The sequence below is a fragment of the Xiphophorus maculatus genome, chromosome 5 (genome assembly GCF_002775205.1).
Source record: "Xiphophorus maculatus strain JP 163 A chromosome 5, X_maculatus-5.0-male, whole genome shotgun sequence".
NCBI classification, from domain to species: domain Eukaryota; kingdom Metazoa; phylum Chordata; class Actinopteri; order Cyprinodontiformes; family Poeciliidae; genus Xiphophorus; species Xiphophorus maculatus.
This window is the reverse complement of record NC_036447.1, coordinates 4,829,605-4,949,641: the sequence shown is the minus strand read 5'-3', so window position 1 is coordinate 4,949,641 and position 120,037 is coordinate 4,829,605. Positions and strand designations below refer to the sequence as shown.

General features: G+C 36.7%; 8 protein-coding genes across 10 annotated transcripts; 4 read left to right on the top strand and 4 right to left on the bottom strand.

Moving 5' to 3' along the window:
• Positions 1 to 2,883: 2,883 nt before the first annotated feature.
• LOC102234641 (heterogeneous nuclear ribonucleoprotein L-like) lies at positions 2,884 to 21,820 on the bottom strand. The gene is made up of 13 exons (XM_005810707.3): positions 21,490 to 21,820; positions 13,182 to 13,288; positions 11,758 to 11,995; positions 10,969 to 11,054; positions 9,858 to 9,954; positions 9,661 to 9,733; positions 8,392 to 8,451; positions 8,072 to 8,304; positions 6,599 to 6,720; positions 5,607 to 5,805; positions 5,455 to 5,512; positions 4,428 to 4,526; positions 2,884 to 4,319 (listed from the first exon to the last, which is right to left on the bottom strand). Exons 1-13 carry the CDS (start codon positions 21,688 to 21,690, stop codon positions 4,264 to 4,266), a joined length of 1,629 nt encoding a protein of 542 aa, XP_005810764.1. The 5' UTR covers positions 21,691 to 21,820; the 3' UTR covers positions 2,884 to 4,263.
• LOC102237977 (apoptosis-stimulating of p53 protein 2-like) lies at positions 21,551 to 39,443 on the top strand. 2 transcript variants are annotated; one of them, XM_023333656.1, is made up of 19 exons: positions 21,551 to 21,639; positions 24,462 to 24,738; positions 27,192 to 27,339; positions 28,257 to 28,370; positions 29,451 to 29,503; positions 29,667 to 29,768; positions 30,313 to 30,481; positions 31,650 to 31,837; positions 32,768 to 32,932; positions 33,059 to 33,278; positions 33,733 to 33,824; positions 33,911 to 34,292; positions 34,515 to 34,963; positions 35,093 to 35,257; positions 35,928 to 36,065; positions 36,214 to 36,347; positions 36,434 to 36,600; positions 38,111 to 38,310; positions 38,628 to 39,443. In XM_023333656.1, exons 2-19 carry the CDS (start codon positions 24,730 to 24,732, stop codon positions 38,667 to 38,669), a joined length of 2,937 nt encoding a protein of 978 aa, XP_023189424.1. In that variant the 5' UTR covers positions 21,551 to 21,639; positions 24,462 to 24,729; the 3' UTR covers positions 38,670 to 39,443. The 2 variants fall into 2 exon arrangements, with proteins under 2 accessions (XP_023189424.1, XP_023189423.1); XM_023333655.1 differs by having other exon boundaries at positions 34,515 to 35,257.
• Positions 39,198 to 50,168, bottom strand: LOC102234899 (GTP-binding protein 2-like). The gene is made up of 12 exons (XM_005810708.3): positions 49,957 to 50,168; positions 49,023 to 49,049; positions 48,179 to 48,363; positions 47,343 to 47,454; positions 47,057 to 47,254; positions 46,178 to 46,352; positions 44,899 to 45,118; positions 43,882 to 44,017; positions 42,922 to 42,980; positions 42,539 to 42,710; positions 41,630 to 41,794; positions 39,198 to 41,559 (listed from the first exon to the last, which is right to left on the bottom strand). Exons 1-12 carry the CDS (start codon positions 50,143 to 50,145, stop codon positions 41,377 to 41,379), a joined length of 1,821 nt encoding a protein of 606 aa, XP_005810765.1. The 5' UTR covers positions 50,146 to 50,168; the 3' UTR covers positions 39,198 to 41,376.
• Positions 50,169 to 50,792: 624 nt separating this feature from the next.
• LOC102238240 (ribosomal RNA processing protein 36 homolog) lies at positions 50,793 to 56,574 on the top strand. Its single transcript, XM_023333041.1, has 7 exons — positions 50,793 to 51,400; positions 52,398 to 52,530; positions 52,635 to 52,701; positions 52,782 to 52,886; positions 52,961 to 53,038; positions 53,692 to 53,809; positions 54,550 to 56,574. The coding sequence occupies exons 1-7, from the start codon at positions 50,893 to 50,895 to the stop codon at positions 54,708 to 54,710; spliced, it is 1,170 nt and encodes a 389-aa protein (XP_023188809.1). The 5' UTR covers positions 50,793 to 50,892; the 3' UTR covers positions 54,711 to 56,574.
• Positions 56,575 to 60,664: 4,090 nt separating this feature from the next.
• On the top strand, positions 60,665 to 69,778 carry LOC102235165 (solute carrier family 22 member 7-like). The gene is made up of 10 exons (XM_005810709.2): positions 60,665 to 61,933; positions 63,231 to 63,334; positions 65,288 to 65,442; positions 65,761 to 65,929; positions 66,013 to 66,136; positions 66,938 to 67,047; positions 67,395 to 67,609; positions 67,715 to 67,823; positions 68,363 to 68,569; positions 69,329 to 69,778. Exons 1-10 carry the CDS (start codon positions 61,568 to 61,570, stop codon positions 69,426 to 69,428), a joined length of 1,659 nt encoding a protein of 552 aa, XP_005810766.1. The 5' UTR covers positions 60,665 to 61,567; the 3' UTR covers positions 69,429 to 69,778.
• A 3,154-nt stretch (positions 69,779 to 72,932) lies between these two features.
• ero1b (endoplasmic reticulum oxidoreductase 1 beta) lies at positions 72,933 to 91,142 on the top strand. 2 transcript variants are annotated; one of them, XM_005816150.2, is made up of 17 exons: positions 72,933 to 73,040; positions 73,234 to 73,414; positions 77,186 to 77,305; positions 78,443 to 78,526; positions 78,898 to 78,939; positions 79,719 to 79,801; positions 80,887 to 80,960; positions 82,902 to 83,022; positions 83,461 to 83,507; positions 85,040 to 85,051; positions 85,138 to 85,164; positions 86,258 to 86,350; positions 87,157 to 87,403; positions 88,118 to 88,187; positions 88,902 to 88,988; positions 89,720 to 89,853; positions 89,937 to 91,142. In XM_005816150.2, exons 2-17 carry the CDS (start codon positions 73,250 to 73,252, stop codon positions 89,995 to 89,997), a joined length of 1,467 nt encoding a protein of 488 aa, XP_005816207.1. In that variant the 5' UTR covers positions 72,933 to 73,040; positions 73,234 to 73,249; the 3' UTR covers positions 89,998 to 91,142. The 2 variants fall into 2 exon arrangements, with proteins under 2 accessions (XP_005816207.1, XP_023189774.1); XM_023334006.1 differs by lacking the exons at positions 72,933 to 73,040; positions 73,234 to 73,414 and adding an exon at positions 74,001 to 74,166.
• Positions 91,143 to 92,839: 1,697 nt separating this feature from the next.
• Positions 92,840 to 103,693, bottom strand: LOC102229979 (perforin-1-like). The gene is made up of 10 exons (XM_023334496.1): positions 103,607 to 103,693; positions 101,797 to 102,072; positions 101,638 to 101,717; positions 99,351 to 99,396; positions 98,958 to 99,079; positions 98,733 to 98,871; positions 98,564 to 98,644; positions 94,654 to 95,150; positions 94,474 to 94,567; positions 92,840 to 93,332 (listed from the first exon to the last, which is right to left on the bottom strand). The coding sequence occupies exons 2-10, from the start codon at positions 102,055 to 102,057 to the stop codon at positions 93,105 to 93,107; spliced, it is 1,548 nt and encodes a 515-aa protein (XP_023190264.1). The 5' UTR covers positions 102,058 to 102,072; positions 103,607 to 103,693; the 3' UTR covers positions 92,840 to 93,104.
• A 6,074-nt stretch (positions 103,694 to 109,767) lies between these two features.
• LOC106700002 (perforin-1-like) lies at positions 109,768 to 115,071 on the bottom strand. Its single transcript, XM_023334545.1, has 8 exons — positions 115,001 to 115,071; positions 114,297 to 114,572; positions 114,141 to 114,217; positions 112,387 to 112,432; positions 111,973 to 112,115; positions 111,748 to 111,886; positions 111,579 to 111,659; positions 109,768 to 110,230 (listed from the first exon to the last, which is right to left on the bottom strand). Exons 1-8 carry the CDS (start codon positions 115,004 to 115,006, stop codon positions 109,823 to 109,825), a joined length of 1,176 nt encoding a protein of 391 aa, XP_023190313.1. The 5' UTR covers positions 115,007 to 115,071; the 3' UTR covers positions 109,768 to 109,822.
• Positions 115,072 to 120,037: the final 4,966 nt, after the last annotated feature.

Here is a 120,037-nt window from a genome sequence, read left to right as displayed (position 1 = left end):
GAGTATCCCTTTCCCTCCTCTGATTTAACCTAATTTCATGATAATGTAGTTTTAAGTCACCAAAGATGCTTGTGTTAATTGAAAGTATTCCTCCCCTGCTCTGAAAAAACATCTTTTCTGAAAGATGACAAAACCAAACCCAATATTTGCCCCTGGCAGCTCATAGATAAATTAATTAACTGTGTGGTTAACTTGTTTTAAGGTCATTAATGTAGTCCCAATGCCCCAAGTTCAACATGAATGTTATTTTTTAAATATAAAACCATCCTAATTTAATATGAGCATGCTAAATCTTGCTATTATCTTTTGCAGCTAATTTAACCTCAATGTGTCAAATTCACTAAGAATTTTCAGACTTGTTCACTCAGACCTTAAAATTAAAGTTCTAGTGAAATAAAAGTAAAGCCTCTTTTAATCTGTGCTTTTCAGGACATGATAAACAGGTTCTAAACTTACTTAAATCTAACCTCATTCCTACATTACATCCACTGCAAATGCTTTAGTACAGTTGAAGTAAGAAAGAAAACACTTTTCAAGTAACTTTTTAGCAGGATAAATAAGATTATTTTAAGTCAATAAATCCTTAATATTGATGAAAAAGTTCTAGTTTCCCTGGAAGATTATGTCATTCATAGTAAGACATTTTCCCCTGTTGTAAGTGAATTAATCTGCAAGTAAAAATAGTATTTTTTTTATTTCATTTGATCAATATTAAGTTATTATTTATTCAAAACAAGCTCCTATATCTTGCTCAAAAGTTACTTTCAGTTAGTTTTGTCTTATTTCAAGTGTACAAATTAATCCCAAACCATATTAACAATACCTAAAAATACTTGGTTAGCATTTGTATTTTCACAGTGTAGATTTATTTTTTATTTTTTCCAAAAAGTCATGCAGCAGTTGTGGCTCTAAATGATTTTTATTTCACTGGACTAAGAGTAAAAATTGCTCTTTGGATTATAAATTTTTCAGACCTTTTGAGATTAATTCACTTTTGCAAAGGTGGGCAACTTTAATAAGAAATTTCCCCCCCTTTTTTAAAATAAACATCCTAGCTTTAGAGTGATTAATTGCTAACATTGTCTTAATTGTGCCTTTATAATTTTTTAGAAATTGATGTCCAGGAACAATTTCTTCTGATATGAAAATTGCCCATACTTGCTGATATTCAGTTAATTTTCTCGCCACAATGGAAAACTTTACCATGTAGATGCTAATAAAATAACACCTGAGGTTAGAGTTGAATAATTTTAGAGCCTGGTATTTGTCAGATAAAACAAGTGAGCTGAAGGAGGGTGTACTTTCTTTTTACCAGGACCTTACCTCAGCGGGGAGTTGTTTGTACATACTATTGTGTTATTGTTATGATGGCCAATGCACGCTATGCTGTAAGATGTTGGTAGGACTCTAAAGTGCTGTTTTTTGTGTGTCTGCAATGTCTGTCTGTTGATTTTCTATACTTTATTTGCTGTTAAGGATCCTACTGAACTCTTTACTGCACTGCAAAAACGCAAAATCTTACCTAGCAATTTTACTCTAGTTCCTCATCCTAGTTTCAAAAGTTGAACATTTCCACCGTAATAAAAATTAAGACAATTATGGAGCTAAATTCTGGCTATAAAGTTTGTTTACAAGACAAAAAATATGAAACTGGAAAAAGAAATGTTCAAAACTCTTTGAGATTCAAAGTTTTTATTCAGTTTCAAATGTTTTTCTTTATTTTTATTTTCATTGTTTATTTTGATCAAACTTTATGGCTCCAATTTAACTCCATAGATAATCATTCTTTAATACTGACAAAAAAGTACTTGTTCCACTGGCAGATTTATTTACTTTTAACAAGACATTTTTTCCATGTTATAAGTAAAACAATCTGCCAATGAAACTATTTTTTCCCCATCAATTTTAAGGAATTATTTACTTAAAACAAGCTCATATTTCTTGATTAACTTAATTTTAAATAAGCTTTGTTTTATTTCAAGTGACTTGAGACATTTGCAGTAAAATCTAGACCAAAATTACTTGGGTAAGATTTTGTTTTTGCAGTGTATCTACTTGTTTGTGGTCTTCAGCTCCTGTGGTTCTATCTTAAAACTCTGCGTTTAATTTAATTAGAAAAATGCCTCCTAACATCACAATAAACAAGACGGAAACCTGTTTTGTTTAACTGTCAGGCGATTTATAGGAACATTTTAGCATTATTTTCAGACTCTGTAACTGAAGAACTCCTTTATTTTCCATCAGTTAGATCTGCCTTTAAGACACTAAAGTTTCACTAAAAGCCTGTGGAATAAATATTTTTTTGATAAATTACAGTTTTTACTGCTGTGTTGTTTTCTTTTCACTAACTGAACGAAACTGGGAACCACTTTATCATCCGTATGTGATGTATTTAGTTTGAAAATTATTTATAGTCCCTTTGTAATATCAGTTTGGATTTCATGTAAAGCTAATCATTGTGAAAATGCTTGTTTTCCTTTTTTTGTACGTATGTATCATGATTGACCTTCACTGTATCTAGAATCATATGAAAGGTTGTATTTTCATCAGAACTTTTACCTTTGATGTGAAGCCACTTGGTTTTCTCTTTCTCAGTTGGACTTGATAGTTCTTAATAAACATTTTATTAAAAAACAAAATCTTGATTATATGAAAATATTTTAGTAATTTCCATTTTTTGAGCTCCATCCCAACACATTCATCAGGTTAGGATTGTAGTTTTTACTAGGTCATTGCAACATTTGATTATCAGCACCTGGAAACAGCAAAGGTGTACTTACTTTTTCCACACATATAGTTAAACCCAAAATGTTTTACGTTATGTTGTTTTTTTTCTATTCAACCACATAGTTTTTTTCTGATTATAATTGACAAATACACCTCTCAAATGATACTAAGACAATATATGTGTTTTATTTACATTTTAACAAAAAACATGCCAAAAATTATTTATACACTTCTCATTAATCAGTTATTCTGACTGGGATGCTCAAAAACTTCAGTAATATTTTTAAACCAGAAGAAACATAAAAATGGAGCTGATTAGGACAGACCTGTGGGCTTTATGAACAAAATTATTCTTAGATAATGAGATTTCAGCCTGCCCAGTTGTTCTGTTTTAGGGCGTCTTGTCACTTTAAATCAGAATAAGCTACTGCTGGCCACGCCCCAATCTCAACGTTTACATTCGCACATGAAAATGGCTGCCATCACGTGCGCAATTATACAACCATACATTTTTGAAAAGCAGAAAAAGACCCTCCTGCACAGCCAACAAGAATACAACAAGTAGTTTGTGGACGGTAAGCCAACAACAAATTTACTGTGTACGCCATTTTACGACTACGTCGGTAAAACCAGCTAAGCGATCGTGCTGGAACTTAGCTTAGGTTGCTAGGCACCGGAGCTGGGGTTGCTAGGTAACGGCCCGTGGAATATTATTTAACATGAATGACTCTGTGGAATAATTTTTGGCTCAGCAGTAGCTTTTACATTTGGGCTTCATCTCAGTTAATTAAAAACCTAGATGACATCGAACAGGTCATTATTTATACATTTATAGTTTTATAAACAATAATAATATAAATAATAAATATTGATCACCAGTTCTAGTTTGCGTTGCCTATTTTTGCTAGCGTCATATTTCGTAACCCAGGTATGCAGCAGATAACATCTACAACCAGAGGAACAACAGAAAAGTTACACACTAAACCTGTTTAATCATAGAAGCGTTGGCTGGGCCAACCTTTTTAAAAATATGACAATGATACAATAATATTAAAGCCAGTATTGTTAACTGACCACTTCTTTCTCAGACTGGTTTGCCCTAAAAGCCCAACTCTTATGTTGTTTTTGTATTACTGTACAGAATCAAATGTTTCAGCTGTTATTTGTCTGTTCTTGTGTTTAAAACAGTTTTCAGCTGCAGCTTTTAGCCAGAGGATTATTTTTGTTGCTTCCTGCTGCCCTCAGTAGTAAAATAAATCACAAGCATTCTTTGCTCTCAGTTCAAATTCAAACATCCTTCAATGGTTTCTTCTGACATTTTGAAACGCTAATTCAAATCTGCAGCTGGTGAAAACAAGGCGTGACTTGAAACTGAAGTGTTGCTACTCTTCATCTATTGTTTTTTTAAAAAAAAATTATGTAGAAGCATAAAACATAAAACACTTCATAAATAAAACAAAGTCTTCATCCTTCTCAGGTTGAGAAGTTAAATATCTCTCCTGCAGGTGTGTTTGTGATAACCATCTAGATTCTGGGTCACAGGTGCGTGGAAGTTGAGAAGCAGAGTTTAATGGTGAAGGGGTTGGAGCTGCCTGCAAGTCAGAGAGAAACGGACGATTAAAACAACGAGCCTCACAGTTAACAAAAAAAAAAAAAAGAAGAAACGTTTATTTATTTATTCTGATCTCTGTGCCACTTACCAGCTATTCTAAACTGGTGGTGGTTGAGCATGATCAAAGCTTCAACAGCAGCAGTTTTACAGTCAAACTCCAACAAACCAGAGAGAGTCTTAGAGCTGGCTGTAAAAGCAAGAGGAAAAAAGTCTGACTGTCACATATTTACAGCATTTTAGAGTCAGTACACTGCAAAAACACAAAATATTACCAATTATCTTTGCCCAGTTTCTAGTGCAAAATATCTTAGCACACTTGAAATAAGACAAGCAAGGTATAGGAGCTTGGTTTAAGTCAGAAATACTTTAAATTGTTGAAAATGTACAAGTTCAACTGGCAGGTTATTTCACTTATAGCACCGTATTTTCCCAATATTATAAGTGAAATAAACTACAACAGCATAATAGGGCCATTGTAGGCACAAAAAAGCAAGAGTATATTTACACCAAAAAACTGAGATTAATATCAGAAATGTTGTAGAAAAAGCATGGGAATTTCTGAGTTTGAAAAGTCAGAAATATGCCAGAAAAAAATCAAATGTTTAGATTAATTACAGAAATTCAAAAATTTCAGAGTATCAGAAGATGACATTGTTTTACTTTTGGAACTCAGAATTTTCCACAATTTTTCTAGAAAACGTCTGAGATTAATCACAAAATGTTGGAAGTTTTCTCAAGAACATTTTCAAATTTTGTGGCTCAGAAAATTTCTTGTTTTTTCTAGAAATTTTCTGAGATTAATTACAACATTATTTTTTTTTAGGTTCTTCAAGAAAATCTTCACCTTGTGGCTCAGAAAATTCCTTGTTTTTTGGTTGAAATTTACTCTTTTTTTTCTACCTACTTTTGCCCTTAAGTGTTGCCATTATAACCTTCCAGCGGAGGTAATACATTTTCATGAATAGTAAGGAACATCACTTAAAACAAACTCCTTCACCTTGCTGAAAAGGGAGTTTTGTCATCGCAAGTGTGCTGAGATATTTGTAGCAGAAACTAGACCAAAATTACTTGGTAAGATTTTGAGTTTTTGCAGTGTATGAGTGCTTTTAACTCACGTTTGGCATCAAAGACCTTATACTTGGTGAAGGCAGGAGCGTTGTGTTCAGAACAGAACTGAAGGGAAACAGAGAGGAGAGATTTATGTTTTTTTTGGTGAATAAAGGAAGTTTTTACTAATAAAAGCAGCGTTTGATCTGCTTGTCCTCACTTTTAGCAGCTGCTGCTGGTTGAGGGTGGGCGGGGCGTTGTAGAAGTGCAGCACAGCGGTGGGCGGCTGGATGATGTTTCTGTGGCTGTGCGTGGTGCTGAAGCGATTGTTCCTGGTCAGACTGAAGTCCTGGTAGCTGCTGCTGCCGTCAGCCAGTTCAAACACCTGACTGGGAATCACTGCCTGCTGCCTGGACACACTGGGAAGGGACAAACGGATGCCAAAACCAAAACACAACCACTAGAAAACAGAAATAAACGATCAGAAAAATCTGAAGAATGTGACATAATATCGCACTGCGAAAACAAAAAGAACTGTTGGTCTAGTTTCTTGTGTAAACATCTTAGTGCAAAACTAACGTACAGTACAAGTAACTTTTCAGCAAGACATAGGAGCTTGGTACAAGTAAAAATTTTCTTAATATTGATGAAAAGCTACTTGTTATTTATATTTTTTCACTCATAACATGAAAAAATGTTTTGTTAGAAGTTAAATAATCTGCCTATAGATCTAGTACTTTTTCATCAACATCAAGGAATTATTGACTTAAAACAAGCTCCTATCTTGCTGAATAGTTACTTGAAAGTTAGTTTTGTTTTATTTCAAGTGCACTAAGATATTTAAACTAGACCAACAATACTTGATAATATGTGGCGATAACATTTTGTTCTTCCTATTTTTTTATCAGCGCAGTAAGATATTTTTATATGAAAAATTACTGCAAAGTAAATTATGTCAATAATGAAAAGATTTGCATAAATCAACTGCATTGTTTAAAGCAACCAGGATTTTTACTATTTTGTTCAATTTTAATCTTTAAAAGTCTTTTTAGGTGGAGCGGCTGAAATGGATGGTTGACTTTTCTACTTCTTATATGAAGTAGAAATTATTATTCGGAGTATTTTAAAATCTATACAGTGGTTTTGTACTTGGGTTGCTGTGACTCTGAGCCACAATCTCAGCCCTGAACCCTGAGCGGGTCTCGTTCTCACCAGACGTTTAGTTTCTTCCCGAACACCTTGGTGCCGTTGAGGTGGGTCACGGCGCGGTCCACTGCGTACTCATCCGCCATCTCCACCAGCGCCGTTCCAGGAATGCTCTTCATAAACTTCACCTGTAAACACCACCAGTCAGGGCCAGATAAAAACACTTTGTAAGGCTAAGATGTGAATAAGAACAGATAAATCAAAAATACAGATAAATAATATTTTTATAAATAAACAAGGACTTCTAGGGCTGAAACAATAATCCTGTCAAAAAGATTCAAAATAGACATTTTCTAAATACTTTGTGGATTAGAGCTACTAGAATGTTTACAACAAAAAATAACAATAACTGCCTTCTCCCAGTGCTCCCAGTGCTAATTAGAAACAACGAATGCATGATTGATTGACAGCACTAAGCCCCGCCTCCTGACGAACTATTACTATTCGTCAGACAGTAATAGTAGCTCAGGAAGAAGATGGAGGAGATCGATCTTTTCACATACTATTTGTCTTGTATTACACTGTCAAAACATGGTGTTAGTATTAGCAGGTGCAAAGAAAGCTATAACTCGCCGGTGGCTTGATGTGGAACCACCGTCATGTTTGGACTGGAAGGACATAATTGAGGAAATTCACGGCATGGAGAGACTGACCTTTTCATTAAGGCTTGCCACTTATAAATACAATAAATACTGGAAGAAATGGATCACTCCTCAGAGCCTGACACCAACTGTATAATTTATGCAATTACCTATTTTCTTATTTTTGTTTTTTCCTTGTTATCACTCAACTGCTCCTGTCAAACTAGCTGCTCTGTAATTTTTTTTTTGTTAGAGGGGGGTCTAACTGTTCAATGTATGTATGTGCGTCTCTAAAACTGCAAAAATAATAAAAATAAAGTTAAAAAAAAAACAAAAAAAACATGGTGTTAGTTTTAACAAATATGTTAAAAACAACAGATTTTTTAATATAAAAGTTAGAAACTGCATCTTTAATAGAAAAGCGACAGTGGGTTTCAGAAAGAGCAGGAGTTTTTAAAGAGACAGAGACCCAATTTCAAAGCGTTACGTTGCAAAGTCGAATGGGTTTTAGGTCACGTTTGATATATGTAGCATTTTTATTTATTTATTTTTGTTAGGTTTATTTGATGAGGATAGACACACGTTAACAGAGAAAAACTGAATAAGACAGCAGTCCCATGCTTGGATCATAGTGTTTAAAGCATAAGCTAATTTTCAACACTTGTCCCTAGAACAGTACATCTATAATCTATTAGAAAGTGAAATTATAATAATACAAGATAATGTTGACTACAAACTTAAGTTACTTGATTGTGCAATAAAGCACTAAGTTGATGGAAAATACATGACACTGTCCCTTTAAGCACCGGTGAAACCCTGAAATTAATTAATAAAATTATGTTTATCTTGTTTGTCCCACTAAAAAGATGCTTAATAATAAATAAAAACTCAGACAAACCTTTTCCACGTTGCCGTAGAGACAGAAGAGGTTGAAGAGGCGGCTGCAGTTCATCTCGTTGGGATGGAGGCTGCTCACCATGGCGACGGCGCTGGAGCCCAGCAGGGCGGAGGGAAGGGTGGAGGAGAAGGTCTTTGGGACGAGCTGCTTGTAGGAAACCAGCTCCGGCACCGGCTCATGGCTTCTCCTGTACCGGCTGTTAGGAGGCAGCGGCAGCAGGGGGCAGTGAGGGCCTGCGAAGACGAGCAAAGATAACGAGGGATTTCAAACGAGGAGGAGGAGGAAACGTTCAGGGAGGGAGGAAGAGCGAGAGTCGGTACCGTAGCCGTTGGATGGATGCTCTCCCAGGATGGCTTGACGCTGCCTTCCCTTCCCCCGATCTGAAACAAACAACAAGAGAAGCTTTTAAAGCTAAAGACAGGGAGCGCCGACATCACAAGGAGAGCATTGGTGGAAAAAATCCAGATTCTCCAAAACTTGAATCTTCAAAAGTTTGATTAATTGATGACATCGATTTCTCTCCCAGCCTGAGTTGAAAACGATGGACTATTATGACCAATGCAGAGAGAAAAAAGGAAGTGTCAATTTCCACAAAAAACTCAGAAATTTTAAGATTAATTTTTTTTTAATTCTAAAAATACTATGGAAATTTCTGAGTTTAAAAAGTTACAAATTTGCTAGAAATGTTTTTTGAGATCAGTCTAGGAATTTTTCTACAAAGAAGAAAATTTCTGAGTTTGATAAGTTTCAAATATTTTAGAAAAGTAATGAAAATTTCTGATTTGAAAAGACAAAAATCTTCAAAAACTAAAGATTAATTGACTAAATCAATTAATCACCCAACACTGGTTGTAACTATGATAGAATACTAAGGCCATTGTAAATAGTAAAAGAAAACATTTCTACGAAGACAATAAGAAATTTTAACATTAATCTCAGACATTTAAAAAAATTGCTAGGAAAAATTTAAAAAATTTTGAGCTTATTCTCAAAAATTTTCTAAAAAAAAACTTGAAAATTTCTGAGTGTGAAAAGTCAAACATTTTCTGGAAAAGATTTTTGAGAATGAGCTCAGAAATATATTAAAAAACATTCAAATGTATCATTATTTATTTTGACTTTTGAAACCCAGGAATTTCTAAGCTATTTTCCTAGAATATTTCTGAGATTAATTTGAAAATTTCTGAATTTTTTTTTTAGCAGATATTTGACTTTTCAAACTAAGAAATTTCCTTCAGACTTTGTTGGCAGTAATGTACTGGGTTTTTAAAAATCTAAAATGCAATGCTCCTAATACGCCATCATCTATACTGTAACTGATCACAGGCGGCACAAACAGGAAGTTGCGATTCCACATTATTTTTAATTACTGAAATGATTAAAAATAATAAAACTTTTGAACTATTTGTTGACATTAAACACACAGAGAGCAAAGTAAACAAGACTGAAATATCAATGCACTACTTCAGTTATCAAATCAAACTAGATACATTTCTGCATACTCACAGATAATGACAGCAGCCACGTGTGTGGGGGTGCGTGTGTGTGTGTATAAGTGTGTGTGTGAGCAGAACCTGAAGCTGTCCTACCTCGGTGCAGGAGGAAGGGTTTGGTGTAATCCCAGCTGGAGGTGTCATTGCGGACGACGTTCAGTCTGTTGGGCTGCAGGGGGCGACAGAGCACAGCACCTCTGCGTGGGTGTGTGTGCGTGGGCTTAAGGATGAGGATGCATGCATGTGTGTACACCAGGGCGCGTGTCTGCTGGACAGTGTGTGAGTGTGTTTACCCGAGCATACTCGATCTTCAGCGTGCAGCAGCCGGAGTAAATGTCTGCTCCATTTAGAGCCATTTTGGCTTTCTGAGCGTCTTCCACGGATTGAAATGTTGAGTCATTTGTTAAGGATGACTCAGCAGAACGACAAGCAGCCAATCGGGAAACAGCCATTTGAGTTGCTGGTGTTACTGTTTTTTTGTTTTTTTGCTTATTTTGACACAACAGCAACACCAAAACAATTTTTTTAGTTTCTGGTTGTTATGGAAACCATGCTAAGTGAGTGAACCAAACGGTGTGACTGTGTCATTACCGTGTTGTTTCCCACACAGAGATCAACGACGAAAATGGTACCTCCCAACTATAGCCCATATAGCAAAAACACACTGTAGGTGCTTAAAAAACAAATATAAAACATGTTTGTTCTGCTGGTTTAGCTGTTAACTCCCTGCAGTAAAGATTGTCTGTGATTCATGACAAAAAGAGAAAATATAAAAAAATAGAGTTTGGTCAGGGCCTTCTCTAGCTTTTTGGGGGCCTGGAGCAGGATGTAGTTTTGGGCCCCCCATGTTTATCAAGCCACAATGATGAGATTCCAAACACTTTAGATAATCCTCAAAAATGCCACAAAATATTAAATTCTACAAGCAAAACAAGTGACAGTTAAAATTAAACAAATTTGGGTGAATTAAATTGATATAAAGCTATAATGCAAAAAGAACAGTAATCCATTATACATCAATAAAAAATGTTTTCAGTACGGATTGTTCATTCACATGTGACAGTGGGGTCCAAACTTTTTACCATGAGGACCAAAGCACTTTTTGACCACAATTTTTTTTTCTAACATTTTTAAAACAAACCACTATTGCATTTTTTAAAATGTTAGCTGCTCAATAATAATCGAAACAATTTCAGCTATATTAAAATGAATAAGTTGAAAGCACCTGGGATTCAAAAATTGCACGTTATTTTACAATATTTTTAAAACAAACCTTTGGTGCATTTAAAAAAAAAAATTATTTTAGCTGCTCAGTAGTAATCTAAAGTGATAGAACTTCTATATTATTGAAATAAACACAATGATGTCATGTTAAGACTGATGATAATGTGATCATAAGGATATTCCACCATGGCCTGAATGCCGTTGCGTTTGAAGATGACGATGCGCTGGACATTACCCACAGGGTTGCACACAGTGTACAAAACATCCTGTAAAAACACACAAAAACACACACTTAAACTGTTTACTTAACAAAAAACACACATTTAAAGTTTGTCACCAAGTTTTCTTCATGTAAATTAAATGAATTTGGGTCGGTTTTTTAGTCATATGACAAAACAACCATCTTTCTTTTGATCCAACTAAATATTTGGCAACTATTTTTCACATTTATGTTCCATACACTGCAAAAACACAAAATCTTATCAAGTATTCTACCTCTAGTTTCTTGTGCAAATATCTTAGCACAGTTAAGGAGACAAAACTTACTTACAAGTAACTTTTCAGCAAGATATAGGAGTTTGTTTTCAGTCAATAATTCCCAATATTGATGAAAAAGTGCTAGCTGCCAGAATATTGAGAAAAAAGTTCAAAGTTAAATAATCTACCAGTGGGACTAATACTTTTTATCAATATTCAAGAATTATTTAATGCTGAAAAATTAGTTGTGAATTAATTTTGTCTTATTTTAAGTGTACTAATATATTTGCTCTAGAAACTAGAATAAAAATTCTTTGTAAGATTTTATGTTTTTGCAGTTTTGTGGCAGCCATTATACAGTGCATACAGCGTTAAAACCAGCTACATGTTTATATATGTTGCATCAATTATGCTTTCTTTAGATATTTTAATTAATTAAAGGATGATCTAAACCAAATTTGGTTAAATATAAGGAACACTTGAGCCACTCACAGTGCTGATGGGGTACAGCGGGTTCTGGATGGACAGCAGCAGAACCTTGTTTTTGCTGGTCGGGTCGTCTGAGTTGGTGGGTCGGGTGATTCTCTGGCTGGTGGAGAAGTTGAAGAAGGCCTGCTGGTTGGCGATGAAGACGGACTCGCTGCCTCCGCTCCTCACGCATCGCTCCGCGCTCTCCAAGCTGTCGAACTCCACCAGAGCCTGACGCTTGAAGGGCATCATCATCACATAACTGAGGGGGGAAAACAGACGGTAAAACACAGACAAACTGGTTCTGTCCACTCAGAAACAGGCAATTTGTTCAGCAAATATTTATCTATAAAACATCTTTAAAATGAGTTGGGTACTAACTAGTTACATTTACATTAGTACTGCTTTGGGAAAATTTACTTTATTAAGTAAAATATTTTACTTTCACTTGTAAAATAACTGCACTGCAAAAACACAAAATCTTACCAAGTATCTTTGGTTAGTTTCTATTGTAAATATGTCAGTACTGTACACTTAAGAAGACAAAAATAACTTAAAAGTAACTTTTCAGCAAAAATATAGGAGCTTGTTTTGAGTCAATAATTCCTTAATATTGATGAAAATGTGCTGGTTCCACTGGTAGATTATTTCACTTATAGCAATCTACTTTTCCTGTGCTATAGGTGAAATAGTCAGCCAGTGGAAATAACACTTTTTCATCAATGCTAAGGATTTATGTACTTAAACTGAAAAATACTGAAAAGTTACTTATATGTTACTTGTGTCTTATTTTAAGTGTACTAAGATATTTGCATGAGGAACTAAACTGGCAAGATTAAGCATTTCTATTAAGTAATAAGTATTACCTGTAAAACGGACACCAAACTATAACTTCACAAGATGCTCATTTTCATTTTTTGTTATTTTTGTTGTTCGAGTTTTCATAAGATTACTACTTTGTTCTCCTATTATAATTATTATTCTTGCATTATTTCAACTTTACTATTGTATTCTCGTGATTATGAATAAAAAATCATAGCCTGATTAATATTCCGATTCAGAGCTGACCTGAATTTAAAGTCCAGATAAAAACAAGCTTTTAAACACTTTGAGCTGTGGAAACCCAAGGAGTACATTATTTTTTAAAAAAGTCCAGATTTTCCAAAAATCTGTATTTTTATGTTTTTTTTCTTAAAAAACAAAAATTTGATTAATCGATAAAGTTGATTTATCAGCCAGCCCTAATGACAGTTAAAGGATTAATCAGTAAGAAGCTCTGTCTCTAAACAGTTTAGCTTGAGATGAATTTAAGCAATAAAACTAATTTAATTAGATGTTTTCACTAAATTATCCATCCCTGTTTAGTGACATGTTCATATAGTACGTTAGTGGACTGGATAAAAATGAGTTAAAGCAATAATAAATTATATTTAAAAGTTAAACTCTACCAGATGGTGCCAAACTTTTCAAGCACTTCCACCAGGTCGGCCTCCACCACGGCGTCACACAATCCTCGGACATGAACGACGGGCGAAGGGGGGATGAGGTGACTGTCCTTCACAAAGGAAAAAAAAAGAAATAAGTTGCATTTATAAGGAATCAGACATGCAGATAATATGGGACAACAGCTAAAGATGAACAATGATGTGACGTAGATTTAGCATGTTAGCATTTTCACGACGACGACAATGCAGCCATAAAATCTGGAATCATTTATTTCCACAGAAATAATTCTGTTGGAAAAAAGTGAAAATGAGATTGCTACGGATGTTTGTCAGTTTATAAAGGTGAAAGAGAAACAAAAGATGAAAAAGAAGCAGAACAACAGAGGAAATACTTTGGAAATACTACACTGCAAAAACAAACACTACTAAGTATTTTTTGTCTTGTTACTACTGCAAATGTCTTAGTACAAATGAAATAAGACAAATCTAACTTACAATTAACTTTTCATCAAGAAGTATTAGATTGTCTTGAGTCAATAATTCCTTAATATTGATGAACAGTATTTGTTCCACTGGCTGATTTTTCCACTTATTATTTTTTCCAATAATCTGGCAGCGAAACAATATTGGGAGTATCGATTAAAACAATTTCCTACATCTTGCTGTAAAATTACTTGTAAAACAGATTTGTCTAATTTCAATTGTAATAAGCTATTTGCACAAGAAATTAGAGCAAAAATACTCTCGCATAAATTCTAAACCCAACTTCCCAAATATTAGTTGGATCAATAAAGCTATTAACATATTTTTCACTTAAAACTATATTTTTTCCCCATTTTATAAGTGAAATAATCTGCCAATGGAACTAGGACATTTTTATTAATATTAAGAAATTATTTACATAAAACCAGCGCCTCTTTCTTGTTGAAAAGTTTACTAAGATATTTGTACTGGAAACCAGAAAAAAAAACAACAACTTGATAAAATGTTGTGTTTTTATAGTGTAGGTGAAAGCCACAAAGCGGCCATGGAGGCCGACTGCATGTTGTGCTGCAGCCGAAATGTGAAAACCTCACGTCAAAGGTCTAATGCAAACTCTGCACAAGATCGAAAATACAACAGAAAGGCTGGAGGACAATGTAGTAACCCGCCCCACCTCCATAACCACACACACACACACACACACCCACACACACACACACACACACACACACCTTTGATTTAACTCAGTGATCTGAGGAAGGCTGAGAAACTCTTGGTGTGAACAGTTATCAAATCACTTCTGCCCATCTGTTCATCAAAAACACTGACAACTGAAAACTACGATTGCACAACAATGCACGTCTTGTTAATCAGAAACAGGGCAGGCTTAGAGCAGCAAGCCTATAAAAACTAAACAAAAACTATGCACAGTCCCATATCTGTTAGTAAAACTGTCCACAGAAGATAAAACAGGAAGTGATTGAGACGTTAGTTTTTTCATTTTAAGACGCAGTTAGCAACAACTGAGATTAAACTTTTGTTCAATGACTCTTCTCTCTTCAGCTGATTCTACCTCAAACATATTTAACTTCCAGATTCCTCAAACAGATTCACTTCATGTTTTACCAGCTTTCAGCAAAGGTTCAGGATGTGCCTGTCGTTTCTGAAACTTGCTTAAATAAGTAAAGTGCTGCCGTATGCAACACAAAATCTTACCAATAATTTTGATCTATTTTATGGTGCAAATATCTTAGTACACTTTAAATAAGGCAAAATTAACTTACATGTAACTTTTCAGCAGATAAGAACTTTTTTTGAGTCAATAATTCCTTAATATTGATTCCATTTATTTCAATTATAACTTGGTAAAAATGTTATAAGTGAAATAATCTGACAATGGAACTATGTTTTCATCAATAGGACCAATAGACTTAATACAAGCTCTTATTTCCTGCTGAAAAGTCACATGAAAGTTAGTTTTCAGATTTTTTTTTTAGCACACTTAGATATTTGCACTAGAAACTAGACCAACAATTCTTGGTAAGACTTGGTGTTTTTACAGTGTGGTTCAAACATATAAAAAGAAAAGAAATCTGCCATAAAATGCTCTGTGGTTTGATATCTTCCTTCAAACACTCTTGAAGTTTTGCTTTATCTTGTCGTTTTAAAGATCTCTGAATATTAAGAACTGGTCAGTAGACCAAAATTACTTGGTAAGATTTTGTGTTTTTGCAGTGTATTTGAGCCGACTGAAGCTCAAATGATCCCAGTTGAGGCGTTTTAGCTAAAAGTTAGTTTGGTAATGAAGTGGAGCTAATATGCTAACAAACATCCAGGTAAGAACAAATAAAAAAAGTCTGATGCAACATTGTGAAAAATAAAAAGACTAATGGAACTAAAATCTGCTTCTTAAAAGAAACCATCTAATGAACATTATTTATACTCATTACAAAAAAAATCTAACAAAACCAAAAGAAAATAAGGTAAAGTATGCATTCAAGTGGTACTTTTATGGCTTTTTGCACAACACGACCTGTAGTGAAAATATACATCTATAAACTTAATAGTTTATAGCTCGTTTTAAGTTTTGTGAACTTTAAGAGAATCACAGAATGAATGTGTGGAAGTCTTTAAAGTTGTAAAATAACAACTTCAGGTTTGTGCAGAGCATCAAGAATCTGAATGTAACACTGAGTCAGAGTGAGGATGGCTGCAAGCGGAAACACCTTCTGCACGGTGGCGCGGCCGACAAACAGAAGATCCTCACTGTCTTTGTCAGAAGGAGGTTATGCAAGCATGTGGGTTTTGCAGCCTGACCTTTTCTGCAGCTTGCCGAGGCTGAAGGTTCAGATTGAGCTGATTGTCGTTTAGTGAAGCCGAGCTTTTTTGTTTCGACGCCTGAAGTCTGCAGACCAGACAATGCAGACAATAACGCTCTCCCACAAAAAAGCTCAAATCATTTCTTGTATGAGAATAAGTACATGTGATTAAATAAATGTCACCGTTAGTAGGAAATTTTTAGTGGCATGTGTGTTTGTAATTATTTTCATGTGCTTGTACTTCATCGTAGTCTTATAATTCCTAAATAAACATTTCCTTCAGTATGTTTTGTTCTAATGTTTGTGCCCAGTTCTATTTATAATTCCTTCCTTTGCTGAGAAAAATAATAATAATTGAAAAAAGGCGATAAACGTTGCAAACGAAGCAGAAAATGCATGAAAACTCGCAGGTTGTTAGTGAATGGTGCACAGTTTGCTGGACGTGTTGAAACTCTAAATTAGCAGCTTGTTGTTTTTTGGCACAACAACAGAAAATGTTGAAAACTTTCAACTGAAAACACTAAAAATGAAATCAACAACATTTGACTGATTGATTGTAATTGCACCAAACACAATTGTATTCCAATATAAATCTGACTGTATTTTACTGAATTTAATGAATTACAATTAATTTGGATTAGGGCTGGATCAGATTAATCGTGATTAATCAATTATTGAAATAACCTTCAACTGAATTAGCAATCGATTAATCGTTAACTGGAGTAGACAGAGAGAAAAAGAGGCAATTTACTGAAAAAACTAGTCATAATAGAGAGACAGACAGACAGACAGACAGACAGACAGACAGACAGACAGACAGACAGACAGACAGACAGATAGACAGACAGACAGACAGACAGACAGGCAGGCAGGCAGACAGACAGACAGACAGACAGACAGATCACTAAAGAAATCTTCTATTGCAATTTAGGCAATAAAATGTTTATTACATAAAAGTGAGTTTAATATTTTTTTTGCATTTTTATGTAGTTCTAATGTTGCAAAAAAAGTTTAAGTGGTTAAAAGAAAAATGACAAAATTTGGGAATTTTCTGTTATCCGATTAATCGATCAATCGTCAGAATAATTGATAGATTAATTGATACTTAAATAATCATTAGTTACAGCATCACCTCCATAGTATAATCTTTAATCAACCACTAATCTGTCTGTCTATTGAATTTATATCCAAATCTGATTTTGTTTAACTGAATTAAATGTATTTCAATTACAAACCGAAGAGCTTTTTAGATATAACCACACATAGATGTGCCAAAATGACCACAAGTCAGTTACCAACAGCTAAACACAAAGAAGTACACAAATAAAAAACTTAAAATTTCATATTCAATGCTACTTTTCTCCTTAGACTGCAGACTGTGTTGAAAATCCATGAAGAATGCATGTTATCTCGTCATTCACACATAAATATAATCAAAAGTTATTTCATAAGCTTTCTCTTTTCCTTTGAGAGATGTATTGTTATTTCTACCAAGGTAGACAAACACACTACAAAAACAAAAAATCTTATTTTTGATCTAGTTTCTATTGCAAATATCTTAATACACTTGGAATAAGACAAAATAACTTAAAAGTAACTTTTTAGCAAGCTAGGTGCTTGATGTAAGTCAATAATTCCTTAATATTGATGAAAACGTACTACGGTGGTTTCACTGCCAGATTATAATAGAAAAAAATATCTTGTTAGAAGTGAAATAATCCACCAACAGTACAAGTACTTCTTTCTCCATGTTTTAAGTTTATTGACTTAAATCAAGCTCCTATATCTTGCTGAAAAGTTACTTTTATGTCAGTTTTTTTTCATATTCCAAGGGTACTAAGATATTTGCACTAGAAATTATACCAAACATTTTGTGTTTTTACAGTGCAGTTTGCCTGATATTTTTGGACCGTACCACCAGAAACAACAACAACAGCGCGCGCCCTCAACTGTTCTCACGCCGGTTACCATAGCAACACCAACAGTTAGTCGTTCACCTGCTTGCGAGCAGTCGGGGAATAGGCAGAGACATAATGGAATTCCGTCGCCATGGTTACTCTCCCTCTCTCTGTGCAGACACACACACATGCTGCTCCGTCGCCGTGGAGACCAGGCCTCAGTCGGTGGAGGGAAGGTTGTGCGTCCTTATTTAGCCTGTGTTTGCACGCCGGGGAGGTGTTGTGTTACGCGTAGCATCCTTCCTGTCGGCTCACGTCTGATACGTTCTTCTTCTGGTCCCACTGGCGGGATTAAACCGACGGCGTGGAAATGATGTAACCATCACAACAATATGTGATTTATTTGATTGTCTATGTTTGCAGCTGCATTGGTTATACTTTTAATAAGTTTAAAGGGAGTCACCAGTGCAGGACTCCAAAGGGTGATCAATTTCTCAACAGTGCACCTAAAAAAAATACTTGAGGTCAAACCAGTGTGACCAGTTATTCAAGTAAAAAGATCATCAGGTGAGATGTGAGATGATTAACAAGTTTAACACTGCCTGCAACGAAAACTTCCTTTCACAAACTTTATGTCTGAAGTAATTATTTATAAGAAAAATGACTTGAATCTCAGTTTGAAATGTTAAAATCTAAATTTTTACCATTATTTTATCTTATAAAGTTAGATTTTCAACTAATTTGAAGCACTTTGAACACTTTTTCAGTGAGTAACTGGATTTACACAATTCTACATAAACTTGTTTATGATTATTAGATTGTTTACAAGGAAATATTTCTGTTATGCAGGTGAAAGTTTTGGTGCTCCTGTCTTTCCTACTGGTGCACCTGCAAAAAAACGTTAGGCGCACCAGCATAACCAGTGCAAAAAAAAAATTTATTTTACAGCCTTGTTGTGAAATCAAAGCGTGTCACAACAGTTACATTTTACGATTACAACAGGAGTGAACTCTTGAAAATATATGGCCATTTTAAAATAATTCTTGAAAACACAAAATGGGATGAAAGCAAAACCAATGAAACTTGGATGGATGGATGGATGGATGGATGGATGGATGGATGGATGGATGGATGGATGGATGGATGGATGGATGGATGGATGGATGGATGGATGGATGGATGGATGGATGGATGGATGGTCGGTCCTGTTGAGTTTAATCATCTGAATTTAAACAAATCAAAAATAAAAGGGTTTCTGTGAGTTTCGCCAACTCAAATTTAAGACTTTTTAAGAGCATGTGGATCAAATTTAAGACTTACTGTATATCACAACAGAAATGTACAAAAAAAAAAAAAAAATCTGTTTTCTATTTTTCAAGGGACCAAAGTTGTGAAATTTCTGGGGGTCTTTTCTGCTACTTTTAGCAGCAGCTTTGTGCTTCTCATAGCCTTAGCCCCCAAAGTGTCGTGCTTCATTGCACAGAATGCGCCTAGCATCATACGAGTTAGCAACAGAAGCTAGCCAGTGGCGGAGACAAACGTTGTCCAGTCAACTCTTGGTAAATTTTCACTATCTAGATGTCTAGATAAATTTACACTATATGGAATATCTAACGAGAAAGATGTTACATTTGCAAGCAAGTATTAGCATTTTTTGAGACAGGGAAGCTGTCTCAAATTTTTGCCTCGTAGAAAAGTCTGGCATCGAATATACAAGATTAAATAGTCCTGCCACATTGAACTTTAACAGCTGTGATAATGTACTTAAGTCTAACTAACGTTTGCTTGAATTAATATTTTAAGGCCTTAATTTTAGATACGTCAATTTTAAAGGATGTTCAGATGCCCTGAAAAATATTTGTTCTAATCTCAGCTGACCAAGATTACTATGATTTGATGTTAATCAGTAAAAAAAAAAAAGTTGATATGCTTTTGTTAAATTCAGTGCATGTAGATATCTAGTTTTAGTGGTAAGGTGCACGCAGGGTAAGCTTTAAGTTATAGTGGCAATAGATTCTGACCTACATCACCTGGCTGACCCACAAACATAAACAAAACCCACAGAGAACCATGAGAAACAGCGAGTCTGCTCTGCTAGGCTGCATGCACCTACAACCAATCTGAGCCCTAACAGGGTCACACGGAAACCTTCCTGTGAAAAGTGGCTGCATTAAGTCCAGTTGTGTACGTAGAGATACGACCTTACTTCCTGCTGAGGCCAGACATTTCCTGCCACAGCCACGTTCTCACTGAGATGTTACTTTGCCCTCCTCATAATAAAGACTCAGAGCTTAAAATGACTTGCACTGAAGAACAGAAACAAGCAGATTAATTTATAGACACTCACACATCTAAGCCCTCATTTTAAAAACATCTTTGCAAATAAATTAGACCTCAGAGACTCAACTGAGGTCTAACATTGAGTAGTCAATGTACAAGAGTGCTGCATTTCACCAGAGCTCTGGAAAAAAATTAAGAGGCCTTAAAATGATCAGTTTCTCTAATTTTACTCTTTAAAGGTATATGTTTGTGTAAAAAGAACATTGTTCTTTTATTCTAGAAATTACAAGCAAAACTTTTGTATTTATTTGCAGAAAATGAGAAATGGTCAAAATAACGAGGAAGGTTCTTGAGTATTCAACTTGTTAACTTGAATATTAACAAGTTAATATTCATTTAGAAACAACTATATTAACATTTTAGCTATGGAAGAGTTCAGAAATCAATATTTGGTGGAATAACCAGGAGGTTTTCAATGGGCTTCAGTGCAGTGGGCTCTTCATTTAGTCCAGAGCTGTAAATATAAGCGCTGAACCTTCAGATTCACATGAAGATAGTTATAAAGTCGGCCTTTTGTCACCTGAAGAACATTTCTAACATTTCTCAGCGAGATGTAGAGAAGCTCATGCATGAGTTTATATTTAGTCACTTTCAGCTTCTAAGCACTTTAAATCTGGAACAAACTTCCAGAAAACTGCAAAACAGCCAAAACACTGAGTTCCTTTAAATCTAGATTAAAATCTACACTCTGAGTCACTTTTGATTAATAAGTGAAACATTGACGTTGATAAAATGTATTTTTCATATTCTTCCAGTGTGTAAGATGTTCTTATCTCATTTTTTGTATGTTTTATGGTTATTGTAGTGATTTTTATATTTATTCTATAAACTTAATCTTCAAGTCTGCTTAAATGTATAATTGTAAAAGAGTCCTTGAGCCAAATAAAACGTAATTTCGATCTGTGTTCATTGAAAGTTGACGCCTGAATGACAAATAAAAGTCAAAGTAAGAATCATTTTCCCTTGGCTTCACCCAGTGTGACACTTTCTGCTACAAAGTTGTACACTTTGTGCCTTTCGTGTATTGTTTTCTTTTTATCTTTAACATTTCAAAGCTATTTAGCGGACATTTTCTCCTTAAGTAAAAACACATAAAAATCAGATAAAGGTGCAAACAGTTTTCGCATGAGTGACAAAAGTCATCCTAATGTAATGGTTCTGAATTTGTGTGAGAAATAAGCCTCGTTAAAAACAAAATCAGAGGAAGATGTCGTTCTTCTTACATAATGTTTTAATTTTTTTTCCCGGTTTAATATTTTTTTTTTAACCAACCTTCCTCCTTCGGCTCCTGCTGTCGTAGCATCCGCTCCCCGCTGCATCCTCCTCGGCGGAGCCCGTTTCTTCCTCCTTCTCTTCACCTTCCTCCAGATCCCTGGCATCGGCCTCCTCCTCTTCCTCCGTCCGGGGTCGTTTGGCTGAACGGTAAAATCCTCCTTCTCCTCCTTCTCCTCCTCCTGACTCCTTCTCCTCCATCGGAGACAAACAGTGAAAGCGCAGATTGCAGAGAAGGAGACGACGAGCGAGGACACCTGCTGTCTCTCTCTGTCTGTTTGACTCGTTGCGTCTCTCTGCCTGCAGAGCCCCGGTTACTTTTCTGCAAAGATGGTTAATGAAGAAAGATGTCTTACTCTGTTACCGTTCCGAGCGCAGGGGTTATCGTTCATGTTTACCTTTGCAGTTCGCATTAGTTCTGATTATGTCTACAAGAATTCTGTAAAATAATATTTGTTTATATTTACTAGATGGAATAAAGATGGAGTAAAAATGCTGATTATAAAATCGTAAACTGGAAAAAATAAATATTGGCTTTTCTTCTGGGTATTGATGAGATTGGTGCGACCATTGGAGACAGGAAAAAGGAAGAGTAAATTTTCACCAAAGTACAAAAAAAGTGTTAATATAATTTTTTTTTTCTAGAAAACAACTTGGAAATTTCTGAGTTTTAAAAATCAAAAATTTGCTAGAAAAATCAAAAATTTTTTAGATCAATCTCAGAAATTTTCTTACAAAACAACATGGACATTTTTGATTTCAAAGTTTCTGAAATTTCTTGGTGAATGTTTTCTAGCAAATTTCAGAGATTAATATAAAAATATCCAAGCTTTTTATGGCAAATTTGTGCTTTTCCAAACTCAGAGATTTACTTATTTTTCTAGCAAGTTTCAGAGATTGATCTAAAAATTTCTAAGTGTTTTGGAGGAAAGTTGCTCCTTCTTTTCTATGTACCATGACCCGACAGTCTAGAGAAGTTTGAAATGAGAACTTGTGATAATATAGAATAAAAATATCTTTACTGTCCCACTATGTGGAAATTCAGGTGTAACATCAGCAAGTCAAAGGTAACTGGGAACATGCATATACAATTATTTATTTGTTTATTTGTTTGTTTGTTTGTTTGACTGGGAAAACGCAGACAAACATAGCAACAACAGCTGTCACCAGCTGATGCGTTTCACAAAGAAAGACTCATTCTTACAGCTAAAGTTAATTCACAGCTGCAAAAAATATGAACAAAAGGCTATAGAGTAAGAGCAAATTTACATCAGTCAAGAAATAATAATGCACAGCTATTAAAAATAACATAATAATGTGAAAAGAAATGCAGTTTAGTACATATAAAATATGTGTGTATAAATATGTGCATAAAATACAACAAACTATTTACAAAAAGTGGTTAAAAATGGCAAAAGTACCAACAGGGCTATTCTATTCTATTCTATTCTATTCTATTCTATTCTATTCTATTCTATTCTATTCTATTCTATTCTATTCTATTCTATTCTATTCTATTCTATTCTCTTTTATCAGCGTCTTTTATCTGTCTGCATTGAGGTCACGGTTACCACAGCAACAAGACACCTGTTAAACTGCACCTTTTCTGCAGAATGCTTGCACCAAATTGTCAGAAAACATCATTTATTTTAGAACTAGTGTTTACAGAAAACTTTCTTTCAACTTCTGACATTTTTTTTTTACTTCTGCATGATTCCTGAAACACAGACAGGACCTGTTGGGTAACACAATGTTTTACACCATACAGAGAAACTAATTACAGTAAAAATAGGTTTTAAATAGAGTGCCTTGAATCATATTGTAGCTATTATTATTTAAATTAAACCCAGCTACTCATTTCCTTTAATTTTTAAAATCTGGGTTTGCTAGTTTTATTAACTGTAGCTTTTGTTATGCTATACTTTTTGTGTTTTTATATATTTGTACACCTGATTTTCCCCACTGTGGAAAAATACTTTTATTCTGTTATATATTGTTCTGTTTTGGTTTATTTAACTTTCTCCTGTGGAAGATGTATTAGTTGATTTGTTTCAGATTTAATTATGTTTCATGGCAGATCTTTAGATGAGTTACAGTTAAAATGCACGAAGTGATACATCTTAATAAATATTCATCTTTGTTTCCCAGTGTGTTATGATTAACTCAAAAAGTCACATATTTATGTCTAAACCAATGTTGTTTATTTAAACAGCAGTGAAAAGTATTTGCCCTGCTAGCAATTTCTTGCTCTTAATTTTTTACACTTTAATGTTTCAGGTAAAAAAAAATAGACAAAAATTATCAATAAATACAAACAACTTTGAATTTATAACTCTGAATTTTTATTCAGTGAAATTATTGTAAACCTTTTGCCTTTGACTCAATTTTTAGTTTTGTTGAATAAGTGACAAAAAATAAATGCATTCAAAATCACAGTTGATTTATCTGTTGTTTTAATATACTGCTCAAAAAAATAAAGGGAACACTTTAAGTGTTAAACACCTGTTTAAGTGTTCCCTTTATTTTTTTGAGCAGTGTATATTTAAGCTTCAAAATTTATTCAGGAATGAAACTCATCTAAAAATAAAGCCAAATTCTGGGTTTCAAGACATTAATGAATAAATCTTTGTCATATTCTACATACTACAAACAGCAGTACTAGTAAGAGTGGTAGTGTATTTTTAAATTAAATATTTTTAAATAGTGAATATTTGTAATATTCCTATCCTCATTATTATTGTTGTTGTTGTTTTCAGTAATTAATTTTCAGTTTTGTTGTGCTAGTTACGAAAAAGTAAATTCAAAATCAGAGTTAATTTATCATCTATCTGTTGTTTTAAGCTTTGAAGCTATTTAAGCTTAAAATTTTATTGAGGAATGTTTATTATTATTATTATTATTATTATTATTATTATTATTATTATTATTATTATTGAATATTATCGGACTCTTGATGGCTTTTATTTTGACAGTCCCACTTCCTGCAGCCCTCAGCCCGCTGTCCAGTCCGCAGCTGATCCGGTGATAGTGGAGGAGCGTCGGGACACGTGACACAGCGGCCGGGATTCTGCCTCCGCGCCGCGGACCGACACCAGGCTTTGCCCCGGTGACGAGAACATCGGCGGCGCTTTTCTATAAAGGCGGGAGAAAATCTGGACGGACCGGACCGGACCAGACGAACCTTTCTGCAACAGGTCAAACAGGAGGAGCCTCCCGAACCGACGGTACCAGCTCCACAGCATGATGCCGGTGAGAAGGAACTTTATATTTCACAGCATATTAACTTTTAAATGCTGTAATTGGAGCTTTAAACAATCAATCAATCAATCAATCAATCAATCAATCAATCAATCAATCAATCAATCAATCAATCTATCTATCTATCTATCTATCTATCTATCTATCTATCTATCTATCTATCTATCTATCTATCTATCTATCTATCTATCTATCTATCTATCTATCTATCTATCTATCTATCTATCTATCTATCTATCTATCTATCTATCTATCTATCTATCTATCTATCTATGATTGTACTTTTAGCTGACAAGTGAAACTTCATAATCAAACAGTTGGACTGAGGAGAGGACGTATTGATTTATGATTGGTTTATCTGCAACTGGTAGCAAACCAGGGAGATTCCAGTAATGATGGAGTGTATGGAAAAAATTAATAACTATCAAAAAGTAGAATTAAAAAGCTGCGACAGCGTATTGGAGTTATTGTGGGCATAAAAAAAGAGGAGTAAATTTACGTCAAAAAAACTCAGAGAGATGAATCAGAATTTTTTTAGAAAGAAATAGCAAATCTTTGACTTTCAAACTCAAAAAGTTTGACAATAATCTCAGAAATTTTCAGAATTTTTTTTTAGAATTTTCTAAACTCAGAAATTTACTTTTTTTTTTAAAAATTCTTTTTAGAAAATTTCTTAGATATTTTTGGCAGAAAATTTATCCTCCTTTTTATTTCCCATCTACCGTGGCCTTAATACTCCGTTGTATGAATCAGCCATATTGGAGCTAATAGGATTTTTGATTTGATCACCATTGCTTTGAGGGAAGCTACGTACATTATATGATCGACTAAAGCGCATTAATGTTCCTCTTCTGGGCTGTGAAGGTGAGGAAGTGACTGATAGGAGCTCACATGCTCACATGTGTCTTTTTCCAGTCAAAAGTTAATTTAATTGTGAAAACAGGAACCTGATATGATCTGTTTGAGGAAATAAAGAGACAAACTTCTCTCTTCTCTGCTTTAAGCAAACTTCCTGCACTATCCTTTATTTCACATTTTAAATTCTTCACAGCATCCAGACTGACTCGTTTCACAGCTGCTTTCCTTAAAAGTGCAGACTACAGGAATGCTATGTTAACGCATTTTAGGCAAGAACTATTTGTTTATTAGCAACCTTTAATGTATTTCTAATATTGTATGTAAAATGATTAAGTGGTTAAATGAAAAATCTGCAGAATGTGGCAATGTTTTCATCCGATTAATCATCAGAATAATTGATTAATCATAATAATAATCAATAGAATATTTGATTACGGAAATCATCTTTAGCTGCAGCTAGACCGTTGCATGCCGTTCTTAATGTATCTAAATTTCAACATTATAAACATTGAGATAATAAATTACCTTCATAAACTGGATCTCCCCTTGAATGTGACTCTAATCTGAGGGAAACTAAAAATATCTCAAGTACTCAAAATATAAACATTTGCTTATGCTATCATTATGTTAAGTTTTAAGAGCTTATTTTAGATAAATAATCCTTCAATATTGATTTAAAAAGTTCCAGATTATTTCACTCATAACATTTTTCCATGTTAGAAGTGAAATAATCTCCCAGCAGAACTGGTGCTTTTTAAAACCTGTTAAAGAATTATTTACCTGAAACAAACTCCTACACCTTGCTGAAAAGTTAGTTTTCTCTAATTTCTAGTGCACTAAGATATTTGCACTAGAAGCTAGAATAAAATACTTGATAAGGTTTTGTGGTTTTGCAGTGCAGTTCATAAATATCAGTAATAAAAAAGAACAGAAATCTGAAATAAAATGGTTTGTGGTTTTATATCTTCCACCACACACTCTTAAAATATTTAACAGTTTTTCAAACAACTAATTTTAAATGTTAAGAACTGGTCAGTACTAGCATCTATTTTATAACACACCTGTCTTCCTGTCATGATAACAAATTTTGTTGGACGATAAATTGTCCAAGAAGTTATTGCGATAAACAATAATATTGTTCTTCTTTGAGACCATTTCCAAGTAATGGCATAATATGCAAGAACACCGTCTCAAAGATCAATAAACGTTACATTTTAATGAACATTAGGAAGACATTTTAAATATCCAAAACAAATAAACAAAACAAGAGAAACAGAAACAACAAATAAAATAAATTATGAAGTCTCTGTAAACAAAATTGTCCTTCAAAAGAAGGGCTAGTTGAGACCAAAGCACCAGACTGAAGACTTTTATTCACTAGCTTTTTGCAGAAAAATAAAAACAATAAATGGAAATGATTGAGATTGTTTCAATTTATCACACGGTTAATTGATTTATTGCTTACTGCGACAGGCCTATACACCTACAATATGCAATACTCTACTGTAACAATCGTTTTAGATTGTTTTCTAAATGTTTCTGACCTTTTTAAAACATTTTCTGAATAATTTACTGCATGTTTTTAGATGTTCCTTACTGTACACCTGGGCAGCAACGACCAGCGCGTCACGGAGGTTCCCGTCGTGCCAGAGATGCTGTGCAGAGACGTTGTGGAGCTCTGCAGGGAGCCTGGTGAGGCCGACTGCTACCTGGCTGAGACCTGGAGAGGCTCAGGTGAGTTTTACATAAATACTGACCACAGCTTTTCATGATTACTGCTCTGTTATAACTAAAAACTGAAGTTATTATCTTTGGACCTAAAGAGGAACGATCTAGAATTAATGTACAGCTTCAGTTACTACAGCTGGAAACTAGTGATCAGGTCTGAAATCTGGGTGTAGTGATGGACCTGAACATTCAGAGCCACATAAAGACAGCTACAAAGTCGGCCTTCTGTCACCTGAAGAACATTTCCAGGATATGAGGACTGTTCCAGATCTGGAGAAACTCATTCATGTGTTTTTCTTTAGTCGCATTGATTACTGCAACAGTGTCTTCACGGGTCTGACTAAAAAACCAATCAGATCCAGAACGCTGCTGCTGGTGTTCTGACTAAAACCAGGAACATGGAGCTCATCACCCCAGTTCTGAAGTCCTTATGGCTCCCTGTAGCTCAGAGAATAGACTTAAAAATACTGCAGTAAATTAATAAATCACTGAACAGCTTAACACCACAATACATCAAAGATCTGCTGCTGTTGTGTAAACGAGTTACATGTCTGCATCTTATGTCTTAATTTGTCATTTTGTAAATATGTTTTTATTTTTTATCATTATTTTCAGGAAACCTTGGACATGATTTAATATTTTTGTTTGATTATGTTATTTAATCATATATTGGTCAAGCAATAACTTAGTTCTGGATTAATCTTTTTAATTTTTCACTTTTACTTGAGTAGTTTGTCTTTTCATGACTACTTCTCAATTTTACATGAGTAAAAATAATTTTGAATTAATATTTCTCTTTCTTGAGTTTCTGTCACTCTGCCCACCTCTCTGTATTCGATAAGATCAAAAGGAGATTTTTTAAAGAGCAGTTATATTTTTACAGCTGCATGTTAAAGTCTCTGTGTTGGTTTCCAACATTTCAGAGCGTGTGGTTGAAGAAGACGAGCCGATGTTGGAGGTGCTGCAGCGATGGGGCCAGCAGAGAGGGGAGGTGCGCTACATCCTGCGATACCAAAGAGCCTCTGGACACGAAACAGGTTGGATACACCTTATTATCACCAAAGACTATTACATAATCTTACCTTTATCTTCCAGATTTATTCATCAAAGAAGGGATGAAGGGGGGCTATTACGCAATGTTTAATTTTTGTATGTTTTTGTTCTTCCATTGCTTCTAAAACAGCCCAGGTGCTCAGAAAAGTGCTGTTTTTTTTTTTAGCAATAAGTTGATATTATTTGGTGTTTGGAAAATGAGCTGTTTCAAAAACCTTTGTTGAGTCACAGTTGATGGGCACTACACTGTTACCTAGCAACCCCAGCCGAGCTCAGCCCCTTACCTAGCAACCCAAGTGGAGTTCCAGCACATTTGGTCAGCTGGTTTTACCGTTGTATGTGCCGTACAATGGCTGCTGGAAAAGGCAAGCGTTTTGTTGTGGACTTACCATTGAGAAACCACTTGCTGCATTCTTGTTGACTGTACAGTAAGGCCCACTTCTGCTTTTCAAATATTTACGATTGTATAATTTTGCATTTGTTTGTCGCCATTTTCACATGTGAGTGTAAACGTTGAATTTGAGGGCGTGGCCAGCAGCTGATTATTCGGATTTAAAGTAACAAGAATTGAACTGACTAAAATCTTATTATCTAAGAAAGATTTAGTGCAAAAAATGTAATGAAGATGTTTTGAATAGTCCATATACCGATCTGAACCTGTTCAAAAGAAAATATGGTTATAGAGAACCATCAGAGCAATCAGGCAGGATCTGGATGACGCTAAATGCAGGAATGAGGAAACCTTCAGATGTAATCCAGTGTGCCTGTATCTAGCAGCATGTAGTGCAAATCTGCAGGAGGGTCTGCAGCTCCCAAAGAACAGATTCAGCAGGTATTTCCAGCAGCTCAGGCGGTAATCAGCTTAGAGCTGAAGGAATTAAGTGGGCTGCTCCATCTGTGTTTTTTGTTCACGGTATTTTTAAGTATTGATCTGCTTTAACTTTGGCGTATCTCATGAACACTTGTTAACGTATGATTAATTCATTGTGTGTATTTTGTACTTAACATTGTAGCAAGTCTGAAAACTTGAAGATACATTTTAAAAAATCTGTTTTTGTGTTCAGCTGGATGCAGAGCTGCAGATCAAACTACTTTGGAAAGACTCAGAGAGAATGGGGTGAGATCTTTATTTATTCAGAAACACTGAAATCACACCACATCATAACGCCTAGTAAATAAACGCACCCAGAAGTTGTATAATTTGGCATAATGACTGCTGGATAGAGAGAAAAACAATATGAAGACGTGACTACAAACTCAGACTGAGCTTTCTGTTGCAGTTCTCAGTTATTCCTCTGGATATGTCGCTGAGCGAGCTGCAGGATCTGGCAACAAGACAGCAGCAGCAGATTGATGCCCAGCAGCAGCTTTTGGCCTTCAAGGTACAGCACACCAAGCGCTCTGCAGCATGCATACGACTACTATTAATAGTTTTACCAAAAGAACCCGTCGTTCTTCAGCCCAGTTTCAGCCTGACATTGAATTTAACCCATTATATACATTGGAAATTGGCTGATTTAATATCCGAAGGCCTTTATGTCACTCATCAGTGTTTAGGCCTCAGTGATGGAGAACACATATATTGTTCATGCAGAATATTGTGTGTTCAGATTATTCACACATGTAGTTCTTATGGGAAAGCAGCTGTCTGCCAGTTTATTATTATTGTTGGCAGGAGAGTGTGTGCTATATTATCAAGGAAATGTGCTGTAACAAAGTTTACATCGTATGTAAAGGCATGGTGGTTGCTAAGTAACTTTTATCTTGTAGCACTAAGCACCCTAATTTAATATAAATGTTTTTGGAGGTGTAAATGCTATAAAAAATCAGTCAGCTTTTGCTTTCCATGTTAAAAACAATATTAAACTATAATAGTGTCGCGTGCCTGTAAATTGACTAATGAAGGGCTTTGGCTGGATGTTGCAGGAGCAGCAGCTGTGTCACCTGAAGCTGCAGGAACAACATCAGGAGGCATCTGGGCAAGACCGACTGCTTCAGCTGCAAGAAAACATACGCAACCAGGAGGCCAAACTGCTACGGGTCCGGGCTCTCAGGGGCCAAGTGGAGCAGAAACGAAACATAAACTCCAAATTAGGTCAGAGGCTTTCCTTCTTGTACCAACTCTGTGAAATATTTCAGCATTAAAACTGTTTTTAAATAGAATTTTTTTCACAATTGACCTGTGATTACACTATAAACTAATTTTGTAACCGTTTTATAAAACAACTTATTTAAAACTACATGTACTGTACGTTGTATGGACTATGTAGCAGGTAGGATACTGATTAGCATTTGCTAACTGCAGTGGATTCCTGCCTCTTCATAGTTTAATGTTCGCATATTTGTCTGTGGAACAAAACTCCAAATTATTCATACAAAACTTGCCTACTTGCAGACTTTTTCGTAGGGCTTAACTAAAATATTTGAAGGCAAATGCAGCTTGGGACATTAAAATATCTAGGTGCTGTGCTACTTAGCAAGCTATTAGCTGCAGCCAATAGCTTGTCTCTATGCATATTAAGGTATATTGGTGTTGGATCTATTAAGACAGGCACTTATAAGCGTTTTTAGAGGGGGTCACTCATTCCTTCATGCTCATGTTCTTGTGTTGTCATGTGGCAAGGAGTGCAAACAAGAACACTATTTCCTCACAACCTTGTCTTGTCTGTACGATAACTTATCATTCAGTCTGACTGGGACTGTTTACATTACTACAGTGAGCTTTAAGGCCATGGAAATTGTTGGATATTTCTCCTTTATCTCCTCTTTCAACCTCTGAAAGTTAGTTGGATAATCAGAAAAGACAACAAGACCGTCTCATAGAGTTAAGAGAAACATCTGAAAAAGTCTTGCATGTCTTAGAGCCTGAAATGGCTGAATAATGAGTAGCTATATTTTATTTTTCTTGCCAAAGCCCTTTTTAAATACAGAGCAGTGGAAGTAGAATGAGTGTTTTCGTTAGTCAACCTGTTACTTATGTTTCATTAATACTAGTTTGATTAATCATAAACTTAAACCTTGATTCAAGCAGCTTTTGGTGATTTTGTCTAGGCTTTTTGAATGTATAATAATCGATCATTCAAAGGTAAGGAAAACATGTCAGATTGTTTAATTATTGAGAACGAGGGCACTAAAGTTTAGGGTGATGGCAAGGAGACCTTCCAACTGCAACCTTTCCACATATAGCAACTCCTAAAGGAAATAACTCGCTGTGTGCAATGTCACAATGTGTTTTGGGGATGTTTATTTTCTGTTTGTACCAGTGGAGGAGATTGGGCAGATGACCAGCCTGTTCCAGCGGAAGCACAACGAGTTGGAGTTGGCTGCAGCCAAGGTGGAGGAGCTGAGTGACCAGCTGGAGGCAATGAGAAACTCTCGTTTTGAGCCTCCTTTTCCTTTTCATCCTCACAACTCTTCTTCTGGGCTAACGGACTTATATAAAGACTTGCAGGTGAAGCCTCAGTCTAGTGCGTGCTTGATAATGTAATTATAACAAGCTGGTTAATTGTACCATGTAAATGTTTTTAGCCAAGGTTTAAACCAGTGATACCAATGGGCCTATCATGATAACAAATTTTGCTGGACGATAAATTGCCCCAGTAATTATTGCAATAAACAATAATTTTGTTTTGAGGACATTTCCAAGTAATATATTGATAATGACATAATAATCCAAAACCAATCACAGACCAATTTTATAAAGAACTCTTAACACTGGAACTGCAAAATATTTTAAATGTCCAAAATAAAACATGAGGAGCACGTCTCTTTTCGCAGTGGGGGCTGGTTGTTTACAGCGCTCACAGTTTCTGATACGCTTCATAGCTTTGGTTTGAGCCACAGGTTTTATTTCACACCTGTGGAAATAAAACCACAGGTTTTGTATTTCATAACTGCTTGTTTTTAAGCAGTTATGAGGCATGGTGGTGAAACCTTAAACTGTTACTCAACAGGTTGTCGCTAGGTAACCAAAGTTGAGGGAACTTGAAACTGCTTGTTACCAAGCAAGTTGTTGCTAGGTAACCATTGAGCGAGCGAGTCAGGATGGAAGTCCAGAGAATATTCTATCACATGTATTATCTATGGATATTGATTATATATCCATCACAATATATATTGTTATTGATTTATTGTCCAGGCATAGGCTGCTGGGTGAATTAGAGGTCTAAGAATTTTATTTCTTTTTAAAAATTTACTTTTCAAAGTCAAGTTGTTCAGTTGGTGATTAAGACTGTAATACCTGTGAATTTTAAAAAAGCAGCAGAACTGACATAAGAGTTACTGCTTAAGATGGTAACACCTTGAAAACTAGGATTTTCCCCAGGTCACTAAGCAGAAACTCGTCATCTTGTTGATGTTTTCACTTCCTACTCCTTTCCAGCTGAGGAACAAGCTGAACCAGGAACAAAGTGCTAGGCTGCAGCAGCAGAAAGACAGGCTGAAAAAGAACAACTTGGAAGTTGTTGCGATGGACCAACGTCTTGGTGAGCTTCAAGAGAGACTCTGGAAAAAAAAGGCTGCCCTGCAGCAGAAAGAGAACCTGCCAGTAAGTTTAGATAATACATTTGTCACAATATCTATTTATCACGAGGAGATAAGCAACAAAGCAAAGAAAGTCCATTACTTTTTGTTGTATTTTTGCACCTTTTTGAATTCTGCCATCATTTGTCAGGTGGCCTTAAACAGCGTCAACCCTCAACATGAGCCAAGCTCCAGAGTAGCAGCAGTGGGGCCATACATCCAGTCCGCCTCTAGGTCAAGCTCCCAGCCTTCTGCTGTGCTTCCTTGCCAGGAAACGATGGTGAAGTTGGCATATCCAGATGGCACTGCCACCTTACCAATGCCTTCCTCATCCCGAAAGCCACCAGCTATACCAGCCAAACCAAGCATTAGTATGCATAGTGATATGTTTCTTTTTGGTTTAACATTGTTAGACATTTTAATGATGATTATTGAATCTGAAAGGTGAACGGTTTCAACACAGAAATAAGTAATTGTAGAAACTTTTGTCCAGAAAACCACATTGCCTCCACTTGCTGCCCTCATATGTCAATCCTTTGCTATTAAAGCTATGGTCGGTTAGTTTTAGTCAAGGTTTTGTTTCTCTCTGTAATTTTAGTATTCTGAAGTTAATCTGAAGATTACAGTCGAGTGTGACTGTTTGCTTGTTAGGAAAGTTAAGAACCATCGGTCTAGAGAGGCAAAACAGGCACTTGGTCTATAGTATTTAACAAAACCACTATTTGTAGAATGAATTAAGGGACCAAAGAAATGCAGTTTGTTATGTTGAGGGTATAAAAAGGCTTCTTCAAAGTCAAAGATTTAAATGTAAAGCATCTTTTGCAGGTGTGGAGACCCTAAAAGACAACGCTTACATTCCTTCCCATGGTGCTTCACGACTTGGTCACACCGCACAGGCGCAGCAAAAGGATAACCAGGTCTTTCTGGACTTCTGCTTCATTTCTAATCTGTTTTCTGCTCCATGACTTTAATGGTTCTTTTTGTGTTTTGTTTTTGCTTTCAGTCATTTGGCAATGGTCTGTCCAAGTCAACTGTGCCACCAGCAGTTCCCACCAAGCCAAAACTATTTCCTTTCTCTGGTCCACCAACCTTTTCCAAGCCTGCCTTTTGGACAGGGACCTTTCCTGGGAAAAAGAAACTTAAGGATCCAGGAGTCATGTCTACCCACAGCAACACCCTCCCTCTGCACAGCAATAAGGAAAGTCCTCCTGCAGCTGCTGTGCGACCATACACACCAAACCCCACAGATGTGCCTCCACCTGTGTTTCAGAAACCCCAAACTCTGGCAGCCTCATCGATCTATTCGATGTACACCCAGCAGGCCACCCCTGGTAAAGCCTACCAAGCAGAAGGCCAGGGCACACTGTCCCGCAGCAAACCACGAGGTGACACCGATCCAGTTTCAGTTACCTTTGGTTTGTGTTTGGGAGTGTAATTTCATATTTGACTGGGGTATGAATACTTTTTGGGTTAACTGTACTCTCAAAATTAAGTTGAGTTGGATTGTGTTATCCGAAATGAAGGAAAAGCTGTAGGACATATAGACTTTGTTTTAAAATGTACTGATTATTTTTGTGTACTCTTTATCGCCGTCTCTTCCTGTGCAGTGTTTGGAAAACCAGTCCTTCCAGCTGGCAAGAGGCCGCAAACAGTCAGCTCAGAGAGCACCTCCTTGAGATCTGGGCTCTGTGAGTTTGAGACTGAAACCATTTCGACTGCTATCAATGATGACAAAGGTCCAGATGCCGATACAGCAGAATGTGCGACTCCTCGTCCGCTCAGTCCCTCCAAGCTCCTACCGTTCGCGTCCAACCCTCACAGGAACTCTGACGCCGACTTGGAGGGCCTCCGCCGCCGACTGCACAACGCCCCCCGGCCTCTAAAAAAACGCAGTTCAGTTGTAGAGCCTGAAGGCCCAGCTGGATTTAATATCGAGAAGCTTCTGTACCAGAAGACAACTCTGGCTGCCATGGAAACCATTCCTATGAAGAACATCAGTAGACCAGAGGAAAACATTCAGTCCACAGTTCCTGACGGCAGGACCATCAAGAAAGACGTCAGTTCCAGGGTCAAAGATAAAAGTTTAGCTGTTCTGATGTCAGCTGGACACAACAGTGACAGTTTGACAACGCCTTCGCTACCCTTCCCTGATCCCAGCTATTACCCTTTCCTTCTGCCCCCACAGGAAGACATGGATGAAGACCTTTCTTCCAGTGCAACTCAACAGGAGCACTTTCCAGAGGAGATGTTTACTTGGCCACCTCCGCCTTATCCCAGCTGTGAGGAGGAAGAACAGGCAGATGATACATTCACCTTTCAGCAACCGATACCACAAAACACAGACCTACCTGTGAGTAACAGTTTTACCAGTTAAGATGCTACTGCTGTTGTAAAAACACAGCAGTGAAAATGTTCTTTCCCTTACATGCAGTGACTCTGAAGGTGTTCACAAACCTTTTCAAATGGGCAGTTTGTATGATGAATGAAGACTTAATAAACTATTTCAAACCTCTCCCAAATACATCCATCCATCACCTACACTCCCTTATTGGTGAGGAGCACCCTGTGTGTCTCCAATCCGTCACAGGGCAATACAGAGACACACAGGACAAACAACCATGAACACTCATACCTAAGATCATTCAATTATATTAACAGTCGTGCTTTTTTACTGTGGGAGGAAGCTGGAATAAACATAGAGAACCCAGACATGCACAAGAATAACATGCAAAAACTTCCCAGTCTGGGATTAGAGCTTAGGACCTTCAGTGCTACCAACTGCGCCGCATTAAGGTCTTTGCCCCCAGTTTAAAAACTGTAATCTGGTCTTTTCTGTTTCCTTTGGAGCAATGGCTTCTTCCTCTCGGAGTGGCCTTTCAGCCCATGATGGTAGAGGAACAATTTCAACAAAGTAGAAAATGCCTTAGCCTATATTGGACCAAAAAAGTAGCACAAATAATTACTGTTCACTAAACAAAATATACAAATTCTTGTAATAGACTTTCTGCTCTGTCTTTCAGAGTAAACAGTCAATCTTGCGTAAACCTGGCTCTGACCGCCTGGAGCACAGGACGAGTGTCCAGTTCAGTCCTCTGGCCCTGCTTCTGGATTCCTCTCTGGAGGGTGAATTTGACCTCGTCCAGAGAGTCATCTATGATGTAAGTTACAGTTCTGGCTGATGCTACCTTGCGAGGCTAGAGCTTTTAGAATAGATATTCAAGCAGAATGCTGTAGAATTATGCGAATTTGGGTGAAGAATGGGATGGATGAATGGATCTTTCACGTTGCTGATATTTCTTTCTGCAGGTGGATGACGCCAGCATGCCTAACGATGAGGGAATCACAGCATTGCACAATGCTGTCTGTGCCGGCCACACTGACATAGTGAAGTTTTTGGTTCAATTTGGTGTCAACGTCAATGCTGCTGACAGTGATGGCTGGTGAGTCTGATCTTCAGTGAGCTCCTCTGATAAGCTTCACCTTCATGATCATGAGCACAGTTGACGAGCGTCTGATTCCCTTTTAGGACGCCGCTGCACTGTGCTGCCTCTTGCAACAATGTTCAGGTTTGCAAGTTCCTGGTGGAATCTGGGGCAGCTGTGTTTGCAGCTACATACAGTGACATGCAGACTGCAGCTGACAAGTGTGAGGAAATGGAGGAGGGCTATGCACAGTGCTCCCAGTTCCTTTACGGTGAGATATTTGGTAATGTATTTTGCCAAAATGCATTAAACATACGCTACTCACAAAAAGTTTAGGACATTATGCTTTCGAGTTAAATTTCAATCCTAAAATGCACTACGAACATTTACAGGTGAACTTAATATGACCTTCTCTAATCCTTTGCATCTACATGTCCAGCTGTTCAGTGTTTCAGTACTTTTTTTGCACAACTTGTTCTTCTCTAACAAGGAGCTTAATGGCAACATTCACAACTGGCTACAATCAGAATCGGTGTTTAAACAGTCCTCTTGTCATTCTCTACACGCATTTCGACATCATTAGACCAAGATGAGACTAACGACTAATCAACAGTACTTCCTTGCCATTGTGAAGTTTCAAACAGGATGTCCTCAGGCAGATGTGACCACTGAGCTTAGAGCGTCACAGAATATCATCAGCAGGTTGCAACTAAGATACAAAAACTGGAAGAGTCTTTGTATCTCTTCCCGTAATTTTGGTCACATCTCACACTGGTGGCTGCTTCATTTTGAAAAGTGCTCTGCTGAACCGGATGATAACTCAACTCCTGGCACATTTAAGGGAGGTCAGAGGCTCCCAAGTGTCACATCAGACAGTCAGAACCATTTACATCAGCATGGCCTGACTGCTAGACGACCAGTAAAGGTACCTGACCACACCATCTGGCCCAGGCATCCTCGTCTTGAATGGGACAGGGAGCATTTATGCCAGACAAGGGACCACTGGGGCTCAGTGCTCAGTTCTCTGATGAAAGTTGATTCACATTGAGCAGAAATGATGCCCGCCAACAATGGTGGAGACGTCAACAAGAGTGCCCTGCATCAACCACTGCTGTGGTGGTTTTACAGTGTGGGCATGTGTGTCTATTTAATACAGAATTGCCCTATGGATGTTATTTCATCTTACTCTAAAATAAAGAGCGCCAGCAGCCCCAGGCACCCCATCCTCCTTATTCTGTCTATGTATTGTCTTCTTTGGATGGGCTGTACTGAAAATTTTTTTTTTTGTACTTTGGTACAATAACAGAAAAACAGTATCATTCTGAGATTGTAAATAGTGCAGGGACAAGACCATATTACCTAATTAATATTATGTATCTTCTGTACCCCTGCATAATCAACACAGACCTAATTTTCATGGATGATAATTCTACAGCTCAACAAGTTTGATTGATCAAACTACAAACCTGCATCTTCTATCTCTCAAGCCATGCAGAAATTGAACATTAGCTGAAATTAGCGCCGAAATACGACACCTCATTTTCATATGAAACCACTAATTAGCGGTAATTAACTGATCGTAACCAACCTCTATCACAAAAGCAGACAAGAATCAATGGCGTAGTATGTTCCTAAAGACCCGCTTAGCTGCCCAACAAGGTGCCTCATGTAAAACACGAAGTTCAGCTTTGAACAAAAACAAACAAACAGTAATACTAGGGAATTGCTGATACAGTAAATACATTATTTCATCTAATCTAGTTTCCTGTCTGCCGCTGTAGGTGTTCAGGAGAAGATGGGTGTGATGAACCGTGGGGTGGTGTATGCCCTGTGGAGCTATACGCCTGAAAATAAGGACGAGCTTGGCTTTAGCGAAGGAGACTGCTTGACGGTGCTGAAACAGGAAGGGGAGGTCGAGACAGAATGGTGGTGGGCTCGATGTGGCGACCATGAAGGATACATTCCCCGCAACCTTCTTGGGGTAAGATGAACTGCAGATTACACATCACACCACTTTCTTAGGTGTATGTGGTGATTGGTATCGGTGATGCAATGATTGGTATCGGTGATTGGCCCTCATGTGTGATCGATTTTGTAATCAGCAGGAAAAAACCTGATCGGAGCATCCCTAATAAATACTAATTTCATTCTCAACATTGTGATGCTTTATAACCTTTTCCAGGTCTTGTTTGTCTTCTTAAAAAAAGTCTCTCTAATTAAATTCAAATAATTATTCTCATTGGTTTAAGTTTGGAAACGTAATCTTTTAATGAGAATCTTTTTCTCTTTTTCTCCCAGCTCTATCCGAGGATCAAGCCACGGCAGAGGAGCCTAGCTTAGCAGTGATTTACTTCCATTTGAAGAAATTCAAATGAGAAGAAACAGCAGCACAATTACAGATAATTTCTCTTGAACTACTGCCACCAACACAAAGAATACATCAAAGGACTGTTGCAGAGAAAGAAGAAACAATATTTCACCAGTTTCTACCGTTAAAATGGACTATAGGGGTTATTTTTCAAAACAGAGCTGTCCAACAAAGACAAAACCACATAAAAACAAGATTAAAATTATTTTGGGGTTCTTCCACAGTTTTAGAAAGTTGATTAATATATATAAACAAGTGGGGGAGGGAAAGGGAAGTTTTGCAGCTTGTTCTATAATGATAGCTAATTATTGCTTTAGATTTTTCTTTAAAATGGTTTGAACATTGTTTTTTATTATTAAAGCCATTTCATTCCTCCTCATAGTCCTGTTTTACTGCAGATTGGGTGATTTTACCAAAGATATAAGAATTAGCATGAATATAAACATTCAAAATAAAACACACATTGCTAAGACGTTAAAAGTAAGATATGTCACACATTCTCAGCTTTCCACTTAAACTCTTTATTTAAGAGCTTGAGGAACAATAAGAAAAAGGAAACTTTAAACCCTCTGTGTCCGTTTTCAGCTTCTACACTCTGCAGAATCAGCAGAATCTGTGGCACACATGTACCCTCAGAATACAGAGCAGAGTCAGCAGCGACTGCATTTCAGTAGTGACAAGAACCATGGAGTACATTCAAGATTAGATTAACAATTGCACAAATCCTTAAAAAAAAAAAAAAAAAAGGTTAGAAGCTAAAGTCACCACATACAGGTGTGGAGCACCTGCCCATTTTCGAGCATGCAGGTTAGCCTTAACTGGGCGTAGTTGCAGTGTGCATTTAATCCACATAATTACCAACCAACCACACACGTCTTTCACTGCTGCTCTTTTCACGAAGGAGTTCAGTGTTTCGGATCCAGATGGTACAAATTGAATGTAATGTGCGCTCGCTCGAACAGATTCACCTACAACCCTCAAAATACAAAAACGTCTTGAGATGATTGATGCAAATATAGTACGTGGGTTTCTTTAAACGCAGGTTTTAGGGAAGTGCTACAATGAACACGAGGATGAAGCTTTAACTGTTTCTGCATTATAGACGAGTAACAGAACAGGGAAACGTGGATAAATATTCCCTTACACTATGGATCCATTCCAACACAATGGAAGACAATGAGGGAAAAAAGGAGATAAAAGGATTTTTAAATGTTCATTTGTATAAGTACTAAAATATATTTATTCTAAATACAGTCTTCAAAGCAATAGTAATTTAATATGTCGTATTTGTTGGAGTTTCAGTACTTCCTCCTGTCATTGGTACGTGGAAACATATTTTCCTGAACAGGTTTTATGTTTGACATCATTATCTTCACTCTTTTGTTTTAAATTAAAACAGGACTTTTTGCAAAAATCTACCACAACTGGACCATGTTGAGTCAAACAGCTGTAGCTTCCAATTCAGTCACAATTGTACCTTACAGCTTTCAATATCAGATTTGACTTTAAAGTCCTAATTAAGTTGGTCTGTGGAGCAGAAACTGAGACGAATCAAAACAATTGTTACAATAATAGTTTTTCTAATGTTTTTGCTTTTTAGTTGCACTTAAATATATCAGATCAAACACATTTTAGTATCAGATAAAGATAGCTTGAGTAAAATCACAATACAGTTTTATAAGGAATATTTAATGTATTTAACAGCTATCCAAATGAAGAATGAAAATTTAATTAGTTCAATTTAATTTGAATCAAGAAATCACTCAAGTAGAACCTGTCTGACAGCATGAAGTAGGCAAACAAGTGTTTGCCTAGTCGTCTTCTTCTTCTTCCACTAGGACAAGAACAGACTCATATAAGAGCTAAAAGCCGAAATTACTGCAAGAAGAAAAAAGAGGCCAGATGTGAGGCACATCTATCATATGTGGCTCAAATCCATCATAAAGTCAGCAGCCTTAGCAGAGAGTCCCAGCCTTCTCGCTCTCGTTGAGATTACGTCGGGGAATCCCAACATGATCCCAGTCCTTAGTCCCTCCATCGTGTCCTTTGTCCTCTTATGGCTCCTTTTGACAAAGAGAAGCAGTGGCTCTACTCTGAGTCTGTCCCACATGACCGGGCTTCTCACCCTTTCTCTAATGAAGAGCCCAGTCACCCTGCAGAGAAAACTCATTTCAGCTGCTTATATCTGTGATCTTACTCTTGCGGTCTCTCCCCAGAGCTTGTGTCTTTAGATCAGGATAGGTACGTAGATCAACTGGTAAATCTAGAGCTTCACCTTTCAACACAGCGATGAGTCTATCAATCTCCTGCTCCATCTTTCCCCCCATTTGTGAACAAGACCCAGATATATTGAAACTCCTCCTCCATTCTACCCTACTCTGGCTCAAGACGGCCAATCTAGAGGCTGGCGTGGGTTTTGGTGGTCCACCTTGTTGACTCATCATCTGGGCAGAACAACAACTATTGTGTGACTGGTCAGACATTTAAAGTGGACGTGTTAAAACAACGATGTTTGCTGCAGTGAGATGAACTTATCAGGACTTCAGCACTCTTGTGCACTTTGTTGTTGCAACCTTGAGTAAGAAACCAAATTTCTTTGTGGAGTATGAACTGTGGATTGATATGCATGTAGGTGGCAGGAGCATAAAGCCAGCTTTTGTTGGTCCAGTGAAATTGTCCCTAGTAATCCTGCAGATTCTGGTCATGGTTCAGATTCTGGTCTTGGGGAAGCAGACGTGTTACATGACCGATGCCCTTGGTGACTCCCTCCCTGAAGAGCAGCTTGGCGCTCAGTCGCAAATACTCAGGGTGCTTGATGAAGCGAAAGCGAACAACGGCCCTCTCTCCAGTTCGAAGCTCGTCCTAAAACCAGAAGTGAAGAAGGATTTACAGTCTGTTTCCAAATGTAACACAAATAAGAAAACTCACCAACCTTTCCGTGAAGGCACTCCACCGTAGCCGTCTGCCGGACGTTACCGACATGGACGGTGACCTGCGAACCCCTTCGGAAAGTCTTTGCGTGGAAGAGCAGAACAATGGCAGCTTCGAACTGGCAGCAGATGGTCGGGTTCATCTTGGGGCTGACCATCACCATGCCCTGCAATACGCAGGAAGTGGAACACTCTTCAACCACTTCAAAATAAGAGCATGCATATAAACGTCTGAATATATGAAGAATTCTTAACAGAGATGGGTAGGAACTGGCTACATTCACTCAATTACATTCCCTTATGTAACCTTTTAGAGCATTTTTACTAGGCTGCACTTTTTACTTTTACTTGAGTAATTTTATTGTGAAGTATTTCTACCCTTACTTGAGTAAAATTTCTGGATTTTCTACCCATTGAATGAAAAACAAACGTGTTTTAACCAAAACTTCCCCAGACACAGACCTGTAGTTTTTATTAAAGTTTCATAAGTATTTTATTAAAAGAAACTGATTTTATTTTGTGTTACTTATATGAATTATTGTCCTCAAAACTTTATATTTTGATCCATCTGATTATGTAATTTTTAATATTAAATGATTGAAAATTTGATCAGTTACTTCGCACTTGAGTCGACTTTTACCAAATACTTTTTTACTCTTACTTGGGTCATTTTAGTTAGAGTACAATTTCTGACACCTCTACCAAAACTTCTACAATGTCAAACTTTATTCAACTTAAAGTTGAGAAAACATTAAAGCTATGTGCACCAAACGTTTTCAAAGTTAGCAAATACGCTATAGAACTAAATTTGCTCCTCTATTAGCGGGTTAGCACAAGTGTGCCCACCACTGATTTTGGTTATCAGTAAATTTCTGTCCTAATTATTAACCCAACATTCGGTGACCTCTGACCTTGCGCAAAAGTGAGCGATCAAAGTTTCCCAGAGCCAGAGTGGCTGCCTGTCCGGCCTTCAGCACCCTGCAGGCCGAGCGGTTCCTCTGGATGCTGCCCACTTTCAGGCGCAGGAAACGACCCTCTTCTGTGGGCCCAACAACGAGACGCTCGCCCTCCCTGCAAACTCCACTGGCAAAAAAACAAAACAAAAAAAACAAGGACAAATTAAAGACAGTGTTCAGGTTTTATTTTCAAACATTTTGGGATAAATTAAATTAAACTGAATCTAAACAGACAAAAATAAGGTCAGATGATAATAAATCAGCATTGCTAATCTATTCGTTAGCAACAAAATGGCTAACTAGAAGATTTAACCTTTAATTAGACCATGTCATCTTACCTGTACAGAGTTCCTCCAACAACAGTCCCAACATCAGGAACTGAGTAGATCTCATCCACCTGCAAACACATGATTGGAGCATAAAAAACTACTTTTAACATGGATGATTTCATTCATTAAGAGAAAAAAACTATCCAACCCAACCTTTTAACATTTTTGACAGTATGAAGGGAACTCTTTTCCTAAGTCCTATGTAAGCTTTTTTATTCTAGTTTTTGGAGCTACACTTCTACATCCTCCGATGGGACTAGAGCTGGGCGATAAATTGATTTGATCAGTTAATCAAATTTTGGGTTTTTGAAGATTTAATTTTTGGAAATTTGGCTTTTTTTTTTAAATCACAAATTCACTCCTTGGGTTTCTTGTTTGACAAGCGTGTTTTACAGTTTCTATTGATTTGGACTATGATTTCATGTCAATGTTACGATGGGTTATTAGGGTCAGGCTAAGATTTTTAATGTTTTCTCTTTTTATACAATTTTGGGAATAAAGTCATAATATTTCAGGGTTACCAGAATAAAGTCATAATATTTGGAGAAACGATGTATGCAAACAACTGTGTATATTTCAAATAAAGAACTACACTGACTGGGTGGTCACATCAGATCTTAATGACTCTAGAGAAGCTTTTTCTCATTAAAACAACTTTTTCTTATAATTTTAAAGATATTCTTCCATTATGTTGTCGTAATTAAACAAACAAAAACATTTTTTAGCCTGTCCCTAATACTCTGTCGCAAAACTCACCGAAGGGATGAATAAAATCCACCATTTGAAAATACTTTGCCATTTGTAATTTCTTTTATTTGAAAAAGAAAGTGAGAAAAATAATCGATTAAAATCTGAAATCGGATCTGGTATAAAAACCATAAGAGATTTTATTTTAGAGCCATATAGCCCATTCTTAAAAGAGACAGAAATGTAACCTCGTGTCCATGTTATGCGTGTTTGCTTGTGGACCTGGAACTCTGTAAGCTGCTGCATCAGCTCCTCCTGTTCTTTGCTGTTGCTAAGCGGAGGAAGGATGTTCAGGAAAACCTTCAGGAGGTCAAGGCTTTCTCCTGACACACTGGACAGGGTGAAGATGGGTGTGATGCTACACACACAAAAAGGCAGACAAACAAGAGTAACAATAAAATAATTTGTTTCAAAGGCAACACAAATAAATACTTTTGTAAATGAGAAATCTACAACGTGGTCTCAGGGCCATTGTAGATAGAAAAAAGGAGGAGTAAATTTGTAATAGAAAAACTCGGAAATTTTGAGATTAATCTCAGTCTTTCTGAGTTTGACAAATTGAAAATTTGTTAGAAAAAATTTCAACATTTTAGATTAATTTCAGAATTTTTTAATAAAAAAATCTTGGAAATTTCTGAGTTTCAAAAGTCAATTTTTGTTTTTAAATTTTGTCTTTTTTTGTAGAAAACTTCTGAGATTAATCTAAAATTTTGACATTTTTTCTAGCAAATATTACATTTTTCAAACTCAAAAATGTTTTTTATAGAAAAATTCTGAGATTATGCTCAAACTTTCTGAGTCGGAAAATTTGAAAAAAAAAAACTAATTTTGAGATTAATTTCAGAAAATTTCTAGAAAATAAAATCTTGAAAATTTGATTTTCAAAAGTCCAAAAAAAATGTTGCTTTTGGAAATTTCCAAGTCTTTTAAGAAAATTTCTGAGATTATTCTCAAAGTTTCTGTGTTTTTTGGGGTTTTTTTTTGTGGAAATGTACTTTTTTTGTATCTACAGTACAGACCAAAAGTTTGGACACAACTGTGTGTCTTTCTCATGAGAAAGTGTGTCCAAACCTTTGGTCTGTATTGAGTACAGACCAAAAGTTTGGACACACAGTTGTGTCCAAACTTTTGGTCTGTACTGTACATTGCCATAATATGTCGTGATCAAACTTTAATGTCTAAGTCTAGGAAAATATTTCTTGGTTGAACTGCTTCTATTTGCTGTAAGTTGGTACCCACCATGCAGACTGGGTGAACTGCTGCGCTGCAGTCACTGCGTCATCAGGGTTCATCACCACCATGGGAATCTTGTTGCAGCCTGGCTGCTTCAGGACTCGCTCCAGTTGCCGGACAGTTCGCTCCACGGTGCCGCGGGAGCACAGATCCACTTTACTGACTACGATAAAAATTGGGACTTTCAGAGCCATGGCCAGTCCCAAGTGCTCTCGAGTTGTACCAGCTGGACACAGAAGAGAGGAAATGCACTGAGCGAGAAAACCACATACAAGGCATAAAATGCAACTGTAAAAGAGCTAAAAATGCAATGTAGTGTTTTTTCATTTCTGTTGTAATGTTAGAAGTTTTTCTGCACCATATGTGTCGAACTCACGGTGCTGTGTGGCACGGATGACGTTAAGTTTACTGCGGCATTATTAAGTATATTTCTGTTAATTTAAAGTGCTTATTAAATTTCTGCTGGAATGTATGTTAATAAGTAAATATTTTAAATTGTAATGGTAATGTTTTTCTCGACTTTGATAGCTAATGAAATGTTTAGAGACATTTGAATCTGATTTAAATGTCACAGCTTGGCTAATTGATTTTATTTCAGTCTCCTCTCTTTGAATATAGAAAAAGGGAATAAATTTCCACTGAAAATCTCTGAAATTTTACAGAAATAAACTTCTTTCTGAGTTTGAAAAGGTGAAAATTTGCAAGAAAGAACTCAGAAATTTTTAGATTAATTACAGAAATTTTCTAGAAAAATACATGGAATTTCTAAGTTTGAAAAGTCAGAAATTTGTAAAGAAAATATCTGAAATTTTGAGATTTATATTAGAAATTTTCTAGGAAAAAAACTAGAAAACTTTTGAGTCTGAGAAGTCGAAAATTTGCAAAGAAAAAACTCAGAATTTTTTTAGATTAAACTCAGAAATTTTCTAGGACAAATTTGGAAAATTATGACTTTGAAAAGTCAAAATGTTCACCTTCTGAAACTCAGAAAATGTTCAGGAGTATTTTCTTGCACACTTTCAAGCTCCAAAAAAACCTTTTTTTTTCTGGAAAATTTCTGAACTTTTGGCAGAAATTTACTCCTTTTTATAATAAGCTGATGTTCACAGTTTGTGCCTTTGCCTATACCGTTACTTTGTAACGGCTATTGTGTGACGTCATCTTTATGACAGCGTGTGTTCATGTGAAGCCTAAAATTCTTCTTTGTACGGATTGATGAAGAGATGAAATTCATTATTCACCCATTGTCTGTCTGTTCATCTCTCCAGGTGTGTTTGCAGCTCACCAATGCCGGTGTTGGCGCTCACTACAAGCATGGCAAAGTCGGGGCAGTAGCTGGTTAAACCGAAGACGGTGGTCTTCAGGTACTTGTGGTGACCTGCCAGGTCGATGAAGGTGATCATTTTGGATGAGCTCTCACAGATCTCCTCTGCTGTTCGAGACTCACTGTAGTTTACCACCTGAGCAGAATAGTGACATCGTCAGGATCCAGAAAGTAGCAGTAGTTGTAGACAGTTTGAAGTAGATATCTGCCCAGGCATTGGAGTTTCCCAGTGTCAGTAAAATCAAGAGAACAATCCTATGATGCATATGGACACTTTTTCATCTTGTACAGCACAATTTATTTTACATATATAATATCTTAGAAAAATATAAGGTACAAAAAAGTAGATTCATATTTATTAACAACATTTTTTTTGCTTTTGTCTTAGCTTTGGAGTAACTCGAACCACAAATATCGACCTACTTTTCCTGAAACACAAAGTGTTCAGCCCAAATAAGAAACAATCAACCCCAAAAAGTCAGAAACTGTGGGCTTGTGTTATGATAACACAATCGTGCAAAACCTTGTTTTTATGTTTTGTATCTACAATGATTTAATATTTTACTTTAAGTTTGGACACAACTTCACTATGGGAAATGTATTGTCACCATTTTATTTCTAGTTTTAGGATTTTAAATAGAGATAAGCATCAAATTCAGCAGAAAGATGTTAGATCTTTTTCTTTTTTAGTCTCACTCTTCATCAGTGCAAATATTGTATGAATAAAACAAGAAACTGTGGAAAATTTGTGTTTAACATTATGTCTAATTTTAAAAATATTAGCTGATTCTTTTTAAGTTTTACCCAAAGTTGTAAAGAGCCACTGAGTAAGAGGAATACCTCTCCTTTGCTGTTAAAGCCCAAGATTTCAAAGCTGATGCTGGAGGTGCGTCCCGTCTGGATTTCATGCAGGTGTCTGAAAAGGTTTAGTCGAGCTCGACCTCGGCCGTTATCCAACTCTCCCTGCGTCAGGACGCCCAGCAGGGTCGACTTCCCTGAGTCCACATTTCCCAGCACGGCCACACGCAGGTCCAGGAACTGAGGAATGAAAATAGATTTGGCCCAACCCTTGCAGGAAATACAAAATTATAACATGTTTACAGGCACAATGTTGCAGAGAACACACCTGCTGATCGTCAGGGACCTTTCGGACAAGAACCTCTGCAATTTTCCGGATATTTCTGTCCAGGCCATAGTCCACTTCCCTTTCTCGCAGAAGAGTTATATCAGCTCCGACCCTTCAACAAGACAAGCAAAACAAAGTATTATTTCAGAAATTATAACACACTGCTAGCATACTTCATGAAAATCTTGAAGAGTACATCTCTCAGTAGTGATGGCTCCAGAGGTCAAAATCTTTTATGAATAAAATTGTTTATCCTAGAAGTAAAATCAAACAAATCAAAGCATACTTCCTTATGGTAAATTAGCTCAAACAAGCAGATCTGTGTTTCGATTTTATCTGGTTCAGTTCTACAAAAAAAATATTTAAGCCTTGTATGTTAGAGCCAATACTGACCAAGTTATTTTAAAAAGGTTCCCCCCTTGATCACCACATGGGACCACAAAATCAACAAACCTCCACAGGCCTGAAATCTGGGTGTAGTGATGAACTCTGATCTGAACCGTCAGAGCAACATAAAGACAGTCACAAAGTTGGCCTTCTATCACCTGAAGAACATTTCCAGGATTAGAGAACTAATGTCCCAGTAAGATCTAGAGAAACTCATCCAGGCGTTCATCTTTAGCCGCATTGATTACTGCAACAGTAATCAATGTTTCGGGTTAGCATCGAAATTCAGCTGTTCTGCCTAAAACCAGGAGGACAGAGCACATCAAACCAGTTCCTATACAAGTGGTATAGGGTAACTAATATTTGTTCTCAACTTGGTAGTTGATGTTTTGGGGTTTTTATGATAAAACTTCAGCAGGCGAATGAAAGGAGGTCATGGGGTCACCTACTTCTCTGCCATTCTCTTTAGCGTCTTGAGCGAGCCTTTCATGTCGGCCTCCGTCAGACCCACCAGCAGGCCGTTGTCTTCCACTCCGATCTGGTACACGGCCTCACCGCGGCCCTCCTGCAGACGCCACTTCAGCTGCGTGGCCAGATGCTCGAAGCGGTACTGAGTGGGGTTGACGAGCTTTAACTGGAAAACACGAGAAACAAGTACAAACCTGTGCAGCAGGTAAATGGGATTCAATTGTGCTTCTCTAATCACCAGAGAGATATACTTATATTTCTCATTCTTTTTTCTTTTTAGATGACTTTTAAAATTATTCTTCTGCCTTAAAATGGCTAAATCTAAACTAAATGATTATGTTAAATGTTTTCTGTTTACCTGCTTATTGATTAAAACATTTTATGTCAACAAGATGATTTAGTGTGGACAGCTTATGTGTGAAACTACATTTAATAAACTTTTTTTTCAGACTGTAAAATTGTTTTAAATAATCAAAAAACTTTAGCTTCACCATTTGCTACCAATGCTGTTGCTGGGTTTAAAAGGTTCCTTAATGTAATTTTTATGTATTTCTTGACTTTGGGACGAGACAGTTAACATAACTTTTGTGAGAAACAAGTATGACTAAAATGAAAAAAATCTGCTGTATTTATAAAATATGCCCTTTAAACATTCTGTGGCATGATTCACACAATAAGATGATTGGGACAGTGACAACTACCACTTCAAAGAATAGTAATAAACTGTAATACTGACAGCTGCTCTGCTGCTTCAGCAGTTAAAAATGCCATTTTAAAACCAAAGTTACTCCTAATCAAAACGATGTAACATAAAAACTTAGTTACCTTGTATTCAATGTTTCCTTCTTCAGCCTGGAAACAAACAAAAACAGAAAACATGTGGAATTACTAAACAGTAAACCAATAAAATGTAGAGGGCTTTAACACATCAAATCTCAAAGTGGTACCGAGTCGAGCAGGGGAATATTGTCTATTGTTTCAAAATTACAGTCTTGTGTGCATCTCTAGCTCAAATAACCCAGAACACAGGCAGGGGACCACAGAGTAGCTATATTATTGAAACTGAATTTAATTTAGAAATGTTTGCATAGGGAAGAACATGTCAGAGACGTGGACGAGGAACTGAATTGCACTTGAGTCACAAATTGAACGACTTTAGACAGACTTGACTAAATCTCTTCACATCCCTAAAATGGAAGCTTAGAGGCTCAGGGTGTAAAAATCCCTTTTATACAGTCCACTGGGGAGAAGAAAATGATTTCAGCTGTGCATTAAGGTATGACAGCAGGCCTGAAAGAAACGAAAGAGAAAAAGAAACTCTCTCCTAGTAAGGAAGGTCAGTCTTGTGACTTCACTTGGATCAGAGCCGTGAAAATACTTGATATCTTACACTGAACTTAAAGCCATGAAGTAACTATGAACTAATGATGACAACATAGCTGGAAATAAAATACTTGCTATTATATAGATTTCATGGTGTAAACCTGCTTGACGAAAGGTGTTATGATGCTTTCTGAAGACAATGTGGCCGTTATTATTATTATTATTATTATTAATAAATTGTTGGTGGGTTTTATAGCTGATTCTTGTAGGAGATATTAAGTTAAAGTTGGAGAGGTTAGCCTGGGGGTTTCTCTCTAATCACGGAAGCAGGTAAACCTGAAGACATTGCGCCACCATGTTTGAGGGACTCTTGTCATCTGTGCTGCAGTACGGACTAACTGCCTGCGTTAATCCCGGGCCAGAACCAGGTAGCTACCTCCGGCGGTAAAATCGGTGGCGGTGTCCTGTTGTTCCTCTTCCTTTTATTCCTCCTCTTCCTGCCTTGTTTGCCTCGTCTGGCCCGCGACTTTTTGGATGATTTCTTCCCTTTGATATTTGACAGGGATCCAGGTCCATCATGTCTGTTTCCGGGAGGAACCGCGGCAGTTTGGAGCAAATCAACCATGGCTGAGCTCAGGCAGTGATCGACCGACCGACGGGAAACTACGGAGCTCACGGGTGGTTCACGGCATTCCCCAGGGCATTTCCTGCTGCATCCCACGGCTTCGATGTGTGGAGACCTGCGGCAGGTCGGATGCTCTCTCTCCTCAGCACCAGCAGCGACGTTAAGCTACATTTTTACGTCGAACTTCCGCCTGAAAACGCTCAAACCGGAAGCGAATGTTGGATTGTTTTCAAAATAAAACTAAAGCAAAAACAATTGACTAAAATTATAAAGAACCAACAATTTTTTAAAATATAGATATAATAAAAATGTAGGCGTTTTCCAGGGAATAATCCCATTGAAATTCCTCAACAAAGTTAATTTAAGACTACCAGTTACATTCTCCCATTTACAGTTACTTTATTTACGTGTTTTTATATTTTTCCTCATATTATTACGATTTAATTCTCGCAATATTATGTTTTTTCTCGTATTATTTCTATTTCATTGTCCTACGACGCTATTATCGTTATTGATTTATTTTTTTCTTAGTCTGATTCTATAATAATGTCGTACGTATGTGCAGTCATCCCGAACAGAAGGTGGCAGTGATGCCCCATTAAAATATGCCGCTTGCCACCGGAAGAAAAATCTCTGTATTACTTCCGGGTTTTCAGCCATGTGGTAAAACAGCTGTGGGTCAGGGTTCTGTTGACAGTATTTTTTATTTTTCTTGGTTCTGCCTTTTGTAGAAGAAGAAAAGTGAGTATGAGGAGAAGAGAGAAACAGCGGCAGGAAGCGGAGCGGAAGAAGAAGAAGACTGTAAGTTGCAGCGAAGAGGAAGACTCTGATGTGGAGAAGAAGGTCTCTCTGTTTACCCTGAGAGGGGGGGAGGCAGAGGAGCTGCGGTTAAGCGGACACGATGATGAAGATCAAAACCAATCAGGTGGCGGGGCTGAGGAAGACTCTGGGGGCAGCGAAGAAGAAGAGGTGTCGGAGGGGGAGAGTAATGATGAAGGAGATGATGATGATGATGATGAAGAAGAAGAAGAACTAGAAGAAGAAGAGGCTAATGCAGAGGAAGATGATGATGATGACGAAGAAGAAGAGGTATCGGAGGAGGAGAGTAATAATGAAGGTGATGATGATGAAGATGAAGAAGAAGAGGCTAATGCAGAGGAAGATGATGATGATGATGAAGAGGAAGATGCTGAGGAAGAGGGGGGCCATACTGGTGATGGCACAGAGTTGCAGACAGAGGAAGGCATCAGGAAAGGTGAGAGTGACTGTGCCGACCCATACATGACATCTGAGTTCTGATTGATCAATTATTTTCTGGTATCAGTCCAGATCACTGATGGCTTTATTGCTGACCCGGCTGCCAATGGATGGATTATAAGATGTTGTATCATTATGCCTGTCGCAATATAAATAATCAATTAATCGCATAAAAAATTAAAATGAACTCAATAATTTCCTGGCTGTTGATTTATATTTTTTGACGGGCAATTTTGTTTACGGAGTCATCACAATACGTTTTATTTAAGGTTTCGGTTGTCATTGGTTTTTAATTCCTTTTTATTTATTATTTTTGCTTGTCCTGTTTTATTTTGGATATTGGTGTCATTGTTGTAATGCCAAGAAACATTTTTCCATTGTCTAGTGAGAAACATATTTTTTTGGTATGCTGTTATTTTTTTTTTTTTCTTAAATCTAAGTCAAAACAGAAACTGCTTTCAAAATTAATTCTCTTTTTACATTGATACATATTTTCCTACCAAAAACAGTGTTTTTGGTAGGAAAATATGTAATAAAAAATAATCAATTAATTGCATGATAAATTAAAATGAACTTGATAATTTTCGTTCTGATGACTATTAATTTTCAAAGCATCCATTTAATATGGTTTTGGTTGTAAGTGGTTTTTATTATTATTATTATTATTATTATTTTTGGGTGTGTTTTATTTTGGATATTTAAAATATCTTCCAGTTCCAGTGTTGTTTGTTTACAAAATTAAAGGTTATTTGTCTTTGAGAGGCCAAGCTTGTATTATTATGCTACTTTCAATAAATAATGCATTACTTCAAAATAGTCTCAAAACAATATTATAATTTATCACTATAATTACTGGAAGAATTTATCAGCCAGTAAAATTTATTGTTACAGAACTAGTTATGATTTATTTTGGTTTTGACTGTAGTTCAGTTTTGTTTCTTACTCAGTAAAAATCCTCATTATGATACATTTTGTGATGTTTTCTTCCTATGCAGAACTGTCCAACATGCCCTTTGAGGATGTCATTAAGCTGCAGCAACAAGTGGGAACTAAAGCGTTCAATGAGGCCGCATTCAACAACAAAAAATGCCGAGCTGTCAGCAGTAAGAAACGGCTGAACAAAAACAGGTCTGTTTCTTCCAAATCATCCTAATTAATCAAAAATCCAGAAGAAGTGCAGCTGCTCTCTCCTGATCGCTGTCAGCTTGTCACACTGTGTATTTTAATTTTAGACCAATGGAAATTTCATCAAAGATTCCACCGTCCTTCCTACGGCAGGTCATCCCTGCCAAGAAATCAGTGAGTAAAACCAGCACTGATAAAACCACAAATCTGCTGTTTGCATGAAAATATTCATGTTTATTTTGTGTGTGCTGCAGACCAGGAGAGATCCTCGATTTGACAGCCTGTCAGGAGAATACAAACCAGAGATTTTTGAAAAGACTTACAAGTTTATCAATGACATCAAACACAGAGAGAAAGAGGTGAGAAAACCAGAATCAGGTGCCATGAAAAGTCTGTTTATGTAGAACGTGTGACATGCAGTCTGTCTCTGCAGGTCATTAAGAAGCAGCTAAAGAAGACAAAGACTGACCGCAAGAAGAAGGAGAAGCTGGAGTTCCTGCTGAAGAGATTGGTAAGAAGTCCTGACACTTCAATCTTTTTATCACTTGTCAGTTTATTTGCAAGAAAAAACAAAACTAAATTGGTTCTTAACGGTGCTATATATATATATGTATCTCTGCAGAATGTGACATTTGTCTGTAAATTAGTTTAATTCTGCAATATTTTGCTAAAAATATTGCAGAATTATTTAATATTTATCTGCATTCCGTAAAGTAATTTCAAAGTAATATTAAATTAATACTAATAATTTAATAATTAATGCTAGTCATTAAATTACTATTTAAGGCAGCAGAGTAGTAGAAATAAGAAAGTTACCATCATTTAAACAAAATGTTTTTGACCATTTTAGTGGAAAATTTGCAATGAACTCACAATGATGATTTAGCATAAAAAGTATAGCAATCTGTTGTTTGTGCATAAATTTCAGTGTTATTGGCAGTATACAGAAAAAACTGCTTTCATTTGATAAAATAATATTTAAGGTTCTCTTTATGTGTCCTTGACAGGGCCACACAAAAAGCTATGATGGTCCAAATTTGGCCCCTGGGCCTTGACTTTAACACACATGGCTTAGAGGGCTTTTTTAAAAATCAATAATTGTTTTTGGATTAAGCTAGCAGTGCAGAGGGTGGTCAAGCTTTAAATGTCCATGTGTTTGTGCAGAATAACCAGGAGCGAGCGAGACTGATCCAGGAGCAGCAGAGAGAGAGAGAGCTGCAGTTCAAGAAGCAGCAGCGAGAGCGAGCCAGTCGGGGAGAACGGCCATTTTTCCTCAAGAAATGTAAGAGCGAGTCCAACACCGGACCCGCTCATCCTCAGAGCTCTGTTTCTTGTCCCTCACACATCTTGTGCTTTCACATTCACATTATTTTAAAAAAGTATTATCGTACACAAAGGATCGGTGTCAGACAGAGAAGCTGAGCTACTTTTAAATACCGTGTTAGAATATAAAGTAAGGCTGGATGACATGGCTGAAAAACATATCATGATATAAGCGTTTCATATCAGTCGATATTAATCGACTGATATTAATGTTTTTGTTTTTAAATATCTGAACTACTGCCACACTAGTGACATGACATTTCCTGTTTTATCCAGTTTTCACTCCACACTTTATTTTTCAGCAGTTATGAGGCCCTGTGGTTCTTACTCAACAGGTTGTTGCTAGGTAACCAAAGAGTGAGTGAGTTGAATGGCTTAATCTTGCTTAGCAAGTCGTGAGAGGCTGAACGGCTTAAAGCCTTTCCTCTGCCTACATCTCCCAGAATGCTGTGCGGTTCTGGATCAGAGTTCAGTGAAATTATTGAGTACTTTTCCAGACGTATCATCTATTCATTTTGATCATATCTGTGGCAATATATTGGTTATTACTAGAGTTTACGTGTGGATGAAAAGCCAAGTCGCATAAAAATCTCTTCGGTTTCCAGATATCCGGACTAGACGTAGACTTGATTATTTGGTTTCATAAAAGCTAAAACAACACGCTGGAAAAACATTCCTCTGCTTTATTTCTCTCCTCAGCGGAAAAGAAGAAGCTGCAGTTGGCCGAAAAGTATCAGGAACTGAAGAAGAGCGGCAAACTGGAGAACTTCCTTAGCAAGAAACGGAAGAGGAACGCAGGAAAAGACCGCAGGAAGCTTCCTGGGAAACAGCTACACAACAAAAAGCCTTTTTCCTCCTGAGACGTGTTGAAGAGCGATGTGCTGAGAAATGTTTGATCATCCCAGCTGTAGACTCATTTCAGTGTTCTGATGCTGTTGGTTCCCCACATCCGGTGAACGTGCTCTGTAAAAGCTCTTTTTGTGATCAAAGATGATGGGAATCATGAATATGTTCATAAAAAATACTAAAAGTGTGTTTGGAGATTGTGTCAGATGTACAGATGCTTTTTTTTTACATGTAAAAATAATAAAGGTTTTCCTCAATACTTTAAATCCTCTGCTCACCCTGCTGCTTATTCAAGTATCTTATTTATCCCAAAGGGAAAGTAAATTATGTCCAATCCACAACAGTCCTGTTGTCCTGAATGATCTCCTGTAGCAGTCAATCTTTCAGCAAATCTGAAGAGGCCTCTGACTGAAGACTGTTGTTTTATGAGTGTCATGGCTGTTGTGATGTGCCAGCCGTTCAGAAGCTGATTTATCTAATAAAACCAGACAAAAGTGGCCATAGGCATATTTTCATTTATAAATCAGTAACTAGCTTACTACCAATATATCTAACTATCTATATTTGACATAATCAGAGCAACTACAGCCTCCTCTTGCATGTTTTTATTACATTTAACGGTACTTCAGTGTGACACAAACTTCTATCATATGAACAGAAGCCATAGTCGCATAATTAAACCAAATAGTTTTAAACAACTAGACAATAAGAAAGCATCGCTGGATCAGTTTTAATATTTTACTGCTATCCTCTTATTTTCATTTTATTTACTGCATTAATTGTACTGACATGTCCGTTTTAAGAGACTGGATTTGAAAATTAGGCATCTCAAAGATATTTACCCAAATAATCAAAAGTGGAATTACAAAACATTAATTTTTTCAGGTAGACTTATTTATTTTAGTGTTTTTATGAAGATGTGCAAGCTGTTAATCTTTTTTTTCTGTTCTCTAGCAATTTTGGTGATTTTTTACCCAACTTTTTGATGCTGGATGTTTCTGGTCAACTTTGAGAACTGATTTTTTCTTTTACATGTTTCGCTATATTTCTATACACTCCACTCTTGAAATACGACTAAAACGGAATATTCACCATCAAGAGCTTTTTAGGATTATTTTTGCTTTGATCTGTTGTCTTAAAAGTTAGTTGGTCTATAGAGGATCAGAACCAAAACAAATGGGAGTCGGGTTTTCAGATTGTAACTTTAAATTAAATGTGAGAGTAATGTAACTTCAAAGAAAATATATGTGGTGTAAATGCAAAGGCATAAAATTGCTTGGTGACAGATTTAAAATGAAAGTATGATTATACTGAATTGTACGTAATAAATGGATTCACAATGAGTTGGTGAACGGGTGAAATGATCCGGCCATGAAATTAGTCCATTTGCCATTGTTATGTTTGTTTATAGATGTACATGTTGTTTTGATTGTAGGTCCCAGGAAAACAAGTATGGTGCAAAATAAAACGTTATATTCAAAGCAAGTGATTAAAACATAAAAAACTTTCCAAGTATATTTTTACTAAAAAATTTACATAACAGATGAGTCACTCACTTTCACTCCAGTTGATTAACTCAAAATATCAAATCAATTAAATTTTTACAAACACATATAATCATGTTGTTGTGCATCTTTGCCAATATTCACAACTCAAACCCTGAAAGAAGAGAAGAAATGGTGCCGCTCTCACAGCGGCGTGTCCAGAAATCATTCTGTCTTCTCTTTCACAGTTTTCTGTTTGAGCTCCACCTCAGAGCGAACGCTGCTCTTCGTCACTTTCTGTAACCCCCACGTGCTCAGATGGATCAGAACAAATGTGCCCCCAGCCGTCCACAGCCAGTTCTTACGCAGCCAGCTCTGTGACTTCATTGTGACTCTGAAAGGCAGAAAGAGAGTTTCAGGACCTCCAGATTTATATCTTTTAATTAAATATTGGTGTTTCTTTGGACAGTGAAGGTAGTTTTAATAAAGTTTGTTACTAAAAGGTTAACATCATCTTAAAACACTGCAATACTCAAAATAAAGATAATTCACTGTACTGGCTTCCCTGTTTGTCAAATAGATTTTAAAATGCTGCTTCTGGTCTCTCGAAAACTAAACTGTCTTGGTCCAAATGCATTTCCAAGTAGCTAGCGAATTACCAGACCGGATTACTGAAGTGTTACCAGGACCTGAACTAAGGAATGTGAGGCAGCTCATCAGCTCTGGAACAAACTCCATGAAAAACTTAAATATTCAGGGTTCTGTTGGTTCCTGTAAATCAGGACAGAAACATTTTTAGCTTTCTAACAATCTGACTAATGAACTTTTCACCTGTTTGAAGAGCAAAACTAGATTTGAACTTAAGTCTACAATAAGCTTTAATTTAAAATTTCATGCAAATTTGTCTTTAAAGGTGACCTATTATGTTTTCATTGAACAGGTCAGAATAGAATAAGCTGTACAAAACATGTTTGTTACATGTTTCACACAAAATCATTCTTAATGTTCACATTAAGAACAGCTGAGCAAATGTGCTGGAGCTGAGCTTGGGTTGCTTCACTGAAGTTGCTAGGTGACAGGAAGTGCCTGCTGATTTGTGACATTACATTTGGAAGTTTTTTTTTAAAACGGTTCATTTTCCAGACACCAAAAAACATTAATGCCAAAAAATGGCTGAGTGTTTTTTTAAGCGCTTGGGCTGTATATAGAAACAGTTGAGACCCAAATGGAAGTACAGTACAAAAAATGTGCAAAATGAAAGGTCTGGGCCATCTAGAGGACAAACAAGGAACTGCGTAAAGAGAGCAAAATCATGTTGCAGCCACATACCTTAGTGCATTACTTGCTTTTGGCTGGAGGAGGAGTAGCAGGTGAGACGTATGCAACAATGCCAGGCTCAGGAATGTACTCCTCTCTGTTGTGCAGCGCTGGGTTTGTCTTCAAGTTGTACCAGCCCAAGTGAATCAGTCCCAGAGTTGTGCCCATCACAATCAGGACTTTGTAGTTATTCCAGAACGTCCGCAGACCCATAACTGATAAGGAGAGAATTAATGAAAGCAAACAAAGCTGACGTCCAGATAAAGCAAAGAGTCATACATTAAAAATATTAAATCAATATTAAACTATCCAGTCAAACTGACTCAACATTGCTGCCATAAACCTACAAATAAAAACATACAGACACAAAGGTTACTGAGAATAAACCTTTTATAAGGGAAGGGATGATAATGGCAGTTATCACAGTGTTCATAAAAACTGTTAATATTCAGTCATACTGCTCTAAAATACATTCACCCAAACCCCATTAATTCAAAAATACTTTATTAATCCCGAAGGGAAATTAAATAATAAAAGGGTGCTCCACTAAAAGAGCAGCATCAAGTAAAGAAACTGTTCTGTGAAAAATTTCGAAATACCCGCAGATTTATCATGCTTTAGAAAGGTAAGACGCAGTGTTCTTGGTCTTACATACATTAAGCATTCGAATATTTTCTTGTTTTAAATGAATTGATAAACATTTAAGGAATATTCTGACCAATGGTTATCTATTTTATGCAATAGGAATATTTGGTCTTTAATAGTCAACAACTGTACAATGGAGCAAATTTAGTTTCCGAACTAATCGAAAACTTTTATATTTAACGTAGAAAACACGATTTAAAGAACGTTGTGAGGGCTTAAAAACATTTTCAATAAAAAGACAAACTTGGATCTGGATTGAAGAGAACCTTTTCAGTATTTTTATATATCTTAGACACATTTAAACAACAACACCAGGTTTTCTGATAAGCCTAATATTGCACACAAGTCTAAAAGGTTTTGGACCAGATGAACAGGGAAATAAAACAGATTTTAGGCGGTGATATAAGCAGAGTCTCACCTTCAGCAATCAGCTGCTTCTCCTCAGCAGGCCGCCATTATTGTGTTCGCCGCTGGTAATTGGCGATGTGCCTGAAAAATGTTTTCCGCCAGAGAGTTTACGGTAGAAGAAAAGCCGTACCAGAACATGAAACCTTTAATTGAAACGTGTCTTATTTTAGATTTAAATGAGTAAGCATATTTAAATTAAAAGAAAACGTTGAATCGTTGAATCATATTTAAAATCAGGCCAAAACCTGGACAACTACACGTATGCCACGTGATGACGTAACAGGGGGCGGGGCCTGTGTCTGAGAGCAGAGACCTACAGTATGTAAACAACATTTCATTCGTTCCTTCTCTCCTTTCTTTCTCTGCGAGTTTCTCTTTTTTCTCAGTTTCTTTTTAGTAAGTTCACCTTATTAAGAACACACATAAGTATGACGGCCTTTTAGAGACAATGTAGGCAGAAAAAAGGAGGAGTAAATTTTTGCTAAAAAAATGACATTTTTAGATTAATCTAAAAAAAATTCTAGAAAAAAGCTTGGAATTTTCTATGTTTGAAAAGTCGAAAATTGGCTAGGAAGAACTTGGAAATTTTTAGATTAACCTGAAAAAAAAAATCCATTTCAAAAATGTAAAAAGAAAGTCCACAGTGTCACAATTTCAAAAGTAGGCCACAATGCCCTTTATAGCTTTTGAATAAACTGAGTTTAATCCAGGATGTCTCAGACTTATATCATTTCTTGACTTTTTTTAACCTCCATGAGATTCTGAAATGTTCGATTCAGATTAATTCAAAAAGATTCATTTATTTATCCCATTGGGAAGTTAAATGCCATCATCCTAGCATTTTCAAAGCATTGTTGTGGATGGCGGTGCTATGGGTAGAACTCATCTTTCTGTGAATCTGAAGAAACTTCTGAATATAACACATGACTTAAGGTATCCACCCTCATTCTGAGGACATTCCCATGTCAATGGCTTCTTTCCAGTTAAATTGAGTAATTGATCCGACGCAGTGTGTTTTGAAGGAGATAATGTTGATATGTATTTATATCACGCATTCAAGAATTTCTCCCCTGCGTTTTAGTCTCAACATGCTGCTACTGCACGCCTTTCCACTTTCTTTAGACGTGACCTTGCTGCTTCTGTTTTCTTTAGGTCTATGAGCCTCAAAATAATGGCAAATATAAAACCCTGAAGGTCTTTAATTTTTTTCAAATTGATCTGCTCATTTAATTTAATTTTGTGCATTAGCATTTTTCACCTTGTAAGACCTATTTTCCCAACAAATACTACTTTAGGATGAAGGTGTAAGTTGAGTTTAGGTTAGGTTTTAGGCTAGGCATGTACTAGTCAGGGTTAAATGAATGGAAAATGAATAAAAGTCTCAGGGCTGGCCCAAGCCTTTTTGAGGCCCTAGTCAGATTTTCATCACCCCCCCCCCCCCCCCCCCCCCCCCGCATACCAACATTTCAATAGCAGCTTCTTTATCATGCCTAAGCTACTCTATGTGTAAAATTCATACTATCATTAGTGTCATTTGTAATTAGCTTACATTATACCAATATTATTTTGGCTATTGTTTTGAACCTTACAGAATTAGCGAACTAAACAAGTTTGACATGTTATATTTCCCCAAAAATGTAACAGCAGATCCATTATTTAGGTACCATCTATAAACAATAATTTAGAAATTGTTTTTCCATGTGTAATAAGACTTAGTTTGTATATATATATATATATACTCTATATATATATATATATACGGTATATTTATGCATATGTTATCATGCTAACTTGGTGTTCTTGAGGGCCCCCTAGTGGTATGGGGGCCCAGTGCAGTCACTTAACTAGCAATTCCTTGAGAAGTCAACACAAAGACTTTGTGAAGATAGAAAAATTAATAATAGTTACAAAAACATGTATATTATGCTTTAGACCTGATCAGCTGCACTTATAAAGATTGCTGTTCCCCAGTCTTTATCAGCTGTATGCTGTTAAGTGCATTTTAACTGTTAAATGGGTATTTAATGTGAGGTGGTTTTATTATCATCATGGCGGGTTTCAACTTACTTGAACTGGTGGAGGAGGGTTCTTCGAGTACCTTTGAAAAACACTGCACTCGTGACCAAGTCCTGAATAGCATTTGTCATGCGCTTCCGTTTACATTGACTTGACAAATTGAATTTCATGTTTCAGTCAATTTCCTTGTAATCACAGGAACTCACGTGAATATATAGGAAGAATGAAAGATCCGGAAATCAAACAGCTAGACTGATGAATACCACAATGAGTCTGTGTGGTAGTTAGTGGAACATGGGAACAAAACAATAAAGAATGTAAAGGTAAATAGTGAAAAGCATGCAAAAGAATGTGTTTCATAGAACTTTGAGACAATAAAAGGAGTCCAATAAAATGAAGACATGTTTATGGCATTTGGTTTATTGCAAAGTGTCAAAATGATCTGTATTAACCACGTTTATGTGCAGAAAAAAGGAATTTGACTTTGGTTCCTCTTATAATACCAGGCACTGTACTGACACCCTAAACTGATGAAAGACTTTCTTACATGGCTAATATTAAACTAGTGGATTTGTATTTGATTCATTGGAATGTCTTCTGCTAAACTAATTCAAGAACCTTTGCAGACCTACAGAAATAGATCGTAGAGGTTGTTTTGGGACAAAAACCAACCTAAAAATGTTGAATAATTGTATTAAAATGAGATTTGGTCATTATTTCTACATTAAAAGTGTGAACACTTTAAAATTATCTGTAGTGACCTTAGAGGATTTCTGCTAAAAGTTAATGCTCCATGTCCAAACTAACATAAATTAATACATTATGTACATAATGAAAATGTGAGCATTTAAGGCAGACAGAAACAGAGCAGACCTCACCTCCTTAAAAAGATCCTCCCTCTGTCTGCCCCCCCCCCTGCTGTAAATAAGGGATCGTTTAAGGCAGCGAGTAGAGATCTGATCAGCAGAGCACCCTGATCCTTTTTTCTCCATCCTGTCAACATGAGGTTTGAAGAGATACTGGATGACATCGGTGGATTCTCCAAATTTCAGTTTTTCCTGTTGTCCATCCTGTGTCTGCCTCGTGCCATTCTCCCTCTCCACTTTCTCCTGCACAACTTCATCTCTGCCATCCCTCCTCACCACTGCTCCCTCGGGAAGCTGGAGAAAAGCAATGACAGCGCCTGGTCCCCAGACCCTGAGACTCTGGCCCTCTGGATCCCCCAGCAGGACGACGGCTCTCTCAGCTCCTGCAGAGTCTACAGCTCCCCACAGACCAGCAACCTCAGCCAGGAGAACAGGACTGTGATTTGTCCAGATGGGTGGACCTACGACAAATCACAATTTAGCTCCACGACGGCCTCTGAGGTAAAATTTTAATAAATTAAAACTTAAAAACTGCTTATTTCCTTCATAAAAGGTCAGCAGAAGAAATGTTTTAATGTTAACAGGAATTGCTGGTAACTAATCAATGTGAGAGAACTGAGTTTGAGTTGATCTGGTTAGTTGATAATTTATATTGAATTATATAAAAATTGAGACACAGCCAATGCTAGAAGCAACAGATGAAAGAACTCCTTTGTATCCACACCAATCAGCTCCCCAAATTTATAAATTAAAATTCCATTTGATATATTTATGAATTGGTGCTTCTGTTTCTCTGTTTTTAACATCGTCTCTGGACTTTTATGTTGTTTTGTGTATTTGAAATGCCTGACTTCAAAAGAAATCCCCCCCCTTTGGGGACAATAAAAGATCTGAACTGGACATGAACATTATATGAGGGGATTCTGCAGATCTCTACATATTCACTCTTTCAGTTGAGTGAATGATATCAACCAGAGGGATGTGACTTACATTTATTTTGTTAACTGATTTATGTGGGGACCAGAATTCCATTAAACATAAATAAAATGTAATAAAATGTTTTGAATAACATTCAAATGGAAGAAATCACATATAGGATTTGAATTCTAGCACTATTGTCTTGCAGCAACAATGACCTGGGTTCAAATCCCTTTTTTTCTCTGGGATGGATGGAGGAAAATGTTATTATTTTTGAGGAAATTTATCTCCATAATTCATAAAAATTCTTAATTAAGGCAAACAATTAAATTAAAAGTCAAGATTTGTAAGAGTAATGGATGTAGGAGTGGATGAAATGTGAATCATGAATCAGCATCTTCTACATGAGACAGACATACAACAAAAGTGTGTCTTCAGTAGGCCGCTGTAATACAGACTGCTACAGGAGATCCTACACTCAGTCTCTATAATAACTCGTTGAAAAACTTTGAAAACTATAAATTAAAGAAACATTTTTGTCCTTTTGGGATCAATAAAGTATTTTTAAATAAAAAAAAATGAGTTCATGAAGAAGTGAAAGGGCAAGATGACCCAAATCTATTTTATGTTTGTAGATATATTATTGTATTTTTTTTTTCATTTGTCTGCTTGTTTTTGCTGTCATTTTATTTTAACTCAGGAGTTTTATAACCCTTGACCTTTCCTCAGCTTCCTTCAAACCAGGTGACTGTTTATGTCCCCGATCAACAAACCAAACAGGCAATAAGACATCAAAGTTAATTTGAAACCTAAAGAGATCATCAATTAAGAAACTGTAAAGTTGAGTCACACACTTTAAAACATTTTTGCTTTTGTACAGTGGGATCTGGTGTGTAACGACAAGCAACAGAATCAAGCACTTGCCACCTACTTCTTTATTGGAGTGATGTTTGGAGCCATTGTCTTTGGACAGCTTTCAGACAAGTAAGTTCACCCAAAACACTTAAATACATACACTGATAATAATTTTAAAACACAGGATGGACAACATTTAAAGTCCTCAGACTTTAAATATTTGCAACACTCAGCTAAAACTAAGAAAATTAAGGTTCTGCTTTACTTTTTTTCATGTTTCTTCATTTGAACTCACAACCTTTTTGCTGCAAAATAACAGTTACTGATAAATGTATTTTATTCCCGACTCATTAGTGTTTTCACACTGTAAATAATTTCCCAGAAGTACTCAAGGTGTCAGCAAAGGAGTTAATAACTGTATTTTTTTCAAATGTAGTTCTCAATTATTTGTGTACTCTTTTTTGTTGTCCTTTTTCTTCCTTTTGGGTTTTAAGACATTTTTTAAACTTGGAGATGATTTTGATCAAAAGATTTGTGTTTATTTTCATTTTTATATCAGCTATACACAGGCCTTTTGAGCCCAGATTTTCCCAAGGGGACAATAAAGTATTTTCTATTGTATGATATCATATAATAAAAAAGAGAGGAATCTAGAACTAGAAAACTAAGGCAAAAACTCAAAAGCAAAGTGACAATACTATCCCATTGTTTATGGAAAAATGAGCGTTTGAATCAGGTGCATTGCAGCATTTTACTACAGTCTACAGAAATGAAAGCACTTTCAGTAAACACTAAGTATGTAACATGATCTTATCAGTCATATTACAAAACTGAGGTTTTCGTGTAAAGGATATTGTAGCAGAAAATTAATAAATTGGTGTATTTGTGTGTGTTAAATCAACTATCTTTACTTAAAAAGTCATCCAAGCAAAAATAAATTGCAATTCCACACAGCTGTCATGTGCTTTGTGTATTTAGTAGAGGCTTTTGTTCAAGACATGTCAGCTGCCTCTTTGCTAGTAAAACAACATTATGAGTGTAGGGGTGCACACGTGGCTCTGCAATGAGAATCAAAGAACTAAATGCCAGTTACCCAATACCTTATACCAGTGATTACAAAACTGGATGCACATGACCAGAAACACACTAACTGTTTTATTTATGTTCATTTCGGACATGCTGAGTGTACTTGTAATGTGGTTGAGATGTAGAAAAAGAAGCTTTCCATGTGCACACGTGTCTGTTTACACACACACACGCACCCCCCCACCCCCACACCCCCACATATACATATCTATCTATATAGATAGATATAGATATATATCTATCTATCTCTATCCATCGAACTATATCTCTATCTCTCTCTCTATATATATAAATATACTGTAGATATATATTTAGTGCAAGACAACTTGCACTAAACAAAGAAGTTGTCTTGAATGTTTAATTTATCATCGTTATAGCTTTATTCCAGACACATAAGAAGAACCATAGTAAAAAGATCAAACAAACAAAATAAGAAATAGAAAAAAATACTACATAAAAATTGAAATGACTCCTCTATTCAAAGTTGCTCACAACCAAAGAACCAAAGGTTAATGTTCTGTCTTCACTTAGCTGCGGTATGTTATCACACAATGATCCAGCAGAACAAAGCCTTGATTTTAAATAAAGAGTTGCATTTATGTGTGGAGATGCTGGTCAATGGTTCAGGCAACAGCACAGTGTAAAAACTATTAGCTGTTGGTCATTTCTAATTAGTTCCACTGTTTTATTTTTTAGCAGAAACGAGTGTTAGAGTTTGTCTAAAACTACAATAACCTCTTTTGCATGACCAACAGATGCATTTGAAGATCTCTGTGAGCTTGTGAAAGTCTCATTAAACACAGAATCCTGTTATTGATACTACTACTGTTTCCAAATGGGTACAATGGTATTTCTGCTATTGTCCACTTTGGATAATGTTACAGTTATTGCTTAAATCCGCTACATAATTGAACCTGAACCTCTGTTGAATGAGGTTTGAAAAAAGAATACAATTCAAACTTGTTACTTGTGTTTTATGTTCTGTGTGTGTTGCAGGCTTGGTCGAAAGTCCATGCTTCTGGTGGCTATAATCGCCTCCACCTTGTTGGGAGCCACCGCTGCCTTGTCCACATCCTACATCATGTTTGCTATTTCCAGAGCGCTCTCCGGCTTATCCCTCAGTGGGCTGTCGATTATCGGAATAGTCCTTGGTAACAAAGCCATTTCACAATAAATAAATATACAGGCTTTAAAAACAAACTAAACGTTGTACAACCTAATTTGTGTAAGTAAATGTCAAAAAACAGTCACATACTTAATATTTTGAAGTCATATACCTTATATATTTAGTATTCTCATCTGTTTAAACTTTAAAATTCACACAGAGCTATTTAAATGTACAAGCAGATTAGCAGTTTTACTCAAATCATTTTTTATAATTGATTTAGTCATGTTTTATGGGTATTAAGAGGATTATAGAGTTCCACAGTGCTAAATTGAATTTGTCCATTGTTTATCTACATGCTAAGGTATTGAGTGGACAGATACAAAGCACCGTACCTTTACGGGAACCATTATGAGTTTGTCGTGGAGCGCTGGAAACATGCTTCTGGCTCTACTTGCCTATTTCATACGAGACTGGAGGCATCTAACGCTGGCAGTGACAGTGCCCTGCGCTGTTACCATCATCTGTTGTTGGTGCGATATTTTGTTCTTCTCCTTAACAGTTATAGTTTTTGTTTCAATAAGAATGAGAGACAGTAATCTCTGTTTTCCTTCAGGTGGCTGCCTGAGTCCGCTCGCTGGTTGTTGGCTAACGGCAGAACAAAGAAAGCAAAAAAGTATTTGGTTCAATGTGCTAAGATGAACAGGACCGATCAACGCACAACCAAACTGGACATTGAAGTAAAGATAAACTTTTTCTTGTTTTATGTTATGTTATAATGTTATTCCGTCTTCAAAAACATAACTGGAGTGTTGCTTTGATTCTTTCATGCATGTTTGAGGAGTCCTTGAATCTCCTGTTTCAACATTCAGGGTGCCTAAATGTTGCTCTTACAAAGCAGCCCTTCCTCACACTTTCCCCACACAGCTCCTTCAAACTAGCAGTAGCAGCAGTTAGCAAACTTCTGATGGAACTACGCATCTGCTGAGCTTAACACAACAAACTACTTCTCTGTCTAACATTCATAAGAACGGCTGTAAACATACAATGAGGAGCTTCATTTTCATGACGTGCTGAAGGCGGAGTATCAGAGAGATTAGGAGTTTCTTAAAAAGACAGAGGCTCAATTTCAAGGTGTCAAATTACGAAATCAAGTCATGTTTGATATATGTAGCATTTTTATAAAAACTGAAAGTAATAGTTACCATACTTGATTTTACTATAAAATGGCATTATGTGCCTAGAAAACACATAAAACTTCCCTTTTAAAAGAGTATGCAGATCAGTTTTGAAAAATAAATTAAGCAAATTAAGTGTAACAAATATAGGAAGCACATATTGATAGGTATAAAAAACAATAAAATTAAATTATTAATCTGTGTGTCTGTACATAAAGCTCTGAAATGTAGGTGATGTAAGAGTGATGCAGGGTAATGTTTGCTTTATTCAACTTTACATTCTCGTTTCAAAGTTAGCTAAACTTAAAATGTTCCACCTGAATAAATCAGACAAATCAGTGATGAACTGTGTTGCTGTTTCAGGTTCTAAGGAAGGTAACCGTCACTGAAGTGGCAGAGAAGAACCACACCTACTTGGACCTGATCAGAACCCCTGAGCTAAGGAAGATCACTCTCCTCTCTGGGCTGTCCTGGTACTAAATCAACCTTTACCACTACTACTACTACTCCTACTACTAGTACTAGTACTACTACTACTACTAGTGCTACTACTACTACTGCTACTACTATTAGTACTACTACTACTAGTACTAGTACTACTACTACTGCTACTACTATTAGTACTACTACTACTACTAGTACTGCTGCTGTCTGTGCTGCAGGTTTCTGTAAGGTTTTACCTTAACCATGTTACTAAATTCCTTGTTTATTTATTTTAGCATTAGTGGAGCCTTGCACCAAAATTTTGCTCAAAATGTAAATTTCAAACGTACATCTGAATGACAATAAAGTCTGTCTATGTCTATATCTGTACTTGCAGGTTTGCTGTTTCCTTCCTCTACTATGGGATCAGTTTCAAGATTTCAGGATTCGGCGTCAGCATCTACCTCACTCATTTCATCTATGCTGCTATTGAAATCCCAGCCAAAATCTTCACATTTTTCATCCTGGATGTAATTGGCCGGCGGAACGGCCAGGCATGGTTTCTGATTGTAACAGGAGCTCTGATTGGAATAAACACTGTCATACCTTTAGGTTAATTTATTTACTTCTTTGTTTGTCTTTGACATATGGAAAAAATTTTTTTAGATAAATGCCTGTGCATGAATATGCTCAGAAATGTGACTTTTTTCCTTTTAGAGTACTCTGTGATTCGAACATGCATCGCTGTGGTGGCCAAAGGTTTCTCTGAGGCAGCATTTACCACAGCATTCCTCTACTCAACTGAACTCTATCCAACCGTACTCAGGTAAACTCCTGTCATCCTAAACTTACAACCCAAACTTTTAGCATACACAGTCACTATTAGCTGACTGCCATCTTTTAGGTATCCTTAACTGTTACTTATGACAGTTGCTATGACAACAATAAAAATGCCACAAGCTTAGAACTAGCTCTCACCTTGTTCCTATCTAATATAAGTACATTATAATTATTACTCGATTAAAAATTTTGATACTCTACCCACCTTTGTGTAATACTAAGATAAAAATCTGTGTTTACTGACAAAGTAGCAAAATTAGCTTAGCTTAATGTAGCTTTTTTCTGCTAGCTAAGACTGACATGTAGCCTACGTGCATGTTACTACCTATACAGTGCTTTATCAAATCCAGAGGACTCTAAAGCACTTTACACTGCATTCAGTCATTCTAGGAACGCTGCTCACAGGTCAAAGTTTAGTTCATATTTGTGTAAGGTCAAAAAATACTGTGAGTTTTGTGGCAGTGCACATTTAGTCAGATTTAGTGAGAAAAGCACCTCATAACACCTGTTTTTTTGTGTGTGAAGGCAATGTGGTTTAGGCTACACCTCCTGTCTCTGTCGGTTCGGAGGCTCCCTAGCCCCAATGGTCATGCTCCTGGAAGATGTTTGGCTTCTTCTGCCTCCTGTGATCTTCGCTGGGACTGGAATCATCAGTGGCAGCTTGGTTTTTCTCCTTCCAGAAACACTAAACGTCAATTTGCCAGAAAATATTCTCGATGTTGAGGAGGGAAGGTATGCATTTGTCCACAGCTGATTGAAATAATATCAATAAACTTTGCTACATTTGTGCCGGCTTGTGATTTTCATTTGTGCCATTATAATAAAAAAAATGTTTTCAGAGGTCACTAAAGATTAACTTGTCCCCCAGCTCCAACATTAACAAAATCAAGCATAAGTGATATAACTTAATTTTACTATATTTTTGCTGGTTTGGGCAGCTGAAATATTTATAGCTCAGTTGATTGACTACAAATTTGCTTGATTTTGTAAATGTGAGGTGGCTGGTTGACCTTTGATGACCTCTGTTGTAAAACCCTGTGTGGGTTAGGGAACAAAGTATTTTCTTTCAAATTTTGGTGTGCTCTACAGAAAAATCAACAAGTAGGTAGGTTTTCCGGGAATAATTTGGAGTTTAGTTTCTCAAAAAAAAATAAAAAAATAAAAAAATAAATTAAAAAAAAAAAAAAATCATAAATTGTTTAATCTGTTGCTGAACTCATAAATGCCTTTTCCTTACAAACATGACATAATTTCAGTGTGAAATAAACCAAGGTTGTTAAGACAAAAAACATACTGTTTCATTTCACATAGATTAGTAATATTTTTGTGACCCATAAAAAATGACAAGGGTTAATTTAAAATGCTGATTCCAGAGCTGTGCAGGAGAATTTACATTTATGCATCATAGTTTTAGCTTTTCTTATCTTAAGTTTGTTTAATTTCCAAACATTCACCTGCTTCACTTTGTCTTTGCTCTGATTTTCTTTGCAGACACATACAAAGCGATGCAGAGCGAGGCGAAGACGGAGAAATTCAGCTGAAACAATTAAACTGCGAAGACAAAGCATCACAGCTTGCAGCTTGTTATTAAAACGGGATTTCTGTTGGCTGTGGATTTATTTAGTAAATTGATGCTTTTGGATTTTCATTGTAATGTTTAGGTTTTTCGAACCAGACTATTGAGATTATTACCTGAATTTAACATTAAATAAAACAAAATCATAACTGGTGCATGTCACATCTAGGGAGAAACCATCCTGGGTTTAGCTGCCCTTGTTTGTTGTACAGAATCAACAAAGATCATAGTACATTTTCTTACAAGATGACACTATTTGACCTTTTTACAGATTGTTTTTAAGATTAAAAGGTATTCTTAATCTGACAAACAAGTCTCATCAGAATATGTATTCTAATATGTTGAATATGACTGTATTTTATATACATAAAATACTTTCTATTCATACCGATTTTCCAATATGTTTATTTTGTATAAGAGTGAGTTGAACAAACCTATTTACTTTCCTGTTAATTAGTTGCTATTTTAAAGTTTTAGAGGCTTCAGTAAAACACCAAGAAAACTTTAGATTTATGATGGATTGGACAACATATAATAATTTTTAAAAGAAAAAAAAAACCTGTTATTTTGAGTTTTTACTCATTTGGTTTGATGAACTTTGCTCATTAATCTAGAGAAATTGGGCTTGTTAACGGTCAGAGACACAAAATATAAAAATAACAAAATGTGTGTTGTTGCGCAACACCCCCCCCCTCCTTTCTGTCTCTACTCTCTCACTCTCTGCTTCCTCTTCTGAGAGGGGAGATGTGCTACCAGCTCTCCATCTAACGGGTTAATTGAGTTTCCTAAATCTGCCGGGATTTACCCTGTCCAGAACTGAAGTAAACTCTGTTTAAGCTGGTTTCGAGAAACGATTCACCTGATTTTTAACGGCCTACATCCAGGTGTCTCACCCTTCTTCCCTCTGTGAATTAGCCAGACTGAGCAGCCTACAGCCAACTAGTTTCACAGAGCACACCTGTTAACGGTCGCTCGTTCTCTTATTTTACAACTTGCATTTGTTATTGAACCAGGTAGGTTTTAGTGACTCGGGCGAGTCCCAAGGATGACGTTTTAAATTTGGGCTACCAGCAACTTAAAAACATTTTAAACTTTTTCCTCTCCAGAATCAAACATCACAGCTATTTTACAACCATCAAAGAACTTTAAGGTGACTCATTAACTGAATGTCCACAACATCTTTTAGATTTTCTTTATGCTAAATATTTTATTAGTAAGGCATTTTTGCAAGGGTCAGTACAGCTTAATTCAGTAGCAGAAATAATCAAATAAGTAAAATCAATCATCTAGTCTATCTTTCCCTACTGCTGACACTGAGAACTAAAAAAGGAAACCTTTGAGAGAGACGGACGGAGTTTGGTGTTTCGAACCCCAGACCTGGCACGATGATGAAGAAGGTGCTGCAGCAGGAGGAAGAAGTTGATCAGCGAAGGCAGGAATATCTGTAGGTCTGATGAGCTTCTTCTCCGCATGGATGCTGAGGTCACACAGGACTTGGTGCTGGCAGGAAGGCAGGCACCAGTTCTTCTTCTTTGTCTTTGCCTTTGTCTTCATCTTTGTCTTTGGGGTCTGAACCCAGCTGATGAGAGAAGTGCGATTTGAAGCCACAGGTTGTGGGCCAGACGGGTTGGTCCCCATGCATGAGCAGGACAGTCTTCGGCTCCGTGGCCCCGGCTCTTCTTCAGCTGCAGAGTTCTTTGTCCATCTCGATCTTGGCTCGAAGCTGCCCGGAGGATCCAACGAACGGTTCCTCTTTTGCACTCACCTTTTATAGGGTTTCTTTGGCTAGCACTGTTGCTGGGCTTGTTTCATTGGCTGACTGCTCAGATGATTTCATATCCATCACTGTCTTACAGACATTATGTCCTGATGTCTGTGCTAATGTCTCAGGGTTGCTCAACCTCCTATGTCCATTGCCTGCACAACCTTTCACCTACTCTCTAAATAAGGCGTTGATCATCTCTGCTCTCCTGTTAGTTCCTTGCCTTTCACCTTTCACCTACTCTCTACCTCCAACATATCAGTGATGTTTAATTGCAGTTACACCTTTTACACCATTTCAAGTTCAATGTCAAAATCACATTTATATCACATTTATTTTCTTTAGCTTCTCTGATCTAGCATTCATTTATAATTTTATAACCATAACTTATACTCATACTTAATTTAAAAAAGGGGTAAATTAAGCAAGACAACTACATTTGAGGTTATGCACAAAATTATTCATGCAAACCAAACAGCTGCTGTCCAGCTGGTTACCCACATCTGGAAATAAAGGCCAGTCAAAGTCCTAAGCTGTTAATGTCGAGTCATTTAAATTACAAATTAAATATGTAATTTAATTCAGTAGAACAAAATAAAAACATCAGAAAATCTGCTTCAATGTTGCCTTTTCAGTAAATATCAACTAAATTAATTAAAATAATGTTTTTATGATGTAAAGTCCTTTGAAATGCCTTACTGCTGAAATGTGCTATGTAAATATAATTTGATTGATTTATTGATAATATAAACTTAAAATGTTCAGTAAATTTAGAAAATAATGAGAAAACTGATTAGTTGCGAAGAAATATAACCAAATTTATATGCAGATTGTATATTTTTCCATGTTTACCAAGGCATTTTGTGATTAGGTTAATTTTAAGACACATCAAGGGTGCTGCTACCCAACAGCTTGGATGCACTAACTTTTTGTGTGGTTGACAGGAAATGAAAAGAACAAAAAAAAAAAGAATGAAAAAATGGAAGAAAAGAAAGTAAAAGAAAAAAATCAGAAAAGTTGAATGAAATTAATATTTTTTCTTCCAGGTAGCATTCGTAAAACAACTAATACAGATATAACGTGTAAATATGTGGTTGAAGCTGCAGTATGTATATTTAAAAATATATATTTGTTCTTTACATATTTGTTAAAACTTGTGCTAATTTCGTTTCGTTGTGACAATGACAATAAAGATTTATCTTATCTTATCTTAAGTTAAGACAGTGTAAAATGAGACAAATCATCTGAGAAAAGATCATACTCCACCTCCTCCCTGAGGTACTATTGCAGTCTGCAAAACTGTACCTCTCTGAACAAAAACCACCTATCAGACCCTGGAGGAGGATCTTAGCACTGTCAATCATCCTCATGCACTCGCTGCTCAATGGTGGAAATATAACTGAACTATAACTTACCCTTAAAGGAAACTTTATCCGCCATCATCAGTGGTCATGCTAACTGGCCTTAGCACTGGTGGCACATGTCTTGAACCAGCTGCAGCTTAGGAAAGTGCAAGAGAGAGGAGTCGCACAAGAGTGATTGACAACTCTAAGACTCTCCTTCTGGCTCTGATTGATTACTTTAGCATATTTGTTAAAGTAATCATGCTTACTTTAACAAATATGTTATTTGTTTCTATTTTTTTTAAATAAAGGTTGCATTCTGTAGTTTTGCTAAACTTTATGTGGATATTTAGTATCCCGTCCCACACTCCATTCCAGTTGGTGGCGGCTGCGCACCAAACGTTGCTTTGCAACCGTCAATAAAAGACAGGAAGAAGAAAACAGAGCAGCGTAGAAGAAGAAAAACGATGGAAACTGTTTTTTTCCGGAAGGAAGACGCGTAATTGTGTGTTTTAATCGAAAGTAAGATGGATATTTGGTGGCCACATACTTAGAAAGACATGTTTCGTTCTTTCAGCGTGTCTCCGTGTGTTTTTATGCAGTGTGAGCGGACTCTCCAGTTTTAGCCACAGTTAGCCCGGTGGCTAACATCCCACAGATCGCAGTCGAACAGAGAGAGGCTGAAGTTTGTTTTTTCCTTGTCCATCGTTGACAGCCCAGCTCCGTGAGGGATGTGGAGGATAACTGCACAAGCCTGCTGGGTTCTGCTGTCCATCTGCTTTCTGGGGAACTTAGTTTTTGGTTGGTTTCAACACAACAGCGGAAGACCCCAAACGCAGCACAACGAGCAGCAGAGCAGCGAGTCGGACAGTGCGGATCAGAGCTGCCTCTGTCATGTAAGGGCACCTTGCAAACATTATTTTTAGCCGCTTTATGTGAAAATAGGTTTGTTTTTACCCAGAATTACGTGTTATCATGTTGCTCCCTTCAGTTCTGTGTCTCCATGCAGCATTTTGTATATCAAATATTGACGGTGCAGGTCTGGATCTCTGGTCTCCCGCTATCCTGCAACTTTTCTAAGTCCCAACTTCTGTTCTGCTAAATGTAAAAAGCAGTTCTGGATCAGAACCTCTGATCCAGGTGGGCTGCAGAAACTCTTCAGGACATGAGCCACCTCACTGCCACACAAAGCCTTGTTTTTGTTTCCAACAGCATTCGGGTTTTGTGTGGGTGTGAACATAATGCTTTTTTAATTTCAGCTCAAACAGGTCTGACTCCCACGGACAAGTCCAAATCGTGGTGTGTTCTCATTGGCTGCAGGCCTCATCCTCCCCTGTGCCTGCTCATGGAAGTTGTAGTTTTTACTCTGCTGTGTTTTAGTGCTATACAAAGGACACAGTTCCCCTTAAAACTACAATCAGAGCTCTTCCGTCAGGCGGGGTTTGGTTCTTTTGGAGGTGGAGTCGTGTCCGGGGTTGTTATGACAGTTCTGCCTACAGAAACACTTCTGCTTTGCCCCAGCATATGGAGAGCAGTTTCACCAACAAAAGGAGAACTTTGTTAATAATATCAGAAGAAGGAAATGATGCTGAGAACAACTGGGTTCTCTATTATGGTGCTGGCTTTCAGTGGACTGCTGCACTCAGAGGTCAGCTGTACTTTAATTTTTCATGCTTCTGTTGCGATAACAAGACAAACTGGTATTCCTGAGTGTCTGCTACACTTGTGCTATTTATATCTAGTTGGATAAGTGTTATTGTAAGCTGTCTTTAGATTATTTTGTAAGTTTATTTCCTAATTCTTGAAAGATAAATTCAAGCATCAGTAGTTAATTTCAACATTTTGTTTTCATAAACAACAAAAAAAGAACAACTAAAAAAGTAAGTTGAGTTTTCATAAAGAGTTTAATTTGGTACTATTATATTCCCACTTAATAAATTTTATGTCTTTCTTCATTTGCGTCTAATAAAATCCCTTGTTTGTCACATATGTTAGCTTCTTGAGTAATGAATCGGTTTGATTCTGAAAATGAAACACTAATCTGACCGGTGAGTCGACAGAAACGTCTGTAACATACAATACTTTTTGAAACCTCAGTAAATAATTTCAACATGTGGAAGTATTTCCAGTAATGCGCTAACTAACCCTGACTAACTGATTTTCATCTGATGCAAATTCAGGCAGTAGAAGTCGCCCGGGACGCAGCGTAGCCAACGTATATCTGACCAGGAATTCGAAAGCTTTTCTTGTTTGAAGGTTAATGCATCAATTTAAAAGATTTTGATGAGATTTTCTCCATGTTTTTTCTCCGCAATGAATAACAAAACACTTATAAATATAAGCTAAATGTGGTCCTGCTGCTGCTCTGTTTACATCAAAAATTAGAAAATAGATATACATTGTTTTTCACTTATAAAGAAGGTTTTAAGGTAATATAAATAATCATTCTACTACTTTAAAGAGAACTAACTGAAAAATGTTATGCTCTGATTTTGTTTAGGGGTTTAGTATCTTGATACCTCGAAAGTAAAATCTGTTCTCAAATTTGGCTGCATAGAAATGCTTCTGTGTATTTGTAGAAAAATATGTTTCAATATTTTTTGAGGAACCAGTACACATTTTTTTATGGTAAATGCCTCAAACTTTAAATTTCAGGTACATCTTGTCATAAATCTGAAGATAATTGTGCATCTAATTCAAGTGATTTATAAAGATTCTGTAAAAGTTGTTTTCCATGCATGAAAAACTTGCATTTATATAGAATTAAAACATGGTTTGTCATATTTATACCAGAGCTTCTAAAGAGGAACTTTCTTGCTGTTTGACCAGGAAATGTCCTTCAAATCCAATATCTAGTCGATTTCTAGGATAGCTTTCATTCACTTCTCAAAAGTACAAAATACAAAAATGTATTTCATTATCTTAGAAATCGTACCGCTTCCTTAGATATTATCAGTTTATCTCGCTTCCTCTTAGTTTCATTACTATAAAAAGACAGTTCTTCCGTGTTTTTCGCCACTCAAACCACATTTTGATCGCTTCAGGGTTTCTGGAAGTTTCTGTCTGTTGAAACCGAGTCGTTCTTTTCTGCTTTTTAAACATGTTCTCTCCGGAGGATTGATTGCCTTTTTAAGTTTTTATTTTTAAGCCATCATTTGTATTACAAACTGAATTTGACTGCATTTTACTTTAACTAGGATCAAATTGATATGTTTTTTTATGAGGATGAATTTGTGTTTGTAATTCTGAATAAAAACTGATGGTTATTGTAAATGGGTGCCTCTTAAACATTTAGGTTAAATGTTTTTTTTCATTTTACCAGAAGGTATTATCTATGTTTTGGAGAGGCCCAGTCAAAGTTTTGACTTGATAGAGGAACTATGAAGAGAAATTTGAGTGATGGCATGGCTGCTTTCTCATTCCTAAAGATAACTTGTCAAAATATTGGAAACATTCAAAGAATGGTCCATAACTATATGAAGTGTTTATCATTATAATGCTAATAAAGAGATTTACTTCATTATTGAGAAAGATTGCGTCATTTGAAACGTTGTGCATCCTCTTTATGAAGCCTCTTCAATCAGAGGCTTCTTCAGCTTTGCTGTAGCACTGACTGTTACAGGAGATTCTTCCTGCCTACAGCCATTGGCATTTACAGCAACTCTTTGCAGAAACCTGGATAAAATGAGTTACAATATTGTATTTCCTTGTGGGACTAATAAATTATTTGAATTGATTTAATAGAATATTTAATAAAAGTCAAATAAAACACTTTGTTTTTTTTTAAAGTTGTTACTTTCGGACAAAGACAAACTTAGTGGTTCAATGAAAATGTTTTAAAATTGAAATATTCCAGGGGTGTGAATAATTTACCTGTACAAATAAAATTAATCTTCATAATTTCAGTATTAGATTTTTTTTATTTACCCCATAAGCAAACATTTTCATCAAAGCCTATTTCATTGCATTTTTTGTTTCTTAAGTATCTCAGACAATGTTGTTAGCTTTGTTCTTCCAATCTCAAACAGTGAATCGGATATGTAAACAATAATTTGGATGAATTGTTTTCTAGTTTGTTAAATCACTTGTTGAAACAAAGCCACCTGTTTACCTCGGTGTGTTGCAGCAGATTTGCATAAGAAAGAAAACTCTACAACATTTGCTGGACGTCTTAATGTTCTCTGGTTTAGGTTTTTGTTGTAGTAGAGGCTCACCTCAGCGTTAGCATGTTTGACCGAATGGGTTGGGATTTCTTTTTGTTTTTCTGGGCTCCGATAATAAAACACATTGTGTGTTGAAAGTATTATTAACGATGGTTCAAACTGGTGGTGGTTTGTGTGCCAAACCTGCTGTTGCAACACAACTCAACTCCTACCTCATTCCATCTCTTCTTTTGGTAAATTAAATGCTTAAATCTCACATTTCATTTAGTTATATATTACTTCCTAAATATGTCACATGCTGTTATGTTCTAGTTTATCTTTCTGATAGATGTTTAAGACAGTTTATTTGGATACATCATGACATTTCGTGGGTCTTGATCAACCAACTGTTGTAGGATTTAAATTTTAGCATGAACCTTTCTTAAAAAAAGAATAATAGATTTAGAAAGTAAATAAATCTTGAAGTTTCAGCTAATTTGCCTTGGTTTTTGTGCTCTGCTTTAGCTCACAGGGGTTCTCGATGACTGCTTCTGTGATGTCGAAAGCATTGATGTTTTCAACAACTTCAAGATTTATCCTCGCATCAAGAAACTGGCGGAGAGAGATTACTTCAGATACTACAAAGTAAGCGGATTATGAATCAGTGTAATTTACGGTCAGAGCTTTAAACATTATCCAGCAGGTGGAAATAAATATAAGGCGTCACATTCATCACTGGCATAAAAAATTGGTTCTTTTTTTAAAGGTTTACGTCCTAATAACTTAGATGTATTGAGTTTCCATGGGCTTTGAAATCACATTTGTTTTGTTTTATTACTAATAAAATAGAATAGAAATATAATTTATTGTCAAAGAGTGATAAAATTCAGGTGTAACAGCAATAAGATAAGTGGGAGCATACTAATTCAAACAAAGGTAAAAGTATGCCTGCAATTCAAAGTGATAAATCGATTAATCAAAGTTTTTGTTTTTGAAGATGTAAGTTTTGGAAAATCTACAGTTTTTTTCTCGCTAATGCGCTCTTTGGGTTTCCACAGTTAAGAGTGAAGCTATCATCTTACTTGACAAGCGTGTTTCAAAATAATGCAAGAATAATGAGTTTATTGTTGCCAGAATAAAGTTGTAACATTAGGAGAATGTAATAATTTTGTGAAAACTCCTGCATAAAAAAAATAACAAAAAATCAACTGAGGAATGTTGAGCATCTTTTGAAGTTATACTTTGATATCTGTTTTTACAGATGAGGAAAAAAATTTAACACATCAGCATCAAATTGTTATCAGCAGCAGGACTTTGAAACAATTGAGCAAATGGCTGAATAATTCAAAGAAAGAGCCGCAGAGCTGCTGAAGTTAGATCTCAATAACTATAGAAACTTTTTTTTCTTCAAAATTACTTTTTACTCATCATTTTGAGATGTTCTGGTAAAATCTTTAGTCTTTATTCTGCTACTGTTATGAGTATGTCGTCATAATTAAACAACAAATATTGTAGCCTTGCTTTAATACAAAGGGATGACTGAAATAAAAGGCACTTTTTAAAAAATTTTTCTGTCTTTTGTAATTCCATACCAACTTCCATGTTTTTGTTTTTTTTAAACAAAGAGCCTCCGTGTAAGTTCTGAACAATGAGTCTGTTTATATATCCAACCGAGCATAAAGTACTTGTAGAGTTAAGTGAGTCTTGAATTCAAGCTGGGAAGCCATCATGATCACCAGAATGTCTTTTAGACGCAGTGACTCCATGTTTGTTTTTTCCCAGGTGAACCTAAAGCGTCCATGTCCTTTCTGGCCCGATGATGGACATTGCTCCATCAAAGACTGCCATGTGGAGCCCTGCCCAGAGGTCAGAGTTCACCCACACTTGCATCACAGATTCAGTCAGATGAACTGGAAACTTTATTCCACTATTTAGTTCTATTTAAGTTATCACTACATGCAATTTTCAGTTGATCTGCTGAAGTTTATTTATGTTTTTAATTAAAAATTTTTCATAACTAGAGTCGGTAAGTGATATATTTTATTAAATTGAGATAAGAGGAAGAATTCTTCCTTTTCAAACAGAAAAGTAGAGACAAGGAAATGATTGTGTTCTTGGTTATGTATGCAGATCTTTTCTCATGTTCAGCTGGGTGCTTGTTTCATTTTGTATTTTGAAATAAATGAATAAATAAAATAAAAAATATGGTGCTGACTTTGTTAATGTCGGTTTTGCAGAGTAAGGTTCCTATTGGCATTAAGTCTGGAAATTACAACAAGGTAAGAAAACCTCTTAAAGTGAATTTCTATTTACAACCGGGTGCAGAGTTTAGCTGTCTGATTCAGCTGTTTTAATTGTAACACATCGATTCTAGAGAATGAAAAAGCCTGAGGAAACTTTTAAATCGACCCTGATTTTCTTAATTTAATTTAATTTAATTTCTTTTTTAACAAAGTCACATCTGTAGCTGCACAGTTGACAATCATAACCCCACTGTTGACAACTTAGCAACTTTGTTGCTACATTTAGTGACTTTTCAGACAAAAAAATCAGCATTGGGCAAAATTTGAATGTCAGGCTATTGACAGATTGACAGATTGACGACAGGCCAGAAAACTGCTATTGGTGACCCCGAATTTCCAGGTCTCTTCTTGTAGGAAGAAACTAAAAAAAAAAAGTGAAGCTACTGCTTTCACTTTCTCTTCTCACAAAACCCAAATCAAGCAAATGAAAGTGTTCATGATGGGCCTTAAAGAAAAGTCATGTAAATATTTATAGACTGCATGTTCAGCTTTATTATCACAGCTGTTTGTTTTTATAATTGAGTGGAAAATGATTAATTCTCTAAATTCTTGAAAAGGGGTGGGATACTAAAATTCCAGTCTCGACAGTTTGTCAAGGCAAAACAGGCGAAAGTCGAAGATATTTTTTATTTCTTTTTGTTTTTAGGCAAAATTGAAATTACTCACATGCTGAAGCAGTTTGTGATTACTTAAAGGTGTTGTTATTCTGCTGGTTAGCTCTTGCTAACACATGCTACCTCCTTGTGTGTGTTCAGTACTCCCAGGCAGCCAACACGATGTCGGACGAGGCTGAGTGTGAGCAGGCTAATAAGCTCGGCGCCATCAACAGCACCCTGAGGTCAGACCACGCACCTTGACCCGCCTCTGTTGGCTGCAGGTCAGGGGTCAGACTCCTGCTGGAGATGCTGTGTACCCCATTTTCAAAGTGCAAAGTGATTTTAGAAGCAGGTTAAACAAGTACCTCCATCTCCTGAACCCTGACACAGCTAGCACACCCTAAAACTGAACAAGTAATGTCTATATTAGTATTAGTAATACTTCCTTTCCACTGATGCCAGGTGGCAGTGAGTTTATAGAAAAGGGAAATCATCCCCAACAATAGAAGACTAACAGCTAGTTTCTCAGGAAACTAGCTGTTTCCTGAGAAACAGCTAGTTTCTCAGGAAACTAGCTGAGAAACTAGCTCAGCTAGTTTCTCAGCTAGAGAAACTAGCTGAGTTTCTCTAGCTGAGAACCAGCCAGGACCATATTGGCTGGTCCTGTACAAGCCAATATGGCTGCAACTAGTGATTATTATCCATTTATCTGATTATTCTGGTGATTAATCATATAAATTCTTCAGATTTTTCATTAAACTATGTAAGTTTTCTATACAATATTGGCAATACATTAAAAGATGGAAATAAACAAACCAATTCCATTTTTAATGAAGAAAATTAACATTTCCTAAAATGCAATAACATGACATTCCTTTAGTAAATTTGAACTGGGTGAAGCTAAAAAAAGATGCAACTTGAGGAGTTTTGTGTAAAACATATTTACAATGTTTTTTTCTTATCTTAAATGCAAAATGTAAATATATTTTCTAAAATTTGGAATTAATTACTTCTCTGAGTATACTATATTTTTATAACAAATGGCCTTTTTTAAGTCTGTGTAGTTCAGTTAGCAATTAATTTACAAACTGTTATTTGAATAATTGATTCATCAAGATTAATGTGATTAATCATTCAGCCCTAATGGGGATGTTGGGTAACTTACTTTAAATGTCCTAACATGTTTCAGGTTCAGCTCTGATCTTAATGACATTCTGCTCATCAAAGCATCTCGTTTTTGTTTTCACTGGTTGAACATTTGGGATCTTAATGATTGATGCATTCATTTGGTCTCTTTTCATTCATTTTAAGTTTTACTTTGTTACAGTAACCAGAGCAAAGAGGCCTTTGTTGATTGGGCGAGGCACGATGATGCTCAGGATCACTTCTGTGAGCTAGACGGTAAAATCCTTCTTATTCTCAGCTACGAATTAATATAGACATTAATAAATAATCTCTGACATATTCTGTCTCTCATCACTGGGATGTTCAGCAAACATAAATAATTCTAGTGACTAATATGTGTAATATATGTGTCTGATATGAAATCTGTAAAAGATATGAAAAAGCTGAAATAAACAGAAGAAGTTAAGGGATATGACTAGGCCTGTCGCGATAAACGATAAATCGATTAATCGTACGATAAATTAAAACTATCGACGTCATTTCAAATATCGGCATTATCGTCTCTTCCGGCCTTTTTCTCTTTCTGTTGATGACACTGAATGAAAAAAAGCTCAACTCCGGTGCTCTCCACTGACTCCTCCCTTCCTCATTTCCTTAGTGTAAAGCCCAGCGCACACGACAGGATCTTAGAGCTGTCGGCCGATTGTCGGCCCATTTTCAAAACCTGACAGATCACATATTAGCCGACAGAAATCCTAGGTATAAAGGTTCGATCGGGTTCGTTCCTGCCGTGTGGTGTCCAACAATGGGCACAAAATAATGGCTACAAGTTCAGTTAACTAATTTTAAAACCAGGCACTAATCAATGCTTTACTACAATCTACCTGCAATGCATGTGGCTAGTGTCAGCGTAAAGTCCTGACTGAATGAAAATCATTATAACCTATTTACGTCACGTTAACGAAGAACAGCTGAAAAGTTACCGGGTTTATCAACTGCGGTAGCAATTTCGCTCCAACTCCTCCTCTTGTCATTTCTATATTCTTTGCATGTTGAATAAACATTAATGTTGTTTCCACGTCGGCTGGACTTCGGGTTGCGCCGTGTCAGCTGTTTGGGATTCGCCGAGGTAATTTCCCCTCAGAAAACACTGAGGAGAATCCTCGCTTTCTGATTGGCTACCTGTCACATTCAACAGGCTGCGTTAAGCTCCCAGTCGGGGAAAATCCCTGATTTAGATCGGAGCGGCAACGACGATCTACCGTAACACACCACACAATCTTAGAAAGACCAACTTTCTAAGATTGTCATAAGGGGAAAAATAGGAGCAAAAATCATGTAGTGTGAACTATTGCATCAGGTAGTCGATGTGCCCATCTTCTCTATTTAAATCTAATTATTACTGAAGGGCAACATAATATACAGACTTCATAATCTGCACTCTTTTGGTTGAAGGCAGTATTTATTTCCACTTTGGTTTTATGTTGTTTAGTTTTTATCAAGTACATTTTTTGTTAATGGAGACTGAGAATCCATTTTATTTTTGTTTTTGGTTGTTTTGTTTATTTTGTTTATCAGCTCCAGTGTTACATATTCTTTTGAAAATAAAGTGTATCTATCTTTGGCAGGAAATCACATGCATTATTACGTCATTTCCATTAAATCAGTGTAAAAAGGTCTTCAGACAATATTATCGTTTATCGCAATAATTTTTTGAGACAATTAATCGCTCAGGAAAATTTGCTATCGTGACAGGCCTAGATATGACTATATTTTAAAGTTTGAATACCGTTTCTAGCTGAAAGTATGTGGAAGTAGTTAGGCGTGAAAGGGTGTAATGTTTGTAGCAGAATTTTTCAGAAATTAGGGAATTTCCATTCATTTCAACAAGGCCCAAGATGATCATATAAAACTGAATATTTCCTAAACCGTAGAACATGTGAATATCAAAATATGTAGCCGTAATGTCCTGAATGAGCAGATTATGGTGAAAGTTGAATGGTTGAAGCAGCACAAAAAGTGGAGGATGTAGAATCTTCCTCAGTCAACATTAAAGTGGTTCGGATGAAGAAAGACTCTTTGTTTCTTCTGGTTGGTAATGCAGGATGTAAACTGGAAATTAAAGCTAAATTAGTGCTGCATAAAGAGGAGTCTTTATTGATGGGAGAAATAAGAACCACAAAACATTTATATATTACTATGTGTGGATTATTTCAGATGAAACCTCTCCAGACGCCGAGTATGTGGATCTGCTGCTGAATCCAGAGCGATACACCGGCTATAAAGGGGCTTCTGCATGGAGAGTGTGGAACAGCATCTATGAGGAAAACTGCTTCAAGTGAGACCAGACAAACATTAGCGCTGTCACATTTCATTCAGGGTTCAGGCTGAAGCTCAGAGCCACAAACAAAACATGAATTTAAAACCAAATCGCTTGTTTTTATAACACATAACATATGAAAACTGCTTAGATTTTAAAATTACAGAGCAAAAATTACAATTTTGTTTCCAAATTTAAGATATTTCTTTCAAGGTAGTTTGCATCTTATTGACAAAAAATTGTTTCATATTATTGCACAATAAATGCAATTTTCTGGTGGCAATGTTACAATTTTACATTTTAAAATATTGCTCAGTTATTAAGCACGTTAAGAGCCACAGAGGGATATCTAAAGAGTCTTAGGTTGCAGACCAGTGAGCTAGACATTTGGCAACAAAACAAAGTTTTTCTCAGTTGTCTGTGCGTGTTTAATAAATGTTTGCTTTTCTGTGGCAGGCCCAGATCAGTATACCGACCTCTGAACCCTTTGGCTCCCAGTAGAGGTAAGTCAAGTCTAAGTGTTTGGAGTGGAAGGCAAAACCCCCCCAAAAACCTGGAAAACTGGGTTTAAAATCACCTAATGGACACAGACAGAACATTCAATTAAAAAAAAGAAAGAATCAAATTATTTTGTGAATTCATGAAATCAAACTTAGTTACATTAATGGACCAAAACATGCTAGGTCACATTCAGGCTGAAGTGCCTGGATAGTGGTGATGGTGCAGGATGAAGTGTAAACCTGCATTGTCTGATTAACTGTTGAATTTAATGAAACGGCAAGGGGCCCTGCAGGGGGCCCGTGACGTCAGAACCAGTTGCTCAAAGAATTTCATGACCACAGCCAACCGTGTGGCAGGTCTGGAGTAATTCAATCCTGTAACGGAGTGCTTTGTGGGAACTGGGATGGTGATGGCGCCTTTGAGGCAGCAAGGAACCTCACACAGCTTCAGAGATTGGTTAAAGTTGGTCTTTCTTAAAACTGTCAAACAAAAACAAAACGCAAGGAAACAATAAGAGTGGATGTAAACAGTTCAATGAAACGCTGCCAGGTCCATAAATAGCAAACATACAATTTAAAGATTAAAGTGACACTAACAGAGATTCAGTAATATCCTGAAAGACCCATTAGAAAGAAAACTAAACAATAATAATGTCCAACATGACACAACGTTTGTTTTTATTTGTAATCAGATGCACCAAATAGTAAACGGTTACGCATCATAACTGTCCAAAAATAAATGTGAGCAAAAATCCTTCCAGCTGCACAGCATTCAGAATAAAGGGAATAACTGTCCAGAGCTCAACAAAAAAAAATAGTCTAGAAAATTATTAGAACTAATGTAACAGAGCTGCTCTTGCATTCTGCCATCATGAGTGGCGCAAAAATAATATTTAGCCTTTTCTTTTTTTTTTCAATTAAAAAAAAAAAAAAGTCCAGTTCAGCACCATGGACAGCACCGCCACTGAAACCATGTTCATTTGAGACTGGAGCAGACTCTCTATGAACACTGAAAACTGGTGTTCATTTTAACAATTTTAGAGCTGCATTTACTGAGGAAACATATTATGTTCAACATAAGCAGGAAATCAGTGCAGATATTAGATGTTCAGAGTTATTCAATGTCTGTTAAATTCCCCTGATCTGGTCAGAGACAAGTAAAAAAAAACAAAAAACACTTCAGCAGGAAAACCAACAAGGAACAACAGACAGTAAAATCAAAGATCTCAGTGAGAGTAATAGATAAGCGTCAGCATAAAGTTTATAATTTGTTTGCACTGGGGTTTTTATTAAAGGTGATTAAAAATAGATTTTATCATTTGACAAATTGTAATTAGTAACAGTATATATACAAGAGTTAGGGATGCTAGTTGGAGTGGATTAAGTCTATTCATACATTAGTAGTCTAATGTACGTTTTGACATGAATGCATCATGGGGGCAAAATGGCCACCACTAAACGAAACATTCCACATTAAATATTATTATTTTAATGACCTTAATGTAAATTTCTTTTCTTTATTGCTCTGTTTTCAGGAGACGATGATGGTGAGTGAAACAACTGGCTGCACAAGACGTCATTTTTAATTGTGAACTCAGATTAAGAATCTTTACTTCTGTTTCTGGCGCCACAGGGGAAGGCTTTTACAAGTGGCTGGAAGGTGAGTTCATTTAATGCCAGTAATTTTATTTGATTCACTTTTCCACCTCCAGGGTACAAAAAGATGTAAAGTAACAAACTCTCCAGATCTGTTTCTGTAGCTGACAATTTTAGAACCTGGAATTATTTGGTGGACATTACAGGTGGGAAAATAAGCTTTTGATAAGAATGTATTTGTTGTTGATGTCAAGCAAGAAACTTTGGCAGTTAGAGCTCAAAACTGGAATGAAAGTGGAAAACCAGGAAGAAATGTGACAAGAAAAAATATGTTTTGATCACCTGTCATTTAAATGTTTGGAAGAAAACAACAGTAGATATCAGGGCTAGTAACTATTTTCATTTACTCAGTTACATTTACTTCAGTAACTTTTTGGAAAAATTTTTACTTTTACAAGTATTGTACGATGACATACTTTTGAATTTTGTTAGAGTAATTTAATTATAAAGTGTCACTACTATTATTTGAGTAAAATTTCTAGATTCTCTTCATTGAAAGAAGAACAATCATGTTCACACACACCTGCAGTTTTTGTTAAAGTTTTGTAAGTTTTATATTGATAGAAACAGATTTGGAAACATTTTTCTTTTGCTTGGTTTTGTAATTATGTTGTCTGTATGACTTATTTTAATTTTGAGCTTTAAAATACCCAAATTTCCACGTAACTTTATATTTTGATGCATTTGATTATGTATGTTATTTTTGAATATTAAGTGTTTTGATCAGTTACTCAGTACCTTTTACTAAATACTTTTTTACTTTTACTTGAGTAATTTCTTGGACAGCGAATTTTAACTTTAGCTAGAATAAAGATATGTTGAAGTGGTTCTACTCTTACTTGAGTTCAGTTTTTAGCTCCCAACTTCTGCCAAAAGCTAACAGTCATTGGCCTGAGAGCATTTTCCACGAGTCACTTCATCACTTTGGAAGCTAAAAAGATTCACAATCACATTTCCGCAGACTCTTAATATGATCATTTATAACGCAGTAGATAAAGAGAAGCTAATTTAGATGGTTGGTTGGTTTGAATTTAATCCCACATAGTTTTGGTGTTTGCAGTTTGATAAAAAACTAAACAAGCTCTCTTTCTGTCCAGGTTTGTGTTTGGAAAAAAGAGTTTTCTACCGACTTATCTCGGGCCTCCACAGCAGCATCAACATCCACCTGTGTGCAGAGTTCTTGTTGGACGGTATGAACATAAACACACTCTTAAAACACTAAATTCAGTCATAATCCACAACATTCGCAATAATTTATTTCCATCTTTTTGTTTTCCAAAAAAGACTTTCTTAGCAGATTCATGTTATGAATGCCAACTAATTATATGGGGCATGGTTATAATAGTTTTGGATTTTTCATTATAGTTTACCTTTACTTTGTTGTGAGTTTTTGTGTAATTCAGTTGTTACATTCTAGTGTGATTGCTAGTTTTTAGTAGTTAAATGTTGTTTAGTTTTAGGTTACCTTTTAGCATTTACAGAGGTAGTTTTAGTTTGTTTTTAGGTGCTGAATTCAAAAAGGTCAAAATATTGTATTGTGATTATGTTTAAATTGATTGGTAATGAACACTCAACAGAAGATACCGTTTAAAAAAAAATGTATTCAGTTATTGTTGAGTAACGACCAACTGGTGTTTTCTCTCAAATTTTGTTGTTGCCATTTTGCAGACTAGCATAAATGTTGCCAGGAGGATTATGGGATACCGTAATTTTGCAGATTGTTGATGTAAACTGCTTGTGTGTGGAAAATATTTGTTTCACATCAGTTCAAAAGCTAATAAATTGATTGATAAACACAAAAAAGAAGGATATTATGTCTGTAATTTTAGTATGTTTTAGTTTTATAAATGTGATATAGTTCCAGTTAGCTATAGTTTTTCCCCATAAATTATTTCAGTTAATGAAAATGTTTTCTCCATTTTATTTTTTGTTATTTTGTTAGTTTTGGTTAAGTATAATAACCTTGAAATGGAGGTGTTTCTGTCTGTAATGTCAGAGGGCTGGGGCCGCACGGTGTGGGGCCCAAACATCCAGGAGTTTCGCCACCGCTTCGACACGGCGGAGACGAAGGGTGAGGGAACGAGGCGGCTGAAGAACCTCTACTTCCTGTACCTCATAGAGCTGCGCGCGCTCTCCAAGGTGGCGCCATACTTCGAGCGAGCGATCGTCAACCTGTACACTGGAAGCTCTGAGGAGGACGGAGAAACCAAAGAGCTGCTGCTGCAGATTTTTAATGAGGTCAAGTAAGAAATCGCCACAAACTTTCCACTAGTTTTGATACCAACATGCATTATTTGTGGATTCTCATAATTTTATTAACTTGCATCCTCTTTAGAAGCTGCAGATTAGGGCTGAAATGATTAATTGTGATGAATCAGCTAATTGTTAACTAGAGCAGACAAACTATAAAAAAGGTAATTTGCTCAAAGAACACCACCATCAAAGCTGTATTAAGCTAAAAATGTACAAAAAATTGAGACATCTTGCATTTAAGATAAAACTTATTTTTCTGTGAATATGTTCTACCCAGAATGCCTCAAGTGACAGTTTTAGCCTCACTCAGTCCAAATTGCTTAAAACCCCCCAAAAAACCTATTAGGCACCTTTTGCGATTCAATTATTAATCCATTAATCTAAAAAAAATATCTACAAATCAGCTCTGCACTGTATTGATGTTATGTCAAGCAGAAATGGTGGATCTTTTTAGCTGCAAATGCATCCTTTGTTACAAATGCTACATCGTTGCATTTTAAGTAATAAAATGTTTACTTTCTTACTTAGAAGGAATAAAAAAATTTATTAATGTATTTCTAAAGCTACATTAATAAAAAATTGAATGGTCTACAGATTATTCAGTTGTCAGAATAATCCATAGATTAATCAATAACTAAAATAATTGCTGTTGCTTTAGATTTCATGAGACGGTTTTTACAGTTGTTGATTTTTTTGTCTTCCAGAAGTTTCCCAATGCACTTTGATGAAAAGTCCATGTTTGCCGGACACAAAATGGAGGCTAAGACTTTAAAGGTGAGAATTAAAGCTACAATAAGTATAGAAGTGAATAAGTGTGCATATTTTTAGTCATAAATTTGGTTTGAAAAGCAACTTCAGTTGTGATGTGTCAAGGGAATAGCAACTCTCCTTCCAGGGAATAACGTTAAAAGTATTTTTACCTGACAGTAGTGGACCATGATGGTTGACAGCTACAATTCCCCAGGTAGATCATAGCCGTAACAGGTTTATGTTTTTTAAAGGTTTTGTTGGCTCTAGTGGCCTTTATTTGAAAGAAGTTCGACAGGAAAGAGGGTAATGAGAGAGGGACATGCAACAAATGTCGCCAGGCTGGGAGTCGAACCTACAACCACCGGCACGAGGACCAAGGCCTCAGTACGCGGGTTGTGCTTTGCCCCTGCGCCACCACAGCAACCCACGATTATATTTAATAGTTCAGAGGAGCAAAATACAGGTTGGTAGAGACCAACCTGTATCCACATAACCCCCCTCCACTTCCATATGTAATGTTGTTCTTGAGAAGTCACTTAACCAGGACTTGCCTGCAGAGTTTTGCATCTTTTTGTGAACATGTGAGCATTGTGAGGTCATCTAGGTGAACAACACTTTTTTTAAAAGTCATGTTGAACGGTCGATATGACTATAAAATGGCAATATAAGTTAATTTACCAATAAATCCAGCTTAATAAATGAACTCTGGACATCCATGTCTCCTTTTCTGTCATTCAGGAGGAATTCCGGCTCCATTTCAAAAACATTTCCCGGATTATGGACTGCGTGGGCTGCAGTAAGTGTCGGCTCTGGGGAAAGCTGCAGGTCAGTCTCGCTCTCTCTTTACTCATCAGGTTGTTGCTAGGTAACCAATAAATGAGTGAGTTGATGCCACCAAAGAGGTTGTGAAGCTAAAGCCTTTCCTCTGCCTACATCCCCCAGAATGCCGTTCCGTTCTGGATCAGAGTTCAGTAAAATTCTATCGGACTTATTTTCTATTCATATTGATCACGTGTGCATAGTATGAGGGAGTATTAAGGCCAGGGTAAAAAATAAATATATACATAAAAAAAAAAATTACAAGAATAAAGTTGTAGGAGAATAAAGTCAAAATATTTCCAGGATAAAGTCAAAAATATTTTCAGAATAAAGTCATAACATTATGAGAATAAAGTCAAAGTAATACTTGACTAAAGTTGCAGTAATATGAGGATAAAGTCAAAAATATTATGTGATATTATGACTTATTTCTCATAATTTCTTTTTAGCCTGGCCCTAATACTCCATTGTAGTATTGATTTTATTGTTTAATCATCCAGCCCATGTGTAAAGTATTATAAAGTTTTTCAGTTGAAACATTTATTATGCTGTTTATGTTCTGCTGTGAATAAAAATATTGGTTCATGTGGTTGGAACGTCTTTTAATTTTCACTTTGAGTTTTCTGGAGTTCAGGTTGTAGAACCAGTTGACTTGAAGATACCTCAGTAATGTTCTTCTAATCAGTGTAAAAAGTTTTTCTTTTCTGCCAACTGAGTCAGCTTTCTGTTGTGTGCAGACTCAGGGTCTGGGCACGGCTCTAAAGATCCTCTTCTCTGAAAGGGAGATCCAGAACTTACCAGAACACAGCCCGTCAAAGGGCTTCCAGCTCAGTCGGCAGGAAATAGTGGCTTTAATGAACGCCTTTGGCAGGTAGGTTCCCATAGCAACCGTTGCTGTGTAGCTAAACGGTCCAGTTGGAGCATGCTCAGTATAATCTTTCTCTGCTGTTACAGGTTGTCCACCAGTATATATCAGCTGCACAACTTCCGCCTGATGTTGAAGGAGAAGAGGTAACAGAGGAAGAGGCTCTGGCCCAGATGATGATGACGATGGGAGTCAACTCAGCAACATTTTTCCAACATCAAGGCATCATTTTATTTTTCATCCTGCTAAACCTTGACTTTGATTTTTGCTGTTGAGCTTTTCAGGTTTTTTCTTTTCTTTTTCTAAAACCCTCAGATGAATCGTTGTGATGTTTGTCGCGTTGCGGGACGAATTTCCTTTCCTGTTCCTGCAGATGTCCAAGGATAAGATGGACGCTGCCACCACATGCTGCTTATTGCACTTCATGTTTCACTTCCTCCTCTTATGAATCAGCTGAAGCCTGCTGACTTTTCCAAAATTCGGAGGCCTGATTTAATGGGCCCCACCAAAGCTTTGTGTTCTTACAGTAGTTTGTGTTTATGCCACAGCTTGGACGAAGTTCTCTACTGGATATTTCCACTTCTCATGCTTCTGTTTGGCAGCTTCCTGTCCTCCTCCTAAAGCTGAGGCTGCTGAATTTGAAAATTAGGGTGAGGTAGCCCTCTGACTCCCATTTATGTTAATGTTTTGCAGCTTGTATCATGTAACATCACAATGACCCTAACAGCTGGAGGGTAGGGCTGGGCAATGCATCAAATGTTTGATTTTTTTTCACCAACGCTCTCCTTGGGTTTCATACTTTAGAGTGACATTAGCATGCAGAGGGCCGCCATCGTGCTTGACTTACAGCTTTGATTTTTTGGGGTTTTGAATTAAGACCAACTCTATGATAAAGTATTCGGGTCAGTATTTTTATTTTTAATTATTAGAATAAAGCCATAATATTACAAGAATACAGTCATACGATAATAGAGTCATAATATTAGAAAAATAAAGAAATAATTTTATGAGAACTTCAACACAAAAAATTTAAAATTAGTGAAGTGATACTTTGATATAAGTTTTACAGATAATACTTAATACTTTATAGAAATATTTAATCTTTTAACACATAAGCACTAAATTATAAGTAGCAGGACTTTGAATCAATCGTGTTAACATTAGGTCTTGATAACTTTCAGCACTTTTTACAATGGTGTAATTGGGCCATAATAGGTAGAAAAAAACTAATACATTTCCACTAAAAAAATCCAAAATCTTTAGATTAACCTCAGAAATTTTCTTTCTTCTAATTTTCAATTTAAATTTTTGACTTTTGGATCTCAGAAATTTCTGTTTTTAATAGAACATTTCTGAGTTTTTGGTGGAACATACTCCTTTTTTCTATCGTTGGTGGCCCTAATGCACTGTTGTATTTTTTCTCATTAAAACAACTTTTTGTCTGGTAAAATTGCATATTCTTCTAATATTTCTACAATATTCTCGTAATGAATCAAAGTCTTTGTAGCCTGGCCCTAATACTCCTTCATACAATTGACTGATATAATAGCCACTTTTTGAAATTATTTTCTCTCATTTGTAATTTCTTTTTTTACAAAAGAGAGCAAGAAGAATAAAATGGATTAACATCGGATCTAGTACAAAAAAATATTTTATTTTTAAGTCCCATCGCCCAGCCCTACTGGAGGGTCATTAGAGAAATTTGAATTCTTTTTAACCCAATTTATGCCTCTTGGACTCTGATAGCTGCTTTGGCTTCACACATTCAAAGCGAGGTTGTTACAGTGGACTCCTTCACTATTTAATTATTTTGGCTTCTGCAGAAGTTTGGTTTTATGCTACAGAAGTTGAACTTGAAGAGCAGGTTTATGTGCACGTTGTCTCCTTTTTGAATTACTTGCAGCAGACTGTTTGACTTTAGATCAGTTTTGAACATTTTAGGAACACAGTTATTTTACAGATAACACTGGATACAAGTGACATAGGAGCAAACAGCGAGGAAAGCCAGACGTTTTTAAGAATACGTATCTGTTTCCTCAAAGGTAGGACTGAGAGGACTGGAAGCTGCGGTGGTTTTTGCTGCCTATTCCAAAGACTTTAAGAGAGATGGAGTTAGTTATCCTACTAATTTATTTAGTAAAAAATGCATTCCAATATAACAGATTTGAAAGCAACTTCAAACAAGCAATCCTACTGATGTGTGCAGTGTTAGGTCAAGGAATAACAGGAAAACCTTTTTGCTTTTCTAAATCATCACAGGCCAGAAGGGAATGAGGAAACTGTGGTGCCTGGACCTTTTATGTAATAAGAATAATAAAAAACATTGAACATTCTGGCTCACGAGATGTCTTCATTGTTTGAAACATGACTACATGATGAAAGATAATTTCAATTAATAAATTTCATCTGTGCCTCTTGACTTTAACCATAAAACTGTAATGAAACAATGATCAGGTTGAAAAATATGTCCCCTTGTTCTCAGCTTTGTTGCATATAGACGGTCTTGACCAAATAGTTTTGCGACTCTTCTGGTAATGTAACTACGTCTCTCTCTTTTATAGTAACACATACAAGACATAATTCATACAGCTTATACAAGATTTGGGACTGTGCACTACGTAGCACTGTTGCATTGCAGCAAGAAGGTCCTGGGTTCGTCTCCCAGCCCGGGGTCTTATTGCATGGAGTTTGCATGTTCTCCCTGTGCATACATGGGTTCTCTCCGGGTACTTCCGCTTCCTCCCACAGTCCAAAAACATGACTTTTAGGTTAATTGGTCTCTCTAAATTTTCAATAGGTGTGAGTGTGTGTGTATATGGTTGTTTGTCCTGTATGTCTCTGTGTTGCCCTGCGACAGACTGGTGACCTGTCCAGGGTGACCCCGCCTCTCGCCCGGAGCGTTAGCTGGAGAGGCACCAGCACCTCCCAAACCCACTAGGGACAAGGGTGTTTGAAAATGGATGGATGGATGGATAATACAAGATTTGTTGAAAATATATGAAGTCAACAACTTGTTGCAATTTCACAAATTTTATTGTCATTAAAGGGAACACAATTTCTGGATTCATGTATTAAAGCGTAGTTATTTCTTGTGATTAAATGTTACACAGAATCTTGATTTTTTTTTCATTGTATGTTAAATACACATTTAGCTAGGTCTTTAACAAAGCTGAGTGATTAAGTATAAATTGTGAGTTTCTATCAGATTTAGTGAGTTAATGTTACATGATGAAATGAAATGGTTTCATTCCCAAAATTCACCAATCTCCTGTCACTAAAGGAGTTGGTTTATAAAGGCTGCACTTTTCTCCAGTCAGATGCGGGTCACAGGTTAGCGTGTATTTAACCTCAATGCCTCCTCTCGTTGCTTTGCACGTGAAAGTGTGAGTGCCCGGGATCAGGTACTTCTCGCAACGTCCGAGACGGTCGTCATAGAAAAGGTCTTGATCCCAAACCTCAATCTTCAGAGCCAGGCTTGTGTCCACCTTCATGAGAAAATTTGAGTGGATAATCATTCAGATGCATATTTTCTTGTTCAAAGTCAAATTATTTTGGTGAGAGAGAAAATAATGTCAGTAATAATAAACAGTTTTCCAAGCATCTCAAAAGTTGATAAATGCAGTGTAATCTTAGCCTAAATACAAGATATGAAATGCATCAGCTAGGCTGCATCTGTTTACACAATATATGTGTAAAGTGGTTTCTGTTCAAATAATTTCAGATTTTTTTTCTGTTTTTACTTTTATTTGTACTCGACCATAAACATCATAAAATGTGAATGGTCTAATCAAGTAAAAATAAATTCTTTTTCATGCAGGTGTTGAACCAGTATCTCAAAATATAAAGAATCTACAGCCTGGCTTGGATCTATAAATGGAGTTGATTGTCCATTCCCCAAGTTTGCCTACACAATATGCTTTTTGTCTGCATTACATATCATTGTTTACTTTTATTTGTCTTATTTGAGTGGATTTATTTATTTCAAACAGGTTTTTAAAAACAAAAATAAGCAATCAGTAGGACAGAGAAAACAATTGGACAAAAAGTTTTTGCTTTGACATTAAAGGTTCATTTTGTACATTTGTTGTTTGGACAGCCAACTTTTTATGCTCATCATTGATTTGTAAAAGCAATAAGAGAGGGTTATCACTTCCTGACTCCACAACAAGATTAGCAGAGCAGTGAGTGTGGGAGCCGCATGTCCACAGACATCCAGGTTGGTTGTGAGAACCGAAACAAGAACGAGTCAGGCCTAAAGGGAGGAGCTCTTTTCTTGTTATTCTGGCTGCTGTCTCATGCAAACAACAAGTTGAAGGACAAATTAGTTAATAATCAATAATTTAACATAATTTTGTTGCAATGGAAACTACAACACATTTCTGATAAATGATATTTGACCCAATATAAAATGTTTGCTAACAAATTAGTTTGGTGGCACCAAAGAATGTTTTCTTTCAAGACTGATGCATAAAAACCCAATTTTTCTCACTTCTGGTAATTTAATGTTTATTTTTCCAAAAATAGATTCTGGTATTAACTCCATAAGTTCTGCTGCATCAGCAGAGTAAATAGATTAGTTTGTTGTTGAGCTTTTTCAGCTAATCTGTGATGATAACGTTTACTGACCTTGCCCAAATCAAACTCAGCGTTCCACTGAGGATCATTGGATACAATCACTTGGGTCTTGTGGGATTTGGAACCATAGAACATCTTGGCATAGCTGTGAACAAAAGAGGAGCCATATAAAAGGTGTGCTCATCAGGTTCCATAAGGTCTTTGTTTTTTTTTACCTTTGCATCAACCCACCCGTCAGTCTTTCCAATCACATCTCCGTATAGTTTCCAGCCTCGAACAATGGTCACTGATAGATTTCCCCTTGAGGCGTGCAGAGGGCAGCAGTCAGAGGACAAATTAGGAGTGGTGGTCTCACAGTGTGGTTCTTGGGGTAATTTCTTCACAGCAGTGTCATTCAAATACTGCTCAATAGCAGCTTTCAGCCCTTCCTGTTGAAGCTTGTTTGGCACGAGCTGATAGAGAGGTCGAAGGGAGAACGAAACAACATCTGGATGTTCTATCAGGCTCTTTAGCCAGTTCATGTAGGCTGTGGAATCATTTTTGTAAATTGAAAACTCCCCCAACCAACCATCTCCTCCTAACACCTCTGAGTGGTGTTGGTGAAGACCAGAGCTGAAGTTAGTGGCAGAGTCCTGGTTTAGTAGGACACCCATGCAAGACTTCGGGACATGAGAGATTTTCAACTTTCCCAAGCCAACAGCAACACCCATAGATAAACAGGAGTGGATCTGGATGGAAGAATAAGAAAGAGATTTTTAAAAAAGCTGCATTACACCAGACATTCACATAAAGAGCCAGACACAAGCAGAGAAGAATATGTTCATGTAGAAATCCTTGGAAATTAAAATGGACAAAACAAACAAAAAAATTACACTGAAAATACTTAAAGTAGGTTGTTGGAAGCGATGAACTTCATATTTTTGCAGCTTTTAGTCTTATTTTATTTTAAAATGATAAGCGATATATTGTTTTTCCTCTCCCACTGCAAGTGGAATTTTTTTATGTCTCTGTGAACCAACTGTGTAAAATGTCCCAGTCTATAAATCAAACGCACCAATCCGATCAGTAAGCGCCGTCTTTTATAAGCTACCAAGCAGTTGTTTTCGAGGTGTGCTGTGCTGTTTTAACTGAGCAGAGTAACATGAACACAACTATACTGAACAAAAATATAAACGCTCCATGTCAAACATTGTTGCCATGTGGAGTTAACAACTATAAATGAGCATTTGCTGATATTTATTGTACAAAAGGAATATTTCTCTTGATTTGTGTGTAATTTTTAATCCAACTTGTTGTCAGTGAGCATTACTCAATGATTTGTTTTTTTTGTTTACTAGTGCCTGGGTGGGACATGTCCAGTTGGTGATCAGACAAAATGAGCAACAACTGGACATTTCTTGAACTGGGGACAATTAAAGGCTACTCCAAAATGTCAAATTTTTTCACAAGTCATAATGCCTCAGATGTCACAAGAGCGTGTCATCAGCATGCTGGATGCAAGGGTGTCCACCAGAGCAGTAGCTGTACGGCTCAATGTCCATTATCGGACCATATCAATCAATCAATAAATCAAATTTTATTTGTATAGCACATTTCAGCAGCAAGGCATTTCAAAGTGCTTTGCATCATTACAAACACAGAAACACAATGCAATATAGAATCAATCATTAAGTCAAGTTCCATCAATAAATTTGTAATTGATTACATTTCAAATACAATTTTAAACAGGTAGGTTTTTAGTCTAGATTTAAAGGAAGTCAGTGTTTCAGCTGTTTTAGAGTTTTCTGGAAGTTTGTTCCAAATTTGTGGTGCATAGATGCTGAAAGCTGCTTCTCCTCGTTTGGTTCTGGTTCTGGGGATGCAGAGCAGGCCAGAACCGGAAGACCTGAGAGGTCTGGAAGGTTGATACAATAACAGCAGATCTTTAATGTATTGTGGTGCTAAGCCGTTCAGTGATTTATAAACTAACAACAGTATTTTAAAGTCTATTCTTTGAGCTATAGGGAGCCAGTGGAGGGACTTTAAAACTGGTGTTATGTGCTCTATCTTCCTGGTTTTAGTGAGAACGCGAGCAGCAGCATTCTGGATCAGCTGCTTGATTGATTTGTTGGACAGACCTGTGAAGACGCTGTTGCAATAATCAATACGACTGAAGATGAATGCATGGATGAGTTTCTCTAGATCTGGCTGAGACATTAGTCCTTTAATCCTGGAAATGTTCTTCAGGTGATAGAAGGCCGACTTTGTGACTGTCTTTATGTGGCTCTGGTGGTTCAGGTCAGAGTCCATCACTACTCCCAGGTTTCGGGCTGATCGCTGGTTTTCAGTTGTAATAACTGAAGCTGTGCATTGACTCTAGATCCATAACTCTACACCTATAACTCTAGATCTATAACTCTACATCTATAACTCTAGATCGTTCCTCTTTAGGTCCAAAAATAATAACTTCAGTTTTGTTTCTGTTCAGCTGGAGAAAGTTTTGGCACATCCACACATTTATCTGTTCTAAGCATCTGTTCAGTGATTGGATGGGGTCAAAGGTCACCTGGTGACATCGTAATGTAGAGCTGTGTGTCATCTGCATAGTTATGGTAGCTAATATTATTTCCTGTTATAACCTGAGCTAGTGGGAGCATATAAATATTGAATAAAAGGGTCCTATGATTGAACCTTGGGGTACCCCACATGTGACCTTTGACCTCGTTGATGAGAAGTTTTCAATTGAAACAAAGAAATCCCTGTTCTTTATGTAGGATTCAAACCAGTTAAGCACTGGACCGGAGAGTCCGACCCAATTCTCCAGTCGATTCAGTAATATGTCATGGTCAACAGTGTCAAAAGCTGCACTGAGGTCCAACAGAACCAGCACTGTGCTTCTCCCACAGTCCGTATTTATATGGACGTCATTGAACACTTTTACGAGGGCGGTCTCTGTGCTGTGGTAACCATGGAAACCAGACTGGAAGGAGTCAAAGCAGTTGGTTATTGTTAGGAAGCTAGGTTGGAGATCGGCCTGTAATTCTGCATTAGTGATTTGTCCAGATTGTTCTTTTTTATAAGTGGTTTGATTACTGCTGTTTTCAAAGCCTGGGGGAACAGGACAGGTAATGTCCTGTTCTGCAGTGCCGGGGGGCCAGACACATTCTGGAGTAAGACGGGTGTAAAGATAAAGTCTAGACCCCGGCCTCAGACCTCAGAAACGCAGAGTGATGGATCCTCTGGGAAGTTAGAGTCTGGTGGCTTAAATGAAGTGAGGTCTGCTACGTGAGCGCTAAGGAGAGACGCCCCAAGTAAAACCTGTTGATTCATTCCATCTGTAAATTTAAGAAACTCCTTTCCAGAAGACATTTCTTCATGTGTATCTTGTGAATCCTGTGAATGAGTGGGTGAGCAGAGAGGGAGGGGAGAAGGAGGAAGGGAACCAGTTGCTCCATCTTCAGTCGATGTTGTATCAGCTTGTTTTGAAACTGGTTGTTCCTGATAAGCAGAGGGTTTCATCCTAGTCAGAAATCCTTGAGCCTGTTCTTCTGAAGCAATGATCACGTTGCTGTCCTTGTTGATAAAATGAAAAAGATTTGCAGTGAGTAGCTTTATCCCATGTTTATTAAGATTGCGTCCGCCTCTTCCAAAAAGGTGAAAGCGCTGCCAATAGATCCAGAGGTTATCAATGAAGGTCACTGAGCTGGCAGAGCAGCTTTTAATCAGCCATTTGTTTATCATGTCCAGCCTGGAGTTTAAGAGTGTGTTTCCAACAGACTGGCACTACTGCAAATTGACCTCATCCTTGTCGGCTACGTGACCACTCCACCACAAGATTGCCATATCGCGCTTGTCCATCTGCGGGATCGGCTAAGAGAGAGGGGAGAGAGAGACGGCTGGAGGGGTACAGGCTCCATCACACAGTACGAACAGTTCAGAAACAGTAAGAAATGAGAGAAAAAAGCAATTTAAAAACAGATTAACTTGTGTTTCAAACTGCCTATTGCTAGCTATTTTGACACGAAGTGCAGCCAATCTGACTGATGGCCTTATTGCGTCATTCTCCTGGTACTGCGTACCCAGTACCATATCGGCTTACTTAGAATCATGGAAGTATCACATATGGTTGTGTAAAACTCTGTTGTTTTGTACATTTTATTACCTCACTTGAGGTTAATCCATTCAGGGTGGACAAACAGCTTCGTGAAGATATCAGTCGTCTCAGTCGCCCTCCAAGTTCAACCTAAAACAGGTTTAAAGTTCTTTAAAATGCTTCCCTGCAGAAAAATATCTGTAACTTATTCACAATGTGTGTGTGCCAAAGTTCTCACCAGTCTGAAGTAGTGTGTGCCATAGGTGTTTATGAGATCTCTATACTCATTCATAGTAGAGGAGTCATAGTGACTTGGCAGGATGTCTAACTGCCTTTTGAACTCTGCGCTTAAGGGAGGTGTGGGTGATAATACAAATCTAGACACCAGGACAAAATTAGACAATTATTTCAATAACCATGACCTGTCAGAACTCAATGAAAAAAAATCTAATTTCCATTATACTTATAGTGGTTGCAGGTGACACTGTGTGTGCTGAGAGTGTAGCGGTCCTCTTTGCTCTGTTGTTTAGCAAACTTGTAGGCGGTGGTGCCTACAAGTTCAAACATTTGAACCTTCAAGCCATCCTGATGAAATATAGACAACACATGTAGTTTATAAGGTGTTAAACAAGAATCCATATTTTTTTCTATCACTATTCTAATTACTTACTTCAGTTCTAACTGAATGTAAACTAAAAAGATAACAAAATACTTGCTTGGAAGAGCACATATTAACTGAAATGAAATGGTGAAAGAAAGAAAATCAACCAGCAAGGTTTCTATCAGGGTTGTGTTATCAAAACTCAGGGCTGCATTGAAAATATTCTGAAATGTTCAGCTTTGAGTTGTTTCTTACCGTCCAATCATTGGTGTCTTGGGATGTGTAAGCCTTAATCAGAGAGCTGTTGGACATTTTAAAGGAAGTAATTATTATTAAACATCTATACAGTTCATTTCTCATATTTTAATAAGGTAGTTAAGCTTAGTGAATTTGTTGATTTAACTATTGTTATTTTAATACCACAGCCTTATTAGGCAGGTATTCATAAACTACAGTTATATTCAATAAATTAGAAAATGCTTCCATATGTGGCTCAGTTTTCAGATTAAAAGTACATTTGAAAATAACCTCTAAGGAGGTAACAAACACACTTTTCATTCCTCTGTATCAGAAAATATCTTATTGGTTTGCTGTGTTATTCCAATTTTCAAAGTTAGGTCTGCATTAGTGGTATGTTGAAAATCTTCATAATTAACAGAAATAAAAACTTTAAAAATTCATATGTGTGGAATTATTCTATATAATGTTTCACTTAGTGATAAAACTTCTGAAACAAATGGACTTTTCAATAATACTCTAATTTAGTGAATGGGTCTGTATTTGCCTGTTTTCTTCTCTTGGTAATTTTTATCAAAATTTGTAGTTTGTTAATAATTTTCCTAACTAATTATTTATAGTTATTCACAGTCAAACTGATTCTCATTGTTGCATGATGGTCCTTGAGCACATGTCCCTTTGTGTGTGTGAATATATTTGTGTGTTTGTTTTTTAGGATTTCTCACCTTGTAAGTCCTCATAAGAAGTGCTGTCTTTGATTCAGGGGTTTGGTTTAGGACTAAGGAGTGACTTGAATTTACATCGGGTTTCGGGTGAGAGTCAGATTTTTATATGCACAGACTAAAGATGTTAAGTTGTCTTGTCACAACAGACAAAGTGAAATAGACATGAGGTGTGAACTATGCAACAAACCGCTCTATCCAAACAGAAATGATTTGACTAGAGAGAACATTTCTGACTTACAGTTTACACCATAAAATATTTGAAGGTGCTCGACTTAAAAATGACAGTCTGCTAATTTAAAATGCAATTAAAGTCAATAAGAAAATTGTTTAGGTTTTAACTCAGAAATTAAAGTGCATTAGGTTCATTTAACAAGAAGAGACATGTTGTCTAAACATTGTTTTTTAAGTTCTGTTAGCACGTTAATCTTGAATTGTGAGTTTTAACTTAATACTGGACTTTAAACCAAATAATCATTTCACAATATGCAAAAAAACAACAACTTCTTTCTCACATTTCTGTATTATTTTCACTCACCTTATCAAGTTAAATTAAATAAAATACGTATTTTATATTAGAATAATTAAAATTCTTGTTTCAATTTGATTAGAACAGAAATTATCATTTGCTAATGAATTTAACAAAGATCGACATAAAAACATAAATTCTGCTCAAAAACTTTTAGCAGAGACTTACAACTTATTAAAATGAACATTTGCCTTAATAACACACCAAAGTCAGATCAATGTAACACACATCCATCTCAGGATACAAAACCATGCCGCTAAGCATTCTGGGAAATAGTTCCCATTCCTGTGTTTTTCTTCTTTCAGTGTTTTTAGTGCTAACATATAAACTCTAATTTATTCAACTCTTTTAGGTTTGACAAAATTAATGAAATGCTAACATATCTTAAATACTGTAAGTTTATCTTTCACAAACTCACATATTTAGGATAAAAATCTAAAACTAAATTTATATATATTAAAGAATAGAAGATAGTAGACACAACTAAATGTGTCCCAAATGTTTTACAGTGTATACGGCTGCCCCCGCTCTGCAGAACATGGTCAGTGCGCTACAGGCAAAGAGAAGTAAATACACAAACTCAGACACCCTCCATAGCTTTGATACCTTTCAGCTGACAGTCTAGACGTGCTCCATGATTTGTCTCAAGTTTGGGATTTTGTTTTTACAACTTAATTCTCCTTCAAACTTTACTACATTCTTTTTGTTTTTCTTTGGTCTTCATGATGCTGTTTGTAAGATTAGCTGTGAACTTAACTGAGAATCAAGGTGAATTTTATTGAATTATACATTTATTTTAGGTGACCTATGAGGTCAACTGGTTCCACTTGAATATATTTATAAAGATCAGAATATCAGTTTAAATGCACACCACATATTTCATATTTAACTTCCACTTCAGAATTATCCACTATGTGTTGGTCTACCACATAAAAGTCCAATAAACATACACTGTTGATTGGAACATGTAATTGTAACATGTAAAAAAAAATCCAGTAATTTAATTATGTGATTCAAATTTTACAGTGTTCACAATCCGGTTTAAATACTGTACCTAAAAGAGGTGTGATAACTGCTGATGATGTCAGCACTGCATTGACTGCTGGCACTCCAGTCCACAACAGATGATGGAAGCTTAAAATGAAGAAAAGTCGCATTATTGTTAATCCCTCAAGTCAGACGTGCAGCTGTTTATTTATGCATCTTTAATTACTTTTTGGTAGGCATGGTTTTGAAGAGGGTTGGAGCAGAGAGTACAGCTGCCATTGGGGCTCAGATAAGTCTTCACATCAATCACATGAGCTCTTTTTCTTTGCAGTGTGACTATATCAAAACCTTCCCCCACCATCTTGTGGCCTGGTACAAAACGAGCAACATCACACTCGCTTTGGGTCCCGATAAGACAGGACAGAACAGAGGAGTGAACAAGGAGGACGCTCAGGAGAAGAAGAGCTGAAGTTGAATCGGGCAGCATAGCTGTAGTCAAAAGCTAAAAGATAGAGAGAAAAGAAATTAAATTGTATTTTTACATAGTGCATGGCATTTTCCTTATTTTCTGACTTTTTGAACATCATATAAGAAAGTTAGTTAACACTTTATTTGAAGTGGTGTGCATAAGACTAACATGACACTGTCATAAACATAACATAAACCTGGTGGGCTTTATAATGCTTATGCTAACACATGCAAAAATAAAAAAATAACTGAACAGAGAAACATATGTAAAAATGTACATAAAAGTTCATGTATGAATTAAATGTGTAATTGTTTCAATAAATATTTAAATGTATTTAATACATGGGTAAATATCTGTTTACAGTGCATTTCATTGTAACAGTACAGCACAGTTACCCATTGAATTTGGAGGGTCTGGCTGACAGATAAAATAAAGTCAGGATGTGCTGCTAACACAGGACAATAACCAGAAATGAATAGAAGTCAGATTTAATGGTTATATATTGTTTAAGCATATTGTGATTATTACTTGCCCATGCATTAAATACAGTTGAATATTTATTGAAACAATTGTTTATTTAATTCATTTGAACGTTTCTGTGCATTTTTACATATGCATTTCTGTTCAGTTATTTTTTATTTTTGCATGTGTTAGCATAAGCCAATATCACAATTTTGAGATAGAGTATTCATTCATGGGAGCAGCAGTTAATGATGGTGAAACATTAGTAAACAGTTCTAGATAACACAAAAAGTTTCAGCCAGTAGATATTTGTGAAGGAAACAATAATAAATAAGCATATCAGTGATCATTCCTTGTTGTGTGAAGAGTTTCTTCATTCCCTCATCAGGGACTGAGCCTGGATTTATTAATTAATAATAAATTATGGATTACAATTTGTAATAATTACATAAGCCAAACGTCGAAGCGAGTTCTGATCCCCAACAATTTTGATGTCCCCTTGTGAGGTTGCTACAACATTTTTGGTTTCCACAGATCTTTGATTTCAACAAACAGCCACACATCTCCACCACATTAATATCAGTGGAATTATAAATTCAAGGGCTGCACTGATTTAGTACCCATCCAATTTATCTGTGTCAATTTTCCTAATTTTAGGAAATCAGTGATCGGGCGATTTTTACATGTGAAGCCGATCTTATCCAACGATTTTATCTACCTTGGCAAACGTATTTAAAGCAACTGCTATCTTCTGCTCTGCTGTGAGAGGTTTGACTAGTAGACCGGCCAAGCAGATCATGTATAAATGTTTGCAGTTAACAGTAGTCACCCCACTGTTGCTAACTCATCAACTTTCTGCCTATATTTAGCAAGATTACAGACAAAAAAATTAATATCGTCTAAAATCGAAATCAGCAGGTCAGGAATTTAGTAGATTCTTAATTGGGAATCAGCCTGAAACCTGCAATCGGTGCACTTCTAATAAATTCATGAGAAAAATATCTTCTATAAAAATTTTTTTATAACTCAATAAACACGCAATACTTTTTAATTGCTGTAGTGTATTCTAAACAAAGATACTCTTTGTATATTAAAAAAATCTTACCTGTCCAAAGCAGACTGAAAAGAAGTTGAAAGAAGCAATGTCTAAGTTAGCTGAGCTGAGAACTGTGGTTTATAAAGCAGCAGCCCTGGAGAGATAAAGATTCATACAGAACATCATGTAAAGGTCAATTCAATGTAGTTACTTTGTTTCTTGTAACTGCCACTGAAGTTTGAAGATTTTATTTTAGCAGTGATCTTTTTAGAATATCTACGCTAACAGAACAAACAGTTCTACCGGAACTTTTTGTTCCAGTAGAATAAATAGTTTTACTGGGACTGCAATGAAGGAATAGTTTAACATCAAGTCAGAAAAGAGCAACTCCAAATTTAGCTTCTTTCAATACAGGAACAAGGTAACAGTGATTGAAATTTAAGTATTTTAATTCTGTGATTGTAATAAACTCATAAAACAGACAGGAGTTATTCTTTATTTTCGGCAACTAGATTTGCTCCACTCTGTGTTTTTCTTGGAATTGTTCTCTCTGGAACAGCCGGGCGTTGGAGCACAGAAAAACCGTTACATAGTTTCTACTTCTAGTTACAACTTTACAACTGTCACTACTTCCGGTACAAAAACAAACACGTAGAACACAGCTCTAATTCTGTAAAACATCTATGTTCGAACAAAAATAACTAGGCATATTGTTTTAAACAATAAAATTAATAAGACAAAAGAAATGGATATAATAAATGGATAAAAGAGTGTTTTGTCCATAACTTTAAAAAATTCTAATAATTTAAAAGAAATACTTCTATGGTGCAACACCCTCTGCCACAAAAAAAGTTGCCTAACAACATTTTAACATTGTTGGCAATACAGAACAACAACATCCACAAGAACTAGGATTAAAGGTAAGTTAACAGGCAAGTATTTTAACAAATCTTACAATATTGCAAAGTTTGTTTGTCTCATCTTCATTAAATGTTGTCATCTTGCTTCTTATCTTCCATACAGCTTGTGTGTCATATAGAACTGTCTAGTCCATTAGTACTAAAGGGTGAAAAGTCTAAAGTGTTGATGGGCCCCACAAAATCTTCACCAAGGGACAAGGAAGTTACCCAATATACCCAGATTTAACACACTTTTCAGTAACATGTCATAAAATATCTTACTTGAACAACTTGTTTGAACTAACTTTTATTCTCATATAATTATATGAGAACAAAAGTTAGTCCATAACTCCATAACTCTCTATGGTGTTCCTGTCTAAATAAATGTATGAACACTGTCAATATAAACATAAATCGGTTCTCACCAATGACAGGATAAAATTACACAAGTCTCAATGGATTGTTATCCTTATTGGATTAGACTATAATATTAACTAGCCTCTTAAACTAACAAAATGAGTATGAACATGAACTGATTTATTTTTAAGTGCTGCCATAAAAAGGATATATGGATGAGGATTGCCTGGAAGAGTTGTTTTCTGCGTGTCTATACTCTGGTGGATCAGATCTTGAGGACTTTAAGGGTCAGGTGACACAACTGGTCAGAAATGTAGATTCTCATAGTCTGCCTCCTCCTTCCTGGTGTTCTCCAGGTGCTCCTTCATCTCTTTGTCCATCATTAGATTCAGCAGTATCTGAATCAACCTCCTCTTCTTGAGGATGTATCTCCTCTACTATTTCCTCCAAGACCTCATTTGGCTCAGTTAGATCTTTAGGTCCAACTCTGCCTCTGCATTTAGAGCTGTGTCAGCTGGTCTTGCTACAGTCCATACGTAGTAGTCTTCCTCACTGGAACTTTCCGTATCTGCAGGTTGGACTTCTTGTTTGTTTGTGTAGCTTCTTGTTCTTCTTACTTGTTTCTTTCCTGTTCCATGCAGTGGTTTTACAACAATCTGGACTTTGATCAGTTTGGTGAGATTTGGACTTTGACAGCATAGAATATATCCTCCCAGTAACTATGAAGCTTTCCAGGTCCTCTTGTTGTTGTTGGGTTTCTCATCAAAACTTCATCACCTGGACTCAGAGTGGAATTTCATGTGCAATGATTATAATTTCTCTGTCCTCTTTTTGCACTTTTTTTCATGTTTTCCATTGCAATTGCATATGGTTCATTGATTCTCTCCACATTTCAGCAAAGCCAGAATAAGTTTAGTTTACTTCTTTTTCTCTCCTAGGAAAGCTCAGGTCAGAGTTGCTTCATGACCAAAGAGACGGAAAAAAGGAGAAAATATAGTTGCTTCATGAACAGTGGAATTATAAGCGTGAACCACTTTGTTTAAATGTTCTTTCCATTTTGAGTTTTGTGTCTCCTTGAGTGTTTGCAACATTCCAAGCAGAGTTCTGTTGAAACGTTTTGCAGGATTTGCTTGGAGATGATAAGGTGAGCTGTGAGACGAGCGGACATCACATAAACTGTGGAGCTTATCGAAGAGACTGTTTTCAAATTCCCTTTCCTGATCGAGGTGTTTCCTGGATGGGAATCTGTGACGGCCTCCTCCTGTGTTGAATAGTGGCCAGCTAAATATGCTTTAATTAAGGTCTTCAATTTTGGGAGGCGCTTACAGTCATGTGTCCACCTTGACCATAAATAAGGAGCGTTCATTCCATTAATTGCAGATGAGAACCAGAGGCCAGATCTAGCTCCAGAGGCAGAGCCGGAGCCAGACGCCGTGGGGCGCGTCGGTCGCTTGAGACGGTGTGGGAGCCAGTTCAGATGGACCACATGTGGAGGTGTCGCTTGACCATACCTGGGAGTGGACCCTGGGACTTGTGGGGGCCAACAAGTCCATGACTGAGGGCGATATGCACCAGACAGAGGACCAGACTGAAGGGAGCAGATGGCGGTGCAGCTGTTCCTGGGCTGCCACCCACTTCCCCTTGACATTGCTTTAATAAATGCCTCTAAAGGGCTTAAAATGGTTATTGATGTTGTGTCCTATTGATGTTGTGTTGTGTCCCAGATTCTTGTTGCGGTCATCTGAGCCAAACTATAAGAGAATCCAAATCGTGTGATAAAGTCATCAGTCAGTTTTATCGTTGGTTGCATATGCTTGTGTATATTTAGTGAAGGGATCCACTATAATAAGTATACATTCTTCACCTCCCTTATATTTCTTCAAGTACAAGTAGTCGATGGAGATCATCTCAAATGGTGCAGGTGTTGTGATAGTCTGGATGGGTGTTCTAATTACTCTGTTGGGTTTCTTCCTTTTTATACATACACACCCTTGGGTAATTTAGTGCTCAATTTCCTGTCACATCATAGACCAGTAAAAACAATGTCTGGCCAGGACAACCATTCTATCTGCACCTAAGTGCCCCAGGTCTTCATGTATTAGTTTGTAGATTATTGGTTTTAGGGAGTCTGGGATGACCAGCTGTGATGTAGATGTTTTTACTCTCCTGAGGATCCCATCCTCATCAATCTGCAGGTGAGGCCCAGACTTCCCTCTCCCCAGCCACTTGTTCCAGCTCTTCCGAAGGAACCTCAACTGGCTCCTCTCAACGTGAAGGAACAGCGGCTCTACTCTGAGTCTCTCCTATGTTTTTTTTATTGTTATGTTGTGTTTTGATGTACAGCACTTTGTATCAGCTGTGGTTGTTTTAAAGTGCTTTATAAATAAAGTTGGTATGGTATGGTATGGTATGGATGACCAAGCTTCTCACCCTATCTCTAAGGGAGAGCCCAGACACCCAACAGAGAAAACCCACTTCTTTAAGTTTTTGTTTGTGATTTAGAGATGTTTGTGTTCTTTTAAGAACCACAACTCTGTTTATAGCTGTATCTGAATTCTGAGCTACTTTTATGCTCTCTTCTGAAAGAGGCTGGATCAGCTCTAACATGCAGCTCAGTTATGGCCCCTTTCAGTGCAAGAAACTCCAGCTTACTAGAGTGTAGCGTGTAATTTTTCTCTGCAGCTGTCAATGTTCTGCACCCATATGCTATAACTCTTTGTGCTGCCTCTTGTCATTGGTAGAGAACTGCACCTACGCCCTCCTTTGATGTGTCAACATGTAGTACAAATTGTCTGGATACGCCATGACGTGGGTTTGTTAGCTGATCCACAATCCTTTTCAGAATGTTTTCGTGGATCTCTGTCCACTGGACTGGATGGGAAGATGGTGAAGTGGAGAAATTAGTACATACGTCTGCATTTTTATTTTTTTGGTCGTTAAGTCTTAGTCTATTTTATTTCCTTTGCACGTATGCATGTAAGCAGTTTTCTAAGCACACATAGTGCAAGAAACAGGTACATTTGGAAGGTCAGACACAGTAATGTAGGTGATAACCACAGTGTGCAAGGACAGTTCAAAGTAGGTGTCTATGTATGCATCAAGTTTTTTTTTACTTTCCATTACTGACAAGTTTTCCCCCTTGTGCTTACTTTTCCAATATGTATGTGTGTGTGTCAAGACAGGATGTGTTTTTTAAAGGTTTTATTGACTCTAGTGGCCTTTATGTGATAGTTAATTGACAGGAAAGTTGGTAATGAAAAAAGGGGAAAGACATGCGGCAAAGGCCGCCAGGCCGGGAATCGAACCTGCGACAGCTGCGTCGAGGACTGAAGCCTCCATACATGGGTTGTGCTTAACCCCTGCGCCACCACAGACTACTGGCCTTGTAAAGACTTCCACTTTTCTTCCTCACACACACCACAGGAACTGATTCAGATTCCATGCCAAGATAAGGGTAGGATTGCAGACACAGTTGAAAATTTAACAGACCACAATGATAGACCTGAGTCACCTGTCAGACTGTCAACAATCGGAGGTAAGACAGATGAGTAGCCCTTGCAACTGCATAACTTCAATAACCACTCTTGTTAACAGTTGCTCTCTCTCCATCAACAATGTGCACTTGTTACAGACTATATATTTTTTAGTGGCTCAATATAAGCCCCAAGGTTGTTATTTTATCAACACTAAGGGAACGTCCGAAGCCACCACATTTCTAAAAACATGTTCATGGGTTTTACATTAATTAGAAGAACCAAAAATAATAGATGGCTCAATTAATTTCACTGTCCACAGATCTTATTAGAAATTTAATGCATCTTTATTAAGCAAGCTTTTAGCAAGGGTAAGTGACAGACAGGTTAATTATCAATGATTACAACTTAACAATAAAAATGTAAATTATTATAAACCACCTTCATCCTTTCCTAACTTCTTTCCCTAAAGTGTGTCACTAATTTACTGAGCGTGGCTTTGGGGTGCAGTTCAACTTATACCCAGATGATGGATGACCTTAGCAACAGAAAACTTCAATGTCCTTGGTTAGAGTCTTTGTCCTCAAATGGCAAAATCCTCTTCTGAATAGAAGCAAAGTAGAGCTGGTTGTTGTCTTCCGTACACTCAGATCTTCATCACTTAGTGACCTTTGTCTTTCCACCAAGTCTGTTGTAGTAGCCTTGAGATCCTTGGGTTGAGTGCAGAGCAGAGATTGAATCAGGAACCAGGGTTGAGGGTCGATGGGTCTTGTCCCCCTCCTAGCAGTGCAAAGTCTTTGCTTCTCCATGGTTCCAGGGTGTGGTCCTCTGCTGGTCTTCTGTCTGCATCTTCTTGTTAGCTTGACTTCAGCACCGAGAACTAAGAACACTTTGTTCCTCTTTTCATGGGTTTTTATACTCTCTCATTCCATAGTTGTGTATGGCGTGATGGTTTACGTGACTTCTCAAACATTTGATGGCTTCGTGGAAAAGTATCAAATCTTCCCACAGCAGTCAACGTCTTGCTCACTTCTCCTTTTGTTGTTTGTCCATTGACCATCTGGATTCACCTCTCTAATCTAGTTTCGAAGAAAACATTCCAGTTCCTCTTTGGAGCTCCCCTGCTTTCCTGCTCAGCTCTGGCCCTGACTCCTGCTCTAATTATAACACAGTCTGAGAACAACATGTCACTATGCTTCACACAATTTATGACTGCTTCAGTTACAATTCTGTGTATGCTGTGTGATCACCATAAATCATTAACATAATCATCTTTCTGATTTAATTATTCAAACATAACTTCTTTTGATAATCATCTGAGTTTTTAATTCTATTCACCATTTATTCATTTCTTGATCTGCTTTTCATTACATCAACTCTTTGTATAATCATCAGTAAATCAAAATACAAAAATCCTTATTTTAATAATCATTGATAAATCAAAATACAAGAATACATATTTTATTATCAATCAGTAAATCAAAATGCAAGATTACTTATGTCTCCCAGGACTTTATGATCTGTTGTCTGCATTTACCTGGAAAGATCTCACCACTCTATACTGTTTTTGACGACTGAATAGAACCCTCACAGTCTGGCTCTTGGAGTGATTTCTTCACAGCATTGTCCTTCAAATACTCCTCAATAGCAGCTTTCATCCCTGCCTGTTGAAGTTTGCTTGGCACGAGCTGATAGAGAGGTCGTAGGGAGAACGAAACAACATCTGGATGTTCTATCAGGCTCTTTAGCCAGTTCATGTAGGCTGTGGAATCACTTTTGGAAATTGAAAACTCCCCCAACCAACCATCTCCTCCTGACACCTCTGAGTGGTGTTGGTGAAGACCAGAGCTGAAGTTAGTGGCAGAGTCCTGGCTTTGTAGGACACTAATGCAAGATTTCTGGACACTAGAGATTTCCAACTTCCCCAAGCCAACAGCAACACCCATAGATAAACAGGAGTGGATCTGGATGGAAGAACAGCAAAGAGATTTAAAAAAAAGCTGCATTTCACCAGACATTTACATAAAGAGTGTTAAGAAAAATGATTATTTTTTTGGTGCTTAATACAGTTAATCTTACGACATGTGTAAAGGTATAGCCAATACTCTTATTTGGAACAGGTCTCGTCTGAGATGCGGTAAGCAGACAAAGCAGGGCCCTTTTTTTCCTCCCCCGCTGACAGACACAGCAATAAAATTTACAGTCCGAAGGGGCAAGAGACTCTTTGGCGTCACTGCCCGTACCAGACAGAGATGAACACGAGGTGGTCCGCCCTTTTACTTAGACAAAAACCAGACACTTTGCCATAATGAGGGGAGTTTCCAAGTTTTTCTGAGTCCCTGAGGGAGTTTCTAATTGGTCAAAGAACGGAACGCCTTGACTGCATATATTAAATTGAAGGAACACCCACTCACTATAAAATTTGGGTCAATGCTGAGATAGAGAGAGAGAGCGGCCGCTATTTTTTTGCCTTTTTGTATTTGTTTTGTGTTTGTCTGTCTTCCCCCTTGTGTGTCTTTATTTTTTATGAGAAAAATGCATATCTCTGTTCCTCTGCAGCTTTGTTGTTCATTGCTTGGTATGAGATTAAACTCTGTGATCTGTGACGTCAACACGCTTTGTTGTTGTTTCGTTTTAGCAGCACGCCGTCGCTGCACGTCGCCCACGGAGAGCGTCACTCGCCAGGGACTCGGGAGAGAAAAGAGGAAAGAGCCAAAACTTTTTGTCCAAAGCTAGCATTAAATGATCCTCTTTTTTAATAAGAGCCAGACACAAGCAGAGAAGAATATGTTCATGTAGAAATTCTTTTAAATTAAAATGGACAAAATAAAACAAAAAAAAAAATCACACTTAAAAATACTTAAAGTAGGTTGTTGGAAGCGATGAACTTCATATTTTTGCTGCTTCATGTATTTGGTAATAATATAAACAGGGGTGAAAGTAGTTTTAAATTCTTGCCGGTACTATGACAATATTTTTATGAGGTACTATGTGCAAATAAGTATGAAAATAATAATAATAATAACAGTAACAATAATAATAACTGTAGTTTTGCTTGAGTAGCCTACATTATTTTTGTACTCTTTCCATCACGGCTAGCATGTATAAACATTGATAAACAATTTTATCAATGACGATAAATGATGATGATGGCCTTATTACGCCGTTCTCCTGGTACTGCGTACCGACCCAGAATCTTTTACCCTTACGCAGTACCAGACCTTATTGGCTTACTTTCTCTCCTCGGTGTTAGAATCATGGAAGTATCACATATGGTTGTGTAAAAATCTGTTATTTTGTACATTTTGTTACCTCACTTGAGGTTAATCCATCCAGGGAAGACAAACAGCTTCGTGAAGATATCAGTCGTCTCAGTCGCCCTCCAAGTTCAACCTAAAACAGGTTTAAAGTTCTTTAAAATGCTTCCCTGCAGAAAAATATCTGTAACTAATTCACAATGTGTGTGTGCCAAAGTTCTCACCAGTCTGAAGTAGTGTGTGCCATAGGTGTTTATGAGATCTCTATACTCATTCTTAGTAGAGGAGTCATAGTGACTTGGCAGGATGTCTAACTGCTTTTTGAACTCTACGCTTAAGGGAGGTGTGGGTGATAATATAAATCTAGACACCAAGACAAAATTAGACAATTATTTCAATAACCATGACCTGTCAGAACTCAATGAAAAAAAATCTAATTTCCATCCTACTCATAATGGTTGCAGGTGACACTGTGTGTGCTGAAAGTGTAGCGGTCCTCTTTGCTCTGTTGTGAAGCGAACTTGTAGGCGTTGGAGCCGGTTCCTCCCACATCAAAGTTGTCAAACAAAACCTTTTCAATTTCCAAGCCAGACTGATGAAATATAGACAACACATGTAGTTTATAAGGTGTTAAATAAGAATTCATATTTTTCTTCCACTAAACTAATCACTTACGTCAGTTCTGACTGAATGCAAAGTAAAAAGATAATAAAATGCTGTTTCTTGGAAGAGTACATATTAACTGAAATGAAATGGTGAAAGAAAGAAAATCAACCAGCAAGGTTTCTATCAGGGTTGTGTTATCAAAACTCAGGGCTGCATTGAAAATATTCTGAAATGTTCAGCTTTGAGTTGTTTCTTACCGTCCAATCATTGGTGTCTTGGGATGTGTAAGCCTTAATCAGAGAGCTGTTGGACATTTTAAAGGAAGTAATTATTATTAAACATCTATACAGTTCATTTCTCATATTTTTAATAAGGTAGTTAAGCTTAGTGAATTTGTTGATTTAACTATTGTTATTTTAATACCACAGCCTTATTAGGCAGGTATTCATAAACTACAGTTATATTCAATAAATTAGAAAATGCTTCCATATGTGGCTCAGTTTTCAGATTAAAAGTACATTTGAAAATAACCTCTAAGGAGGTAACAAACACACTTTTCATTCCTCTGTATCAGAAAATATCTTATTGGTTTGCTGTGTTATTCCAATTTTCAAAGTTAGGTCTGCATTAGTGGTATGTTGAAAATCTTCATAATTAACAGAAATAAAGGCTTTAAAAATTCATATGTGTGGAATTATTCTATATAATGTTTCACTTAGTGATAAAACTTCTGAAACAAATGGACTTTTCAATAATATTCTAATTTAGTGAATGGGTCTGTATTTGCCTATTTTCTTCACTTGGTGATTTTAATCAAAATTTCTAGTTTGTTAATAATTTTCCTAACTAATTATTTATAGTTATTCAGTCCCCATAAGAAGTGCTGTCTTTGATTCAGGGGTTTGGTTTAGGACTAAGGAGTGACTTGAATTTAGGTCTGGTTTCAGGTCAGAGTCAGATTTTTATATGCACAGACTAAAGATGTTAAGTTGTCTTGTCACAACAGACAAAGTGAAATAGACATGAGGTGTGAACTATGCAACAAACCGCTCTCTCCAAACAGAAATGGTTTGACTAGAGAAAATATTTTTGACTTACAGTTTACACCATCAAATATTTGAAGGTGCTCGACTTAAAAATGAAAGTCTGCTGCTTTGAAATGCAATTAAAGTCAATAAGAAAATTGTTTAGGTTTTAACTCAGAAATTAAAGTGCATTAGGTTCATTTAACAAGAAGAGACATGTTGTCTAAACATTGTTTTTTAAAGTTCTGTTAGCACGTTAATCTTGAATTGTGAGTTTTAACTTAATACTGGACTTTAAACCAAATAATCATTTCACAATATGCAAGAAAAAAAAACTTCCTTCTCACATTTCTGTATTATTTTCACTCACCTTATCAAGTTAAATAAAATATGTATTTTATATTGGACAAATTAAAATTCTTGTTTCAATTTGATTAGAACAAAAATTATCATTTGCTAATGAATTTAACAAAGATCGACATAAAAACATAAATTCTGCTCAAAACTTTTAGCAGAGACTTACAACTTATTAAAATGAACATTTACCTTAATAACACACCAAAGTTAGATCAATGTAACACACATCCATCTCTGGATACAAAAACATGCCGCTAAGCATTCTGGGAAATAGTTCCCATTCCTGTGTTTTTCTCCTATAAACTGAACCTACAGTATAAACCTCTGAGTTTATAGGTTTAGCACCAACTTATAAACTCCAGTTTATTCAACTCTTTTAGGTTTGACAAAAGTAATAAAATGCTAACATGGCTTACTACTATTTCTTTCACAAACTTTAGGTTTTTATTTAGGTGAAAAATCTAAGATTAAATTCATTTTACTGTGTTGGTCTACCACATAACTGTCCAATAAACATACATGGTTGATTGGAACATGTAACTGTAACATGTAAAACAAATCCAGTAATTGTTAGTTTAATTATGTGCTTCAACTTTTACAGTGTTCACAATCCAGTTTAAATACTGTACCTAACAGAGGTGTGATAACTGCTGATGATGTCAGGATTGCATGGACTGGCACCCCAGGAAGCAAGAGAATATGGACGCTTAAAATGAAGAAAAGTCGCATTATTGTTAATCCCTCAAGTCAGACGTGCAGCTGTTTATTTATGCATCTTTAATTACTTTTTGGTAGGCATCATTTTGAATAGGGTTGGTGCAGAGTTTACAGGTTTTGCTGGGGCTCAGGTAAGTCTTCACATCAATCACATGAGCTCCTTTTCTTTGCAGTGTGACTATATCAAAACCTTCCCCCACCAGGCTGTGGCCTGGTACAAAAGGAGCAGCATCACACTCGCTTTGGGTCCCGATCCGACAGGTCGGAAGAGAGGGGTGAACAAGGAGGACGATTAGTAGAAGAAGAGCTGAAGTTGAATCAGGCAGCATAGCTGTAGTCAATAGCTAAAAAAAAGGGAAAAAAGGAATTAAATTGTTTTTTACATAGTGCATGGCATTTTCCTTATTTCTATGACTTTTTTATACATCATATAAGAAAGTTAGGTAACACTGTATTTGAAGGGGTGTGCATAAGACTGACATGACACTGTCATAAACATAACATATGCCTGGTGGGCTTTATAATGGGTATGATAACACATGCAAAAATAAAAAAATAACTAAACAGAGAAACATATGTGAAAATGTACATAAAAGTTCAAACATGTATGAATTAAATGCAAAATTGTTTCAATACATATTTAAATGTATTTAATGCCTGGGTAAATATATGCTTACAGTGCCATTCATTGTAACAGTATAGCACTACTGTTGGGAACTGGGGCTTTTGGTTTTTCTTTGTGGGGTTTTTTCTGTTTGCCTGCTGCTTTCACCTTCATCCACCAGATGGTGACAAGAGACTGCACATCTGGAGGGGCGTGCCCGTTGACTCTGTCAGCGCACCTGTTATTCATCACTCAATCTTCCTGGAGCTTAAGAGGAGCAGACTGCCAACCTGAGTGTTTGCCAGTAATGGTACTCTGAGGCCCCTTAGCGATAACTCTCTGTGCTTTCCTTAGAAGAACTTCTGGTAATCGACTCTTGTTGCCTCTCTGAGCTGTTCCCTCGTCACGAGAGTCTCGTGACGCCTTGGGAAACTACATGTGAAGCCCAAGACCTGGCTTCCTGGATTCCCTCCCTCGTAACGGCGTGGATAGTTACCCACTAGTTGCCGTGTCTCTTCTCCGCCTCTGCAAATTAGCCATGAAGCCATAGCGATCCCAGCTGGCAGTCGGATCGCTCCTCTGTTTTCCTCCACGCCTGAACTTATCTGTCCGCCCTCCACCGCAGTCTCCACATCACCAACCAGAACTCACTCAGTTGAGACCTCTGTCTGGAACCTGGATTACTCCAAAGACACCCACAAAGGAACCAAGACCACAAACCCACAGTTTCCTCTCTTCTAGGCAGAAGCGAACTTTAAATCAAGTAAGTTTAATTTCTCTTGACCTTCCCATTTCCGACAACCTCGAACTCACCATCTTTCTTTGCTGCTCTTCAGTGTGCAGACGATTCAATGTGCCCACCCCAAGGATCCGAACCACTCACCGAACCATTTATTATTGTTTAAATAAACTTGATTTATCTGTTTTCCTGGTGGTGTTCAGCATGTGGGTTAAGAAACTGGAGCCAACATGACTATTACCCATTGAATTTGGAGGGTCTGGCTGACAGATAAAATAAAGTCAGGATGTGCTGCTAACACAGGACAATAACCAGAAATGAATAGAAGTCAGACTTAATGGTTAAATACTGTGATTACTTGCCCATGCATTGAATACAGTTGAATATTTATTGAAACAATTACACATGTAATTCATACATGCATTTGAACTTTTATGTACATTTTTACCTATGCATTTCTGTTCATTTTTTTCAGCTTTGCATGTGTTAGCGTAATCCAATATCACAATTTTGAGATAGAGTATTTGTTTACGGGAGCAGCAGTTAATGATGGTGAAACATTAGTAAACAGTTCTAGATAACACAAAAAGTTTCAGCCTGTAAATATTTGTGAAGGAAACAATGAAGTTCATTCATTAATCTGATTTTACTCCCATTTTATTATTCTTTATATTTCTTTTCTCTTATCAGTAGTTATGTTACATGCCAGTAGTTAAAGAAAGAAGTTATTCACATAATAATTCAGCTGTGAAGTTGGGCTATTTAGTTAATAAATTCTGAGACTCGATTAGAAATAAGCATATCAGTGATTATTCCTTGTTGTGTGAAGAGTTTCTTCATTCCCTCATCAGAGACTGAGCCTGGATTTATCAATTAAATAATAAATTATGGATTACAATTCATAATAATTACATAAGCCAAACTTCGAAGCGAGTTCTGATTCCCAACAACTTTGAGGTTGCTTGTAAGGTTGCTACAACATTTTTGGTTTCCACAGATCTTTGATTTCAACAAACAGCCACACATCTCCACCACATTAATATCAGTGGAATTATAAATTCAAGGGCTGCACTGATGTATTACCCATCCAATTTATCTGTGTCGATTTCCCTAATTTTAGGAAATCGGTGATTGGGCGATTTTTACATGTGAAGCCGATATTATCCAACGATTTTATCTACCTTGGCAAACGTATTTAAAGCAACTGCTATCTTCTGCTCTGCTGTGAGAGGTTTGACTAGTTTGCAGTTAACAGTAGTCACCCCACTGTTGGTAACTCATCAACTTTCTCCCTATATTTAGCAAGATTACAGACAAAAAAATTAATTTCAGCCACAATTGAAATCAGCAGGTCAGGATTTTTAGTATATTTTATAATCGGTGATCAGCCAGAAACCTGCAATCGGTGCACTTCTAATATATTCATGAGAAAAATATCTTCTATAAAAATTTTTTTACAACTCAATAAACACGCAATATTTTTAATTGCTGTAGTGTATTCTAAACAAAGATACTCTTTGTATATTAAAAAAATCTTACCTGTCCAAAGCAGACTGAAAAGAAGTTGAAAGAAGCAATGTCTAAGTTAGCTGAGCTGAGAACTGTGGTTTATAAAGCAGCAGCCCTGGAGAGATAAAGATTCATACAGAACATCATGTAAAGGTCAATTGAATGTAGTTACTTTGTTTCTTGTAACTGCCGCTGAAGTTTGAGGTTTTTATTTTAGCAGTGATCTGTATAAAGTATCTACGCTAACAGAACAAACAGTTCTACAGGAACTTTTTGTTCCGGAAGAATAAATTATTTTACCGGAACTGCAATGAAGGAATACAGTAGTTTAACATCAAGTCAGAAAAAACACATAAAGAGCAACTCTAAATTTAGCTTCAGTCAATAACAGAACAAGGTAACAGTGATTGAAATTTATTTAAGTATTTTAATTCTGTGATTGTGTTTCACTCATAAAACTGACAGGAGTTATTCTTTATTTTCGGCAACTAGATTTGCCCACTCTGTGTGTTTTTCTTGGAATTGTTCTCTCTGGAACAGCCGGGCGTTGGAGCACAGAAAAACCGTTACATAGTTTCTACTTCCAGTTACAACTTTACAACTGACACTACTTCCGGTCACATAGCACACAGCTCTAATTCTGTAAAACTTCTACGCTTGAACAAATTTAACTAGGCATAATGTTTTAAACAATAAAATTAATAAGACAAAAGAAATGTATTAAATAAATGGATAAAAGAGTGTTTTGTCCATAACTTTAAAAAATAGTAATAATTTAACCGTCCTGTTATGTTCATTTCTAGGGTACAGCAAAAATGTTCGTGGGTCAATTTGACCCGGCGAGTGTTTAGTCTTGCTAGAGTGTCAGAAACCAAACAATACCTCCAAAACATTTTTGTCATAAGTCAAACTGGTCATAAGTGTAGACTCTCCTAGTCTGCCTCCTCCTTCCTGGGTGTTCTCCAGGTCCTCCTTCATCTCATTGACCATCATTAGATTCAGCAGCATCTGATTGAACCTCCTCTTTCTGAGGATGTACAGTATCTCTTCTACTATTTCCTCCAAGACCTCATTTGGCTCAGTTAGATCTATTGTCATGTTGGGAGCAACTCGCTTGACCCACATGCAAAAACACATCCAGGAGAATGAGAATCAGGTAAAAAAATATTTAATCTCTGAGTCACCCCAGGCATCCTGACCATGTAAGGCTGAAAAGCAACTGGGGTGCATTTGTCAGCCCAGATAGGATTATAACTGATTTGTACAGTCCCCAATGTGTTATATGTGTCTGCTTTTCTCACTCATGAAACCTTGATGGTAGGCCTTCCCCTGGTAAAACACTGTGAACAAGGAATTGCCCCTGAGGTTTTCTAGGATCTCCTGTATCCTTGGGATTAGATGACAGTCTGGGATTGTTTTTGAGTGCAACAGTTTGTAGTCTATGCACAGACGAAGAAGCTTCTGTGTTAGATTTAATGAAATCTGGGAGAGGGGGAGTAGTTTATTGGCCAACCTAAAATGCAGTAAGCTAAAATTGTAGTTTACTAATTTATATTTGTGAACAAACAGGGCTCAAACTCAAAGATTAATCTCACAGCATAGGGTTGTAGCTGTGGTAACCAAACAATCTAACTATGAATATTGTTCTTTGGACTTTTACAATGTAAACTTGCCAGCTCCTTAAAGTCTTACATTTAAATGTTAAACAATTTGAAATCTTTAAATTTATGTATTCTGAAATCATTAAATCTAATTTAGCAGCATTGATAATCTCAATAAAGAAATGTGACATTTATATATCTGTTGTCTGTGATAAAATAGTAGCATTTATGGGGCCCTGAAGCCCTGGGGGCCTCATGAAGCCGCTGACTAAATTTGGATTACACAGAAGTGGAAATAAGTATTATTAAACAAAGTCTCTGTAACCTGGTCATAACACTCTGTCATACAACTGATTGATATAAAACCCACTTTTTGAAATCATTTTGTCTTATTTGTCAAAATGAACAAAGTTGATTAACAAAGGATATAGTATGATAAAAATATTTTATTTTTAAGTTCTATCACAAAGCCAACTGGAGGGCCATAAGAGAAATTTAATTTTTTTTTTACCCAATTTATGCCTCTTGGACTCATAGCTGCTTTGGCTTCACACATTCAAAGCGAGGTTGTTACAGTGGACTCCTTCACTATTTAATTATTTTGGCTTTTGCAGAAGTTTGGTTTTATGCTACAGAAGTTGAACTTGAAGAGCTGGTTTATGTGCACGTTGTCTTCTTTTTGAATTACTTGCAGCAGACTGTTGGACTTTAGATCAGTTTTGAACATTTTAGGAACACAGTTATTTTACAGATAACATTGGACACAAGTGACATAGGAGCAAACAGCGAGGAAAGCCAGATGTTTTTCTGTTTCCTCAAAGATAGGACTGAGAGGATTGGAAGCTGCTGTGGTTTTTGCTGCCTATTCCATAGACTTTAAGAGAGATGGAGTTACAGTTATCCTACTGGTGCCTGGACCTTTTATGTAATAAATAAGAATATTAAAAAAACATTGCATAGCTCCTCCATGGGCTGCCACCTTATCGTGGTGGAGGGGTTTGAGTGCCCCAATGATCCTAGGAGCTCGGGCGGTTGCTGAGGCAAAAACTCGGGCGTGGGAGGAGTTTGGAGAGGCCATGGAGAAAGACTTCCATACGGCTTTGAGGCGATTCTGGTCCACCATCCGGCGTCTCAGGGGGGGGAAGCGGTGCAGCACAAACACTGTTTATAGTGGGGATGGTGTGCTGCTGACCTCTACTCGGGACGTTGTGGGTCGGTGGGCAGAGTACTTCGAAGACCTCCTCAATCCCACCAACATGCCTTCCACTGAGGAAGCGGAGCCTGGGGACTCTGGGTTGGGCTCTCCAATCTCTGGGGGCGAGGTCGGCGAGGTGGTTAAAAAGCTCCTCGGTGGCA

Coding starts and splice junctions, on each gene's coding strand:
- LOC102234641 (XM_005810707.3), bottom strand. CDS start 21,690: ATGGAGGAGAAGGAGTCAGGAGGAGGAGAAGGAGGAGAAGGAGGATTT. Junction 9,955..10,968: donor GGCATTCAGGCCATGGTGGA/ATATCCTTATGA, acceptor AAATGACTCAAC/ATTTCAATCCGTGGAAGACG. Junction 8,452..9,660: donor ACCCTTCCTCCTGCACCGAG/GTAGGACAGCTT, acceptor TGTTTGTTTCAG/ATCGGGGGAAGGGAAGGCAG.
- LOC102237977 (XM_023333655.1), top strand. Junction 31,838..32,767: donor ACTTATATAAAGACTTGCAG/GTGAAGCCTCAG, acceptor ACTCCTTTCCAG/CTGAGGAACAAGCTGAACCA. Junction 32,933..33,058: donor AGCAGAAAGAGAACCTGCCA/GTAAGTTTAGAT, acceptor ATCATTTGTCAG/GTGGCCTTAAACAGCGTCAA.
- LOC102234899 (XM_005810708.3), bottom strand. CDS start 50,145: ATGGTTGATTTGCTCCAAACTGCCGCGGTTCCTCCCGGAAACAGACAT. Junction 47,455..48,178: donor CTAAAGAGAATGGCAGAGAA/GTAGGTGACCCC, acceptor GTCTTGTTGAAG/GGTCGGAGCTGATATAACTC. Junction 45,119..46,177: donor GAGCGCCAACACCGGCATTG/GTGAGCTGCAAA, acceptor TTCTGTGTCCAG/CTGGTACAACTCGAGAGCAC.
- LOC102238240 (XM_023333041.1), top strand. CDS start 50,893: ATGAGGAGAAGAGAGAAACAGCGGCAGGAAGCGGAGCGGAAGAAGAAG. Junction 51,401..52,397: donor AGAGGAAGGCATCAGGAAAG/GTGAGAGTGACT, acceptor CTTCCTATGCAG/AACTGTCCAACATGCCCTTT. Junction 52,887..52,960: donor TCAAACACAGAGAGAAAGAG/GTGAGAAAACCA, acceptor CTGTCTCTGCAG/GTCATTAAGAAGCAGCTAAA.
- LOC102235165 (XM_005810709.2), top strand. CDS start 61,568: ATGAGGTTTGAAGAGATACTGGATGACATCGGTGGATTCTCCAAATTT. Junction 63,335..65,287: donor TTTGGACAGCTTTCAGACAA/GTAAGTTCACCC, acceptor TGTGTGTTGCAG/GCTTGGTCGAAAGTCCATGC. Junction 67,048..67,394: donor CTCCTCTCTGGGCTGTCCTG/GTACTAAATCAA, acceptor CTGTACTTGCAG/GTTTGCTGTTTCCTTCCTCT.
- ero1b (XM_005816150.2), top strand. CDS start 73,250: ATGTGGAGGATAACTGCACAAGCCTGCTGGGTTCTGCTGTCCATCTGC. Junction 77,306..78,442: donor ATTACTTCAGATACTACAAA/GTAAGCGGATTA, acceptor GTTTTTTCCCAG/GTGAACCTAAAGCGTCCATG. Junction 88,188..88,901: donor TGGAGGCTAAGACTTTAAAG/GTGAGAATTAAA, acceptor TCTGTCATTCAG/GAGGAATTCCGGCTCCATTT.
- LOC102229979 (XM_023334496.1), bottom strand. CDS start 102,057: ATGCTGCCCGATTCAACTTCAGCTCTTCTTCTCCTGAGCGTCCTCCTT. Junction 98,872..98,957: donor GTCACCTGCAACCACTATAA/GTATAATGGAAA, acceptor CCTGGTGTCTAG/ATTTGTATTATCACCCACAC. Junction 94,568..94,653: donor GTGATTGGAAAGACTGACGG/GTGGGTTGATGC, acceptor TTTTGTTCACAG/CTATGCCAAGATGTTCTATG.
- LOC106700002 (XM_023334545.1), bottom strand. Junction 114,218..114,296: donor AAAATGATGCCTACCAAAAA/GTAATTAAAGAT, acceptor CTTCATTTTAAG/CGTCCATATTCTCTTGCTTC. Junction 111,887..111,972: donor GTCACCTGCAACCATTATGA/GTAGGATGGAAA, acceptor CTTGGTGTCTAG/ATTTATATTATCACCCACAC.